At 38.7% G+C, this 121,896-nt stretch overlaps 1 protein-coding gene across 1 annotated transcript; it reads left to right on the forward strand.

The window, feature by feature from the left end:
* Nucleotides 1-70,222: 70,222 nt before the first annotated feature.
* cwc22 (CWC22 spliceosome associated protein homolog) lies at nt 70,223-109,994 on the forward strand. The gene is made up of 21 exons (XM_053234294.1): nt 70,223-70,323; nt 72,657-72,759; nt 77,308-77,489; nt 77,581-77,636; nt 77,735-77,812; nt 78,807-79,058; nt 82,209-82,337; nt 83,154-83,322; nt 83,669-83,722; nt 84,623-84,758; nt 85,498-85,704; nt 87,151-87,213; nt 88,203-88,301; nt 89,336-89,420; nt 92,668-92,728; nt 101,085-101,162; nt 102,928-103,080; nt 103,344-103,471; nt 103,576-103,677; nt 105,626-105,816; nt 108,565-109,994. Exons 1-21 carry the CDS (start codon nt 70,270-70,272, stop codon nt 109,776-109,778), a joined length of 3,594 nt encoding a protein of 1,197 aa, XP_053090269.1. The 5' UTR covers nt 70,223-70,269; the 3' UTR covers nt 109,779-109,994.
* The last annotated feature ends 11,902 nt before the right edge of the window (nt 109,995-121,896 follow it).

Genomic DNA, 121,896 nt, shown 5'->3' on the forward strand with positions numbered 1-121,896 from the left:
GAGAAATGGACTCAACACAGAATACACACAGATGATCACCTTGAATCATCTGCATTGAATTTGATCTAATCTGGCTCTCACAATGCTCCACTCAAATAAGAGGCAAGGCAGTTGTACTTGTATAGCATATTTCATACACAAAGGAAGGTGCTGCTTTTTTACTGGAAAAGATAGAGATAGGGATAAAAGGAATAAATCAATAGCTAAATAGAAGTCCACAATGGAAACAGAACAAAGTATAGTGCAAAGCCTTGGGATTTAATCAAAGGTAGAGGAGATTTTTTTTTTAGGATTCATTCATTCACTTTCAGTAGCCGCTTTAACCTGGTTAGGGTTATGGTGGATTCAAAGCCTATTCAGGAAAAGTGGAAGTAAGACAGGAATACAACCTTGGATGGGATGACATTTTTTGGAAGGTGGAAGAAAACTGGAGGAATCCCTCATGGGCAGCAGGAGAACATGCAAAACTCTATAAAGACATTAAACCAAAATCAGGATCAAAGCCAGGGCCAGTGGCTGGGAGCACTACCTATGGTTCCATGCCGCCATCCAATCTGGAATTAATAAGGTTTAAATTTTGGAAATTTCTGGTAGTTGGTTCCAGCTGTGAGCACCTGTACTAGTAATCTCACTAGTAATGGAGGTTAGTCAATTTTCACTGATTTCACATTTGGTTTAAAAAAAACAATGTAACCACATCCTTATTTATTGTGAACTTTTGGAGTGGAGCGACTGGATTATTTCATCAACATTTATCAGATCCAATATTTTTTTCAGAACTGAATGCCAGTGTATTTAGGAAACATACTCGAGTGGCTATGAAATATTCATGAAGACACAAGGTCACCGGTAGCTTGGAATAAAATGGGAAGTAAATGGAGAAACACAGTTCAATGCTGCACACACACACACACACACACACACGCACACAGGCAATGTCATAAATGTCGTAAATGCAATGCAATGTCATAAATATGTGGTGTGATGAATGATGGGCAACCGCTGTGTCTGAAAATGATGAATATACAGCTGCTATACCACATATATAATTAACACACACACACACACACAAGACTCAGACTTAAGGCTAGTGCTTACCTTGACACACAAAATGACAAAAACTCATCAAATCATAGCTTATAGCCATACAAAAAAAATAAGAGCCAACAAAATAGCTACATTTAGAGGTTTCGTGTTGAAACCGTTCTCAGACAGACAATTTCATATCCAGGATACTGAACTGCTGCTATGGGTTCCTTCCTAGAATACATTATTGGCCACCCGCAGGTCCGTGAGAACACTGCTGCTAGAATGGCGAAGGAAAAATTAATAAAATGAACAGCAGCTACCAAAGTCCAGATGTTTTCTCTGCACAGACTGTCTACAGTTTTTTTTCCTGAAAAGTCTTCAGTCTGTATCGTGATGTGAACTTCACAGAGTTTATCACAGCTGTGGGTTGAATCACAATAAACAACTAAGCATTCATAGTAATTAAAGCCTACGCATCTAACTTTAAAAAGGAGAAAACTGAATTCACGCACAAAATTAAAGTTAATTATAGTTGTTTTTTTATTTACTCTACACTCTCAGGCCAAACTAGACCATGGTTCTTTTTGCCACAGGATTGTTGCAGTTCATTCCAAGTTATGGCTCACTTTAGCTGCTTCGCAGCCTGTCTGTCACCTATGGATGGCCATTAAACCTGTCTAACACTGACAAAGTTTATTCCAAATATTATATTATTATTTTAATTATATGAAGAACAATTTGATTGATTGATTGATTTGTTGGTTGGTTTATTTATTGATTGATTGCTTGGTTGATTCATTGATTGGTTGGTTGGTAGTTTGTTTGATTGATTGATTGATTCATTCATTCATTCATTCATTCATTGTCTGGTTGGTTGGTTGGTTGGTTTATTGATTCACTGATTGTTTGATAGGTTCGTCAGTCAGTTGGTTGATTGGCTGGTCGTTTGTTTAGTTGGTTAGTTAATTTATTGATTGATTGAATGATTATCTGATTGGTTGGTTGATTGGTTGTTTAGCTGGTTGCTCAGTTGATTGATTGATTGATTGATTGATTTACTGATTGATTGATTGAGTGAGTGAGTGAGTGTGTGATTGACCAACCAAAAAACTAACTAACCAACGAGCAAACCACGAACAGCAAACTAACCAACCAACGAACAAACCAGCTAAACAACCGAAAAAAAACTGCCAACAATCCAACCAACCAAACAAACAAATACAGAGATAAATTGACATTATCACAATACGTTAATTCTGAGAGCCTGTGATTACCATCTCACAGCCCAATAAAAGCACATTTACTTGTATGTGTATTTGGTATCGCTGGGGTGTTCTCAAGGAAACTTTTATCATCTAGGATGTGGCTGTGTCCCAAATCTCCCTACTCTGTTAGACCAAATGTTAGACCATTACATCAATGACATCAATCATAATAATCATAATAGGTTAATTGTAGCGATCTTTCAGGACTCAGCCCCCTACTCACTGCAGGGTATAAACTGATGGCTCCTACTTCCTATGTAGTGCACTATATGTCCAATTTGGAGCCTTTAAGGATTCAGCATAGGTTAACATAGGTTACAACTTGTATAATAGAATGCCATGTGAGATAGCTCACTGGTTCCTCTGTAAGTGCACTATCTTTGCTATAAAGAAAATACTTCCTGTGTAGACACTGTGAAATAGGAAGTTATTTGGCTTTTCAATTTGTACTCTGTATATAAATGGACAATTGTAGTGTACTACATATGGTCCAGAAGTCGACGTAATCAAGTAAAGTTGGTTTTTTATTGTCATTCCTCTATAAACTGGTATACATTGGGGAGAATTTCGTTTCTCCAAGACCATGTTGCAACACATAACAGTAGACAAAACTACATATAGTGCAAATACACAACAGTGAGAGGAGTGTAGGACAACAAATACACAGAATAATATGTGCAGAAGAATAAGAACAAGGAACACACAGGACAACAGTACAGTGTTGTGTGGGAAAGCTGTTGTGCAATGGACTGTAATCTATTGTGTAGTGTAGAAGCAATGAGTGTAGCAGTAATATTGGGAGCAAAAAGAGTCTCATAAATAAAAAGTGTCTGATGCAACTTGTAAAGTGCAGGTGTGCAGGCTTATTGAGTCATACTGGGTTAGGTGTTTGACTAGCCCATGTGAGTATGGGGAGGCAGCAGGGTGTTGAGTAACCTGGCTGCCTCAGGGAAGGAACTGTTGCAGAGTCTGATGGTGGTGGCACGGATGCTCCTGTACCTTCTGGCAGAGGACAGAAGGTTGAAGATTGATCACCCAGGGGTTGTCCGCAATGCAGGTGGTTTTGCAGATGCAGTGGTTATTGTAAGAGGTGACGATGGTGGTTAGAGAAACCCCAATTATCTTTTCAGCTGTGTTTACAATCTGCTGCAGGGTCTTGTGGTTGGAGACTGTGCAGTTCTTGTACCACATGGTGAGACACCAGGTCTGTTGTCCCTCTGTAGAAGATGGTGAGGATTGGAGATGGGGGCTGGCTTTCTTCAGCCTCTGCAGGAAGTGGAGTCACTGCTGGGCCTTCTTGGCTGGGCAGGTGGTGTTGAGAGTCCAGGAGAGGTCCTCTGTCACGTGCACACCAACAAACTTCGAGCTTTTGTCTCCCTCCACAGTTTTTCCATTGATGTTCAGTGAAGTCAATAATCATATCTTTGGTCTTGATTACATTAAGAGATTGATTGTTGTCTCTACACCAGGGGTGTCCAATCTTATCCAGATTTATTTACTGAACTTTCGACGTTAACATTATTTATCAACCTGCTTGTATTTGAGTTATTGTGGTTGGAGTTAAACCCATTCAATTTTAGTGACCAGTCAAACAGACTAATAACTGTAAGAAGGTAATGATGAATCTAATAACTTTGATAATGGTGGGTTCTGTTTTCCATTACTGTAACTAAATTTAAAAAATATCACATATTCCCCTGGCAATGCTTGATGAGTCCCTGGTGGTCCCCAGACCCTTATCTAGGGTATGAAAAACTCATTATGTCCAATAGGGCTGTACGTTAGGGAATTGCATTTCCTTTTCCCTAAGCAAATTCACTTCATAGGCTCTGAAATAATAATTCTTATGCCCTATGGAGTGTCTATGATCAAGAGCAAGTCATTTGCTATTTAGTCCTTGTAGTTGTGGCTGTAGAATATAACCAAAGGCTCACATTTGCCAGTGTGTTGTGAGTGGCTGAGCGAGCCCACACATCACTCAGACTGATTTGGTTAAAAGGGGGCCGCTAGAGATTAACTGGTGTCTGTTTTCTTTGCCAGTAATGGAGTGTGATGTCAGCGGAGGGCACACCTGCAGCCTTTAAATCAAGCGCTCATGCCCTGGGGCAGCTTTGAAATTTAGATTTTAGGCCTTGAGTGGAAAAAAAAAAACCCACTCTTTGGAATCAGTAATTTACCCGCCGCCTGTGAAGGGATGACTGCGCAAAAGAGGATGAAGGGAGGGAAGGAGGGGGAGGGGGAAAAGAACGACAGAGAGGGCAGTGAAGCTCCCACGCATGGGGCTGAGCCGGTAAAGTTAAATACACTCTAAAAATACCTGCAGTGCTTCTCACATTGCAACAAGGCCTGAGCTCTGCACACAGGCCTCTCTCTCTCTGTCTCTGTCTCTGTCTCTCTGTCTGTCTCTCTCACTCTATCACAAAATAACTCCCTGTTGGACATGAAGTGCATTACATAAAGTGTAGAGGCTTTTATATCTTACATGTACACAAGGAGAAGGGAGTTCCTTACTGGACATACAGTCATGAGTATCATGAACTATGAACTGCATAGAATCCATTATTTTCTATCCTATATTGTGTACTCACATTAGTTCCCTTGATTGTATCCCGTAGACCCTCGTCATGTCATTGTGACATAATCCATTACTGCATGCCCTGTGAAGTCCCCTTACATAGGTAGTAGGAAGAAGAGAGCTAAATACCACATGGATCCCTAAGGGGCATATTAGGCACTATACAGGATATAGGATCCATTAATGCATGGACCCCATGATATCCACTTACAAAGGGATTTAGGAGCTGAATTTAAATATTGCTCCATATGTACTGTTATATTATGTATAGTTTTTGTAGGCTTTTCTACCACAGCGCTGTTGCATTCCCAATTCTGATTGGTCAGAAGGTGTTGATTAATTTTCTATAATTGCAGCTCTAACAGTAGTTCCAGTTGCAAGACAATCACAAGTTTATATTAATGCACTCGATCTAATACATTAGTGTTTCTAATGTAATACACAGGGACTTGTATGGTGGATCATTCCACATAAATGATTAAAAACTGTGTGTAAGTGTTGAAATGGTAATTTTCTATAAGGAGATGTTTATTTAGCATTTATGGAAGGAGTCTCCAGTGTCAGAACTTTGTAAGAGGAAAAGCTGCAAGACTAAGAAAGTCTTCAGGATAGAGGAGTTTTGTATTTTTTTTGTATTATTGAATTCAATTAAATTTTATTTGTAACATTTTTAACAATGGTCACTTTCACATAGTAGTTTTAAAGGCGTCTAGATATAGATTTAGATCACTAAGGAGCAAGTCAGAGGTGACAGTGGCGAGGAAAACCTCCAGAATGCGACATGAGGAAGAAATTTTGAGAGGAATCAGATTCAAAATGGAACTCATCATCTTCTGGGTGACACCTGATAGTGTGATTACGAGTCATTACTTTTCAACTGTAGGCTATAAGGTTGAACAGTATGAGCATCAGGGTCTTGTGATTTCAGTAGTGTTTTTAACTTGATATCTACAGTATCCAAGTGAAGTTATCCACTGAAAGATTTAATGAGATAAAACTGTTTTCAGTAAGTGCTTTAACTATCCAACTATCTAGGAACTTTAGGCTATCCAAGTAGGACCATCCATAGCAATCTCACAGCAATCTGCAGGGTATCCATGTGGAGCCATCCTAAGCAGAAAGCTCCAAAAAGACATGTCAGAATGGGCCAGGCAGGTCTGGATGGCAGAAGGAGTCAGTATCAGGTACCGGTATCCCATCAGGCACCCAGAGTAACCTGTATAGCTTGACAGAGAGAGATAGAGAGAGAGAGAGAAAGAGCAGGGTGGAAGGCTTTTAGTTTATTAGGTGCGCTCTTGTCCTATATCAGTTTAAAAGGAAGTACATTGTGAGCAGGGTGCAAGCAGGGACTCTGGCAGGACTAACTATGACAGCGTAACTAAAAGGGAGAGCCAGAAGGGAAAGATTGAGACCTAACCCTCTCTCCTTTGTGACTTTGTGCTGCTACAGAAAAATAATCAACTTTTTTGTGATAACAGTAACTCCACTTTGCCCCATCACTGATTATTTTCCTATAACAGGGTGCCCTGTAGTGTTTTATTCCTTACATGATCAACATAAAGAGTTATTGTGACTAATAATACCACGCACGGTGAAGAGAAAACTGCTGAACATAAACTATCGTATGATTAAGGCTAAGTTTAGCTAACTAGCATGTAAATAGCTATTACACAGAATGCAAACACAGAATATCAGTGGAAACATTTACCTCTGGTGTCTTGGTAAATTGCTAAGTAAAGTCTTCATGTGACTAAAATGACATTGCAATTACATTTCCATGGGGCTCCACCTTGTTAAAAAATGTCAACAATGTGTCACAGCTTAGAAGCGTTAGAAACATTTCAACTTGTAAATGCTAATGTTAATGTGGAAGCTTTTTGTAAACATGTTGAACATGACCCTTTTTGAATGTAACATTTGTTAGTGACTTTTTGATAGCATGGGAGGTTTTCTCTGCTGTCTGAACCCAGTGTGTGTGTGTGTATGTGTGTGTATGAGTCTGTGTGTGTGTAAGGATAGCTTTAATCATTCTTTCAGTGTTTGGGGATGTAGGAGGGAGCTGTGGAAGAGCTGAGAGATTTAATTATCTTCTTTGGTGGGATGAATCACACATAAGAGAGCAAGGAGTATTTCCTGAACTGCTCACAAATTTATACGCTCAATGATAATAACAAGAGTGGCAATAATGATGTAAGACCCCTGACCTCTTTCAGGCTGAAATTTTCAAAGCTGTTGCAAATGACCACTTTACAGACTCTACAGATCTCTCTCTCTCTCTCTCTCTCTCTCTCTCTCTCACTCTCACGCACACACACACACTAGAATTCACATTGACTTTTTTCAGCAGAAAAGAGGTTTTGCACTCCTCGGCACTTGATTTGCTCAGTGCTGTTTTTTTCCCAGACTGAAAGTGCAGACACATGCGGTGAGCAAAGCGTAAATGAACCCCATGGAATGCTGACCTTGGAATGTCCAGCAAATAAATGTAGACTATTTTGTTCATGATATGATGCACCCTAGCACTGTTTAAAAATGAAGAAAATCGACAGTGAGAGGTTGCACTCTTGTATGTGATGTTTTCCTAAATTATAAACCTACAATACAGTATACATAGACATCTCAAAGAAGAAGAAGATGTGCAGAAATTAAATATTATGAGCGACATTTATATATTCAGAATTGTATGGATATCTATTTAATCTATTTAAGTGTATATTTGAACCCCAGATGTCTTCTGTTTAATCGGCTTGATTTAATTATGCCATAAAATGCAATGGAGATCCACCAGGAAACAATAGTAATCCTAACATTACACACCCAGTAAAATCACTTATGCACACACACACACACACACACACACAGTACAATATTAATAAAAATGACGGATTCAATTTACTGCAGCAGCCATTTTTCCCAATATTAGATGCTGTTGAAAAAAGCTGATCACAAATATACACAGACACACACACATACACACGTGGCTCAGCCAATCAGATTGTTTTTTATCAAGATTCATATATTACGTAGTGTCAGAAAGATTTTCATTCATGAAGTATCTATCTGCTAAGTAAACTGCAGCTTACCATGTAGCCTCTGACTCCCTGGCTGACGTGTGCATGTATATGGGTTGCAAAGGTTGTCCTTCACATTGTGAGTCCACAGTATTGTGGTGTCATTTCATCAGCTTTCACAGAATCCAAAACACAACAGACTCACAAAGCCCCAGGCTGGATAAGTAGCATCAGATTAGGAAAGAAGCCAGGCCCAGGTTGTATAAGCCCCAAACTGGGCAGACACAGGTTTGTAAAGAAACCCAAAGTTAGGCGTGAGGCCTCAGGTTGGATAAGCAGGCACAAGTTGGCTAAGAAGACCCAAGTTAGACAAGAAGGCCCAAGTTGAGCAGAATATGCCCCAGGTTGGGCAAGAAGCCTCAGGTTGTGTCAAGAAGTCCCAGGTTGACTAGATGAAGCCTAAAGATGGGTAAGAAATTCCAGCTTGAGTAAGAAACCACAATTGAACAAGAAGGCCCAGGTTGGATAAGAATTTCCTGTTTGGATGAAAGGGGCCAGGTTGGGTATGATGCTCTGGGTGGATAGCAAGCCCCAAGTTGAGTGAAAGAAGCCCCAGGATGGTTAGGAAAACTGATTAGACAAAATGTTTTGGCAAAAAAAAAGGCATTTTGGGTAAGAAGCCTTGGGTTAGGTAATAAGTTCTAAGGAGAAGAAGTCTAAAGCTAGATAAGAATCTCCAGGTTGGGTGGAAGAAGGCCAAAACTTAGAAGCCCCAAGCTGGGCAAGATGCCAAAGGTTGTGCAAGACATAACTCGTTGGGCATGAACCCCCAGGTTGGTTTAAAAAGTCACACGTTGAATAAGAGACCAAAGGCTCGATAAGAATCCCCATGTTGTGTAGGGAGTTGCAAGGTTGGGCAAGAAGTGCAAGTTTGAGCAAGAAACCTCGGGTTGGATAAGAAGGCCCGTGTTGGGCAAGAAGTCCCAAACCTGGGACTCACCATGTTGGGTAAGAAGCCCACGAATGGGCTGGGCAGTTCAGTTTGATTAAAAGCTCCACACACAGTAAGAAACCCAGAACGAAGCCCGAGGCTGGGCGAGATGCCAAAGTTTGGGCATGACACCACAGGTTTGGCATAATGGATTGGATAAGAAGCTTAAATTGGATAAGAAGCATGAGATAAGAAACACCAGATTGGGCATAAATAAACTCATATTTTATTCATCTTTCAGGTGTCCTTTTTATTATACTACTGTTGTTATGGTTACATCTTTGAGCGTCGTGCTTTAATGTGATTTTGGAATTACAGTAATTATGAGACTGTTTGGAGATTCAGCTTAAAGTAGTTTATCCCCATTCATCGTGTCAGATTTTTTGGTTTGTAGCTAGGAAGCTTAATTACACTATATTATCTATTATGTGGTTGATGCTAAAAAAAAATTAGAGGGAATGTCTGAAAAACATATGTAGAGTTCAATCCTGATATTTTACTCCTAATAGTCAGTAACCATCTGGTAGTTGTGAACAATGTGAGCATTTTTTACATCTTTTTTTATGAGCCTGATGCTCCTAATTACCATAATTCTGACATAATGTGAAAGCTCTATCGCTCCGTTCTTGTCAGTAAGTATAATTTTCCACACATATAAATCATTCCTGTCTGCATAAAGTCATGCAATGTTTTTTTTTTTCTTAATTTACAATATTGTCAGTGATAGCAAAGCAGAAACCTATGTCCACAAAGGTTTCCTCCAGGTTCTCAGTTTTCCCTCCACCCAAAAACATGCCAGTTGGTGAACTAGCTATGCGCCAAAGCCTGGAGGTGCGAGTGCATGTTGCCCTGGAATGGATTGGTGTCCTACTCAGGGTGTGTCCCCGATTCACAACAAGTGTCCTTAGGATAGGCTCCACATCCACCATGAGCTTGACCAGGATAAAGCACTTAAAAATGAATGAATGATTAATGAAATGAATTTTTGGAAGTCTAACATTTTCTACTGACACAGTAATGAGGAAGATATAAAATAAACATCAGTTCACAGTTCTGTATTCATAACTAGACTTCAAAAACAAAGCACATTCTTCTCCGGGAGTAAGGCGAACTATTACTGCACTAACTAAGACTTAGCAGGACATGACCAGGCTCCTGGTATGGTTTTTGCATAGATGCACCATAGAACATTCCTTCCACATTTCCATTTTCCTTGAGCTTCACCTTTTGTTAAATCCCATGGCACCACTTTCAATTTTCTCCCAGAACATTTGTGGGTTTTACGATACCCGCGGGGCTGCTGCAGTTGGCAGCGTGGGACGCACTAAAATTTCATTTTATACACAGCGTCTTTTCACACTATATAATCAGTGCCATGTGATCTGGCAAAACCCACAACCTTCCACCCACTGCTGGCATGAACATTTCTCCCTCTGCATCAGTTAAAATAAAAGGCAAAACATTAGGGCCCAGTGAGCAGAACCATAATACAATGAGGCCTAGATGAGAAACGAATTTTTACAAATACATCATTTTTTCAATTTGGTATTAATAATAACTAGGTAAGAAAATAATGTCATTCAGTGGGGCCCGGTTCATTAGCAAAAAAAAAAAAAAAAGTAAAGAATTTCAATAAATGCGTGACCTTGTAAGATTGTATACTACAGCACTGTTGAATTCTCAAATCTGATTGGTCAGAAGGTGTTTTTTTTAGTTTTCTATAATATCACACTATGATGTAATATCTCCTTCAATGCTAATTACAAGTTTAAATTAAAGTGCTAGTTCTAATACAAAACCGTTTCTATAGCAACAACTCACTCACAGGGATTTAACGCTCACATAATTTAAGTCTAACTGTAAGATTTTTTTAAAAGGTGTTGTTATTTAACAATGAAAAAATATTGTTAAATAACAACACCTTTTATGTTTATTTAGGATTTATGGAAAGAGTCTCCACTGTGAAGTTTTGGGGGAAAAGTCTTCAAGACAGATGATTTGACATTTAAGAGTCTATGATAAGAGGCTGGTGAAGGAATGACTGTTTGTAGCTGTTATAACAATGGTGATACTGGGATGTAACTAGAAATGGATAAAAACTACTCTGTCAAATTTTCTTCTTTACTAATTAAACCATATAATAGATGGCAAACTGTTGTGCTATGAAAGGATTAAAACACCTTGGGACATGCAGTTTTAGGAAAATAATCAGCCTCAGAGTAACAGTAACAGTAACTGATTTGCGTGAGGACGCATCACACTACCCGTTGTTGATTATTTTCCTATATCAGCATGTCTCCAAGTGCTTTATTCCTTACATACATCATATAATGTTTAACAACCCAGGGACTGCAGATAGAAATTAGCTAAAAGCTCAAAAAAAGCATTAGTTCTTTCATTAGTGTTTTTGTACATAGTCCCTGACAAAATAAATATATAAAAAAACTAAAACCACACAACTGAAATCTTTTCATGTTTCTCCTCTTCTCTGTATGTATTGTCTTTCATTCCTTTCTCTTTCTCTTCCGTCTCACCCTCTTTCTCAGTCTGCACTCTCATCTCTCTGTAGTCATGTTTCCAGCCACTTGTTTTTATGCAAATTTCAAATTTGCACATCAGAAAACCTTAACACCAGACATTCTTAAACACAGCAAACATCATTGTGAAAAGGTGGAAAACTTGGTGTATGGATAAATAGAAGATGTGATAAATGAGAGATTAAAAAAAAAACAACCCAGGCTGTTTGGTTGTGTGTTCCAGTCTCCCAATGACTGTGTGTTTTGATGACCTCGCTGTGTAGTTGATGGACACATGCAAAGATTTACATTCTCATTTGGATATGTTTCAAATAATTTGCTAAATATTTAAATGTAGACACATCTGCGCTTCAATCTTTTGCTTTACTAGCCTACTTAACCTAATTACTTGGATTAGAAGTCTTAAGAAACAGAGGCAGTCTTAATTTAATTGATGTATCCAAAATCACACGGCCTTACCTGATATTTCTTTTCTCTTCTCCTGCACCTTATTGTCTCTTCATTCCCACCAATTCTCTCTTCCTGCTCTCTTAGGATGTCTCAGCAGAGCTCCCTTCAAGCAAGACGATCAGGAAAAAAACCCAAACTCAAGGGATTGTGTCCAGAGTGTAATCTGAGCGGATGGTGAGGAACGAGATCTCCATTTTGCCGGAGTGGCTTTCATTTTGGCCGTGATGAATGGTGCCATGTGCCACAGGAGACCCGGAGGAGCAGACCAGTCCTGGCAACCGTTACGCTTTATTAATCACTGGATAAGGTCAGCCAGGGCTGGAGGATTAGAAGCAGGACTGATAGAGAAAGAAGCCTGATCAATCTGAGCAATGTTCAATCTGTGTGTAATGCTTGTAATGTATTTTATACATTAGAATCTAAATCTCTTTATTGACCAAATTTGATTTGAAAAATGGGCACAACAATCTTCCACACATCTAACATGCAGGTGGATGAGGTAGGACGCAAGTGTGTCAAGTCAAGTCAAGTGGAGTTTATTGTCATTTCAACCGTATACAGCCAGTTAGTACATAGTGAAATGAAACAATGTTCCTCCAGGACCAAGGTGCTACATAAGACAAACACAGAACAACACAGAACTACAAAGGACTACATAAATTTATACATAAAGTGCACAAGTGCGAACATGTGCAGACAGCACAAGACAGTACAATGACTACTGAGACAGACAATGGGCACAGTAAGCCCCAGTGCAGCGCTGACCAGTACACAGATCTATTAGAAAGTGAATCCAGTGACAATAGGGCCTTTCGCACCGCTTTAGTTCCAGGACTAAATTTACAGTACTAAAGTACTGGGCGATTTTACGTGAACTATTTCCCAGTACTGTTTAAAGGGTTGCATTCACACCGACAGTGGGCACTAGGAAGTGACGTAAGCCAGTCGACAGCGATGTCATTTGTGTGCGGCGTTCAACAACGGAAACAAAGAAGAACAACGTAAACAACCGGAGGATGGAGGACACTGTGATCGGAGCTGTGTTGCGCTTCAGCGTCCGTCCATCTATCGCTGTTCTCCATACTTGTGAAATAAGTTGACACTACAGTATGTTTACATGGCATTTTAAATCATGGCGGGTGAGGGCGTTTTCATACGGCCAATCAACGTCTACTAACGTCACGGATAGTACCAGTTGTGCTGGTTAGACCCTGCTCCGGAGTAGGAGCTAATTTGGTTCTCAAAAAAGGCAGTCCAGTACTAAAATCGCACCCAGTTCCGGAGGTGCGAAAACGCCAAAAAGCGGGTAGTTCCACAATTAGTTCAGGTACTATGAAAAGTTTCCCGCAGTGCGAAAGGCCCTAATAGTGCAAAAAGAGTACAATATATGTTGCTGAAATAGGTGCAAACATAAGAAATAGCAGCCTAGTAGAGAGTATAAGATATGTACAGTATAATAAATATTTGTAGCAGCATAATGTACTGTGAGGATGTGCAAAAAAATTGCAAAGAGGATGGAGGATGTACAGTTGTGTGTGTGTGTATGTGTGTGTAAGCTCATGGTAAGGGTTAGAGCATAGCCAGACAAGGTAATCAAACAGCCATGGGTCAAAACAAAGAGAAAGTCAGAAGGGAACTTGGAAACACAAACACACAATATAAATCTAGGAGTCTTCGAAATGAGGCGTAGACACACCAGAGTATAAGTAGACAAATGACTCACAGACTAAACACACAACAGGTGCACACGCTTGGAGAACAAACCAATGACAGGACAAGGGGAGGAGCCAGGATGAAACAGAAAAAGAAACAAACTGCTAAAATTAAAACATGACACTTGTCATCATGGGAACTGCGATATGAAGGGGGAATCCATACATGCAAGTAAATAACATACAGCATATAATCTTTATGACTACACAAAACCAAAAATAGAATCAGTGAGTAGCAAAACTAAATTGTCATTGGCTGCAGTCAATTCATGAAGTCATCACCCTATTCCCTTCAAAGGCAGTGAGAACCCCCTCTTTAGGGGTTAAAAGCAAGTCATTCATTGTGGACTTCAAAGAATTTGTAGCCTACACATCTAATTTTTTTAACTAGCTAAATGAATGGTTAAGTAGATTCGGGGTTTACCAAATTGGTCATTTTGAAAGGAACAACACTTACTTCCAATTACAAGTTACTATATACAATTATTAAAATGTATTCTTAGTATATTTTGTTATTGACATACAGTAGATCTATAGGTCTAGATCCATTTACCTCACAAGCAGGGTTTTGAGGTAAATGTTTTCCAACACAGTCTTCCTTGACAGTCCCCTGCCCCTGGCTTTAGCACTTCAAAATGAATGCATTGCATGTATAGTAAAGTGAAATGATGCAGAAAAATGATTTTTTTTTTTTTTTACCACAACAGGAAGTGAGAAGTAGCATGAAACTGGCCTACTGTGCACACCATTAACGTTGTCAATGTTACTCATCACCTAATTTCCCAGGCATAATAGTTGTACAGTACCAAACATGTTGCCCATAATTCATAGCTCATAGTTGTTCATACTGAATGTGAATGTTATATCAAAGTTTGAATGAACTAAAACAAGACTCTCAAGGATCTCAGACTGCTACACCATTCAAGTAAAGCAAAACACAACAGCAAAGATCAGGACTGTTCAAACATACATCAAACCATTCAAACCTACCCAAGTGTGGAGATTTCACAGTAGGCTACACTCGTTTCTTTCACTAGACTTTTTAGACTCAAAGAGACTCTTCAATCATGAACACATAGTTTTGATAAAAGGTATGTGATTGGTGAGGGTAAAACTTATGCAAAATGCACTCAACAGTAGCCCTGCCTACTTTACCAACAGTAATTTCATTAGAAATCACAGAATAACAGATTTAGGTTTCGTAAGGTTGCTTGGTGTGTGTGTCCGTCTGTGGGGTTCTGCGGCAGGTGAGAACACAGCAATCACACTCGGGCTTGGCCAAAACAACCAGTCCAAGAGCATCTGAGCAAGGTGGTTATGGTCCACTTCCAAGTGAATTCTAGTGCAATTCAACTGCAGTGAGAAAGCAATTCAATTCTGAACCGAATGCAACAAGTGACATGTTGTGTATTTTGAGGTTGTAGCATTTTATGTATACTGGATGCATGCACAAAATATTTTAAACTTGATACACTATATGGTCAAATGTTTGTGGACACCTGACCATCACACTCATATGTGCTTTTTCTCCAATCTGTTGGCACAAAGTTGGAAGCACACAATTATATAGAATGTCTTTGTTATTGTGTAGCATTACAATTTCCCTTCACTGGAATTAAGAGGCCCAAACCTGCTCCAGCATGACAGTGCCCCTGTGCACAAAGCGAGCTCCATGAAGATGCCCTTGTGGCTGAACGAGCACAAATCTCCAAAGCCACACTCCAAAATCTAGTCGAAAGCCTTCCCAGAAGAGTGGAGGTTATCATAAGAGTAAATGGGGCCTACATCTGGAATGGGATGTTCAACAAGCACATATAAGTGTTATCGTCAGATGTCCACAAACTTTTGGCCATAAAGTGTATTTATATAATTGGCTAGTAATTTATTGAGTGCTGGCTTCATGTTTTCAGTGCTCTGTGCTTCTGTGCTATTTGTGATTTCTACACTCACATGGTGAAAGTTTGTTTACTGTTCTCCATCACTGTATTTTTGACCAATTAACGAAAAATGGTATTTTCAGAACAATTATATTTTCAGCCCTACACATTGGTTTGTTTAATTATGTGTATTGTGAGACTAAAGCAAACCAAGTAGGAGAACAATCCTGATTCTGATTCTGCAAATGGACCAATAGGTGAGAAACAGCCCTAAGTCTTGCCTATTGTCCATTTGACATTTATTATCTTGTATAGAGCTTATGCCGTCTTTTATATACATGGGAACCTGATTGTCTGAAATACCAACACATTACATAAATTTAGCATTATATGGAATATAATTTAGCATTATATGAAATTTAATTTAATGGCTACTGGGGATGATATGAATATAGTAGGTAATGGAGACAGCATTGTCGTAGTCAGCAGTCAATTGTTTAAGAGTCAGATTTACAGATTTATACTTATGCAAAGATGCATGTAAACCCAAGTACTTTTCAGATGGAAGAAGATTTCCAGGCACATGTCTATTAAGTTATTTTACCAGAGGATGTCTGTAATGATTATGAAAGATTTGTACAAGATAAGCTCTGTATAAATCACAGAGATGGTAGTGTCTTCAAAATGTATGCATGGCCATTATAGCAAAAAAATTCCCTGAGTATAACATACACCTCATATTCAATAGAAACTGATTAGTTTGACCTTTATCACATGTGCTTGTTGTAGCGCTTATAGCTGGACAAGTTGTGCTTGATCACTAATAGATTACTTGCCCATAATATTTAGGGTACCTCTGCTAGAAACTCAGTAACTTAACTAAAACAGCCAGAAGCATTGTTTTTCTGACAAGTCCATTTAAGTGTTATCTATAATTTACTGTTCTGAATTTGGTTTCTGTTCGATTTTGTTTTTGTGGGAGATGAAAGAAAAGAGCGAACATTTCCTGGAGTGTTTATACTGAAGAAAAAGCACAAAATCTCTTTCCCTACCGGATATTAGAGAATCTTTACCAACATGTCAGTTCAAGGTTTATTTCCTTATTTCCTCAGCCTGTAAATATTACAGCTTTGGACAGGAATAAAATCCCTGGAGGAACACAACAAATAATTACATTATCCCACCTCCCCATGTAAAACTAATCCCATCCGAATAGGGCTTTATTTACATCGAGGTACAGAAAATATGCAAAGGCTCAAAAAGAATTCAAAGTGCACATCTCCTAATAGTCAATCTACACAATTTGCTTCTTTTATATTCTTCTAGACATTCATTCTCTTTTTTTTTTTTTTTGGCTGTACATTCTGCTTTTGTTCATGTTACATGTTATGTAACATTAATGTTACATGTGTTATGTTACATGTGAAAATGACCGTCTGCATACAATGCCTGCGCATGTTCTCAGACATATAAATCAGCCCATGATACAGAATAATACTGTTAAAACAAAGAAGATAAACTATAAGTAAAATTTAGACTTCACCCGTCACCCATATGAGACTCCATAAAGGGGTCTCGTCTCTACACTACTTCAATTCAAGTCAAATTTATTTATATAGTGCTTTTAACAATGGAGACCATCATAAAGCAGTTTCACAGGAACCCGTATATAGATTTAGATTAATCCCTGATGAACAAGCCAGAGGCAACAGTAGTGAAGAAAAACTCCCTGAGAGGACATGAGGAAGAAAGCTTGAAAGGAACCAGACTCAAAAGGGAACCCATCCTCATCTGGGTGACACCGGTTAGTGCGATTATATATCATTACTCTTCTACAACTGTATATTATAGAGTCAAGCAGTGCTGAGTGTTTTGAAAGGATCTTTAGTATGAGCACTACTTCTGACTTCTGACCTATTAAACAACACCTGAGGAAGTACACAAAAACTCAGTCAAAAGGAACAAACCTAATTTCCACAATATACATATGAATTACAAAAAGCATAAATCACTTCTTTTGGCATAATTGATATAGCAGCATTCCCACTACTCTTATGGAATACAGTACAAAACATCAACAATAAAAACATTATAAACAGTTTGTCTCAAAGTACAATCAAAGAGTGAACAAGATGTTGATTATATAAAGATGATTGCAAAAAAAAGACTGTCAGTAAATGAATGACTATGTTGTGTATTTAGAACGAAGCGATCTCGATCTTCTTAATTCTGGTCCGGAGTCTCTATCTTCTGCCTCTTGCGGTTAGTCATCAGTACTTCATCTGACTGTCTTTATCGTCTAGATGTTGTTTAAGTAGAGGTGTTTTTCAGATGATTTGGTTCTCCTGCAAGATCAGCCGCCAAATTTTTGGTGGCGAAAATTCCAACCTGACGTAGAATGTTGAGAGAAACATGCCGAGTGCAGATGCTCAATCAAAAAGGTGTTTATAATGCCCTAGAAAAGAGAGACAGTATAATCTCAGTGTGTCTGATACAAGTAACAGACTGACCTAAAATCACAGATACATCACTTCATAGACTTCATAATTCTAACACATGATTGGTTTCGGAGAAAAGGAGGATCTACATCTTATTGGTAAAAGATGACATCGGTTTAATAAATGAGGAGTAAAGACGGCGTTACTGGACTGTAGGTGCAACATAAAACTGGCACAAACTGGTTTCTTCTATAGTGCCAAGAAATCAGAAACTAAAACCTTGAGGATGTGATAAAATGAAAATATTACATCACATATGAGGACACTGCAACCTGAAAAATACAATAGAGACTAAATCATGAGCTAAATATGTGTGCAGACCATCAACAAGTACAAACTGAAGTCAAAATAGAAATCGAATGTAAAAACATAACACAAATACAGAATAATGCTATAAGTAAAATTTCGACTTCACCAAATATGCAGAATAAAGGCGAATTTATCTAATATTTCTCATAAATTAATCTAAACACATCTAAGATTATCAAGCCTATTTATAGACAGTTTTACTAATCTCAAGCTTGAAACTGGGGAAACAGAGGAAGAACATATTGGAATGATAGAAGGAGAAGGTAAGAGAGAAGGACAAAATAAAAGGAAAGAAGTGTGCGAAATAGAGAGAGAGAGAGGGGAGTGAGATAGAGTAAAATTAGAAAAAAGAGAGGGGGTTAGATGGAAGATATGGAGAAAGGGGGAAATTAGGAGACAGATGACTCATACTGGGATAAACCAAGAGATATGGAGACAGAAAGAGAGAAACAGAGTGATGGAGGATGAGTGGAGGGGAGAGGTGGACAGAGTAATGCAGTGATAGAGAGGAGTATGAAAGAAAATAAGAGGGATGGAGGGAGAGTGAAGAGTGGAGGGAGGTGTTGTTGAATGTCAGTGAGGCTGTTCAGCAGACTCAGCATGGAATGTCATATTATATGTGTGTGTGTGTGTGTGTGTGTGTGTGTGTGTGTGTGCGTGTGTGTGAATGTCTACATTCAGCAAGTCCTGTTTATTCCCAAATACACACAGGGCACTCTCTGGCAAAAGGGAATTTAATCTCAATGGGACTCACCTTGAAAAATAAACAATACACACACACACACACACACACACACTCGCTCTCTCTCTCTCTCTCTCTCTCTCTCTCTCTCTCTCTTTCTCTCTCACATTCCCTTGTAGCGCTTTTCCAACTTACAGTATAGTGTATTATGGTTACTAATCTCACACAGTATCCTACTGAGTCGCCCAAAGGAAACTAAGTGTGCTAATACTTTAATCTTAGTGCAAATAGAAATAAGGTTGAGAGTAAAAACTTTTAATGTTAGACAACATTAAAATATAACCAACATACAAGAAGCTGCGTTTGTTTGAGACTGCAATTCACAAGATGTTATATTGTGCTTGTAGTGCTCTAGGTAGTGTGTCCAAATGGCACCATGTTATATCCTATGCAGTGTGTATATCTAGCGACTAGGGAGCCATTTGGTAAAGGCTCAAGGGTGGCTCAAGTGGCATATCACTGAATTTTTGGTTTGGTTTGGCAACCATTTTCTAAAAAAATACCATCAGATATCAACATTTATGATCAAATACCAACATTTTCTTTAAAACAGCATCAAATACCAACATAATCCATTAAATACCACAATTCACCATCAAATGATAACATTTTCAATGAAACACCATCAAACACTAACATTCACCATTAAACGTCGACGCTCACTCTTTAACACCAACATATTTTCTATAAAATCCCATCAACCACCTACATTCACCATTAAACATCGACATTCGCTATATAAAACTAACATATTTTCTATAAAATCCCATCAACCACCTACATTCAGCATTAAACATCGACATTCGCTATATAAAACCAACATATTTTCTATAAAATCCCATCAACCACCTACATTCACCATTAAACATCGACATTCACTATATAAAACCAACATATTTTCTATAAAATCCCATCAACCACCTACATTTACCATTAAACGTTGACATTCACTCTTTAAAACCAACATATTTTCTGTAAAACACCATCAGCCACCTACATTCACCATTAAATGTCGACATTCGCTATATAACACCAACATTTTCTGTAAAATCCCATCAACCACCTACATTCACCATTAAACACCGACATTCGCTATATAACACCAACATTTTCTATAAAATCCCATCAACCACCTACATTTACCATTAAATACTGTAATTACCTAACAGCATTTCTTTAGGCTAACAGTTCACTATTTAACATTTTCTATAAAATGCCATCAAATTCCAGCATTCACCATTAAATACCAACATTCACCATTAAACAGAATCAAACACCAATCTTTTACACCACACACAGATGAATCACACCAGCTAAATGTTTTTGGGATTGATGGAGAATGTCAGACTGATGAACTCAGATGATAATAAATATCCAGTCTTTATTCACCTTCACCAGCCTGGAGCTCCCACAGTGCACGAGGGAATTAAACGTCGTCCTGCTGAGGGGATTGATAGATCAGACTCACCTCAAAGCAAACATGACCCTGGGCCAGTTAAAGCCACTGCAATTACAGAGGACGTGAATTCACTGTAATGTAATTTAAATTGCCATTTTGAGGGAAGCAGTAGGATGTAAATCACTGGCTTGTGTCTCCAGTGAGAAGGGCCAGTGGGTGTGTGTGCGTCTGCTTTCCAAGGTACATGTCCACTAGGACATTTTTACATTTTAGTATCATAATTGTCTAACCTTTTATGACTCATCTGCAATGTTATCATGAATTTTTTTCTGTCTCATTGGGCAGCAGTTTCACTGAAGAGGAAGCAGGCCTTGTATTCAGGGCTTCATGGAATCTCTTTTACCATACTGTTTTTTCTTAGATTTAGAAAAAAAATACTAAGGCTTTTTTTTTTTTTAAGAAATTTAGCTCTAGTAGAGTCGTGTAACCACAACATAACCACAATGAAACCACAGGAACAATAACTATAATCTAGAATATCAAATATAACACCATCTTTACCATAGTAACACTATGGCCTTGTCCACAGTGAATACAGAAATATCTCAAACACACATGTGGTTTCCTCTAAAAATGGAAATCTGTCAGACAAAAATATTTTTGATGTAAAAACAGTGCTACACAGCAAAAGTGATCTTAGCAAGTGAAAATATGTTGTATATGCAAACTGATCATATTTTTCTAATTATCAGATTATAAATCAAGATTATTCAGCTTGTTTTTAGATGCTTTTACACATTTAATTCTTTCTAGAAATAAGGTAAATGCTTAAAATTAAAAGAAAAAATCATAGAACAAGTATATTTCAAGCTTGAAATTAGTAAATGTCTAGAAATATGTTTAATAATCATGTATTTGGTTTATTGTAATCTAATAATAGGAAGTACTAGATACATTTGACTATATTAAAGATACACTAATTGGCCAGAAGTATATGGACACCTGACCATCACACCCATATGTACTTTTTGAACATCCCTCTTTGCTGTTATAATAACCTCCACTCTTCTGGGAAGGCTTTACACTAGATTTTGGAGCAGTCAGTGTTCCAGTTCATCCCAAAGGTGTTCAGTGGGGTTGAGTTCAGGGCTCTGTTCAGGACACTTGAGTTCTTCCACTCCAGCCTTAACACACAATATCTTCACAGAGCTCACTTTGTGCATTTTCACTTTCTAAGATGTATTTTTTTTTGCAGTGTAGTATAGAGTGGACAGGGCATGTCATCATTTCAACACATATAATCAATATAGCAATTCAAAGTCATAGTTCTGAGAAAGTTTTTCATTGATATAAGATAATAAATCATACCTTTAAAAAGCTTCTTTTTATTCTAAGATACTAAGACATAAAAATGAAAAACATTCACTGTTTTGTAATACAATGCCATAATTTCAAGAAAATGTAGCATTACTTAATGATTTCAAGACATTTCCTAATTACTTTGTGATACTAAGGCATATTCCTGACAAACATTCTTGTTATTTTAGCTTAGTCTGGCTTCCATCTGGCTGTCAGACAACTGGATGATTGAGAATCCATATGGTGAAAATGGGGACAATGTCATAATTTAAACTAAATGTGTCATTACTTTGAGACATTTTCTTATTATTCTGAAAAAGGTATAATTTTGAGCCATGTGTAAATTATTTTGAGATACAAAGGCATACTCTTGAGAAACCCTTTTCATTGTTCATTTGTTCACTGATCTTTAATAAGCCCTTTAGCCTGGTCAGGGTCATGGTAGATCCAGAGCCTGTCCCTGGAGCACTGGACGCTAGGCAGGACTATATCCTGAATGGGACACCAGTCCATTATAGGGAACCTTACACACTCGTTCACACGGAGGGGTCATTTAATGTCACCAATCAGCCTATTGGTGTGTTTCTGGAAACAGGTGGAAGGAAACTGGAAAACCTGGAGGAAACCAATGCAGACACGAGGACAACATGAAACTCCATATATACAGTAACCCAAGCTCAAGATCAAATTAGCATAATTTCATGAAAATGTATAATTACTATGAGATTCTATATTCAGTGCACTTTCTAATTATTAAGGCATACTGTTGAGAGACGTTCCTGATATTATGACTTTGTCCGCCTTCTATAGATTGATGATTGGATAATTGAGAAGCCATATTGTGAGAATTGGAGACAAGTTTCCTGAAAGTATGCGGGTAGGGAATATAACTAAATACAAACTTGCAATGTATGCTGTTAAAAAGCATGCAAATGTCTCGCATGCTTCTTTGGGAAAAAACAACCTTGCCTAGGTTTTTTCATGAAAAGCTGAGAAGGACTTCAGTAAAGCACCCTTCAGCTTGCTGCTATATAAATACTCCCTGTATGTTTGGGTCAGAAAAAGCAAAAGCAAAATTCACAGCCTTTTGAAATATCCATGATAAAAACACGTTATATATTGCAGTTGATCATATAGCTATTTACTAGCACATGCATACTTGTATAGTAGCTATTTACTCATGGCTGCATAACACTGCGCCCTCCATGATGCTGAAACGTACACTGTGTAAAGACCTCAAGTGAAATAATTTCAGCCTGCTGTGTTCCATCTAATGCAGCGTATCTCTGCACACAGCAATGGTGTGTGTGAGTGTGAGAGAGCACCAGAGTATTGCACTTCTTCCTCCAAGGAAGCAAATGCTGATTGCATTTAAAAAGCTTCCTGTCTGCAATTACTCCCCTCTCTCTCTCTCTCTCTCTCTCTCTCTCACACACACACACACACACACACACACACCACTTGCTGAAAATAAATATTGACTTCCTCTGTTTCCTCCCTGTCTCCTACTCTCACTCTCTATATCTCTCTATCTCGCTGTCTTTCTCTTTTTGCTCAAATACACACACGCTGTAGGGAATGAGACTAAAGAGAATAATGGATGCTGAGTGAAAGAGATCAGTGCTGAGCATCAGAGCTAATAGCTAAAAGCTTTTTTTTATTCTTTAGAATGTAGTGAGTGGGGAAGTGTTTGTGAAAAAAAAATGCATGTCATACACAGACACAATAATGTGCGCAGTGCAAACTGGATGCAGTTAATCACACTACAGCTCAAATATATCGTGGGTGCAAATTAGACAGGGGTTTGGGGGGATATCTGACATCCCAATTGCAAAGCAAACTGTTCTTTAAAAAGGCAATGTTTTGTGTACAAATAGGTTCTTCGTAAGTCTTTTGTACGTCTTTTGTGGTACTTTATTACATCTGGTCTAATGAACTTTTGAGGTTAGCAACTGTTATGTAGCTACTTTGGCAATGTTGACATATGTTCCCTTTGAGATACATCTCACATTTCCTTACAGATATCTTTTTAAAGGTCAAGAAATTCTTATAAGACACTAACGTATGAGCATATGCACAAGACAGCTGTCTTCTGCTTTAGACTTTAGCTGGTAAACCTAAATTGCTAGCTAACTAGCCACTAGTTTTCTAGCTAGGTGTGTAATGGTCGATCTCTCTGTGTATCTGTTTCTGTTACTGCTGATTTATTAGGAAAATATCAGTAGTCCCAGGGAAAGATTAACAACCTTATTGAGTGCATTCCCAGGACCCCAGGGCTGCCTGGCTTTCATGGCAGTGGTGGCTCGGTAGTTCAGGCTCCAGGTTACTTGTCAGAAGGTCAGGGGTTCAAGCCTTAGCACTGCCAAGCAGCCATTGTGTGGTCCTCAAGAAAGGGCCTGTAATCCTATCTGCTTCAGGGGAGGTGTGTCATGACTGACTCTGTGCTCTGACCCCAATTTCCTATCAAGCTGAGATAGGCGAAGAAAATAATTTCATTGTGCTGCAATGTATGTGGGACAAAGGCCGATGAAAGTAAAGTCACAGAATCTAACTTTTTTTAATTGGCGCTAGATAAGCGTATAGAAACATGGATAACCATAAACATACACTATGAGCTATGAACAATAGAGAACTATCTTTTCCCTAATGGGTTGGATTAAAATGGACTCTGAACTAATATATGCCAAAGAAGACTCAACATGTTGTCAATACAGCATTGGTTCAGATGTGGTGGGGTGAGGAGGGGGTCTCTGCATAGGTTCCTGCCCATGAGCTGAGGATTTACTAATCGACCACTGAGTGTTCCCATCATTACTAGTGTTTTATCTCATTCGTGGGTATATTTATGGCACTCTGCTTGGCTTGCGTCATGTTATCCTGCAATTCTAAGCTGTGGTAACTTGTGTTTCAGTGCTCCTGGCTTATTTACTGGTTTAAACCTTGACAAGTGTTACTGGATTTTGAGGACTGGGCCTACTGGTGTTTGGACCACAGCCATGGATTTCGACAGGGACATTTCATGGAAAAGTACAAATAAAGACTCAATGCACACATACAATCAGTCAAAAAAAATTGGGTTTCTTGATTTTTTTCCAGTATTTTACAATAATAATGAAGACATTAATTCTATGAAATAACATTTATGGCATTATGATGCTACAAAGAAAATTGCTTTTAAGACATGAAAAATATGTATTCAATCTATTCTCACCCTTCTGACTGTCATCCTAATGACTAAAAGTAATATTAACCTGTATTTCATATTTTCATGTAACCCAGATCTCCTTAATAAAAATGAAGAACGTTTCATAAATCTTTTTAGAACAGGGAGTTGCATCATCAGGGTCTTTTTACCGTCACGCCTGGGAGACAATTAAATTTTCTCACTTCATTTTCTGTACTTTTGTAGAAATTTCAGCATTGGTTGCATTTGTCATGCTCAACCATCCATCCCTGTTAGCAAAATTATGTCACAGTGGGAATAATGACATGCCGGATATAATAACATACCAGTCTGTGATGTTCCTGTGAACTTTCTGTGTGCAGTTGGTGTGTTATGAGCATTTTGTGTGTGTGTAGAATAATGAACTATACTTTGCTGTTTCTGGTAAGATTAAGGCTAAATCAAGGTAAAGGAAGTGGAGCAATTTTTTGTGTGAAAGGAAGCCACAGGCACTTTTTGCTTACCATGAAAAAGCTTCTCACATACTAATAATCTGGTTAGAGTGGAAAAGAGTAAAAGTTTATAGAACCATTCTTCTGTTTTCAAATAAGATATGATTAATAAAAAGTAAATCGATAAACATGATTTTGCGATTTGTAATGGAGAGTTTTTAAATTTCTAATTTAGTTTTCATGTTCCTGTGTAATTTGGATTAGTCATAGTTTGTATGAAGATTTTTTCTGTATCTTACACATTTTATTCTTTATTTGTCCATAACAGCTTATCCAATTAGCTTGATATACCTGTATGTAGCTACAAAATGGGAGGACACTTTGGACAGGCTACCAATCTCTCACTATCTCTCACTAACACACTCACTAACACCTCAGGGCAGTTTTGAGTAGCTAATCCATCTGCCGACATGTAAGGAGCTCAGCATCAAAAACAGAACCCTGGGGCTGTGAGGCAGTAACACTACCTGCTGTGCCTCCATGCCTCTCTTTTGATGCATTTTAGTTTCGGTTTTTGTAATGATAGTTCAGAAACCTGCCTTGTATCCCTGAATACATGATTATGGCATCTATACACAGTATTAAAGCTGCAGTATGTGGGATCTGGGACATTTGAGGTTATTTGTGGATTTACCTCTTTGGTTAAAAGAAAAATTGGAAGCTAGACATGAAAGAATATTTCATGTTGTTGACTGCATCCTTATGACAGGATTAGAAAGTCAATAGGCAATTAAGGAGAATTCAAACCATAATATTATGCATTAAATAGTATGTCTAAATAATGATGTGGGTCCAGGAACACCACATAGAACCACCTGGATACATTCTTTTGCATACACATGCCAAGAACTTTCAAGATATGATACAGTACTAGCATTAAATACCGCAATCATATATCTGTCTTAGTCTAGAACCTTCTATCCAAGATCTCATAAGGTCAGCTGGTTCTCTGGGATTCATAGAACCACAGGTACATACATAACTTGCATACTATTCAACCCCATAGGACTAACAAAAAAAAGAGGATCAGAGATTACTGCCACACTTACACCACTAGGAGGTACAAGATTAACATTGTAAAACTCGTGCACAGTGACACCAACACAGCAGCAGCATAGACCTCCTGGAGTAGCAAGTCAGTAAATCATGCCCAAGAGGTGGAGACGCTCCTTGTAGTGTGACATGTTACAGTACGGCCTAGTTGTCCAGTCTGTCTGTAGGCCATGGTGATGACATCCATTACACAGTGGGCCAGACTCTGCTTAGACAAGGGAGCACCTTGTGTCTTGGGTCTTAGGGTCAGACGGCTGCTTTCTGGTATAAATAGTACCATAGGACGCGAACAGCTCTGAGGGTTTGCTCTCATGGAATGCTACAAGGTCAACTGACTGATTCACAAAATTGAGTAATAAGACCTTCAGCAGAAATTCCAAATTCAACCACAAGGCCTTCTGGCCACCATCTTATTGCTAGAGCATGTAGTTCTCTTAGTGTTTTTGCTGAATTGATCACTACCCAAAAAGGCATTTTCCAGGGAGGCATCGTGCACAGACTCATGAGGAGGGGCCTTAAGGGACTCCAAACAAAATGAGAGATCCCATTCCGGGCTCCTCTGGAATCATGGTGGATAGAGACAGTTCTCCCCTTTGAAAGGCTGTCATAAGTTTATGAAACCATCATGACATGGTGAACTGAGATGGCATCCATAAAATACTGCAGACTTGTCTAGTAGTCCCTGGAGAAAATAGGAAGGCTCTTGCATTCAGAGGTGTTTTCCTTGACTGCTACGTTGAGGTCCTTAGTATGCAAGTCATACGGTGACTGAAACATTGCGATGTTTCAGAACTGGTAAAAAGAACTTGATGGCCAGATGGACCATCCACAGTTCTAGTTGGTTCATGTGTTCTGATCTTAGAGGGGCCACATGACCTCTGTACCCCTGTGGTACTGCACTGCTCCTTAGCATGTAAAACAAGCATCCATGCTGACTATCTGTCTAAAGACCCATTTTGTTGGAAAAGCTTTGCATTTCTTCATCTTGCAGAAACATGGACACATGATGTTTGGGGTGCAGCTGAAGGCTGATGACCCACTTTTGAAGGCAGTCATCCAACTATGGCAATATCCTGATGCCACTGAGTAGATAAGGCCACTTGCATGCAACTTAGGCTACGTTTATACGACAAAGATGTAGTCGAAAATGGAAAAGTTTTTCTCTTGCGTTTTCAAAAAGGTTCACGTATACACAACAACGTTTTCAAAATGATTCGCGTTTACATGTATCCATGATAACGGCCAAAAACACTGTATTACGTATGCCAGGCCAGTAGTTGGCACTGTCACCTTGTTAGTTGGTTGTAATATTGGTGAAGTAAATCCACACTTTGCTGAAGAAGCATTAGCAAACTCCTGAGCAGCAACAACACTACCATGTACTCCGCCATTGTTGTGTATGTTTGTTCGCGCTTGCCTTTACAATAGACACGTACTGCGCATGTCTACATACCTAACAGTTACTACGCACACGCATGACGTCACTGTTTTCAAAGATTCCCATATTGGGTGTTTACATGGAGACGATAACAGCAGCGTTTTCAAAAACATGCACTTTGAAACCCGTTTTCAGTCCCCAAAACGCCGTTGTCGTGTAAACGAACAGGCAAAATGCATAAAAAGTTTCCCGCTTTTGGCTGAAAACATTGTCATGTAAACGGCCCCTTAAAAACACCCATGGTGCTAGATAGACACCAAATGGTTGAATTTTCGAAACAATCTGTGTTCTGAGGTGATAAGAGATAAGAATAAGCACCATGCTGGTCCACCAGTTCTATGGTAGCACAACTTGAACTACATCTGACACCTTTTGCAAATGAAAAAGGAGGGTCTTTAAGGGTCAGTTAAGCCATCTACAATATGGAATTCGATGATAAGCACCATGCTTGCTCCAAACAAAGAAGTAAGCACCACTTGTTTTGAAATCTGATCTTTTTCTATCATGCCTCAGTTCAAGCAAGAATTAAATTCTCTTGATATAATCTAGTTACTGCCCAGTAAGCAATGTTTTCAGCTCTAAAGCACCCTGTCACCAGTCTTAGGCCCTTTAGTGGTAGGGCCCATCCCATGAGGCAACGGCCGCATACTATGGGCCTGAGGGCAGAACTCTCCATGCCTAAGGCTTGTGCAGGTCATTGTAGGTGCAGAAGCATGGAAATGGGGATTATGGCAACAGGCCAAAGAGCACCCCTAGTACACAGGACGGATTACATAAGCTTAATTTGCACAAATCTGGCAGAACATGCATAGAGGTTGGCTGAGACTTGCCCAACATCCACAACATTAGGTGTCTCTCCGCTAGAATCAAGGTGTTGAGCAGTTCCCTCACAGAGGGTTCATTATCTCTAGATTAGAGTGAACAGTTTGACATTTTCTTCTGGTTTGTTTCTAGATTTTTTTTTTCTTTTTGTGTGTGGAAATCCCAAATTCTACTGGAGCATTTACACAGACAAGAATTGTGTCATTTGTTTCTTTTTGGAAAAGCTTTGTTGTATTTGTTATATGCATATTCAGTGTGGCATATTTGTTATAACTGGGATGCCTGCACGAGACATGGGTAAAGATGAACATGACAGGGGTTTATTATCCAACACAATGACAAGAGTTCAAACATTTAAATGTTCCAATAAGGAGCTTCAATAACAAAAGGATTTGAATGTTTGAATATGTACTTCATTCACAAAAGGCTTTGCAGCTCTGATGACAGCAGTTAAGATTTGAACTTGACAGATGGTGAATTAAAACACAGCTTAGATGACAAGAATTGTAGCATTTGAACATTTGAATTTGTTGCTCTGATGTCGAGTTTGATTGTTCTGCTGTGCAGCTGTGCAGCCAATTAGGTTTGAACATTTGAATAATTAGCTCTGATGGCAGCCGAATTTGAAGGCATGCAGTATATGACAAGAATATTCACATTTAAAATGTTTACGCTTGAAGTTTGAAGATTTGAAACTGCAACTTAAGTGAATATAGAGTTTGAATATTGAATATGCATTTTCAGTGATAAAACTTGAATGTTCAATGATTTATCAGCAAGCTTAAATGTTCAAACAGACATAATATTTCTCAGATCCACACCAAATCACTTTACATGTTCTACTGCTGCAAGACTATCAGCAGCATTTACGATATCAATACTACTCTACAATCAAGTGTAGATTTCTGTAGCATTTAGCATTTACTGTATAGTTTGTTAAATGTATTTTTTATTATATAGTCTATTGTCTGTATTTATTATATTCAATAACTTTTGCACTCTTTGTCATTGTGATCCTTATCCCCATTTCTGATGTTGTTAAGTGTTACATGTAGCACTGTTTTTCTTCAGGAACCGTATTTCATTTCTTACTTCTGTCTGTGATGAATGGAATTGCAAGAAATAATACTAGACTTGATTTAAAACGAGTTTGATCATTTGAATACGTAATTGAGCCAGTTATTATCATTACATACCCGGCTACTTGCAAATATTTGAGGTGATCATGAAACATTTAATTTTTTATATAAACATACATAGTAACTTATCAACTAAAAACCTTGGAACTTGTAGTAATTTGTTGCAGGTAATTTTTTGTTTGTTCGTTTGTTTTTCTCAACTTAAATTACACATCAACAGATACAAGGTTAATCAGAATAATCAAATCATATTTAATTAAATCAAGCTTTATTCTATGAACTATTCACTTGTATGGTTTGGCCATAGTACATTACACATTCATTACATCATTGCTCATTGCTTATCAAACTCTGTGTGTATTTCTGTCATTTTAATATGTAAATTCTTTAAATTACTATTTGTGTCATGTCTTCCATTTGCAATATTTTGACAGTCTAAAAGTCAGAAACATTCAGTACATCCTACTACTATAATTATGCTTATATTACAAACGGAACCTAAAATCAACAGAAAAGCCCATTAAATTAATAATCATAAATGTCTGCATAATAACTGTTGGATATAATCATAATTTTACAGGCCTGCATGCAACTTATGTTGAAATAATTTTACAATTTGAGTATATACAGTATATCTGGCATGATAACAGAATTTGAACACTGTCTTATAACACAGCTTTAATTCAGAGATCCATTTGAGTACTGTTTAAACAAATGTTCAAACTTCAGTGACAGAGGTATTTGAATGCTTAAAATGCAACTTGAATCAATTTCAGATCAGCTCAACCTCCATCTAGACTTAGACCTCTTTGAGGATGATATCCTTTAAGTCAATTCAATTCATTTCAAATTTATTTGCATAGTGCTTTTAACAAAGGACATTGTCACAAAGCAGCTTTATGGAAATCTGGAAAGCTAAAAAAAAAAAAAAAAAAACTCCTTGAAACGACATGAAGAAGAAACCTTGAAAGGAACAAATGTATAAAAAAAAACAAAATCACACATTTACTGCTAAAGGGTTTATATGTAGATGTTATTTTAGCACTCAGAATTAGAGATAATAATAATGTGCCTGGAGCACATTATTACAGAACATTCTCTTGCTCTTATTTAATTCACCAGCTGTTCAGTTATGTCCTTGTCATTTGTGCGGCGTTTAGATCAGATGTGTCTTTAGTCGGCTTTTATTACTTTTTTTTGCTGTAAGGGAAATGGCTGCAGCTCCTGCTGTGATTACAGGGAACCATAATGAACACTTAAAGGTGGGAAATTATGGTGTATTTTCGGTGTTCTCTGCTGTGCATTACAAGTTCGCAGGTTACGTGATAATTTTCAGAAGCATTCTCCATGGAGTTGTTGTTCTTTCCTTTTGCTTAACACATAAGCTCTTTTGTCTCTGGGGCAGCATAGGTGTGTGTTTGATTTAGCAGAAGACAAACGGAGTCAGCCTTTAGAGACAAACAGACAGAAAGATCTGATGAAATCTGCTTAATGGAGAAATAGAGAGAGAGAGAGAGAGAGAGAGAGAGAGAGCGATCCTAACTGAGTCTCAGTCTCAGTCTAGCCATCTGAAAGGGCAGACAGATAAACATTCAGATGCTAAAAGAGAACGTCAGCAATTACACAAATTGACATCAAAATTACAAATCAATTCCTCTCGTCTCGCAAAACGAAGCTCTAGTTTTCATTTGGGAGTCGGGTACCGTTCATCTCTAAACGCTACCCATGACAGAAGGTAGAGTTTTCTGGAAACTGTGGGGTGACATAACAGTCATGGAAAATCTAAATGTTTACAATGCACTGACACTGGAGACTCCTTCCAAAAATGCTAAATAATAAATGTCTCCTCACAGAAAAATTCACCAGACCAATTATTACAGCTGTTTTTTTTTTACAACCTGTTTACCTGGAGCATCCCTCATACAAGTCCCTGTGAGCTGAATGACCTGTTACTATAGAAACAATATCATCTTAGAACAAGTGCATTAAAATAAACCTGTTATTTGAATTATAGCTGGTACTACAGTCAGCGCTGCTGTTATAGTAATTTAATCAACACCCTTTGACCAATCAGAATCGAGAATCCAACAGTGATTTTGCATAATTAGCAATAAGAGATCATCATCATTAACCATGATTAATGTTAATGTAATGTATGTAATCAAAGTAGTGTAAGTAATTTTTAAGTAATGTTGAACCAGATAATAAACAGTTGCATTAACAAAAAGCAAATGTTTTTCCATTCATGAGTAAAAACAAGTCCACAATAACCAATATGAACTAATACCCTAATTACTCTGTTTTATTTATAATTAAATTCATGATTAAGGATGAATGATGAGTTTTGGTATTTATACCCATTGACCCAATGTAGAAACATGCTGAAATTTAACGTATGATTATTTATGTGAAATAATATTTAGTCCAAGAATAAGCATTAGTTAATGTACTGTATATAAGAGTATCTTGAGATCTGATGGAAAAGATTGTGTGAGCTTGCTAAACAGAGCGGGTAAGCAGCAACAGTCTTACAGTCGCTGTACCAGTCTGTGATGTTGAAGCAGGAGTTCAGTTTGTGGCTCACGTATGATCATGAACTGTGAGTTGTGACTGAAAGAAAAAGGACAGGCTGTGAATTTGAGGTTCCTCCACAGGGTTGCTGGGTTTACTCTCCATGATAGGGTGAGAAGCTTGATAATTTGAAGGAGCGCTGGAATACAGCCTCTGCTTCTTCATATTGAGAGGAGCCAATTGAGGTGCTTTGGGCATTTTACAAAGGTCGGCTCCTGGTAGAGCTTGTGTCAGGCATATCCCATTGGACAGAGACCTTGGGGTGGACCCAGGACCTGCTGGAGAGGTGTAATCTCTCCAGCAGGTCCTGGGTCCACCCCAAGGTCTCTGTCCAACGGGGTGGACACAGGACCTGCTGGAGAGATTATACCTCAGAGCTGGATCCAGAGACCTTGGGGTGGACCCAGGACCTGCTGGAGAGATTATAGGAGGAGCTGGAATCTGTGGCCAGGGATGGAGAACTCTGGATTGACATTTCTCAACCTGTTGCAATAACGATCCACACCAGGGAAAGTGGAAGGAAAATGAATGAATGAATGAATGAATGAATACAAGTGTTAAGTGCTTTGTTAAGCGTTAACATTATGTTACGGCTTATCAATGTTGAGGTTTTTGGTTTGTTAAAGTAATGCAGTAAATAATATTGGTTTATTGTACCTTAACATAAAGCATTACCATGGTCCTCTTTATTTCTGTAATTTTATTACAATAGTATAATTAGATTATTTTCCCAAATATTGCAGCGCAAATAGAGTGAGCATCACACTGAACACTCTCTCTCTCTCCCAGTTAAAATGATCTTAACTTTGTGATGCTTTGAGAAACTCAGCTCAGATTACCAGTTACATCTTCAGTCATGGATTCGGATTTGATTTCTTTTACATTTTTAAAGTGTATTTGCGATGCTTTGGCAATGTTGCACACAGTCACACCAACACATTACACACAGTCACACCAAGAAAGCTGTACTGAATTGAATTAAACTGTACTGAATGGGAAGACGGCTGAAAACCACAGAATGAAAAAGAGAAACAGAATGAGAGAGAAATAGCCTGAAAGAAGAGAGCAGAGAGAGAGAGAGAGAGAGAGAGAGAGAGAGAGAGAATCCCTCCTGGGTGTGGTGGCAGGGGAGGAGGGGGGTTTGGGGGGGCAACAGATTGTATGAAATATTTATAAATGTGAAGTCGAGTGGATCGGAGACGCTGGGGTGAGAATTAATTTCATTGTGCTGAACCGCTGCAGGAGAACAGCTCTCACAAACACACACACACATAGACACACACACACACACACCCACCTTGAGTTTAGGTCTCCGAGGAGAAACTTAACCGAGTGAACAGAAACATTTATCCTCTCAGGAGGCATGAACATTTATAGAACAGGAAGCTCTTAGTTTGGCGTGTAGCTATATGAAAGCCTAGCATAAGAAAACATTACAGGACATGACATGATATAACACACACTGATTTTCTTTCACAGTTATATCAGCTTCATGCATATTTATTTAGTCTGTGGTGTATGAAAATTCATTAAAATACATATAAAAAATGGAGATTTAATTAGGTTTTTAACTTTTTATCTTGATTTATTAGTTGTAGGTAATGTCACATCACATCACAACAACCTGCAGATAAGTTTAATATCCAAATACATTTATTTTGTTTTGTGTGTGTTGATGTTCAGATAGATAGATAGATAGATAGATAGATAGATTAGTAGTTAGGATTGGGTATTTACACTTATGCCACAGCGCTGTTGAATTCTCGATTGATTGGTCAGAAGGTGAATAATTATTTATAACACCAGCTCTGACATTAATTCCAGCTGAAAGGTTTTTATTAATACTCTCATTCAAATACATTATTGTTTCTATAGTAACAACTTACACAGACTTGCATAGCAGACACTCCACATAAACGTATAAAATAAGGTGTATCTGTTGATGTGGTGAAGTTTTCCGTGAGACATTTATTTAGCATTTATGGAAGGAGTCTCCAGTGTCAGCACTTTGTAACAGTCTGTAGGTTTTCCACCACAGGAAAGTCTTCAGGACTGAAGAGTTTACACTTTCTGATTTTTGTCTTATTTCCTTGAATGTTTGAAGCTGTTGTAACCTAAGTGATATCAGGAACTAACTTGTCTTATGGACATTCCACAACATTATCTGTAACTATACACATTTAAAAAGTATATTGTTTTCATTGACAAATAGTTTTGCTTTGAGAGGAATAAAACACTTCGTGACATGCTTTTGTAGGAAAATGATCAACTTCATTGTGCTAATTGGCTGCATCACATCTCCCTGTTGTTGATTATTTTCCTATAACAGCATGTCCCTAAGTGTTTTATTCCTACCTGAGTTACTGTTTTTTACTGTCTTTTAATTACATTATTGTGATTGTCTTGTTATCAGAGTATTTACTGAGGTATTAGGGATTATGATTGTTTTGATTATATACTGAAATATATTAATATTGATTATGGCTGGGTTATTTATTAAAATACTAAAATATTAAAAATATTAAATATTAAAATATCATCTTTGGATTATATGAAAATATTAGGGCTATTATGGCGTGTAAGTTACATATTAATGTTTCTCAGCTGGGCAATACAATTTGTAAGCTTATTAACTTATAACATAATGTTCCCTCGTGTTTGAAATCATTCCCTCCTCACCAGCTGGGTGAAATAAATATTTCATAAGACCAGAAAGCATCCATCTATCTGACGCCAGTCCTTTTGGAGCCCTTGATGCCATACACCCACAGATGTCCGTTTGGCACACAGAGTCAGCCTACTGTATATTTGGCTTCCTCAACAATGGCTGCATTATGGAGTGTATCCCTGCAATGACGGAGTTTCCTGGCTGTGTGCGTAAGTGTAGTGTTTGGTGAAGGACAGTGGCGTAATCGCCTCGAACTGGCTGCTACATAGCAGCCTTATTCACACCAATGTCCATTTTCTCAAAGTGAATCTGGCTTTCTCAAGCTGGTAGAATTTGGATTGAAGGGGACACTATGAGTCAGCTCGAGTCCTAAACCATGACACTTATGCTCAGTAAACAGGAGGGCATTGTTCCGAAAGAACAGCAACCAAAAGCGTTCATTCAGAGGCGTCTGTCAGAACGGATGTTTGGTATTTGGCAAAACAGTTGCTCATTTGGCTGACATTTTTATCCAAACCAACTTACAAGCATGCCAAAATCCAGTCCAAGCAAAAAAAGCTGAACAGTTGGAGGTTAAGAGCTTCGCCCAAGGGCACAACAGTACTGGATTTGAACTCAGAAGCTTCAATCTCTTGACCTTGATGATCTCATTAAACCAAACAGACTCATACACTATTTGTAGAAAATCTAAGAAGAAATCACAGCTTCAGGGTTTGGACTTCAATCCTGAGTTTAGGTTACTGTCTGTGTCTTTGTGTCCATGTGTGGCCATTCCTCTGCATTTAACTTCCATGAACATATTGGTAGGTGGATCAGCGACTTGTATTTTACCTCTAGGTGTGAAGGGCATATTCCCAGCTCATGGCCAATGTTCCTGCAATAGGCTCAGGATCCACTGCAACCCTAACCAGGATAAAATGAATGATTCCCTGCGCTAATACACTGGATTCAACTGATCAGCTAATAAAAAGACATTGCAGAGTTGAATCATATGCATTGTACGCAGGAAAAATGCTAAACTGTGCACAACAGAGTGGTTCACCAGGAAAAGGGTTTTGATCTGGACTGTCCTGAACCAGTCTAACTGATTCTCAACAAAATGTCAACAAATATTAATCTGTCTTTCAATATGTCATATTCACACAATTACATTCATATACATTTCTTTTTAAAGACTACCTGTTAGAAAGCTACAACATGAGAAAATATTTTCAATAAAGGCATATTCATAGACACACACACACACATATATATATACATATATAAACATCTAAAAAAGCCTCCCATGTTCTGGAATAAGATTCTTTGGACTGATGAAACCAAGATTAACTTGTACCAGAATGATGGGAAGAGGAAAAGTATGGCGAAAGAAAGGAACAGCTATGACCCAAAGTATACCACATCATGTGTCAAACATGGTGGAGGCAGTGTTATGGCATGGGCATGTATGGCTGCCAATGGAACGGGCTCACTGGTGTTTATTGATGATGTGACTGCTGACAGAAGTAGCAGGATGAATTCTGAGGTGTATAGGGATATACTCTTTGCTCACATTCAGCCAAATGCTACAAAACTGATAGGACACCGCTTCACAGTGCAGGTGGATAATGACCCTAAACATACTGCGAAAGCAACTCAAGGCTTTTTGAAGGCAAAGAAATGGAATATTCTTCAATGGCCAAGTCAGTCGCCTGATCTCAACCCAATAGAGCATGCTTTTCACTTACTGAAGACAAGACTGATGGCTGCAGTGAAGGACTGGCAAAGCATCTCCAGGGAGGAAACTCGGAATTTGAGTTTTGAGAACATGGGCTCCAGACTTCAGGCAGTTATTGAGTGCAAAGGATTTTCATCCAAGTATTAAAATTATGGTTATATATACAATTATGTCACTTTGTCCAAATACCTTTGAGCCCCTGAAAATGGAGGTACTTTGTGGAAAATGGCTGTAATTCCTAAATTGTAAATGCCATATTTTGTGGAACCTCTTAAAATAAAGCTGAAAGACCTGACTGTGTGCGTATATATATATATATATATATATATATATATATATATATATATATATATGTGTGTGTGTGTGTGTGTATGTGTGTGTGTGTGTGTATAGGAGAGTAACTACATTATGCCTTCATAACCCATTTATAGGCATGGCATAAATCTTTCATAAAGCAATTTTGAATGATTAATATGGAGGTTGCGTCAAAATCCTTGAGGTGATATGACAACATTTTATAAAATATATTTCTTTAAAAGAAATAAAAGGGGGGGGGGGGGGGGGACTTCAATTACTATTATGGCTCAGCAGTTTGAGACTGTTGTATTTGTGCTTTTTTTAAACATTGTTAGTATTTTGTCTTTATTAAAAGCCGATTCAGAGAGTATTGAGAAATCTTACCTTTTGAGATTAGGGTTAGGGTTACGATACTTCCAATATAGATACGGTATATCCACTACTTCAGGGATGCGGGAAGGCATTTTACATTGGGGGTGCTGGAAATTTAAGCAGCATACATGTGATGTGTACTAACTATGTATTATTATTATTATTATTATTACTTTTAGCAGTCACATTTAAAGGAATCCTGAAACTTCCTATGTCCTTTCTTCTGTTTTGGATTTGTCATTTAATATGATGCTGAACGTCACTGGAAAATGGTTTCATTTCAGTATAAACATACTTAATTTAATATGGTTCAGGTTGGAGTTTTCTTTTAAACAAAGTATGTAATTCAAGTTATAGTTGAACAGCTACTGTTTTGTGCTGTGACATGATACATGTGATTTCAAACCTCAGGACTACTCGATAGAGACACTTCTGGACTCATGACTTTTGGCAAGACCTCTAACACTTTTCTGTATACTCAGATTATATTCAGCCTCAGTTGTAATTGGTTTCAGATAAAAATGTCTTCTACACTCTGAAAGAAATGTCTGTAATGTTGTGGATCACCGAGCCTAAAGATAGACACCACAACTCCCATATTCCCAGATAGCTGGCATTTTTGGGCCAAACATGGCTGAGTTTAGACACATAAAGGTCAGTTATGGCAAAGACAACTGTATTATGGGCAAAAGTGGACTGACTGGAAGTAGCCACACTGAAGGTTCTAAACTGACATAAATATATCCAACTTGTATGTAAAGCTTGTGTAAAACTGACCCGACTGCAACTTCTAAGATGGCATCATCAATACTGTGTTCTGGAAACTGCAGGGTGTCCCAAAATCTCCATACACAGGGGTTTATGTATGCCAGCACCACGTCATCTGTGTCTCCATCAGTGGATGTTCATGGAATCCACATCATCCACATCTCGGTTGATCCGCAACACTTCCAGTCTTCTTGAATTTGTTAATAAGTTTGGCACCGTGTGTGATGTGCTTGCCATGTTTCGTGATAAAGTCCATCGCAACCTTGCCACAGCTTCCCGATCCAGCCATGAGAATGATTTCAATACGTACTTCTTTTGTCAAAGGCTTTCTTAAAGGCTATCTGAATAAAATACACACACACACACACACACACACACACACACACACATATATATATATATATATATATATATATATATATATATATATATATATATATATATATATAGTATAAACTAAGTATGTACTAAGTAATTTTGGAAGACATTTTGCTAAGTGTTCATTTCCTCTATGTATGGAGACTTCTGGGACACTCTGTAGATTCGGATGAGTTCACTGACATTACCGAATTGAGACGTGGGCCAGATGAGATAAGTGGAAACAGCATGTGGGACAGCACTGAAGCATCACTCATTTGCTATTTGGACTGCCTGTCCACGGTCTTATTGATCCAACTCAGATAACAACTGAGTTTCATGACCCAAATTCTCATCTCTAACTCTCCACTCTTCATGTGTCTTCTGTTTTTACACTTTCACACATACCCACAAAAGTGCAACATGTACATGCTGACTCAAAGAGAAAACATGTATGCAAGAATTCACAAAGATCCAACTATAGTAATGTTTTGTATATACAGAGTATTTTGTACACTATGTGTATGTATGATTACGCAATAATCTGAAAACCATTGTGTTGATGTAATGCTGAATTAAAGGTATGGTCAGTGACTTTGAACCCCATAATTCAAACTCTTCAACTAATAAGCTCCTCGAACTGCTAAGACTAGAACCTAAAGAGCCATTGAATTGGCAGGCAAAATATCTGAAGGGCAAGTAGAATTTTCTGACTGGTTGTGTGCACATCATTTGTGTTTTTTTTCTCTCCTGTTACAGCCTGGAGCTTTACAGACACAGGGGTTTCACGTCTGAGGAGGTACTTCAAAAAAAAATCATTGAACCCACCTTTAAATGTATGTTATTTTCTGCACCCAGGGCAGCTTTTCTCTATCTGTTGGTGTTTGAGCTGAATAATCCACTTGTTGTAAAATCCAGGGGCTTTTAAATGAGGACTCATTGATTTTTAAGGCAGAACAACTTTTTTATATATATTTGGCTCCTCACATTCTAGCAGCTTTAATAATTTTTTGTTCCAAAGGAGAAACTCTGATCTCTGTGGCACCCCAGACTCTAAACAGAAGAAATAATGAATGATGTAGAACATCCAGCCAATGACGCTTGACTTAAGTCAATCTGTCAATTCAGAAAGCTCCGCCCCTTCCACTAGCGTTCAAGTGTTTTTACACGTTTTGTGGGCGTGGCTTTGGAGAGGCTGCATTTATTTAGATTCTGATTTTCAAAACAACTAACTTCAGTTCACTTATGTCAAAAATTGCTGAATATATGTTATTATAGATATTATAAGTATGCTTTCTTATATGACTACTTGTAAAAAGTCAATCAAATAATGTCTATAATTATTAGTGGCCATGTTGTAAACACACTCACTGCCCAGGATAACATTAAGACAAGACACAGGCTAAAGGATAAAGCCCAGGTGTAAACAGATAAAGGAAGGTTTTGTGACTATCAGGTGTGTTAGATAAAAAATAATCATATAGTATCTTTTTTTTAATGCTTAATTGAAGTTCCTGCAAGTTTACTATTACAAAAGAATGTATTAGCAAATAAGAATATCTTGAATCTAATATCTTTCATTATGAGAAATACCTAATACAGTAGAATCCTATTTAAGAAAGTGTAGCATGCTTTTTATATGACCACTAATCAAAAAATGATTGAATTATCGTTGGACATTATTGGTTTAAACACGCTCACTGACTGGGATAATGTTAGGACAAGACATAGACGAGGACCAGGGGGAAATGTGAAAACATGAACCATCCAGGTAGGTTTCGTGACCATCAGGTGTAGAATGATAGAAAAAAGGGGAAAAAAGAAACCATAAAAATGGTTATAGTCAGAAATGAGAATCTCTTGAATATAAGCAAATTTATGTATAATGTTCTGATATGCTTTTCTGCTCACCACGGTTGTAAAGAGTGTTTATTTGTGTCATTGTAGCCTTCCTGTCAGTTCAAACAAGTCATTCTCCTCTAACTTCTCTCATCAACAACGCATTACCAATAGTACATCTACAGCGGGGTCCAAAAGTCTGACAGCACTAGTGAAAATGCTTCTATTTTGCATTATTTTCTAATTTAATACGACAATTTTCATTACAAATTATATTATTGACAACAACTTGAGTGCAAAGTACAATCGTTGAGTTTTTAAGTATTTTTTAGTATTCTAAGTATTTGGTATGTCCCTTTTTGCTTTAATGACAGTGCTCACTCGAGCTGGCATGGACTCCACAAGTTTGTGCAAAAACTTATGATCCATTTTAGATCAAATCCATCAGAGTGTCATCTGATCACATGCTTCAATAGAAGAGATTAGACATGAGGAAGATCTGAGCTCATATTCCCTTTGCGCTTTACCACAGCATCATTGCTAAGAAACATAAGTACTTTCAAGTTGGTGTTTGTTAAATACTATATTTTATAGCATACTCTGATTAGAAATACTATTATTTCGCTAACTGTAATGCTTTTAATTACTTCACATGAACTTTTTATGTATTTCTTCACATGAATAATAGATTTTCATGTATTTCTTTTAGTTTCGATCTGGTCAATAAAGCTGTAACCTTAGACTACATCACAGGTGAACAGGATTTAGGAGGACTTTAGCTGGATGACAACTTACAGTATGTTAACGAAGGTAAAGACAACAGAATTCTCATAATGTGAAATATTAGATACATGTGTCCATATTTAAGATATTTAATTGATATTTTTATATTTATATTGATAGTTTTTAAGAAATGAGACAATACGAGATTTGATTTTATTCAGAATTTCTTGCAAACAGTTGCTCTATAGTTTCAGTTTTCAGAAACAGAAGGAACAGAAATGAATACAAAAGAGCATGTGTAAAAAAAAATAATAATAGAAAGAAGAAAAACAATATATCATCATATTTTTATCAATGTGATCTCTGTGACTTTGATCGTGGCTGGTCGTTGGTGCCAGATGAGCTGGTCTGAGTGTTTCATAAACTGCTGATCTCCTGTGAATTTCACACACAACAGTCTCTAGAGTTTATACAGAATGGTGCAAAAAACAAAAAACATTGAGTGAGCAGCAGTTCTGTGGGTGGAAATGCCTCGTTGATAAGAGAGGTCAGAGAAAAATGGTCAGATCAGAGTTCAAGGTGCCAGGAAGGACATAGTAACTCACACAATTACTCTTTACAACCGTGGTGAGCAGAAAAGCATCTCAGCATGCACAAAACATCAAACCTTGAGGTGGATGAGCTACAACAGCTGAAGACCACATTGGGTTCCTATCCTGTCAGCCAAAGAAGAGGAATCTGAGGCTATCATGGGCACAGACTCACCCAAACTGGACAGTTGAAGATTAGAAAAATCACCTGGACTTTTTCCAGTCTCAGTTCAACTGTCCAGTTTCTGTGAGGTTTTTTTTTTCTGAGATTTTTGGAAAATCCCAGGAGATCATCAGTTTTTTTGACGTGAACATTAACTGAAGCTGTGCATGACCTGTATCTGCATGATTTTATGCACATTGCGCTGCTGCCATATGATTAGCTGATTAGATAACAAATACTATATATATATATATATATATATATATATATATATATATATATATATATATATATATAGGGAGAGAGAGAGAGAGATTTCTTGAGTAGAAGATATAAACTGAAAGATCTATGAAATTTCCAACTGCCTGTAGGGTGACGTTTCCCGTGAGTGTGTTGGCTTGTTGGAATTCAACACAGCTTTGGAGTAAAGAAAGAGAAACTCTCCCTCATACAGACACACAGAGAGAGAGAGAGAGAGAGAGAGAAACAGTTTTTCATAATCATCCTGAATGCTTACGGAATTTAAAGCCCCATCTAACCCCCCTGTCTAACCCCTCTGGTCTTGCCAAGGGTGCTCAGGATAAGAATCATTATTCACCTTGCTTTTTCATCTCTCTCCCTCTCTCTCTCTCTTTTACTGCACACTCTCATATTAAGCTCAGCACCGCATTTATATACACTTATTTATCCATTGATTCTCTTTTCAATATCTATCTATTTCAATATTCGTTTTTCAAATGCTTGACAGAAGTGTTTACAGTTTCATCAAAGATTTTAATAAACCTCTGAGACACAAATTCAAACCTAGAAAAGCAGGGTTGTTTTTGGTGAGATGCTCTATAGCATATGATGCCTCAGTAGAATTAAAATGATGAATTAGTGTATCTCGAGAGGGAGGACACATGGCAGCTCTGGTGTGTTTGCAGCTCCAGCTGGAGAGCCATACATGAGCACCCTGTGATTATGTGATCTTCTGGCCTTTTGTGTTTATAAGCTGTGAACCGTGGCTCGGCTCGATGTTCTTAGACACATTTTCAGCTCCTGTGGTGCCGCTCAGTCACGGCTGAATGTGTTTTCAGGTTTACAGCCATGCTGCATCAGGACTCTGAGGTAGGCACAAAAAGTATCTTTATTCAGATGGTTTTTTTGGGTTTTTTTAAGGATCCTGGTCAGATGGTGCATCCATTTATGTTTTTGAACATCGGATGGCAAACACCCACTGTTCAGGTGGTTGAGAACAGTGCTGCTTGGCAACCGGGAAACAAGAACACTGAGCATGAGCTAGCTAGAAATTGAAGCTGACAGTATAGCTAGCTAGGATATAGCACAAGTCAAGATCTTCAGGAATATCAATTCCTGAATTTTCCTCAGATGTTAGGTATTGTATAGAATAGTTAACTAATATACTGACTAATCCAGCTGTGGGGAAGATGACTATACAGACTATAACAGTGAAAAGAACAACAAAAACCCTGCACGTTGTGTAAAACTATGCTTTCTTTTGCTATTTTATTACTATGATATCACTTTATATGAAAAGTAGTGTAGAGGTGTGAGAAAGACTGGTTTCACCCACTCCCTACCACTCCTGAAGGAATTCCTCCTGCAGTTACCTTTAAAGCTAACTGAAATTGAAATAAAATTCTTGCACTATGGCATTGTGACCACTGCATTGCAAAGGAGTATATTTGGAGCCATGGGCTGCTCATCACTAGCTAATACTACTCAGGCAACTTTTGCGGGTGGCTGTCGCAGCTAGTTTAAATAGCCAGGGGCGTTATGGCATTTCCTGTTCAGATGCTACTGAGACCAGGGTTGAACATGGTGTAAAAACCTCCCAGACACTGCAATAGGCATAACATCCTCCATCCAAGGACAGCTGGTTATTGAGATATAAGGACAGCTGTACTGATGGACACGAGCTTCCACGCTGCGCGCTCTCAGTTCCCGAATCAATTATTTCAGCTGAGCTGCAGGTGCATTTTAAGAATTCTTGCACCAATAAATAGTGTACTATGATACACAGATTTCTGACATTTATTGCACTGATTTATTTATTTTTGTCATTAACAGTGTAGCCTCAAGAAGCCTGGAAATTTCATTCATAGCCTGTGTATGCTGTTAATTGAAGTTTTGGAACAAATTTTATTGTTCACTGCTGTTGTTTATCAGTATTTATCAGCACTAATAAGATTAAAAGACTAAAATAGCAATGTTCTGAATTGGTTTTTGTTGTAACTACAGAATTAATGGTTGAAAAAATTTTGAAAAATGAAGAAAAACTCCATGCAGCTAAAATTACATTGTAATTACACATTAAGCATTAAGAGCAAACTGATTTTGCATTGCTTCATATTAAGAGATATTGACAATACATAACAGTTCATGAACTAAATGGATAATTTCCTATCTCTGTAATAGCAAGAAATTAAAAATTAGGTAATTCTGGTATGTAGTTGTTTTTTTTTTGCTACTCATTATATCAATGATACACATTATATTAGTGATTAATGATGTCTGAACTGTCTGATTTACATTTATTAACCACAGCTGAGATGTATTTCTGCACGTGTTACAGATAAAATAGTTTGGTCGGTTTTATTTGGGGTAAAAAAAAACAGCCTGTTTATGTAGAAATCAGTTGACAAAATTAGTGAACGTACACAAAACCGTGTTGCAAGTGCGAAGGAGAATAAAACGGGAATTTTAATTTGTATGGAATAGAATAAGTGATAGATAAACAAGAGTTACTTGTGCAATAAATAGCTGATTTCAGTCACCTTGAATATGGTATTAAAGCTAAAGCATTTCAGCATTCGCAGATCTCAAAAGCTTCCTTCATGATCATTAATCCAGCCTGAGGCACAGTTTTTCAGAGCTGTTTAATAAGCAGTGCACTCCTCTGCTCCTGCTGTTTCGCCATTATGTTCTGTACGAGTCAAAATGACCCATTTTACATTTGTGCTAAAAAAAATGGAAGCAGTACCGTGCATGACTTTTGCTCGCCTCAGTTTCCCTAATGAGCATAAAGGTTATTTTTGTGTAATAATATTTATATTACATACTGTAGTTATGAATGAGTGTGTGTGTGTGTTGTGTCTTGCGATGGACTGACATCTCAAGTGGGGTGTATTCTCGCTTCGTGCCCACTGATTTCCCGGCAGCTGGGTGCTGATCCACCGCCACCCTGACCAGGAATAAGTGTTTACTGAATTACTTAACAAGGTGAAAAAAACACTTGGTAATAAAAAAATGACATGTGTTTGTAAATCACAAACAAAAAGCTTATTGTTAATGGCTGTTCCATTTTATTTGTGTGTTATTTACACTCCCACCTGCAACCTTTCAGTGATTTTTTCCATCGATATTGTTCATTCTGGCCATTTTTAAGATGAAAAGAAGATATGTTCATGACATATTTCAGTGTATAACTGTAATTAGGGTTTAAACTGGAATTTAGGAGGTGGAGAAGTCCTATTTCTTATAAAGGTTCTGTTTATTGGGCTGATTGGGATTGGGATATCATTCATTACACTGGATACAAGCACATGTATTCATAAATCGTTCCTAGGAGCATTCACACAGGAAGTGTGGTGTTCGTGAGAATCTGATTAGTTTGAAAAAAAAATAAAAAAATACTTTCGCATCCTACAAGAGCTCCTGGGTTTGTGTAAATTTGCTCATTAGGAGACTCGCTAATGTGAACCTTGGTTAATATTCCTTATAGAGTTACTGCAATTTAATACACAGATTACACAGTTACCTTAAGTTTAATAAATCACTTATTTATTTTGATTTGTTTGTTTCATATTAATGACATGTTACAGTACTTGAGTACACGGTTCATTATAATGGTCCTTTTTTGAGTATATTTAAATTATAGTAAAAAATAGTACTTTTACTTTTACGTGAGTTTCTAAAAATAAACAATTCAACTTTGCTATATTTATTTTTGATCATAGTAACAGACAGAAAAATAGTAATATATTTGATCTCAGAAGACTATAAGCCAGTTAAAAGCCAGTATGTGCAAATTTTAAATAATTCAATTCAAGACCCAACCAAAATAAAGCAGTTTCCGCTGAAAGTCTGAACTTCAGGCATGATGTCTGAGACAGTATAGAGACATGAGCATTCCTGTTCCAATTTATCGGCTATCTTCAGTGTTAAATACTTTCAAGGAAACAGTATGATGTATAATGAGCTGCAAATTACAGTATGTAAGCTATGGAGATATCAGCATTTCACAGCTCAACATCTAAACTGCAGAAACCTGTACAGGTAAGCCGTTAGCTAGCTGAGTGAGCTAGAGTAGCTAGCCAGATTGTTTGATGTTTTTCAGTGTTAAACTTAAGATGGCATTTCAATGAGCTAGCTAGCTAACTAACCTAGCAAAGCTACTGAAACCCCAACAGCATTCGGCTAACTTAGCTACCCAGCAAACGTTACATTTCTTTATATTCTGCTGATAATGGAGGCGGTGTTCATTTCAGCATAGCTCATTTAGATGGTTAGCATACATAATTGTTTAATCCGTTCATGCATAATTTTTTTATGATTCTTTTATATTTTCTCTTTTTTAACTTGGAATTGCATGATGTATGAATTTTGACTGTATCAAAATATTACTCCTGTTAAAAAGTAAGTGGATTGTCCATGATTAAAAAAAAACTAAAAGGCTAAAACTGTATTTAAAAAAAAATAATTTTCCAACATTCAGGTCTGTAGTATGTAATGTTCAGAAATATAATTTCTGAACATACAAACTTTACACAGTTTAGGACTGTTTCATGATGCTGCAAACAATCTTCCCATAAAACAACACTAGCTTAAAACAAACTAGTGTTGTTTTATGGGATTTTTTTTTTTTTTTTTGCATCAATAGTTTTTAAAAATGTAATTATTTTAATGTAGAAAGTAAAGATTGAGAACAACAAATAGTCTAGAGAGCTTCAGGAGTTTACGTTAATTTACAGTAATGCTTTCAAGTGATTCGGAGCAGATTTGGAGTGATTTGAAAATCTTCAGAGTTTCAGATTAGTTGTTTCGGTTGGAGAGAAAAAAAAAAGGATCTTGTAAAGTAATTACTCGAGTAGTTTTTCACCTGATGACCTATTTGTTCTTATTTGAGGAATTTTCTTGATTGTTACTTTTACTTTTACTCATTTTAGAAAATTATTACAGTTATTACTACTGTAGCAGTACTTTTATGTGTTGTACTCTTTCCACCGCTGTTATTACCTTTATGCCATGCTGCTCCACCCCAAATTAAACCCCTGGCTGTATTGCCATAAAATCTAATGAGATGACCGTGCTCAATGATACATCCACTACTAAGACTAATAACCAGAATGATTTGACGTCTTTTATAAGTTAAACATTCATTCTCCTCACTCGCTGCTCGGCAAATAAGTCATGGAGTTGATTGAGTTACAAATCACTGTGTCAAATACAGCTATAAATCACCGGCTTGTTTTTTTTTTTACTTTTCAATCATCCATTTTATATAGAAAGGCAGAGCCAGACACAGCTACAGGGGACAATCATTCAAATGAAACATACCAGTGTGCATTTATTCAGAGCAGCAGGCTGACAGCTGCAAGTTTTAATGCTGTTACTATTAAATAACCGTGATTTACTGAGGCCTACACACACACACACAAATCACAAGAATGGAGTGGAGAGGAAAAGAAGGATTAGAGACATTTCTAGATTCTAAGAGTGTACTGCAAATCTGTATCTGTTTCTGTTCAGTGCTTTAAATATCTGTAGCTGTATTCGGATGGATTCGGAACCAGAAGTGGGTGTGGCTTAAACAGGAAGAGGCTTTCTGTTTTTTTGTTTTTTTTTAATTAAGTGTGAAACATATCACTGCCCTCGGTCATTTTTCATTCACAAAATATAACAAATAGCAATTTACTGAACATAACTTCTACAGCTGTCAATGAATGCTCCATCCATATAGCCATATAACAACAACAACAACAACAACAACAACGACAATAATAATAATAATAATAATAATAATAATAATAATAATAATTTATCAGATTTACTTCAGTTGTTGGGTTGTTACATTCCAGAAAGATCAGAAATGTTTGTTGGACACACAAACATTGTCCAACAGTCCACAGTGCTGCTGTGAGTCAAATTGGGGTCCTATAAGTGACATTCCATTATAATATCTGTATGTTTTCTGGGAGGATTTTTACATAATAATGATGAAGAATGATGAAAACTATGCATGACTAATGTACAAGTTAATATTTTTAAAATGGGTTATATGGAGGCTATATGTATATGTCTTTTTGTGAATACTGGGCCAGTGTATGTGGATATGGTTTCATTTTGGACCTCAGGAGGGCAGTGTTTAGGTCAGGCTACAGTGAACTAAATGGAATATGTGGCCGGTCAGATTTAAGAGAACATATTACATATAGTTTACATAAAAATATGAAGTTTCTCATGAAAATGTGATTGCTTATACTAAACTTAATTTAAAGTTTCTAATTACTAGATTGAATTATGTAGAGTGAGCGTGATCAATTCATGTAGTATTAACAGAAACCAGTTACATTATAAAATCTCATGAAGACATTGACACTGACGGAACTGTAACTATAGTATTCGTATAGTATATGACTTAAGCTTAGTGGTAGAATAGTGCAGTGGTAATGTGGCTGTGGTAAAACGCCTGTGACCTCGGCTCACTCCTCAGTCCCGGTGTTCAGTTTTATTCAGCGTTTTGAAAATACATGATCAGATCATGTTGGATGTACAAAAACAAATTGTGTTAATGTAACTCAATTCAATCAGATGGAACCGATGTACGCATTTGAATTGAATCAATTCAGCAAGCTTTTTTTTCAGCGTACTGGAGCAAATTACTCATGATAAAAAAGGATAGCTCTCCTCCTATTCATATCAGTATTTGTATTCGTTTAGAACACATTATCTGTTTAATGCGAATAACGTATTTGTGTTTGGTAACATCTCGACTAGATTCAAATAAAAAAAATTTTCCATCTCAACACTTCCCTACTTTAATACTCTCACTGTTGGAAACGTCACAATCTTACAAATTCCTAAGAAAAATATCATCCAGCAGGGTCTGGAATGGGACACTAATTTTACCCCGATTCCAAACACGGCCCAAAGGCGTGTGCACTTCCAGTGACAGCTTAAGAAATCCAGCCTGTCAAGAACTCGCTTATCCAATTACACACAGCATTGACAGACTTGGTCATTATATCCACCATTTCCATCTGGTTAAGCTCTGCATCATAACAGCAGAAGTGGAAATTACTATGCATTGTGGGTTGAGAGAAAATCAATAGCTATATGAATCCACCTCTCACAGATCTGTACTCATTTAGGATCAAAAAGAAGCAATGAAAACTGTGCTCGATATTCCACACCTCAGTCGCTCTCTCATCCAGGGCTTCCCCTTTCAGCACAGACCAAGAGCCTGGGACAAACTTTCACAGCCTGAAACCTTGGAAATGATCAATACTTTAAGCCATAATCACTACTTAGATGGAATAAGATTTACAGACATTTGTCAGTTAAGTAATATTGCTGGATGACGTCCATAGTAATTATGATTGATTCACAATTCTGTATTACACAGAGAACTTCGATGCGTACCACGTCCAACTCATATTAATGCAAATTGATTGCTTTGACCTTTATCATAAATTCCAGTTGTAGAGCTTGTTGCTGTGCAAGCTGTTCTTAATCATTAGTAGGTCACATGACCACAGCATAGTATATACACCTGTGCAAGAAACTCAATAATTCACCTCCAGAAGTATCGTTTCTCTAACAAGTCAGTTTAAATGTGGTCTATATTTTGCTGTTTTGTGTTTTAAACTCAGCCAGTTTAGCAGGAGACGATAGAAAAGAGCGCTTCCTGGTGGGTCTTCGTACTGAAGAAACAGTGCTTTAACCCTTTCATGCATAAATTAATTATACATGTGTCTTTATTTTTTACTTAATCATTACATGATATATGAATGTTGATTCTGTCTAAATATCACATTAAAAAAAAAAAAAAAGTACATGGATTGTCCATGATAAAAAAGGCTAAAACAGTATGTCTGAAATAATAAATAAATAAATAAATAAATAAATAAATTTTCTTCCAAAAAATTCTTCCAATGTCCTGACTTTTTTAACATTCAGGTCTAAAAAAATGTAAAATTTTAGAAAATATCATTTCTGAACACTCAAAATTTGCAGTTTAGGACTGTTGCATGTCAGAAATAAAAAACAAACCAACTAAAAAAATAACTAGTTTTGATTTGAGTCTCAAAATTTTAGAACTATAAATACAGGTTGTAACATAAATTTAGAGCTCTAATGAATAGCATATGTTTATTTGACCTTGCATCAAGATAAAGTAAATTCAGATAAAATATTTGCGGTGTATTTACGCAAATTTATGATCTAAGTATAAAGTATATCAGATGTGTAAAACGCCATTGCAGACCTTTCAAGCAACAAACCACAAAAAAGCCCAGCCCTGTCCATTATGGCCTCTTTGTCCTCATTCTTACCTAATGGTTAGAAACAATTATTATTATTATTAATTAAGACCACAGCATGGTGTGAGGTTGAGCCGAGGCCCTGTGCAGTGCTGTGGGTTATTGTCCGTGTTGTGATTATTCCCACTAACTGTCAAAGCCGAGAGATAATTTGAGTGTGTGCTGGATTCAGGCCAGCAACGCAGCGCTGGTGTTTAACCAGCTGTGGCTGGACATCATGTTTGAACAGGGTGTCTCCTTCTATTAGCGGCAGAAGGATCAGACGAAGCTTCACAAAAGCAAACAGGCATTTGGTTTTTATGCTCCTGTTTTTATGCACATTTGCTACATTTCCGCTTAACACACTCTAAATGGAAAAGGACACATATTAACCAGTAGTTTATCGACTTTGATGTATAAAGAAAAAAAGTTGTAGAAATGAGATAATTGTACGTCACTCTGGATAAGGGCGTCTGCCAAATGCTATAAATGTAAATGTAAATGTAAAAAAAGTGATAAAAGGAATGAGGTGAGTTTTCCAGTCCTCTATAACTCTGTGTTTTGGCTAGTGCTCTTTTGATGATGTCATCTTTGTGCTCAAATTAACAGGTTTTTTTATTGAAACATGAAATGATTCACATTTTATTTTGCTGAATTTGCAGCAAAATAATCAAAAGAAATGAGTGTGTTGCTCTGAAAACTGACCCCAACAGTGGACTGTAATGTCTTTTTAGACCTCATCTGGAGACATATTTGATGCAATTCAGCTCAAAAACCTGACAGATATCGAAGTTGAGCACTGTAGACGTGAGGGGTACTGAGCTACAGACAGATGCCTTCTTTGTATCTGTGTTTCTTGTCTCCTTAATCACATGCTGGATATGTTTGAAGGCATTCAGTCAATTCCCTACACATATAAAGGTCACCTAAAAGCCCTGATATATCAACCTGGCCTTTAGACGCCCCAACACTAAACTCAGCCTTTGTCATTTTTCATTCAAACAGTGTTTTACTATTTAACACTACCCCCAGAGTTTTTTTTTTTTTTTTTTTTTACTGGTTTTCCTCCCAACTTCTCCTTGATCACTATTATTAACAACTATCCACCAAAAGTCAGTGACCCAGTAAAGAGGAGATTAATCAGAGAGGCAGCAAAGAGGCCAAGGGTAACTCTCAACGTGATGCTACCGACACCATGCTTCACTGTGGAGACTGTGTTCTCTGGGTTGGGTTTCTGCCAAACATGGTGTTTTTTGCCAAAAGCACAAAGTTCACTTTTGGATTCATCAGACCAGACATCCTTTTTTTCCCCCATGTTTGTTTAGTCTCCAATGTGCTTTTTTGGCACGTACCACTCTTCCATAAAGCCCAGTTTTCTTGTAAATGGCTTCTCCCTTGTGAGCTGTCTATCTCTTTAGCTTCAGAGTAACCCTTGATCTCTTGGTTGCTTCTTTGTCTAATGCCCTCTCTACTTGGTCACACAGACTGCAGATTTGTGTTCAGTGTACATGTACAATTAGTCTCCTTCCTGTCCAGTGCTTCTTCTACTCATATTCTGGTGTCTTCTGGTTTTAACCTCTGCATGTATAAGTATGGATTTAACACTGTCCGGGATTGTTTTGGCCCCAGTTGTTGAGGACCAAAGTTCTAAGATATGCCCCATTATATCTGTCCTTTTTTTTTTACAAAAAGATTTTGAAGTCAGAACAAATATTCTTGATGAAGGACAAATGGTGGAAAAACAGCCACTCATTTGTTTCAATGGTGGTGAGTTATTCAGGAGCCCTAAGTCCTCTGTTCAAGCGTCTCCGTTGTGATTTACGAGTCCGCTCATCGAGCATGATCATCTATCAGGCTGCTTCATCATAAGTGGATTAAACGTTCTGTTCCGAGTCATTAGCACCATTATTCAAACCTAATGAAATCTACACTCAGATTACTGTAATGCCTCTGAAGCTGAATTTACTGACATGAAATAACCTCGCTGTCACAGTACGAGTCTTGTCTGTCGTATTAATTAGGCTGATAGATAGTAGGCTAATGCACTTTGAATGTGCTCAGTGTGTGTGTTAAGGCTAAGGTTGGCCTGTCTGATTGCTCGTCTGATGAGGATGATTAGCAAGCAGATGATGCCGATGAAAACATTTCAATCACACATAATAATTGGTCAGACAATGTAATAACTGCTGTTATGCAACACTGTAATGGCTGTAGTGACTCAACTGAATTGGAATTGATGATCAATAGTTTAATGGGCAACATCTTTAATTAACTGCAAAAATTTCAAAAGAAAATGGGAAAAGATCAGCTATGAGCAGTCAGGGAGATAAAACAAGACATCATCCACCAATTAATTATAGTAGTTACATTATAGAGCCATTATATTTTGAAGAGAGGATAAGAAGGACCAATTATTTGGTCGTTACTCTATCATTTAAAATCAAAACGCCATTCTTCACAGTTGAAATGAACTAAAAAAAATACCCATCCTTTCAGAATGTTAACTGAAAGAGTAACATTTTATTTTGTGGCTTGATTGATTTCCTCTGATTTAAAGTATATCTCTGAGTAAGAATAAAGTCTGCAGGCTGTGAGACACACACCCTTTCTAACTCTCTCTCCCTGAAAGAGTCATAACCATTTTCTTGAGGTAATATCTGTAATAAAGATGAAATAGATGCTCCATAATTTTACTACACTTGTAGGTGTGAAGAGTACCTCATAAACGTTATATCAGAAGTTAATGTTAAAGCTGAAGGTTACATATTTCAGTGTCAATTTTTTATAGTTCACAATGTGCTGCTCTGCAGTTATAGTAGCTAAAAGTTACTTTCAAGTCTATTAATGCCAACGTGAGCAAAAACAGACAACTTACTGTTGAAAGTGCTTGTGAAGAAACCATCTTTACAGATTTTTTATTGCAGTGTGTAAGAAATAAAACACTTGGGTTTTTCTGTTATAGGAAGATAATCAATGACAGAGTGATGTGATGTGGTGTGACACAACACAGAGTTACCACCAACCTAAAGTTGATTATTTTCCAAAAACAGCACACCCTGAAGTGTTTTAGTCCTCTATACCACACCAACTGTTACATTTTTAAATGTATTAATGAAATTCACGTCATGCTTTTTAGCCATTTCTAGTTACATTAAACATTGTGGAACGTCCACAAGGTAAGTTATTACTTACACTATACAGTAGCAACAATAAACAGTCGATCCTTCATCAGCAATCTCTTGAATATTTCTCTTGAATAAGACAAAAAAATGCAGCTTGATATAAAGTTCTCAGTCTTGAAGACTTTCTTCTGGTGGAAAACCTAGAGTTACAGCTTTACACCTGACTGATACAGCACACTGACACTGGAGACTCCTTCCAAAAATGTTAAGTAAATGTCTGAACACTTCACTATATCAATTACATTACATTTTTCTTTGTTAAATAAAGAAAGAACACAACTTCAGATCCAATTGTTATGTCCCCGTGAATGACCTGTTACTATAGAAACGATAACATATTATCAAGAACATATTACATATTACATGTTCCTGGGATAGACTCCGGATCAAACACCACCCTGACCAGGATCAAGAGGTTACTGAAGATGAATTAGTGTAAAAGTAGATTCACATTACCGTACAATAAACATGTACTTTCTGACTGTATTTACCAATTTGTGTAATTTGATTTAGGATCATGACTGATTTGTTATTCTATTATTAGGCTATTATTACAGTTACTTTGAATAAGTGTGTAGTATACTTATATGTAAATATATTTCAATTTATTCAACCCACTCACTATGCTGCTAAATACTGTATGTACTGTTACAATAGTTTTAACACTTGTATTGTGTGTTATGTTGTATTTAATGTCTTGTGTTGTATTTATTGTATTGTCCTAATTATACAGGTTCTTGCTCAGCATCTATAAATCGTCTTGTACTTAAACCAGTCCAATTTTGTGCTACATGTTCTCCAGTGTTTCTTTGTTGTCACTCTGTAATGTTTCCTTCGACTGTATACATGCATATGGCTAGAATGATAATAAATCTCTCTAATCTCTAATCTCTCAATGTATAAATAGCAATAAAATACTTGTTTTATGTACAATGTCGTTTTTGTTATTGGGGATCGTTTCTGTCTAAATTGTAGCATAGATTTTAGCTAAATCTCCATACATCAGTGCAGTTTCCGAAAATTAAGCCCAATCAAATTATTAAAAGTGCAAGTGTAGTTACATTTACATTACTGGTGATGTGCAAAAATATACATATATACATTTATTTAAAATTTTTATTTAGTTATATTATTAGGCAACACTTTTCAATGCTGGAAGTGATAACATATCTCCACACTGATCTTCACTTGTAAATCTAGACTCTCTTTGCTATTTTACAAAATCTGAAAAGATTCTGGTTGTGATAGTCTTTTATTTGTGTATTAGCTCCAGTGCAAATCCAAAGAAGCAGCCATCACACACCAAATATGTCTTAGCTGCTTCACTATTTTTGGGCAGAATTGTGCATACTATATTGTTCAATGATTTGTTCCTTTAAAGCAGATTGTGTTTGGTGAAATTATGTCATGCTGAAACTTCGCAGTGTAACTGTGCAAATTCCATTAAATTGCTTTTAATGAAAAGGTGCTGCTGCCTGGCAGCCGAATGTGATTATGTAATTACAGCAAAAAGTGAAGCAACAGCAGCCACACACTCACACACACATACACAGAGTGAGAGAGAGAGAGAGAGAGATGTGACCCTGAAGACAAATAAAGGATTTACCATTCTCAGCCTCTACTGTTTTTTTCCTCTTTGTATCTGTATCAATTGTTTTCAGTCTTATCAGTCTTCATTTTTATTTGTTTTCTCCCTATATCATTCTCTCTCTTTCTCACTATCTTTTTTCTGTCTCCCCATTATCTCTTTTATCTATCTCTCTCACATTTACTCTTGCTTCCCTTTTCCTTCTATCTTTGCCTCTTTTTTTGTCTCAACACATCCTTTTTTCTCTCTCTATCCCTCAGTTGTATTTTTTCATATATAAATTTTCTTTTATGTTTCTCCTTCAGTTCTCCATCACATGCCGTCTGTCTTACTTTCTTTCATGTCTCTCTCTGTCTTTCTCAACTCTCTCACTCTTTCTATTTTAATGTTTCTTACTGTCTCTCTAGCTTTCCTATCATAGACAATTCAATTAAATTCAATCGTAATTGTATAATGCTATTAAATATGGACATTGTCACAAAGCAGCTTTACAGAAATCTGGACATAAAATCTTAATTTAAATTTGTCCCTAATGCTCAAGCCAGAGGCAATGGTGTCAAAGAAAAACTCCCAGAGATGACATGAGGAAGAACTCTTCAGGGGGACCAGACTCAAAAAGGAACCCATCCTCATCTGGGTGACACCGGATAGTGCGATAATATATCATTACATATCTATAACTGTATACTATAGAGTCAAAAAGTGCCAATTGTGTTAAAAGGAACTTGATTTTAACTTGATTTTAAGTGGTTTTAACATTAAGTTTCTTGTATCAAACTAAAGTTATCAACTGTTCAGTGATGGAGACTTGACTGTAACATGTTCTTAGCAATTGCTGTCTTAAGGCAATCCAAGAAGGAACATCCACAGACATCTTTAGCGTGTCTGTGTGGTATCATCCACAGTAAATCCTTGGTGATCTGTAGACTATCCATATTGGCAATCTTCAGCAGCAGCGAATGATTTTTCAGTTGAGCGAGGCTCCAAGCAAGGGGGTCCATCAGGATGGATCAGGCAGGCTGCAGGGCAGAAGGAGTCAGGATACCTGGGGGAGGTATTTGGTTACTTCAGTGTACTATAGTAATGTGCTGTAATGGTATAAGATGATGTACATTGTGTGCAGAATGCAAGCAGGGACCTCAACACTAGCTATGGCAGCATAACTAAAAAGGAGAGCCAGAAGGCAATACAGACACAAGGGCACCCTGTGACATAAAGTGGCCAGTCAATCCACTGTCAAGTAACCATCATATCCAATTCTCCTCATATATTTGTGCCTCTTTTGTTATGTTATCTACAGTGGGTTTATGTATGAGTGTGTTTGTGTCAGTGGATTCATCAGCTCAATGTCATATTCTTCTTTATTTAATGCATATTGGAGGTTTGGTGGGAAAAAAAGTTGTTTTCATTACTACTAAATTAGAAAAAGAATTATTCATATCATATCACATTACTTTGAAATATTGGCTTATATGCTAGTGGTACATTAATTTTGTAGGGCTTGGAATGGGCAGGTTTTGATCTATTGAGTTATTTGGGTTAGTTTTATATGACCTTTATGCTATGACGTACCCGCCCCCATACCAACACCACAACACCCCCATAACAACACCCAAGCATTTCAACATCCCCACCCCAACACCCCTACTCAAACACTGCAACACCCCAAGACACCAAAACCCTAACACTTCCACCTCAACACAACAATACCTCCACCCAACATTCCAAAGCTCAAAAACCCCAAAAACCTTCCACCCCAATGGCCCAACACCCCCACCAGAACACAACACCACAACATGCTCCAAAACCCCTCAACCCCACACACCACACCCCAATATCCCAACATTGCAACATCCCCCACTGCAATACTCCATCCAAAACCCCAACAATTAAAACACTCCAACAACCCAAACATACCAAGACTACAACATCCCTATAATTCTACAGATGTATGATATGGCTGTGGCCATGTGATGTGGCTATAGGACTTCAGTCTTGCTATGACTGGTTGCTCTTGTTGGAGTATTAAATGTTAGGTGGACAGTGATATAAGTGCAGTAGTTGTTTGCATAGTGCCCAGACAGAATCAAATTCCACTGTTTTATTCTGAACCAAGGCAGATCATTTTTGCATCGATACATATTCTATTACTAAATGTTTCTAGTGAGTAAGATTGATGGTATTCTTTGATTTCCATTTTCACAGAATCATTTTCTTGGTGATGGTTAGTGCTGTGAGTGGTCTCTGTTTATACCTGCAGTGCAGATGATGTTGGCTCTAGGTGATGCAGACTCTGATGTGTTTAGGCTAAACGATCCTCTGTGTGCTGTTTGTGCATGATGCTTTGAGGATCATTGTTTTAAACAATCAGTGAAATCTTCTAAGTGATGAATGAGATTCCACCATTTGTGGTGAATGAGACATTCAGATCACCCAATACTCCAACCAACACACACCCTACCCCAACACCCCCACCCCAACACTTCTCACCACAGCACCCCTCACCCAAACACCATAAGACCCCAACATCTCCCACACCAGTAACCACACACCCCATCTCAACACCCCCACCCCAATATCCCAACCACCACACACCCCACTACAACACCCCAACACTCCAAAACCCCAACACCATGCCCCAACACAACACCCAACTCCCCACCCTAACACCCCCACCACAACATTTTGTTTATTTATTGTCATATTTTTGTTTTGCCTAAGGTAAAGTCTGTAGAAGTGAGACATGTCTTATAGAAATGTCTTGTTCCCTGACACAAACCAATTACCATCCCATAATGCTTCATGTGGCATATCTGCTTCCACCCTGTTCTTGTATAGCTCTCTATCTGCTGTGTGATGTCTCCTGAACATTGAGTCCTTAGAGAAAGCGGAGAGATTGATTATTTTAATTCATAATTAGTAATTTTCGGTGCCCCGCTGGGAATCCTTTGATGAATCCCTCTTTGTGCGTTTTCCCACAGATCAAATCCCTTGTCGCTTCAAAGCAGTTTTTTCTCCCTGGCCTTTGTGTATTGATTTATTGCACTCATAGATATCAAACAAGAAAGCATTAGCACAAAACGTTCCATGTGCAGCGCCACTGTGTTAAATTTGGCTACTGAATGACGAAGACCCCCCTTCTAACATCCAATTTTCTGCTATTATATGCCTTTGCCATTTATTTAGACTAAAACAGCAAGAAACAGTGCAGAAAAAGCAAATACATTTATATGACGGAGTGTTTTATTAGAGTGTTTTTGCTCCTGGCACACTCCATCTTCGGGTTTAGTTCAAAGAAAAGTTAGCGAGGTTTGTCAGATCACCCGGTTTTTCAAACAAAGGAGTTTTTATTAATGCAAATGAGAGAATGACTCAGACCTGTATCTAAGCCATTATGTTCACTGTCATCTCTTTTACCCTCTCGCTCCCTCTAATTTCTTTTCACATGCTTTTATATTTCTGAGATATGTTGCAGTTACAACTGAATTCTGTTAATAATTATTATAAAAGTGCTTTATATACTACACATAAACTACACATATCAAAGCATCAACAGCTTTGGAATAGCTGCGTTGACTGGAAATACATTTTCATTAATGCCCTGGCCAGCAGAAATCAAAGTCACTAAAATCAAACTCAGTTAATGCTGACAATATTTTAAGGGATAAATGAATTCACACAGGTAAATACAATTTATAAACTTTTAGATAAAATGTACTTTTCATGATACATTTATTTCAGAAAAAACATTACATTTGTAATGATAGCTGCAACATCAGGAGCATATGACTTTGTAAAAATTGGAAATTTTAGTAAATTTGCCTGTGACTTTGAGAGAAAGGGCTATGATGTCATTAAAAGGAGAATGTAGCAGTGACTCAGAAATGGTCAAAAGATCTTGTGTGCCAGATGACAGCCCTCAATTCTAGCTGATTGATGTGTTCTGATCTTACACCAGGGGGCCACACACCATTGTGCCCCTGTGGCACCATGCTGGCCCCTAGCCTGTGGTGGAAGCGTCCATGATGACTACTGCTTTCCGATTGGGTACCACCCATAAGTGAACACCTTTTGTTAGAAAAGCCTTGCATTTCCAGCAAGCTAGAATCTGTAGAACTCCTGTCAAGGTGAGGACAGGTCTCTGTGGTGTTTGGGGTCCAGTCAAAGACTGATAACCTACTTCTAAAAAGCTTGTATTTTGAGGGGAAATACCACTGCAGCTACCGTCATGAGTCCTAGCAACCTGAACAGAAGCCAGAGATTTTATGACCTTTATGCCATAATACACCCCTCCATACCAACACCACAACAACCCAACACCATAACACCTCCACCCCAACACCAAAACGCCCCCTTCACAATACCCAACATTCCAAAACCCCAACATTTCCACCCCAACGCAACAGAAGAAGGTTTTTAAACCACCGCTTCTTCTGAACAAAGTAGTATGTAAACACCCCCTTCACAATACCCAAGTATAACAGCATCCCACCCCAGCACTCCCCACCCTAACACTACAACACCCCAACATTCCAAAACCCCAACGCAACAGAGGAAGGTTTTTTATAACCACCGCTTCTTCTGAACAAAGTAGTATGTTTGGAGGAAGTCTTTGTATCCTTTATTCCTTGCCCAAGGCAGGGGGGACTCCTGTGGCTGTTGGAACAAGGTACCTAAAAGTGCTGTGGAGGCAATCCATTTGGCCATGCTTGGGTTATGATTCTGAAACTCTCCTGTGGTGGGATTCTTTGGTGGCAGGTCCATATAGCAACCCTGGCACAAGGGGCAGATTTTGCAAGATTGATCTGGAAGAGGCATAAATCAAGTGAAGAGGTGCCCCATATTCTGGCCTAGGTGTCCCACCACTATGACCGAGGTGTCAGTTAGCTTCCTTACAGAGGGATCAGCCAATGTACACTGGAGCAATTGGTCCAGTGTTAACAGTAATAGTGCTAGTATGTTTCCAGCGCATGCCCTAAGCAAGGCAATATCGTTAGCTCAGACTACATCATAATCAACATGTCTACATTCAGTGCTTCGCCATGTTAAGAGTGACAGAGAGCCTCTGCTAGTTTAGTTCCTGTGAGCTAGCAGAGTCCAACCCAGATCCATTTTCTGATGTAGCTGAGGCTGGCCTTAAACATGTTGGTTCTACTGCTAGATCATTATCACCCTGGAAGAAGCTCAAGGGTGCAGCTCTAAAAATAGTATCTTTGTGCTCCTCTGACAAGGAATTGGTAGAAAGTCACTTAACCATGCTAGTGGCACATAGCCACAAGCACTGCGATTTGCAGAGGGAGTGGAATACTCAGAGGAGACAACACAGAGGAAGAAACTGACCTGGTAGGAAGACTGAGACATAAGAGCCACTTTCCAAGCAGAATGGGGAAAAAAAAAAGCTATACAGTTCAAGTTCATAGGCATAATATAGCTAATAAGGTTAGCTATTCTAATAAGGAAGGACAGACTCAGAGCTAACAGGTGCCACAGAGTTTCATAAAGTTCTACAAAAAAAGGTGCCTGTATAAGTATAAAATTATACTCACTTATTACTTATTATAAAATTATACTCACTGAGGAAGAAGAGAAGAGATATGAGGACACTATAATCAGGTCTAAATTCCTGTAGATCGGACCTTAGTCACAAATTGCTATGTAGATAGCTCCATATGATGTACATGAGGTTATGTATGATTGTGTACATTTATGAGGCAAGAAGTAAAACAAAATTGTATTGTATGACATTCCAAATACTGCGACATATATCTGCTGTATTCTCTAAGTGGCATATGGCTGACATTGTTCCTCCACTTTTTAATGCTTGCACAGTTTTACTGTTCAGCTTTTTGTCTTGCACCTTGGTTCCTGGGGAAGTATATTTTACAAGGCTGTGATGAGAAGGAATGGCCACTTCTCCTCCTCTTTCTCTCTCTCCCTCTCTTCCTCTGAGCTGTGATCACTGGAGCATGGACTGTATCCACAGGTCACTGAAAGTGGAACTCTCAGTTATGATCACCGTGTTCTGCTCACTCTCTCTTCCATCACAGGGAAAAAAACTCCAACAGGATCAGACAAATCATTCAGCCTTTCAGACCTCCGTGAGTGCCAAAGAAACCTACAAATTTTCTTCTGCCTACACTGAGTTTATAGTTTATCAAGTACACCTACCATATACAATTGTGTGCAAATATTTGCATACCCCTAGAAAAAATATATTTAAATTTACAGAAAAGAATATTTAGTGGGTGTTTTTTAGAGATTTTATTTATTTTATTTTATTATGAAAATGGCAGTGAAACTGATGTCAGTTGAAAATTCTCAAAGATTCTCAAATACCATCTATGACCATAATTTGCCTTTATCACTGTAACACAGCATGATATTTATTAAGAGCAATCAGACACACAAGCAGGCAGCAACAAACTAAAATAATCCAAGAATCATAAACCAGAGCAAACAGGAAACCAAAGCTCGGAACATAGACAAACTAATCAAGGTCTAAACACAGAAAAAGTGAATACAATTGGGTAACAAACCATTGACAGAAGAGAAGTGGAAACTGGACTAAAACAGATACAAACAAACATGGGAAAAACGATGTGAAGTGGGAATTCATGACAATAACTTGTTTCAGCCTCTTTCACGTTTGGATCCTCTTTGTTGTAATATTCACCTCTACCCAATTAATTATTTGTAAGGGACCACCACAGGACCAGCACTGAAAAGATATTTGGGTGTTGGAACATTCTGAGTACTGATATAATGTCACTGTTGGGCCAAGAAACAGTTTATAATCAAAAATATTCTTCCACTAGTAAAACTGGCTAGAGGACTTTTAACTTTCTGGCTGATTTCTTGAGATGTTACTTCAGTATTTTTTAGATAATCTTCCTTCCTCATAAGGTCATCTATTTTCTGAACTAGTCCCTTTTCCAGCAAAATATCCCCACAGCATGATGCTGCCACCCCCATGCTTCACAGTTGGGATGGTGTTCTTCGAATTAAATCCATACCCTTTTTCCTCCATACACTCTGCTGAACGTTATGACCAAAACCGTTCAGTTTTTGTCCTCCAAAAGACTCCAAGTGTATTTGTCCTGCTGATCACCTGCAAACTTCAATCTGGCTTTTTTAAGCTGGTCTTGGAGTAGGGGCTTTCTCCTTGCGTGACAGCCTTTCAGGCCATGGCAATGCAGCAGTCTCTTAGTAGTGGCAAAGCAGAACTCTATTCCTTCCTAACTGCTTCATTTGTTCCTTTCTTGTTGTCTTGAGGTTTAACTGAACCTTTCAGACCATAGTTCGTTTATCCCTGGGAGTCAATTTTTGCCTCCTTCCTGAACAATGCAGTGTCACAGGACCACCACGGAGCAGACATTATTCGGAGGATCATTCTCAGTACTAACCTAATGTGACTATTGGGCTAAGAACAGTTTGTAAGCAAAAATCTCCATCCACCAGCGTGTTTTGGCAGGAAACTGACCCTGCTGAAGGCTAGAGAACGAGAAACACAGGACCACCACTGAGCAGATATTATTCAGCAGATCATTCTAAAGAACAATAAACAGACAGTGTAAATACACAGACATATGAGTGAAAATGAATAATAAAGATCAGACAATGTGTAGATGTAGACAAGGTAGAGCTGGTGTAAGAGCTGGATTTAATTGAATTTACTTTAATTGAATTAATTTAATTTAATTTTCATTCTCATTTCTATTTTGAGTTATAAAGATAAAGCAGACACACCGTGGATGTTTCTGTGGATCAGTAGATGGCAGTGTTGTCTTACAAAAGTGGATCATAATCATTTGTTTCCTTCTCCTGCTTCCTTTCTAGGAAGCGTCTGGGTGATGCAATGGTGATGTCATGACTGTGTTAAAATGCAAGGTTATGTGAGATAATAAATAACACAGTAACAGCCTTAATTATTGACCTTTTACCTCTCACTTTTGGCTGGTGCTGATTGTATAATCAGAGCTCATGTTTTTTATGCAGATTTTTTTTCTTCTGGAAAATAATAATAATAAATATAGCCACAAGTGGCGATCATCAGCGTCCAAGCATCTTCAACGAATATCCCCCCAGCTCCCACTCCCAGTGGCCAGTTCTTGCCACGTTGCATAGAACAATAGAAAATCCATGAACATACTTATCAAGTTTCATGAGGATGGCTCATTAAACTTGATAAGTACGATATGATATGATATGTTGTGTGATATATTGCTGAATGCCAAATGGCTGAAGGCAGCCATGTTTTAGAAGTAACCCAATGGAAATTAAAATGCAGTTACATATTAGCAGAACAATGCAACACACAAAATTTTAGCTCAGTTGGTTCCTAGGAAATAACTATTTGAACTTAACCCCACCCCATATTGATATGCATACCCCAAAGTGTGCACATCTCTTCATAATACTGGGCTGAAGATGCCTTTCAGAATTATACAACCAGTCCTCAGTTGCAGCTGTTTTAATAAATAAAGCTCTGCCTGATTAGGGTAGATTGGCATATGGGGGCCACGTTGTTTGCAAATCTCAACATGTTTTTGATAAATAATGAGGATAAGACTCTGCCGATTAAATTGACACCAATATATATGTGTGTATATATATGTATATGTATATATATATATATATATGCCATAAATGTAAATGTAAATGTGTGTGTGTGTGTGTGTATATATATATATATATATATATATATATATATACATATATATATATATATATATATATATATATATATATATATATATATATATATATAAAATAATAAAATATTGTGTAGATCCTCCTTGTGCTGTGACTTGTCAAGGCATGGACTCCACAAAACATTTACATTTATGGCATTTGGCAGACACCCTTATCCAGAGCGACTTACATTTATGTCATTTTTTTATACAACTGAGCAGTTGAGGTATAAGGACCTCGCTCAAGGGCCAAGCAGTGGCAGTGCCACGATTTGAATTCACGACCTTCTGATCAGTAGTCCAACACCTCAACCATTGAGCTGCCACTGCCCAAGACCTGTTTGTCCGGCCCATCCCACAGATTCACGATCGAACTGAGATCTGGGGAATTTGGAGGCTAAGTCAACACCTTGAACTCTTTGTCATGTTCCTCAAACCATTCTTGAACAATTTTTACAGTGTGGCAGGGTGCATTATCCTGCTGATTAAGGAATAATGATTCCATTAGGGAATACTGTTGCCAGGAAGTGGTGTACCTGGTCTGCAATAATGTTTAGGTAGGTGGTACATGTCAAAGTAACATCCACATGAATGCCAGGACCCAAGGATTCCCAGCAGAACATTGCCCAGTGCATCACACTGCCTCTGCCGGCTTGCCTACTTCCCATAGTGCATCCTGGTGCCATCTGTTCCCCAGGAAAGCAACGCAAACACATGATGTAAAAGAAAACGTGATTCATGACACCAAGCCACCTTCTTCCATTGCTCCATGGTCCAGTTCTGATGCTCACGTGCCCATTGTAGGCGCTTTCAGTGGTGGACTGGGTCAGCATGGGCACTCTGTCCAATCTGCAGTGATGCAGCCCCACATGCAGCAAGCTGAGATGCACTGCGTCTTTTGACACCTTTCTATCTTATCCAGCATTAACTCTTTCAGCAACTTGTGCTACAGTAGCTCTTCTGTGGGATCGGACTAGACAGGATTGTCCTTCCTTGGACCACTTTTGGTAGGTACTAACCACTGCATACCAGGAACACCCCACGAGACCTGCCATTTTGTAGATGCTCTGACCCAGTCGTCTAGCCATCACAATTTGACCCTTGTCAAAGTCACTCACATCCTTACGCTTGCAAGTTGTCCTGCTTCCAGCACATCATCTTCGAGAACTGACTGTTCACTTGATGCCTAATATATCCCACCTCTCGACAGGTGCCATTGTAATGAGATAACGTTATTCACTTCATCTGTCAGTGTTTTAATGTTATGGCTCATTGGTGTATATTGCAAATTTTTATAAATTTGAGTGGATGTGGCTAAATGGTCCAAAAGACAGATTTGTATGTGTTTAGCCAAATGGTTACCTTCATTTTCCAGAGTTATATTTGTTTTTGTGTGGGAGAAACCATGAATAGTGCCCTGCAGTGGCCAATTTGATTAAGTTACATGGCTTACCAGTGTGTCCATAGAGGAACATAGCATTCAAGTTTAATGACAGTAGGTCAGAGTTCCATCCATCCATCTATTCTCCGTACCGCTTACCCTACACAGGGTCACAGGTAAAACTGTTTGAAAAAATTAGGGTCCATACCAAAACCTACCATTCAGTATTCGTGGTGAGAGCTCAGTCTTAACTCTGTCTAATGCCTGCTGAAAACTGATTGGCCAATGGTGGCCATGTTTTTTAAGTAAGTAGGTCAGTATCAAAACAGATTAGCACAAAGATGGGCCATACCAAATTTTAACTTGATTGGACTTACAGTTCCTGACAAACAGTTATCTAACCTTAGCTCCACCCTCTTTGTAAGACGACACCCCATATATAAGCTTTTCAAGTTGCATGTGAATATGTGCAAGTATTCATTAGTTACGGCTGTTTGAGTAAATTAGACTCCACCTCATTAGAATTGATTCACATCTGGTGGCCATATTGTTTATAAATGTCAACATGTTTTTGATAATTATTGAGGTTCACACTCTGCTGAGTAGTTTGACACTAAGTTATTGAAGGCCAAAGATCCTAGGACTAATCTGCAAAAGTAGGTTTTGCATATTATGCAAATAAGCAATAAATCTATGTGGGTGAAGCTACATGGTTGTAGAGTTTTTCTGTTTGCAAGACCCCAAGGAATCCATGGAAAAATTATTTTGTTTGTAGGACTCTAGAGATGTGGAACAAAACATAAAACCCTGTGCTATAGCGCCACCATTAGGTCAATCAGGCCCATCTCTCTTGCCTGAGTAGTCAGAAGGAGTATTATCTATTGACAAAGTTTCATGTCTGTGGGACTTATGGTTTAGTTTGCATGATTCATTTTAAAGCAGACAAAGAAGAAGAAGAAGAAAAATCCTAACAATTTCAACAGGGTTCCAGCACCTACGGTGCTTGGCCCCCTAATTATTATTATTAAAACACTTAATGGTAATAAATGATAAACACTCAAATGACAATGTATCTCCATTTTACAGTTCCATCTACAAAAAACAAATATAAAAAAGAAGTTAAGGCTTTGCCATGACCCTCTCAGTCTCCAGGCCTGGTTTGAAAAAAGACTGCATATGACATCTGGCAGATTTATAACATCTGTCAAGAAAAATGAAATTGTGAGGAGAGGAATATTACAACTGAGAGGATCTGAAAGTGGTTCAGGGGATATGAAAGAGGTTAGAGATATAAAGGCAGAAAGAGGGGCTTACAGGTTACTGACTGAGAGGAGTTTCCACATGAGTTTCCAAAAATTGCCCCTAGGTGTGAATGTGTGTGAATGTGTGTGTGCATGGTGCCCTGTGAGGGACAGGCGTTCCATCCAGGGTGTATTCCCACCTCACGCTCATTGTTCTTTAGACAGGCTTCGGATTCACAGCGACCTGAACCAGGATGAAGCACTTACTGAAGAAGAATAAACAAATGAATGGGAGACACAAAGGTTTAAACCGATATCACTGTTTATTTTCAGAAATGAACATCTTAACATATGCTATTTGATGTTTTCAACATGGTAACAATTTGCATGACTCGATTCATATGAAAAGCTATGGTTAAGGGCAAGTTATGGTCAAGGCTAGCTTGCTGGAAATTATATTAATTTCTCATGAGATCTGGTTGGACTTGGTCATTGGTATAAAACCTGTTTTTTTGTCTTTTTAATTACATCTTAAGTGCATGCAAACTTTTCTCTTTACCTGTAAGTATAAAGTAGTGTCTATCTATCTATCTATCTATTTATATACACTATATGGCCAATTTTTTGTGGACACCTAACCAGCACACCCACATATGGTTCTTCCCCAAACTGTTGCCACAAAGTTTGAATCACACAATTGTCTAGAATGTCTTTGTTTGCTGTAGTGTTACAATTTCCCTTCATTGGAACTAAGAGGCCCAAACCTGTTCCAGCATGACAATGCTCCTGTGCACAAATCGAGCTCCATGAAGACATGGTGTGTTAAGGTTGGAGTGGAAGACCTCGAGTGTCCTGCACAGAGCCCTGACCTCAACCCCACTGAACACCTTTGGGATGAACTGGAACACTGACTGCACCCCAGACCTCCTCATTCAACATCAGTGTCTGACCTCACTAATGCTCTTATGGCTGAATGAACACAAATCCCCACAGCCACGCTCTAAAATCCAGTGTAAAGCCTTCCCAGAAGAGTGGAGGCTATTATAACAGCAAAGGGGGACTAAATCTGGAATGGGATGTTTAGCAAGCACTTATGAGTGTTCACAAAGTTCTATCTATCTGTCCATTAGGGATTCAAATGAATATGAATACATTATTCAGATTGAACAGACACAGCGTCCTAAATGAATACAGACTGTGAGGTTTTTATTCAAATGTGCAGTTTTAAAGAGCAGCTCTCACCAAAGTTCATGGGAAGAGTTGCCAAATTTCAAATAAATAAATAAATAAATAACAATAAAATAAAGTTGTTATAATTTGTAAATGAAAAATGACTTCTTTTTCCAGCTAGCTAGCTATCAACCTTCACACACAGGACACTCCAAAACTTATAAATCTGCCACTATAAGAGTCAAGTAATCTATGGTCACAGATCTTTATCAGTAAACGAACATTTACCTGTTCTTAGCCTGGTAGTGTGTATATCAGCTGTGCTTTGTGTATATTGTTTAATCAAATCAGTTCCCTCTACACAATCATGTCCATAAAAGATTGCATGCTTTTTCTTCCAGCAGCTGACATGTAAACATCTTTTCTTTTTTCACGGCTCATACTGAAGCATCATCTGCACACTGGCTGTGTGTGTAACCAGATGAGAAGTAGGTGTGTGTGGTGTGTTTGCGGCTCAATGCGTCCAAGCTGTTGATGTGTTTGTGTTAATCAGCTGGCTTTTAGAAATGCACTTCAGTTCTGTTTTTAATTTCACCAAAGTGCAGCAGAAAATAAATTCATCTCAGGTACATGACAGAATAAAGGCCAATATTTTTGCCCACTAAAAGCTTTTTTGCTCTTAATATCTTCCTCTGTTTATGAAAGTGCAAAAAATAGACAAAAAAAAAAAAAAAAAAAGACATATAAGGCTAATAATGAAGATAACAGTAACATATTAAGTCAAGATGAGTTTCAGAATTCAGGGCTAATAAATAAATAACAGTTTTAGGGTTATATCTGTATAAAAATCTGATCAGAATGAATCAGATTAGATTAAAAAAAAAAAAACAGACAAACAACAGATTTATGTACCCGAAAATATAATCAATAAACTGCCATCTCACTGTATAGAATGCATACGCTTCAAGAAAAATCACATGATCTTCACATGTAAATAATTATATGATACACATGTGAAATTTAGACAATTCACATGATATGCTTGACACATTTTTCACAAGCAGTGTGATTTAAAGTGTTTTATTTTCACGTCATATTTACACATGATTCATATTTACACATGATTTATATTTTCACGTGATTTTTACACTCAATTAATTTATTTTGATGTGATTTTTACACTCGATTCATTTATTCTGATGTGATTTTACACTCAATTAATTTATTTCGATGTGATGTTTACACATGAGTGATTTACTTTGAGATGATTTTACACAATGATTACATTTTTTTACACATGATTTATTTATTTTCTCATTTTTAAAGTATTTGGTTTTATTGTTAAGCATTTTTTCATGTGATTCCTTTATTTTTGACATGCTAATTTTTCACATGTAGGACAGGTGCTTCTATTTTACACATGATTTATTTATTTTCACATGATTTTTACACGATTCATTTTTTTTTTTACTTTTTTTTTCACATGATTCATTTATTTTTTTCATTGTGATCACATTATATGTTTACTCATGTACTTATGTGCACTTTCAGGGCAGAATGTGGTGAAATGCACCTTCACATGTTTTTCACAAATGTGGAAAAAAACTTATGTAAAATGTATGTGATTTTTCATTAAGGGATGTACAATTAGAGATACTTCTTAAACTGATCTTGTAACTAATAAACTGGCAGCTCAATGTGTCAGAGGACTTCTGCTAGTCCAGATACTGACAATAGTCTTTATTTAAAGTTTTTTAAAGTTAAGTTTAAACCTTAATCTAAATTCAGTTCAAGTCAATCTACCAAGATGTTCAGTGTCAGAAGTTTGCTTCTTTAATTTTGCTAGGCTAATGTAGCTATCAATCAGGAGAACATTCTAGGCTCGCACACTCGATGAGTAGTTCAGTATCTCACACAGTTTTTTGTGTTTTCTGTTTTATTCTGACACACATAAAATGCACTAAAGAACATCACAAAGCTAAAAAAGAAAAAAATTAAAACTGTAATCATGTTTGTTTCCTAGCATGTAGTTTGATGTGACTCATGATGAGATGTCAAACATTGAAAGCAGAATTGTACATTAGGAGCGATTCAGATGATAACATAGAGCAAATTTGATTTGTATTTTCATTCAAAGTAATTCTACTTTTTTTAAATTTTGTTTTATTAAACTGCAGATTGTGTAGAAATGATGTTACTGAGGCTTTTTGACATGAAGGTGTGTTGATTTAGGCTTGCTAAACTTCTGTGATGCTAAACTTCTGTGATGCTAAACTGGTGGCTATAAGCCATAAATACAAAACTAACAAAATAATAATTCCTTTCACATTACTAATATGACTGCACTTGGAAATGTAATGTAAGCAATTTTTGTGTATTGGGCATATTTTATTATTTCTGACTAAACCATTACTTGGAATAGCCTTAAAGGGAAACGCGTTTCGCTTTTTCTTTCTTTTTTTTTTTTTTTTTTTTTTTTTTTTTTTTTTTTGAGGTACCTCGCGGGCTTCCGTAGCATCACTTCCGGAAGCGAACTGAGAGGAAAAATGGCGACGGAAAACGAAGCGGTGACGGATTTGAATTCGCCTTCAAAAGATGAGGTACGATGCTCGGGTATTGTATTATTGTACAGCGTGAATGAGATTTTAACAGCGTGTAGCGGTGTTGGTTTTAAATAATGTGTTAAAGTTGGCCGGCGGTGTTGTTATGGGTCTTGGCTAGTTAGCATTGAGCTAACACGCACGCACAGTGAGCGCGGTGCTCTGGATAATGGCGCCTTAGAAGAAAGAAGATCACTTGTTTTTATAAAGTTTTAAATGCTTAGATTTGTTTTAGGATGAATCTAGTGTATTGAGTGATTTATTATAGAGAACTGATGTTATAGAGTGCGATGATTTGCTTAGCAGTTAGCAATTAGCACTGAGTTTCAACAAAACAACCTGATAGATATTTAGATCTGAGTCTGATCAAGTCTTTTGATTTATTATCTTGTGATTATTTTGTACCAGAATCTGAGTTTGATACAGTTTTCATCTGTTGTGCTGGTTGCATTTTGTCTAAAGTTGTTGACTAATCAATGCTGAATTAACCTCCTTAAAGATAACAACAACATTTATTTAATTTTGATTAATATCCAGGATCTAGAAGCAGATGATTGGTGGAGAGGCCACAGTCAGGTTCAGGAGGTGTTTAATGTGGAAAATGTTTCCCTAGATACAGTAGGCATCCTACACAGGGGATGAAATTTGCACACTATGTAGTGCACTGTTGTCCAGAAGAGAGAGAGACAGCAGTGATTAAAGGGGTAGTTCACCCAAAAATTAAAATTCTGTCATCGATTACTCATCCTCATGTCGTTCCAAAACTATAAGACTTTCGTTCATCTTCAGAACACAAATGAAGATATTTTTAATGAAACCTGGGCGATTTCTGTTCCTCCAGTGACAGACCCTGTAACCAAAACTTTCAAACTCCAAAAAGTTCATAAAAGCATCGTAAAAATAATCCATATGACTTAAGTGGTTTAATCCCAGTTTTATGAAGTGATATGATTGCTGCGTGTGCGCAAAAAACTAAAATCAAGTCTTGATTCACAAAATATCTTCATTCCGCATAGATCTCCGACTCGCGTTCACGAGAGAACCACGACACGTGTGTTGTGATGACGCGAGAGCAGAGGTAGAGGACGTTTCTCAAAGTTCTGGCATCCAGGAAGTGCAAAATCAGCTTAGAATGTAACGAACGAAGCTTGCATACAGCGTCGCTCTTCCTCTGCTGTAAACAGTGCAGCGCTTCTGGGTCCAGCTGTATCGCGAGAACGTTCACTGTCGTGTCAACACAACACGCATGCGTCATGGTTCTCTCGTGAACGCGTGTTGGAGATCTATGCCAGAGTGAAGATATTTTATGAATCAAGACTTGATTTTAGTTTTTTGCACATGCAAAGCATTCATATCGCTTCATAAAATTGGGATTAAACCACTGGAATCAAATGGATTACTTTTACGATGCTGTTATGAACTTTTTCATAACTTTTTCAAGTGATTGGTCATCGGGAATAGTGGTGATGTGTGATTGGGAATAGTGGTGGTGAGTGATTGGGAATAGTGGTGATGGGTGATTGGGAATAGTGGTGATGTGTGATTGGGAATAGTGGTGATGGGTGATTGGGAATAGTGGTGGTGAGTGATTGGGAATAGTGGTGATGGGTGATTGGGAATAGTGGTGATGTGTGATTGGGAATAGTGGTGATGGGTGATTGGGAATAGTGGTGGTGAGTGATTGGGAATAGTGGTGATGGGTGATTGGGAATAGTGGTGGTGAGTGATTGGGAATAGTGGTGATGAGTGATTGGGAATAGTAGTGATGGGTGATTGGGAATAGTGGTGGTGAGTAATTGGGAACAGTGGTGATGGGTAATTGGTCATTGGAAATAGTAGTGACGAGTGATTGGGAATAGTGGTGGTGAGTGATGGGTGATTGGGAATAGTGGTGATGAATGATTGGGAATAGTGGTGACGAGTGATTGGTCTCAAGTGTAACCCAGTCAGGCGTTACACACTGATGGCCAGTCGAGTGAATTTGCTCTCTCAACTCATAACAGTAGCTGTGATGTGAGCGGGAGAGCCGTATGGAGTTCTGGACAGTCTCTAACATTTGCTCAAAGAGTCGCTAGATTTGTCTCTAGACTCTTTGTTGAACTGAACTCGCTAAAGGGGTCTAAAAGTTGCCAAATCTAGCAGCAAAGTCTGTAAGTTGGCAGCACTGGTCACAGGGGTCTTAAACTGGCAGCCTGCGGGCCGGATGCAAACGCAGCAAACGCCTCCAGCAGACGGAACCGAACACGTCCAAAATACAGTAGCAGACCTGAGCTTTCCTGGTTGATTTTTCCCTTTCATCCTGTCCTTCATTTTTACGCTTTCTGTTACTCCAGAGCTCCAGTCCAGGAGGAACGTGTGATCCTGAGAAGACAACGAGGAGCTCCAGCTCTTCAGACGACAGCGACAGTGATGGAGACGAGCGCATGAGGAGCAGGGGTAAGACGAGCTCCGACTCTTTATAGGCTAGTGGGGGGAAAATGTATGAACCGCACTGCATGGCAAAACATTTACTTTAAAATAATATTTCAAAATATTGCATATAATATACTTATAGAATGTTACATATAGAAACAATACACAAAAGCTTCAAATTCGCTACGATACGGTGGTTTCTCGATTACGGTACGTTTTCCCTACATCAAAAATAAACATTCTCTGTAGCTCAAACGTGTTTTTGAGTCCTGCATTCTCCATTTTCCCCATACGAATCATGTTTTTTTCTCCCCCTCTTTTCCTTCTCCCCCTAAAACCTGGACTGACTTATCAGAGAGCATGAGAGTGTGCTATGAGCTCTGGCTAGTATGCAATGGCTGTTAGGAGAAGCATTTAAAAAAAACAAAAAAACATCCATCGTCAGTCCTGATTTGAGATTTTTTATTTATTTATTTTTTTAAAGAACAGAACAAGGGCTTGATTAGGATTTAAATGTCTTACGTGATCACATGTTCACATTATAAGCAGCATTTTATGATGAACGGCTTACATTATTATGCAGGATGTTATATAAGTTCGATACGCAGACGTATCGAATCTAGAGCCTCGTATGGAATGAAACGATACGATATGATACACAGACCTCCCTTCCAGATCGTCCTGTTACACACGACGTGATGTAGGACAAAATCTATTTTCAAACATTTGTGCTTGTTTGTAACTCGTATCGTCATTCCCACAGCCTGCTGCTGATTCACTGCTGAGTAACTCGTTCTGCAATCTGCTGTGTTGTGCGTCTGTGATGAGTTTTGTTCTCGGCACAAGCAGCAAACACCTGCTTGATTTCTTAGTCACTCCTATTTCTACACCTTTCTCTTCTTCTTCGATAAAGTTCCTTGCATGCATGATTCCTCCTGATTCCTTCCCAGGAATTTTACTAGGTCTTAATGATGCTTCAGTCCTCCTGAGGTTTCCACTCTGACCTCCATTCACACTCCTCTCCGTTACTTAGTGTTGGTATAAAAACTGGCACCGTTACTGCCATTGATCAGATAATCTGTCACAGCAGGACCATGTGATCAAATGATGTCAATCAAATGAGACACCAAATGATTCATCACAATTTTTCTTACAACTCTGTATCTTATCTGCACTTCAAGTGCTAATGTTTGTTGTTCAAATGCTAATTGTTCAATTTCGACTAGACAAGTTCAAAATAACTTGGGTAGCAGATATTTATTTTGCCTATCTCACTAACCGAAACTCTCACATGCTAAATGAATTTTGTGCACGAGGTGAATCATTTTCAGTGCATGGAATCGACTCCAAATCTTTGAGGTTGACTCTTGCACTGAATCAGTGAATCGACTCTTTTTGGAATCGGATTTCGATGTGAACTGAAAACAAGATGGCGACTTGATGACTTGACACGCAAGATATATTAAAAATATCGATTGTGTACATTAAGAAATTAAACAATATAGTGTTTATCAATGTTGAAAAAAAGTAGTTTAACTTCTCGCAAGCTAATTGATTCAAAAATAGCGTCACTGCTTGCTGTCTAACATTGTGTAATGAACACGCTTGAAGTGAGGAAATGTTAGTTTTGTAGACTGATCATTCATTCGAGACCATGTTCATCAAGTTCTTATAGAAACTACAGGCTTTTTGGTGGAAGCAGCAGAGATAATGCAGGAACGATTGATAAATATGACCACAAATGTGCGTTACAGCTAGAAAACCGGACATCTAGTACAACTTCAGTAATAATCATGGTTCAGATTTCGCTTTCACAGTTTCTCACGTTTCTACAAATGATTAAAAATTGAAATATTACTCACAATACAAGTCTTTGTATTGGATGGAAAAGAAACTCAGTGGCGTCTGGGACTGGGTGATATGATGATATCAATATTATATCATGATACGTTACATCAAAATATACTTTTCTGAGATATCATGATACCATTTTATTATAAATTTTTTTTTTTAAATGACAAACCGATAAAGCAGCTGTTGTTTATTTTTTTTTATTTTTTTTTTTTTTTATTTTTTTTTTTTGGACTTAACCTTTAAAATGTTTTTTAAAAAAAACTTTGGAGCCTTTTTTTTTTATTCTCCCTTCCAGAGTTTTTCCTAAATAATATTTCAAAAAAAATTTAAATTTATTTTATTTTTGTAGACATTATATAAAGTAATAAACTGCCATCAAACAGGTTTTTTTAATAAATTCAACACCGGTGTTTTGCCGGAAGTTTCTTTGGAAAAACCTCCATGTCGTGTATCGTAGAAATACCTTTGAGAATCATGATATGATATTTTTGGCATATCGCCCACCCTCTAGTGGTGTCTCCCATCCCCTCATTTCCACTGATCCTGATAATCCTCTGGACTTGTTCCCTCAGTCAAAGTAATAAAAATCGAAATGTCATTAATATTTTTACACTACGCCGACTCTAAGCTGTATGATTTATAATATAGCTCCTTAAATATCAGCTGTTTAGGGTGATACGGGGTCCGTCGTCCATTAAACCTCCATTTCATTGCTCGTTATTCACACACATGTGATTTACAGTGACTCTGTCCCAAAAGAGCAGAGAAGCCTGTAGGAAAAGGTTTAAATATGTTATAGAGCAGATTAAGTGCCTTGGGTGTGTGTGTGTGTGTGTGTGTGTTGGGGATTTCCTTCCCAGCAGAAGCATTTTGCTCTTTATCATTATTTCATGCGGCTCTTTGTGCTCCTCGGCTCAGAGTAACTGACCTTTCACTGCTCCTCCAGCGACCTTCCAGCTGTTTCAGCTTCAGCCGCCTGTGGAGCGTTCTCTCTTCCTCTGCAGCGTGCATCTTTAAATTAAACCCACACACTCTTCAGGAAGGTGGATGGTCTTTTACGTAGCTGTTTGTGCCCCTCAGTAAAGATTCCCCACTGTGTTCGTAGATATATTTAAGTTAATAATCTGAACGTTGAGTATAAAACGCAACGCACGGTAATTTTTCACGTTATCCTCTCGTTAAATGCCAACTGCCTGACCAGTCAGGAAGCATGCTGGGGGGTAAGCGAGGAAAAAAACCACAGAGGACAAACTGCTGGTGAAAAATGAGGCTTGTGAGTAAGACTGAACATGGCGAAATTTATGACTTGTTGAATTAAAAATATTCATCACCAATATTCCAGCAATGCAATATGAATAAAAATAATAATGTAGCTATTTTTGGGGGTATTTTTTTGTGATGCCTGACTTTAAGGTCGTTTTCGCACTTGCGTTCCCCCCCGGTGAGTCCTGAGCTCAGTAGGAATGCTGAAGTGTTTTCGAGCCAGTGAGCAGTCCAGAATACTGGTCTAGTGTTTTCTACATGATTACGTGATTGGTTCACCTTGTCCGTTTACTTGCTTTTTCTTCTTTCTTGATGCTTAGGAAAGAGTTGTTATTGTTACTGATACACGCTATATGGCCTGAAGTTTATGGACACCTGGCCATCACATTCATATGTGTTTTGTTGAACATCCTATTCCAGAATTAGTCCCTTTTGCTGTTATAGTAACCTCCACTCTTCTGTGAAGTCTTTCCACTCAATTTTGGAAAGTAGCTGTGGGGATTTGTGTTCATTTAGACACGAGATCATTAGTGAGGTCAGGCATTGATGTTGGGCGAGGAGGTCTGGGGTGCAGTCAGTGTTCCAGTTCATCCCAAAGGTGTTCAGTGGGGTTGAGGTCAGGGCTCTGTGCAGGACACTTGAGTTCTTCCACTCCAACCTTCACACACCATGTCTTCATGGAGCTCGCTTTGTGCACAGGGGCATTGTCATGCTGGAACAGGTTTGGGCCTCTTAGTTCCAGTGAAGGGAAATTGTGTTCTTCACAACTGTGTGCTTCCAAGGTATTTACAAACATTGGGCACGTGAAATTTTTTTGTGATGCTCACAAAGGTTAGAGTAATTAGCTCACCTTTGTGAGCATCACAAAACAAAAAAAAAAAACATGTCTTACGCCACCCCATATGGCTAAAAATCTTATGGGATTCCACGTTCGCAGGCTTTCCTACACGATATCGTGTGCGGTTCGTCACCACTTGAGTTTTGGTACCACAGGAAAATGAATCCAGAGCATACCATTTTGCAAATCTATGTGCACTGAAGTGACGTATGGAATTGAGCAGAGAGATCTCTTCTGTGTGAAAGCAAACCTGTGATTATAAGCCCAGCCCCCCAAACGAGCGGTTGTGAGTGCCAACTTAAGTATTCGTACCAAGTGTGAAAACATACAGTTAAGTTGCAGAAAGGACGTCAAATTCTCTTAATTTTCCGCCTCCATAATAGCTACAGTGAAGACAAACACCTTCCACATCGCCCGAGTTACACCAATCTTTTTTGTTTGTGTCACTGAAAGTAATAATAACAATTATTATTAATATTAATATTAACAGTAAAATGTCATGTAGGTAGCATGCTAGGCAAGTTAGTTAGTTGATATTAGCTAGCAATGGTAAAAGCATGCTTTAGTCACTGGACATTTTGATTATCTATTTCTCACTCAGACTGTTTGTTTTACAGATGAAAAGCGTCGTAGCCCTTCTCCAGACAGAAGAAGAGATGACGCAGATGAACAACCGGATCAAGACGCAGCGCCGAGGCGGTCGTCCAGGTCCAGCGGCTCAGACGGCGACAGCAGCAGTGAGGAGGACAGTGACGATGGTGTGATGCACAGGATGAAGAGCAGCGTGGCACACATCAGGGTCAGCGCAGCTTTTAAGTGTCCATGACTTTTACATACACATGTCTGATGTGTCACATGTTCCTCTCTGATGTGTGTTGTTCCTGTTGCAGCGTGATGCTCAGGACGAGAGCAGCAGACCCAGACGCAGGAGTTCCTCTGCAGACAGGTAGATGTAGAGCAAGTTTGAATACATCAGCACGCTGTGTTTCTTTTTTTTTTTTTTTGGAGAAAGTAAAAGTTATTCTGTCCTTTCTGCTTTCTCAGGAATGGCAGTGGAAGGTCGTATTCCCGCTCTCGCTCCAGATCTCTGTCTCCACAGAGACGCACAGACAGAGCCCGCAGGTGAGGGCGAATGAGGAGTTTGACACACAGCTCCATTCTCTGATCTGCTCTACTTCCTGTTCATGTCTCTGGGTGCTGGGGGAATGAGATGTGAATGTGGATGAGGGCATGCCTATGTTTGAGGGTGTATATATACACGATTGGGGGGATTTCTGAGCAGATGGGGTGTGTCTGGGTGTTTGCAGGGGGATAGGGCGCGTCTGCAGATGAAGGTGTGTATGGGGTATGACGGAATGGGGAAATGTCTGTGGTTTGTCTGAATTAGGCCATATCTGGGAGTTTTAGGAGAATGAGATGTGTCTGGATGAGGGTGTGTTTGGGGGAATGGGGTGTGTCTGGATGAGGGTGTGTTTGGGGGAATGGGGTGTGTCTGCTGTTTGGGAGAGTGGGACATGTCTGGATGAAGGCATGTCTGGGTGTTGCTGGGAGTTGGGGTGTGTCTTTGCAGATGAAGGCATGTATGGTGTTTAGGGAGAATGGGATATGTCTGTGGATGTGGCCGTGTCTGGTGTTTGAGGGGGAATGGGGGGTGTCTTTGCAAATGAAGGTGTGTCTCTGGGTTTTGGGGGAATGGGTTGTGTCTGGATAGAGGTGTGTCTGGGTGTTTGGGGGTTGGGAAGGGGCGTGTCTGGGTGTTTGGTGGATATGGGCTGTGTATGTGCAAATGGGGGCATGTCTGGGCAGATGGGGGCAAATAGATGGGAAAGGCTGGTCTCTGTACATGGGGGTGTGGTGGGTGTGTCCAGGTACATGAGGTGGGAAGTTAGACAGAGAGACACTTCCTGACAGATTGTTTATACAGAAAAAGTTTTCAACTAGACCCAAAATCAATGACCAGTGAAATTGGAGGAAGCAGTTCAATGACCTCTCACATCGTTAATAATATCATGATTAACTATGTTATAATACATTACTGATGAAGTTATCATTGTTCATGATGTCTACTACTGTTCTCTCTGTAGCGCTCACCCGTCTATCCACTCCTACTTGTCAGGTCTCGGGATCGTGATGGAGACCGGCGTTCCGATCGGCGCTCCAGCCGTGAGCGAGATGGAGATCGAGATAGGGTCAGGTCCAGGAGGGGAAGATCTGCGTCTCCATCACAGAGAGACAAACCCCCTGCTGATGAGCCTCCAGTTAAAAAGAGGAAGGAGGAGCTGGACCCCATCCTGACCCGCACCGGAGGAGCGTACATCCCCCCGGCCAAGCTGCGCATGATGCAGGCCCAAATCACCGACAAGAGCAGGTCAGGAATTAACATTTGCGGTAGATGAGTTTGAGAGTAATCTGAATCTGACACATTTAAGGAGTTGTTGATGTGTTATTGGTCACTAAACTGACCTTTTTTTTTTGTTTGTTTGTTTTTTGGTCCAGCCCACTTGACATTAGTCTTAATGTAATGTGGATCGTTGGCTCAAATGAATTCGGCACCCTTGGGCTGAAATGTTTTTGGCTAATACACTTCCATCTTGAATTTTATGACTTAAAACTTTCATTTCTCACTCTCACTCTTTTCCTCCAGGACAAGAATATGTATTAAAATTTAAACCGATAGTCAAGCCTGTCATTTTAAACCATAAATCATTTAATCAATGTGGTAAAAAGTGAAAAGAAAAAAAAAAACATTTAGACAGGACTGTATCAGATGACTATCCGGAGGCATTTTGGAGGCTGTGGAAATGGAGTGTGATGTCCGCAGTGAAAGTGTTATTAGGAGTTCATTGAAGGGGTTGATTGGAATCGGGACGCGAGGAGATTCTCCCAGGACTGCGTGGGTTTTTTATAGCTGCAGCGGAGTCCTCGCGCTCTAGCCTGAGGCCTTGTTGGTGATAATTAGCTACAGATAGTTTAAATCCCACAAGCAGTGAAGGACAACGACAACATGGCAAGAGCTGGTGCCTCATTTCACACTGTACTGCATGTCTGATAGGATGAGGTTTGGAAGATTGACTTTGTGTAAAATGACATAAGGTTTTACAGTAATTATTGGAAAAATTATTGGAGTCGTCAGTATTAATGTGAGCAATGGATCTCATTTATCAATCTTATAGATAAAGTTTTGTGTGAATGTTTGTGTAAGCCAAACCAGACTAAAATGTTCCGCCAGATTTACAGAAATCTCAGAAAAGGCTGAGTTTCTTCTTACTCCAAAAAAAATGCAGGTTCTCCAAAAAAGGTTTGAGAAATTTAGGAAATAAAAGTTAATCCAGCAAGCTTAGTTACTATAGTAACTGGGTGGTGTGGTACATGTCAAGGTGAACTGACCCGGTCTGTACCATTCGTCCCGCTTTGTCTGATTCTGCTTGAGAGTCTTGGACAGATGGATGTCAATCAAGCTGACTTGGGTGAATATTAGGCCCAGTCCGTTTTCAGATTGCTGTGATCTGAGAATTCAGCTGGTATTTAAGCAGCATTTGATCTGATTTCATACCACAGAGCTGTATGTGACGTGAATGGTGCACGCTCCACATAATCTATGCCAAAAATGGATTTAAAAATTAGTTTAAAAGTCTTCCGCTACAGGAAAATGTTTAGGACAGAAGTTCACGCTTTCAGGTTTTTCTGTAACATGACATTTTTTTTTGCCTTATTAATTTCATTGGTGAGGGAAAGACTGTTTATAGCTGCTGTAATGTAAGTGTAACTTGTCTCACAGATGTTCCACATCATTAAGTGTAACTATAAATGGTTAAAAAGCGCAACATTGTTTATTAACACATTAAAATTTAAATTATTTTCAAATCACTACCATGCCGTTACAGCGTCAGGCCATGTCACACCATCCCGATGTGGATTATTTTCCTATAACAGCACAGCCTGTGGGTCTTATTCCTTACTTCTCATCACGCTTTGGCTTGGTTTTCTTCTTCCGGCCTTGATGTAGCTCACGATTGGTATTGCGCAACCTTTGGAAATATGCAGTCGTTAAATTAGAAAGTTTCCAGAGGAAATCTAAAAATAGTTTAGATGGTTCAAAACAGTTCCGATTTCAAAATATTCTCAGTGAAGACTGATTATGAAAACCGAGGCGTTTAATGAAGAGATATTTGAGGGTTGTTTTTGGAAAAATGACTAAAACCAACAGGTCACATGATCCTCAGAGGAAGTGTGAGGGCAAACTGTCCCAGAAGAAGCTCAGTTTAATGTTGAAATGAGAGACGAGAGGATGCTGTAATAACATTACATTTATTTTCACCCTGTGGCAGAACTGAAACAGAATCCAGTCTGATCTTCAGGCAGTCCGTTCAGAGGATCCCACGCTGGATTACATGATCATTTAGATCAGAAACTGGTGGAAACATGACCACCTCTTATTAAAAGCGCTGATAAGTTTCCTGACTCTGAAACAGCACACTGGTGGCGTGAACAGTTAAGAGGAAGCTTCTATTTTCTGTCCTCTAGACTGTTTTCAAGTCTCAGTAACCTCCGTCTCAATTACATGGCAGTGTAGAGATACAGAATAGTAAGAGCAGTACTGATCATATGAATATGATCCTGATCTGAGATAAGAGCCTTGGGTTTTGAGATGATGTGGTTTATCAATGCAAAAATAATTTTAAAGAACTTCCTTGATGTTAGTTGATCAGATCCAAGTCTGTTCTCACAAACTGGAGAAATCTGATGAACATTCATAGTGATATTTTTAATTTTAAATTGTATAACAGAACCATTGGTATTTTTCCTTCTTTGGATCCACTTAGTCTATCTCAAGATATCTAAAATCATTCATAATCACAGTTTTGAGGTTATTACTGTAGATTCAGAAACGACTTGATTTTTTTAATAAAGAAAACAAATATATTACACTGCCAACATGTGGAGATTTTTTTCATATTGGTATTTATTGGTAATTAAATAATGAAAAAATTAAGTGTTAAAATGTGGCGCAAAGGAAAATGGTTGCCTGATCGTCAGGAGATCGCGAGTTCGAATCACAGCGATGAGACAGCCATCTATAGCCAGGAGAGCCTAAGAAAGCGAAATGCTTGGCCATGCTTATTGGGTGGGAGAGACGGCGTATGCTTTCTAGCCAATCGTGGGCATCTGAGAGCTGATGTATGAGGAAGAGGGCAGATAGCGCTTTCCTCCTGAGTGTCTTACATCGCCCTGTGATGCAGTCTGAGCAGCAGTTTGAAAAGATGAGGTCGGCCGGTTTCACGTGTCTCAAAGGAAGCACGTGTTGGCCCTCACCCTCGCCGGTCGGTAGCTGTCGTATGACAGTGGAGCGGTGGCTGGTGGGTGGGAATTGGCAGGTTGCAACTAATTAGTTGCTTTGGTTTTTTTTCTTACTACTTCTTAACCAAAATATTAATAAAGGACGTTCAAAATTCTGATTCCCAGCATTAGACTTACTATTTTTTTTTCCCCCCGGTTTATTATTTTCTCTTCCCTGCAGTCTGGCGTACCAGAGGATGAGCTGGGAAGCGCTGAAGAAGTCCATCAACGGTCTCATCAACAAAGTAAACGTGTCCAACATCGCCAACATCATCCAGGAGCTGCTGCAAGAGAACATCGTCCGCGGCAGGTAACGGACCTCCACCAAACTACTGGTTTGTGAAATTCTTAAGTAGCTAACAAGTAAGAGGCGTTTATAGCTTCATGTTTAGAGTTTGGTCAGTAATTGTAACAGTTTCATAATGTAGAGGAATAAGTCTTTATTAAACAAGTTAAATTTATAAATCTAATTCAGGGTATTAATCTGGCAGCTGCAGTGCAAGACAAAAAAAAAACAACCTCCACACACCAAACATGTCTGATTTGACTACATTTGGGGTGCTTTTTAAAATTTTTGGCCAAACTGTCACGTTTAAACAGTGTTTCTCAAACAGAAATAAGTGACACGTGTAAAAAGGTCTGCATTTATTTATTATTAAAATACTTAACAATTTATCACTGTATTTATTATTGTTGTTATATGATTAATTTTCCCTCTAAAGCTATAGCTAGGCTAACGATTCTGCTCTCGCTGCAGCTAGGAAAATATTTTAAATATTAATATTTAATTAGTATTTAACTAGTACTATTTGCTTGCATTGTAAATAAGCTGAAAGATGTGTGCATGTTGACTTAAAGCTACAAATATTTATAGTCTGTACTCTGTAGTTTGAATGCTAGTGGGTTGTATTCTAGTTTTCTTTTAATGCAGTTTTGTAAATTTCTTAAACTTGTAACCGATTTCTTATAAACTGTAATACAGGTTGCGTTTTTTTTTTTTTCCCCTCTATTCAAAAATGTTAGTGATTTATTTTCATTTATTTTATTTTTTTAAAGAACAACAAACCTTAGCGCCAGAAAACAACTGGCTTTTATTTCAGTTTATAAAAGTGCGTGTGTGTTTCAGAGGTCTGCTGGCGAGGTCAGTGCTTCAGGCTCAGAGCGCTTCTCCCATCTTTACCCACGTCTACGCCGCCGTGGTGGCCATCATCAACTCCAAATTCCCTCAGATCGGAGAGCTCATCCTCAAGAGGCTCATCCTCAACTTCCGCAAAGGCTACAGAAGAAACGACAAAGTAAATGTCTCATTGTCATGACTCACACGCAGCTTGGTGTTTTTTTTTTCCACACAATAATGCCTGAACACTTTTCCTGCACTGATAGATGGTACTCACTGCAAATATTGAAGTGTCGCTAAAAAGCCTTCAAAGTATTACATTTATCTTGACGATAGCCTGACAGTATCATTATTATCCAATCTAATAGTCTAATCTAAATATAGAGTCTGTTGTCTGAGAATCCATGCACCAGCTGTGAGTAATGTGTGAATAAATTCCTGCATTAAATGTTTCAGCGTCTAAGAGAAAAGTTTGTTTCATTTTCTTTGTCTTTTTTTCTTTTTCTTTTTTTTTTTTTTTTCAGCAACAATGTCTCACCGCCTCCAAGTTTGTGGCTCACCTCATCAATCAGAACGTGGTATGTACTGTCAGGGTCCACATTCTACACAGACGTGATTTATCTGGGTAACTGCATGGAGGACAGGAGGCTAGACACTAATCTTATCATCAGTTTATGGTTTTATAACATACAGAGCACAGTGAGGCGTGAAAGTATGTAGAGACACACACAGATGAGTGGCTTCAGAGACAGGTACAGACGCTGATAGGTACACACAGACAGGTGTAGACATTAACATAGACAAATGGATAGACATGGCCAGAGACAGACAGATAGACATGGACAGACACAGACGCGGACACGGACAGATAGACAGATTGACATAGACAGATACAGACAGATGTAGACACAGACAGACACACCGCCTGACATAGACAGAGATGAGATATAGACAGACACACACAGCCATGGACAGATGCAAACAGACAGACATGGATGGAGACCAACAGATAGACACAGATAGAGACAGACGGCTAGACATGGACAGATGCAGACAGGCAGACACGGACAGAGATAGACAGATATGTACAGAGACAGATAGACACAGAGATGCGGGCAGACAGACATGGAAAGAGACAGACAGCTAGACATGGATAGATGCAAACAGACAGGCGTAGACATGGGTAGACAGATTGACATGGAAAGACACAGAAAAACATGCAAAAATGGACAGATTCAGACAGACAGACATGAACAGAGTCAGACAGAAGCAGACAGACAGACATGAACAGAGTCAGACAGAAGCAGACAGACAGATGGTTAACCACAGAGACACAGACGCACGCAGACAGACAGACGAATACATAGTCAGGTGGATGTCAAAAGATGGCTAAACAGATCTTTTGATTTTGTGATTGATCTCTGTGTGTGTGTGTGTGTGTGTGTGTGTGTGTGTGTGTGTGTGTGTGTGTTAAAAAGGCTCATGAAGTGCTGTGTTTGGAGATGCTGACTCTGCTCTTGGAGCGGCCCACTGATGACAGCGTGGAGGTGGCCATCAGCTTTCTGAAGGAGTGTGGCCTCAAACTCACAGAGGTTTCCCCCCGCGGCATTAATGGTACATTCCCAAACCTCGAGAGCGCTATTTAAACTCGTCCTCACACACGTGCACTGTTTACTACATAGAGTATTGTGTGTAGAGCACTGTATGCAGTCTTCAGCTTCCCTGGGGGCAGTTAGCCGAACACTGAAAAACTTTACACTGACTTGGTTCTGAAATCCTCCGGGGGTTTATAATGAGAAGAAAAAATAAACGTATGCTATTCTCTAAGTATAACACATACATCAATTATATTAAACTCTAAATGGGACTGCTTTAGACAAACAGTCATGCTACAAGTTTGAAAAAGTAGGACAATTATGCGTTTGACCTTCATTTTAGGCGCTGATTACGGTGACAGAACTAATGTGAATAATTTATTGCATAATTTACAGGCTGCTAGCTCTGCTGCAAAACCTCATTAATCTCTCTGATGTAAGGGCTCTCAGACGTCTTGATTGTGAACTTAATGAGATGTAACTCTGCTACTTAGACTTTCATAAAAAAATCTGCTAGCTTGTTACATTACAGGCAACAAATATAACAGACTGCCTCAACTCTGGAGTTTCAGTTCATGCTGCAGTTTTTGCATACGTTTAAAGAGTAACTCAAGCGGGTTTCATGGGAAATACAGAGATGAGTTCAGAGTAGCATAGCGTAGCCTAGCTGTGCATTTTTAGAGAAGGGTCATGTGTTGGATACATTTGGAATTTGTGTAAATAGACTAGCCTCTGATGAGGGTTTATTCTTTTCATAGCCATCTTCGAGCGCCTGAGGAACATCCTGCACGAGTCGGAGATCGATAAGCGCGTGCAGTACATGATTGAGGTGATGTTCGCTATCAGGAAGGACGGCTTTAAGGACCATCCCATAATTACAGAAGGCCTGGACCTGGTGGAGGAAGAGGACCAGTTCACTCACATGCTTCCTCTAGAGGACGAATACAACACAGAGGACGTGCTCAGTAAGAACGCTTAAACTCAAACCAGACAAAGGACCAAACAGGACTCTTAATCAATCAGGTCACACTTTCCACCCGGAATACTGTAACCTGTTCGAACGCAGTTAGTGACCAAAAGTGACACTTTAACCAATCAGACTACAGTTCCTGAGCATAAATGTCACTGTAACAAACTATACTTCACTGCCTGCTGAAAAATGCTCAGACTGCAGTTCCCGCCCCAAAAAAATGCTCCGTAACCAATCAGACTGCAGTTCCCGCCCCCCCAAAAAAAGACCCGGAACCAATCAGACTGCAGTGCCCGCCCCCCAAAAAAAAAGCCCCGTAACCAATCAGACTGCAGTTCCCACCCAAAAAAAAAAAAATGCCCCTGTAACCAATCAGACTGCAGTTCCCACCCAAAAAAAAAAAATGCCCCTGTAACCAATCAGGTTGCAGTTCCCACCCAAAAATGCCCCTGTAACCAATCAGATTGCAGTTCCCACCCAGAAAATGCCCCTGTAATTAATCAGACTGCAGTTCCCAGCCAAAAAATGCCACTGTAACCAAGCTGAAATTGTTAAATAAAGTTGTGGCCACATTTTTGAATGTTTTGGTGTTAAGCACTGGATGCCCCGTAACCAATCAGACTGCAGCTCCCACCCAAAAATGCCACTGACATAGATTACTGCTCAAAAATGCCACTGTAACCAATCTGATATAGATTACCATGCAAGAAATGCCACTGTAACCAATCTGATATAGATTACTGCCCAAAGAAAATGCCACTGTAACCAATCTGATATAGATTACTGCCCAAAAAAATGCCACTGTAACCAATCTGATATAGATTACTGCCCCAAAAAATGCCACTGTAACTAATCTGAATTTTTTAAAATAAAGCTTATGGCCACATTTTCGAATGTTTTGGTGGATTTTACACAGTCTAAAATGTTCACTGAGCAGGATTTATAAATCTGCAAGTAAATAAAGTCCTTCACACATTTGTGCTGTCATGATCCATACAATATTGAAATATAATGCATTTTAAAGTGAATTGGGTAGCAGCAGTCACTTACCTGGGCAGAACGTATGCAGTGTTCAGTAGCTTATTTCCATCCTGACTTAGCGCTGAATAAAATCTCTGCTTCATGTGAGGCTCACAGATTTTCACTTCTGACCTTTACGCCTCTCTCACTGCTTATTTCCGTCTGGCTCGCGTCAGCGTGTTGTTTTCCTTCGGAGACAACAGAGCGTAATTGAAAAAGCGGACGATTCGGGCCTTCAGGGTGCAGAAACAGCCATTATCACATTAAGGTCTTTTTATGAATCACGCCTCATACACACACAGTTCTTTGTGGGTAATTGCCTCTGATTACATCAAGCTGTCGAGAGACTTAATTCCTTTGAAATGTTAAATTGCAAATGAATTGTGTTACAACACATGGTTTGCTTTGTTTCGTCTTACAGACGTCTTCAAGATGGATCCTGACTTCCTGGAGAATGAAGAGAAGTACAAGGCAATTAAGAAGGGTAAGTTGGGGATGCGTGGTTAGTAAAGTGTTCAGGTTTTACGACATTTATTATAACTTTATGACTGTTTCCAGCTCAGTGTTTGCATTTTAATTGGGTAATAATATTTGTGTAGTATATTTTTGCACATTTGTAATTCAGCGCACTCTACAGAGTTATAAAAAAATAGATAATTAATATAAATTAAATTTAATCCCTTTAAGAGCCAATTAACAAAAAGTACAAAAAAAAAAGAAATTAGAGAAAGTAGAAATGAGCATGATGGAGCTGGATGATAATCGAAATCTTCACTGATACTGAAGATTAATTTTGGACATTTTTAATTTATTCGTTGTAGCTGAAAGCATGTTTTTTGTGACTGGTTCATTGCAGCAGCCAGTAAAAATTCCATCACATTTATGTAATCAAATATCATGGGTCTTTTCTAATGTTTAAATGTTACATTTTAGCCCCGCCCACTGCTATTTTATATTAAGTACACTTAATTTGAAGCTTGAGTGTGTGCATTTTAAAGAGGTTAATATTGGCAACATTTATTATTACAAAACCTTATTAAGTGATGTTCTTCCAATATTTAGATGAAATTTCTGCCCTTTAATATTAAAGGGGCGGGGCTAATATTCACTTTCATCAATACCTTGATTGATGCTGCTCATCCTTCCCGACATCTCTGAGTTCTCACCACTTTGTGGTGTTGTGTTTTAGTCCTGTGTGCTCGTAGCAATTTTAGGCCACGCCCACTTACACTTCCCCAGGTTAGATGGTGTTTGAATATTTCTTGCTGTTCTCTGAGAATATAATTTGCCATTTATTCTTTATCCTTAATTTATCAGATGTTTGGAGGGAAAAAACCCACAAATTTTGTTGATAACTGCATTTTTTGCCTTATTACCTTTGTCAGTTTATAGCAGCTGTAAAAAGAAGTGATAACAGAAAAACTTGTTTTGCAGTTGTTTTTAACCTTAGTGTTTTTTCTTTTAATTAAACAGAAATTCTGGACGAGGGGAGCAGCGACTCGGGCGACGATGTAGATGGCAGCGATGACGAGGATGATGAGGATGAAGACGAAGATGCAGAAGCTGGAGAAGGTATTCATTGACCTTGGCTGTTTTGTGGAATTTGGTATTGAGGTTTAGTGCTAGTACTCAGCTAGTACACACTCATCTTGAAGAAGTCAGGCAAACCGTAACTTATGGGTGGGTGATGTGATTAAAAATGTCATATCCAAATTCTCAGACACTTTGATACACGATTTTTTTTTTTTCTGCTAACCTCATATTCTGAATTTCTTATTTCCCTAAATGACATTAAGATATCAGCAAAACAGCTCCATACAGTGATGCTCCCACCACCATGCTTCACAGTTATTTCTCACAAGTGGCCAAATCTAAATCAGAAGCTACAGGAAACGTTTAGTGGTATTTATTGCTGGTTACAGAGGTTCAATCACTTATTAAATACAAGATTTCAAATACTTTTGTCTAACCTGAACTGTGAATTATTAGCTAATTTGTTCCATAAAGTAATTGTTTGCACATTATTCATTTAGCCAGAATCTGTTTGTCTAGTATTACGACTAGGATAAAGATAAGACCATATTTCATTAGTCACTAATCCTGAAATCCAGGTAATATAGCTAAAGGTGCTGTGTAAACAGGATATTTAGGTGAATTAGATTCTTAGTTAAATAATTGTTCTGTCTCAGTTTTAAATAATGACTAACTGAACAAAAGTGGTAAAGCCAATATTTGGTAGTGTAACGCTGCATTCAGAAAGTGTTTTCAGAGGCAGAGTGTAAATGTCTACATTTAACTTGTAAATTGTCCTGTGAATTATGTCTATTAAAATATAAATACTGCAGACATGTGTAATATATCTGTGTTGAGTGGTCTGAAGACCCCTAAAGCAGAATTTAGGCTGTGTGAGCTTGGCCTCGTTACTTGCTTCAGTGGGGAAAATCGACCTTGCTGGTGGCTTAAATGGTGTAAAAATAAAAGAACAAGCTCCAAGATCAGATATTGAGTGCTATTGAGCTCTGCAGAGGAGAATGGGTCATGTGACTGTCACTGCTTATTGACCTCGTGTCTCTTTTCATCCTTTCATTCTTGATTTCTGTCCTCAGATCAAGACAAAGTCACCATTTTCGACAAGACGGAGGTGAACCTCGTATCATTTCGCCGCACCATTTATCTGGCCATTCAGTCAAGGTGAGTGCGTGCACTCTCTCTCTCTCTGTGTGTGTGTGTGTGTGTGTGTGTGTGTGTGTGTGCGTGTGATATATATATATGTGAAGAAATGGGAGTATCAAACTATCAAGTTGCTGTATGGGAGCGATTTGATAGTGTGACCAAAAATTGTCTGTGCTTTCTCTGGGTAGAGCTGTAACATATCCACTGAAATCTTATATATAAATTTTTTTAAAAGCTATATATGTATTAAAAATAAAATTATTTTTATTTTAGGCTATAGGACACATTTTTCCACTCTATAAGGTGTTGTGCTGCTTACAGCAAAGTAACATACATGAACATTTCCACTGCCCGCTTTTGTTCTTTAAGATTTTTCTGTAGTGAAAATTAGATTTAGACAATTTTTTTTTTGTTCCTTGTGTACAGGTTTCTCTCTCTCTCTCTCTCTCTCTCTCTCTCTTTAGCAGCAGTGGCCTGATTTTAGCTTTCCTCTGAAGCGGAACTGCTCTTTGAATGTGTCAAGCCTTTGAATGCCCCCAGGGGTACGACCCAGTGATAACATGATCAGCCTCAGAGAGCGTAGTCTCTCGGGAGATCTCAAAGATCTTTACTTAACCTGGATTTCTTCGATGCACTTTGATGATTTCTGTTAGTACACTCAGGTCAGCTGCAGGAACCGTGTGTCCAGCCTGAGTTTTACTGAACTCCTGGTACTGGACTTCTGGTGTCCTTAATCTGTTCAGTGGATGGAAATATTGTTATAGACTTACGCCAGAGCACTGTTGAGTTCTGGATTCTGATTGGTCAGAATGTGTTGATTAATTTTCTATAAAAGCAGCTCTGAAAGCCAAATCTCGGGCTATATATATGCTATTGCACTTATTCTAATAATACACACCAATGTTAATGTTTCCATAATAACAGCACATCTTGTGTTATTCCTTAAATATTCAACACATACAATATTGCTGCTATGGACACTTTTAATTATTTTCACTTCAGCTGTTTTCCCTGAGGGAGCAGGCTACCTAGGAAGGCGACATGTTTGGGCAGCGTTTGTGCAACGAGATGAAAACTACACGAACTCAAAGGCAGGAGCTAAGGACAGCGACCTTTGAGATTCATGTTTCAAGGACAGTTGTGTATGTGCTTTTCGAACAGGCAGTATAAATAGTGGAAAGTATTGTAGTATAATAGTCGAAAGTCGGGTTGGGGGTTTGAATAAAACTGATATACACAGCTGTGGCTCCAGTTAGTGAAACTTATTGGTAAAATACAGTACTATAATATATGAGGTTGTCTTGTTTACCCAAAAATGAAAGGCAATCTACTCTCATGTTTCTGATATCTCTGCTATTGTTATTGTACTGAAAATGGATGAAGGTCGCTGTGCATTTCTACTCCGCACACTCGGAGGCTGTATACACCTAAACCATGAACCAGCAACCTATCAGTAAATTAAATGAAATTAAAAGAAGAGTTTCATGGAACTCTGTTACTTCTTGTATCCTAATAAATCCTGATTGGTGCGCTACCATTATTCCCAACTTCTGCGTTAGCGCTGGCTTTCTCACAAGCTGTTCTTGGATCAGATTACTTATAGGCAGCATGAAACAGATGCTTATCAACGAAGGTAATCCCATTGTCCTGTGCAGGAGTTTTTAAATCAGAGTTTATGATTCCAGTCTTGTAACGAATCAACATCTCTCAATGAGTCCTCAAACTCATCTATCTCACACCGTAATGGCTTTTTTAAAGCGCTATATAAATATTCAGAACTGCCTGAGATGTGAGCCTCTGTTGATCAGTCCAACATGTGTTGTTATACACTTTTCTGGCCACCAGCTGCAGAATCTTAAAGGTAGCCGTCTGATTGGTTCTCGGCACGTACAGTTGATCAGTTGTAATATCAATCGAACGTCTTTTTGTAAAAACATTAGATAGTTCTTGGCCACATCTGAGTGATGAAAAGTAAGAAATGGTTTAGTGAAAGCTAGAGATGTGTGCTGCGTGGCTTTTAATATAAACTCTGTAATTACAGGACGGATTTAAGTGATGAAAATGGCTCATGTGCTTGCGTTTTGTGTTTGAGAGGTGAAATTTGTCAGCTCATTGATTGCCTAGTGGCTCTTACAGACCTGCAGTGACCACAGAGAGAGAAAGAGACAGGAGGGCCGTTGTTTCCTAATATCCCACAGCACGAAGCTGTTTCATTGCCAAAACCAGTGAAACATCTGTTCTCTCTTCAGCAGCCTCTCACTTGTAGGACTCGCACACCAAGGAGCTTATTTTAACCACGTGGTGACAGAAATAATCGAATGAATATGTATGTATGGAAATGAGGAGAATTCAAATAGCTGCAGGTTATAAAGTCATTAAAGCTAAATATATTGTCTTATTAAAAATAAAAACACACAAAACAGGATGTAACAGAGTTGGCAAGTGTGGTATTAAGGCATGTGCTGATCGAAACAAAGAAGATAACACGATGCATGAGATTGGCTTCTCTGGGAACGAATAGAAAATAAGGAACCATAGATGACATGAAGCCTTAATGCTGCCTTCTGAAAAGGAGTGCAAATGCTGCGTGTCCCAAATATTTAAAAATAATGGGTAGGGCTCAATCCTTCTATAGTCTAGCTATAGCTATCTGGTTTTTGTCCCGTTAGTGTTACTGCAGTTCAGCACTGAGCAAAAGCCTGTCTGTAAATCCAGTAAGGCTCAATTGTACTTGCTAGTAACTACAAGTATGCATGTGCAAGATGGCTGCTGCACGTATCCTATGGTCGTTTGGAGCGTTGCTTGTGCACATCCCCCCCCAAAAAAAAAAAGTTGAGACGCAGGTCATGACGACCATCAAGAAGACAGCAGAACGTTTTAAACAGAAACAGATCTTGTGATTGCGTTTAACGTCACTGTGTACGAAATCCATAAACATTACAGATCAACTTGGAAACCAGACAGTCAGAAATGTTTCGACTCTGACGTGCCAGCTAGTGAATGTCACATTTATTTCTCCAGGTGTATATAAGATACGTAGGTGCGTAAACAATGCTGCTGGCGAGTACACAGTCATGTATAAACCCTAATAAAATAGGCATAATACAGCTGTTCATACATCACTTTGCTTTCGTGAAAAATATATTTGTTTTTTTTCCTAGGGCTATTTCAGCTGCTTCTTAAAATATCACTTTTTCATACAGATTTATTCTGTTTAGCGCATCATGGTGTGCTAACTTTTCTGTTTTCCTTTCTATTCTGGCAGCTTGGACTTTGAGGAATGTGCTCACAAGCTGATCAAGATGGACTTCCCTGACAGCCAGACGGTACGTTCGCCCGATTACCGAATCCTTTCAGCCTCGGATAAATATCTATTTTTAAACCTCATACTCTTAGGAGTGTTTTAGTCATCTTAATGTCTGTGTTTTGCAACTGCTGATGAAAAAAAACAGGCATTTGTCCTCAGATCTGGGTGTTTCCCCTTTTTCCTGTACTATAGCTGATCTCATGCTTTCCTCCAGAAGTGACTTGTAGTTGATTGGCACTGGAGCTGCTCGGGGAATTCAGACCCAGTTTAGCCTTCCATCTGGTTTATAAAGTGCAGAGAGGACAAGCAGAGAGCGCGCTCTTCTTTACATCTCTGAGCCGCTGCTTTAGATCTTTATAATTTAGTAACTACAGGCTTCCATTTGTGCCACAAATCCTCACTGGTTTGAGGAAGATATTTTGGAGACGAGCTTCTTGAATATGGGCTGAGTTTTCCCATAAAGGTTATTAAATCATAGAGCGAGCGTCATATTAAACCTTCTCTCTCTTGTTTCCTTCCTGCTATGTCTTAAAGTGTTTTATTCCTGTTATACCAGAGCAGTTTGCCAGTGATTGCAAATTTTTATCATTTTTTTTTACTAACTGTTACAAAGCATTGACACTGAAGCCTCCTTCCATAAATGTTAAATAGACGTCTTTTCATGGAAAACATCACCAATTACACATTTTTTAAGATTCATTTATGTGAAGCATCATCTATACAAGCTTTGCACAACTTGCGTGTGTGTGTGTGTGAGAGAGAGAGAGTGTGTGTGTGTGTGTGTGAGAGAAGGCGTGCAGGTCAGGTCAGAAGCAGTGATGTCCTTTTCTCCTGTGGTAATACACGATGTCATGAATTTGGTCAGCAGTTTTATAGACAAACTTGATTAAAAATGACAAATCAATGCTAAAAGCATTAGGCTATGAGTAAAGTGAGCCTCCATCCTGAGGACTCAACATTCCAGCTTTTCCACAGGAAGATAAAAGGAGGATTTACTAAACATAAGGGCAAGGTAAGCGGGGGATCAAGTGGAAGTGTGTGGCTATAAATAGATAGAACAGGTTAACAGCTTGTGAGAGAGAGAGAGAGACACACACAGTGAGTGAGTGTGTGTCTGTGTGTGTCTGTTAGAGTCTGAAATATAACTCACACATATAATATAACCCACTGTGTGAGAATTTCACAGTGATAAAGCACTGATGTCTCCTTAAATACGCTACAGTAATAAATCCATGAACGCAGTGCTGTTTTAAACACACTGTAGGACACTAGGGGGCGCTAATCACTCGCTTCAGTAACATACCGGTGTTTACATTACAGTTCCACACGTTAACCGTACAAGAATGCAAACATCACATATAAGAAAATTTTCAAAACCAGGTTTTGTGTTAAGAAGTCTGCAATGTTGAACGAGGACACATCGTTTGTTTTGCTAACAGCAGATTGAATCACGAGACTGCGCACGAACGAGCGTATCGAAGTTCATCATCAGACCCTGATACGTGTTTTAAACCTCGATGGAGATAATATTTTAACATCCTTCTCTTAACATCACATCTTTCTGAATGGCCAGAGTTGAAAATTTCATGTCACTTGACAATTATAACAGAGTAATGTTATTTATCTGTTTTATTATGTAAGATGCTTTAATTAAGGGTAAGTGATATGACAAAAAATATATTTGTCATGATTCTTGAAGATATTCGTGATTATCATGATATATAGGTTTGCTTACACACTGCTAGCTACAGTAGTGTTGGATTTTTAAAAAACTGTTTTAATACTTTATATAAAGTCTCCAAAAATACATTTTTTATATATTTAAATAAATATATATTTTTATTTATTTATCATTCATAGAAAATAACACTGAAAAAGAGAAAAAAATGAAAAATGTGCAAAAATGTTTATCCTTTACAACTTGAAAGATTACGTACACAGTAATCAATATAATTATTAATATAATTTTTTTTAAAAAGCCATATAATTAATAATAAAAATAAAAAAAAACCATATCAATCAGAATAATAAAAAATCCATTTACATAGTAATCAAAATAATAAAAAATCTGTATAATTAATAATCAACATACTAAAAAAAATTCAATTAAAAATTAAAAGCTGCATCAAGTATTTCTGTTAAAAAATATACGAAATTTGTAAAACGTTTTTAAAAACTGATCACGATATCCACAATATTTCTGAAAAAGCATGTTGTGACATCATCATATCATCATATCATGCAGAGTTCGGATCGTATCCCTTATTATTCATTATTTATGTTTGACACACTTTACTGTTAAAACTTTAACAGATATCTTTATTCCCGTGAACGTACACGTGCTTACACATACCTGTGATTTAATAAATGTAATAGAAAATAAGATGAAATGTCGAGTTGGGCTAATTTTAAAAATCCTTAATTACCAAAATTGCTATTTAAAAAAAAAAAAAAAAAGTGGATCACTGCATTTTGGGATGAAACCCTTCATATTCTAATGATGATAATTTTGTTGACAGAGGTTGAGTAGGGAAGCATACACACACACACACACACACACACTCTTCCCAGCTGTGTCAGTTGAAGTGTGCTGCAGAGTTGAACAGCATTTCCTGTCATGGTGATGTGATTGATGAAGGGTTTTGTGAGGAAGTGGGTTAGAAATTTCCCAGGATCATTAAACTGTCATGTGATGCGTCAGGTTGTGGTGTGATTGAGACACAGCCGCTGTGCCAATCTGAGGCTCGGTGGTTGGAAACCTCTGCTCCAGGATAACGAAGCTGACAGTGAGAAATCCAGCACAGCTGAAACGAGCTCTCTGATAAGCTCTCGCTGCGTTATTTAGTCGCTTTGCTCAGCCGCTGTGAAGTCGGATAGATTCCCCAAACTCTGTCAGGCCCTTCAACACGCTCCATCCCCGACTTCCTGTTTCAAAGGAAATCAAATTACGCCTCTGGGGGCGTTTTATGGAAGTGTTAAGTAGGTATTGATCGTATTGATCAGTGCTTCATCACGACTGTAGCCTGATTGAATTCACAAAGTATTTTGAGGTTACATTTTATTATAAAATCAAATCATAAAACTTCAGCAAAAGAGTGGAGCTGTAAAGTTGCAGTAAAAAAAAAAAATTACTTGAAAAAAAATTGGGAAAATTTTTTTTTTTAAACAATATTATTGATTCACTACAAACTTTTAATATCGAATCAGCTTCTAGAGTTTGCCAAAAATGTTATCACGATACCTGCGATGTCTCTGAAAGGTTTGCGACACAATTGATGATGATTTATTTATTCATACTGTCATCATATCTCCTAGTTTTAATATTAAGTACCATTCAATATTTATGCAAAAAAACAACAACAAAACAAAACAAACAAAAAAAAAAACCAACAACTTTGATTCTGCCAAAATGCCTTAAAAAATATCAGTGCACTTGTATTGACACTTAATTCAGTGGCGTATGTGCTGCTGGAGTCGTGGCTTCAGTAGTGTCACACATCCAGCTCTCTAACCGGATTTTCCAAAAGAATGAAATACTTGGACTGGAAATCCTGCAGTGTTTAAAGCCTTTCAGCCTGATTGCAGACTCACTCAATCACACACACCGTGGTAATCAGCCAAGGCTTCACTCTCTGCAGCTTTTGGATTTTTATTAGACCTTTAGAAACGCTGACTCGCTCATTTTCAGCATGTGGTGACTCCAGTAGACCTGCTGATCTTCATCCAGGAGCTCCGTGATTTAACATCAGCGTACATTGGCATGACTTATCACTCAAAAATACCCCGAAAGAACAGTCTCCTTTTTCCTCCCAATAAAAACGGTGCATGAGCCGGTCGATATATGAGTCTGGAGTCTGATTGACGGTTTTACAGATATTTTAAGCTCTTTAATATTAACAGACAGCCCCCCTGGAAGCCCCGCCCCTTCCTCCATCTCTCATTAGTGATGTTTTATTCCGTGTTCTTGTCCCAACTCGTTTTTTTTTCCTGCTTGAAAGGCATCCTCGCTTCTATCAGCGTAAATGGAGAACGTTTTGAAATAAAACGCATCAGTGTGTTCGACTTAGCTACCATTAGACAAGTCAATAGTTAGCGTCAGTAGCTATTTAATAGGGATACAGCAACATTTCCACTGCCAAAAGGGTCAAAAACAGCACTTTTCACAGAGTTTTCAGCTGGAAGACAAAAAAAGGAAATAATCTAACAGTTCTTTTGCGGATTCTTATTATTTTGCACAGATAATAATTCATAATGGAGTTGCAGGTGGACATTTTCAGTCAATCTCGTATTGTGCATGATGTGAGAAACCAGAATACAGTGTTAGATTATGCTTGAACATGGAAATTTGGAAAAGAAAAACACTTACGTGGAATATTTACGCAGCATGCTTATGTCCTCATGTCCTCACTCTGTAGGGGATGATTGGAAAATCTCGGCTTTTCGTACAGACTTGTAGGAGTTATTGATTTGAGGCTTTTGTGGTTACTGACAGACATGTTGTAGTGTGTCTTCTTCGACATGCTTCTCACATAAACACACACTTTGTTGGTCCTCAGGCTAAGGTCAGAGGTCAAGATGATGTGCTCAGAAGAAACGAGCTCCAATTTGAGTGCACTCGAGTGTAGCAGTGACGTGTGTGTGTGTGTGTGCGCGTGTGTGTGAGCTTAATTCCATAAATTTGGATCCAGGGTTTGGCTTATATCTGTTATAAACTCTGTAGTTTTTACAACATAAAGTCTCCTTTTTCATTCTTAACTGATTTAATTGGACAATTTTTCATTATTCAGACTGAAATAAAGTGTAAAGCTGCAGATAAATAAATACTGAGACATTTTCAACTTTGTAAAATGTTCAAAAATGGCTTACAATTTAATTTATAAATGCCTTCCTTCTTCATCAGAAGAATTTGTTGCTTTCAAACCAAATTAACTGTTCATTCAAAAAATAATAATAATGATAACTCTAAATTCATGTGCAATAGCTCATGTTTTAAATCTGATAAATCATTTAGCAGTCATTTTTATTATTTGATCATTTCTTATGTATTAAAATGTCTATATCATGATGTAAAATGAGGGGAAATAAATATCCAGACAGGTTTTTTTGGTCATTTAATCCACTTCCAGTGTATATATCCACTTGAAGTTTACACACCTACTGTCTTTCCACTTTATACTTAAAAATAAGAACAGATAAATATGTATTTCTAAACACAACAATGTGTTTAAAAAATGAAATTGAATAGGGATACTTATATTCAGACTGTATTAAAACTACATGAATAAAATACAGGTTAAATAAAAAGGAATAAAATAAAGTTGTAGATGCTGTGAGAAGTTTAGTGCAGACTGTAGGGTGTGTTACTGTTGCGTGTGAAGATTTAACGCACCGAGTAGCGATCCTGGTTTCTCGAGCTCTCATTGATTCTCTCAGTGTGATGAGCGTCTGCTTCAGGGCTCGGGCCTCATGGGCCGTTTGTCCTGGAGTTCAGAGGGAGAAAATGAAATGGTGTACTTAGCACAGAGAGAGAGAGAGAGAGAGAGAGAGAGAGAGAGAGAGAGAGAGAGAGAGAGAGAGAGAGGGCTGTAAAGAGACAAATGATGCTCACTTATGTAGCTGTAATACACACTAATGGCAATGAAGGGAGCAGATGGTGACGTTCTTTATACACACACACACACACACACACACACACACACACACACACACTTTGTATGCTTTTACTCTTTCCTTGATGCCTCTCTCTGTCTCTGGGTCTGTGTGTCTTTCTTTCTTCCTTCCTCTCATTCTTCCCTCCTTCCTCTCTTGCTTCCTTCTTTTCTTACTTGCTTCTATCCTTCCCTCCTTCCTTTGTATCTACTTTGCATCTTTCCTTCCTTGTTTCCTTCCTCTCTTGCTTCCTTCTTTTCTTACTTGCTTCTATTGGTCCTTCCTTCTTTCCTTAGTATCTTTTTTGCATTCTTCCTTCCTTCCTTCCTTCCGTCCTCGCTGCCTTGCTTCTTTCTGCTCATCTTTTCTCCTATTCCATCCTTTCTTCTTTGCTCCCTTCTTTGCTTACGTGATTCTTCTCTTCCTTCCTTCCTTCCTTCCTTGCATCCCTGTTCCCTTCCTGCTTTCCTTCCTTCTTTCCTCCCTTCCTCCTTCCTTCCTTCCTTCTTTCCTCTCTTCCTTCCTTCCTTCCTTCCTTCCTTGCATTGCCCCCTTCCTTCCTTTCTCCCTCCCTTTGTTGCTTCCTTTCTTTCCTCCTCCCTTCCTTGCTGCCTTGCTTCTTTCCACTCAGCCTTTTTCCTTTTCTGTCCTTATTTCCTTGCTTCCTTCTTTGCGTACTTGTTTCTTGCCTTCCATCCTTCCTTCCTTCCTGTCATGCTCTGAGGTCTGCTCTTCAGACCTCAGTGACACTTAACAAGTCCATTTCTTTCTTTCTGTATGAGGGAAGTTCTTCTTTAGATACAGTTTGTATTTAAAACACTAGTTCAGGCCCAGTATGCTTCATCCTGTTGCTTTTGGCTGAAAAATCACAGGAGATACAGTTCAGGCATGTTCTGAAAGCACCATTTTCCCTGTGTTTAATGATAGACACATACTGCATTTTATATTCTGAATATCTGAAGATTTCATTTCACAACAGAAGGAAAAAAACACACACACAAAAAAAACAAAGGCTTACTAGAACCCAAAGGGTTGAAGCAGTCATGTGGAGATTAATATTATATGCATTAAGGGTGCCACGCTTTTGACCTGAAGGCCAAGCTCTGTTCTCTCATCCTAAAGAGATTCCCTTTTTCTTTCTCCTCCCTGAGGCAGAGTTCCCCTTTTCACTTCCACATGCCTGCAGTTTGTAGAGATGGATGGAGCATTAGGGCGGATAATGAGGGAATCAGTGACCTGTTCACAGGCAGAGAAAAGCCCAGCCATTTAATCTCACACACAAGCTTCAGTGTGTTCAGGGATGATTTAATTAACCAGGCTGTCTCTCTGAGCGTGCGAGAGAAACGGGTAAAATAACGTAAGCCGTGATGCTTTATTAATTGCCGTGTCATCTTTAAGAAGACATCGTGAAGCCTTGAAAGTGTTTCCAATTATAAGTAACTTGTAAACTATTAGGCAAATAAAAAAACATATATATATAACGTATGTATGTAGGTTTGTTGTGTAGGTTAAAAGCAGAGGGCAATGCGGATAAAAAAAAAAAAAAAAATCTCTTCTAAGCCTGAAATATGGCACATAGCGCTCATAACTTCCTTCAGTTACAACACACACTTCTGCAGGAGCTGAAAACCGAATGTGTATAATTACACTGTGCCAGTTTAATATTTAAGCATGTGTGTAACTGTGTGGGATTGTAAATGTGTCATAATCAAAAAACACAATTATTCACTATCACCACAATTCCAACTCCCTCCATGCTGGCGAGAGCTCTACAAGAGCAGAACCCAGGTCCAGTCTCTGTGACTTGGTCCGATTACACAGCCAGGGTTACATCTGTGAGCTCTGGCTTCTTTGCTTTTATTTTATATAAGCAGTCTCATTCGCCTTCATCTACAATCGTCTTCAAGCCTCGTGTACTTGGTGTCTGAATGTTTCATCAGCTCACTAATCCAGCGCTGGAGTGAATTCCTGAGCATCTGATCTGATGATGGATGACGTGATCAGATAGATTCCCGCTGTGGTGCGGTGTGTGTGGTGTAGTGAAATCGATACGCTGATGGTGTTGTCGTGACGTTGACGTGTGAGTGGACGTCTTGTGGGAGCAGAGACGCCTGCCAAGCTTAGCACCTCCACTGCTCCGAGATTTGAATTTGCGTAAAAAATAAATCAGATGGAGATATGATAATTAAAGGAAGGAAGAATAAAACTAAATGCTTCACTGGAGTGGAAAAGTATCCATATAACTTCCTAATGGGTGGTTTTGTTTCTCTCCCCCCCAAATACATGATGGCCTAGTGGGTGTCTGTCCCAGTCTCTGCATACTAGTGTACTAAATAGACAAAATAGTACACAATCTACACTAATCTAATGATTTCCATCTGCATTGTAATACTATTTAGTAAGATAGTATGCAGTTTGGCTCGTGACCAGAGGAAATGTCATTGTAGTTGTTCAGCATCACTTACTAAAGACTATAGATAGCATACAAACATCGTTTACATGCTAATACAGTTTATATTACACATTTGACTTTTCTGACATCTGGATGGGACGAACAGATCGTGCACTGTCATAACATCTGTCTGTCCCATTATTTGGTTTGAGGCTGGTGTTTATCTCTGAGGGTTTGGATGATGTAGAGTGTAGTGTGAGAGGTGTTGCGCGTGTGTGTGTGTGTGTGTGTGGATGTACTAATAGTACTGATCAGTGTTTGTGTGTCTCTGCAGAAGGAGCTGTGTAACATGATCCTGGACTGCTGCGCCCAGCAGAGAACCTACGAGAAGTTCTTTGGTCTTCTGGCTGGGGTGAGGCTCATATCTTCCTACTCCACCTGCCTAACCATTTCCCACCATGTTTGTTTATTAACCTGCCTGCCATTTTTACAAGTCTATTTAAGTATCTGTCAAAAGGAGATCGTGCCTTTTCAGTGGCTGCTCCACAGCTTTGGAACAATTCGCCACCCTGTATAAGAACTGCACCAACATGTGCTGATTTTAAGTCTCTTCTTAAAACGTATTTATTTACTGTTGCATATGGTCATAAGTAAGCGCAGTGGCGTAACTGTAGTGTACTATCTGTTGCTGTGTTCTATGTTTACTTTTGTATTTTTGGTATATGCTTAAATTTTGTACAGCACTTTGGCCAACAGCTGTTGTTTTAAATGTGCTTTATAAATAAATATGACTAAATACTCTGACTATTTAACAGCCTGGCTGTGTACATGTCTGTCTTTCTACCCGCCCGGTCTGTTTATCTGTTTATTTATCTGCTTTTCTGTCTGCCATTCTGCTTTTATTTTTTAACTTCTTGCTCTGTACTTGTCTATTTAAACACCTGTCAGTTCACCTCTTTACTTACCTACCTGTCTGTCTGTTTATCTGTCTACTTACCTACCTGTCTATCTGTTTATCTGTCTACTTACCTACCTACCTGTCTATCTGTCTACTTACCTACCTGTCTGTCTCTGTCTGTCTGTCTACTTACCTACCTGTCTGTCTATCTGTCTACTTACCAACCTGTCTGTCTGTTTATCTGTCTACTTACCTACCTGTCTGTCTGTCTGTCTACTTACCTACCTGTCTGTCTGTCTGTCTACTTACCTACCTGTCTGTCTGTTTATCTGTCTACTTACCTACCTGTCTGTTTATTGCCCTGCCTGTCTAGATATCTGTCTGATTACCTACTTATCTCCGTGTCTGTTGATTTATCTAACCTATCTATTTATGTATCTATTTATTGATCTATTTACCTAGATGTCTGATGACCTACCTGCCTACATGTCTATATTTCTCTGCCTGTCCATTTTACCTACCTGTCTGTCTGCATATTTATCTACGTCTTTTTCTCTACCTGTCTATATTTTATCCTTCTTGCTATATGTCCTTTCATCGTTCTGTTCATCTATGTCCATCTATATACATCTCTACACTCGCAGGGGAGGAAAAAGTTGACTCTAAAACCCTGTGTTCTTCGATCTTTCCCTCTGGGTGAACCGTTAAAGGTTCTGTATAGACCCCCTGCAGCAGACGGTTTCCCTTTCAGGAAAGATTAAAAGTACACTCTCATTAAAAAGCTAGAACCATTAACCATCAAAAAAAACCCTTTTTTTTTTTCTCAGAGTATATTTATGCCTTACAGTTGCTACTTGGTGATTTTATTTCCATGTGGATCAGCAATATCCCAGTTATTTCATTTCTAAGGTTGATGTTTTTCTCTGCTGCATCCAGAGAATTTAAAACACTTTTGAAAAAACAAAGCTGCTAGAAATTCGGTGCCTAGGGGCGAGTGTTTTATCACATAGGAGACATGCAGATTTTTTTTTATTACAGACACCACACTGAGAGACAGCGGGATTCATGTTTCACTTTTTTATCACTCGTTTGTCTGTGTCTGTATCTATCTGCGTAGATGCGCTTATGAGCTTCACTTTCTTTCCATGCATCCGTCTCTTCTTTCCTCCATTTAGCTGAATGGCTCCAGCCTGCAATTCATCTCATTATCTATTTTATGGCCTGCTCTCTGTCTGTCCGTGTCTCTGATGTTTATTTCTCCCTCTCTGAATCTCCGCAGAGGTTCTGCTTGTTGAAGAAGGAGTACATGGAGAGCTTCGAGGCCATCTTCCAGGAGCAGTACGACACCATTCATAGGCTGGAGACCAACAAACTGCGCAACGTGGCGAGAATGTTCGCACACCTCCTCTATACAGACTCCATCCCGTGGAGCGTGAGTGGCGTTGATCATTTTCAGCATTCAGTTCTGCCTAATAATCCCCTTAACACATCCCCTTAAGCTAACTAAATGACTCATCACTTAGTCACAAAGATGGTATTGCGTACAGCATAGAAGCATTTAACTGCTTTTTTTTTTAATCATAATTACTTTGCCTTGAAGAAAGAAAAAGCAATTTTTTGGTTGCTATACTAAGTCATATACTGTCTTTTTTTTTTTTAATGCTTTGCTTTGAACTGGTCTGTAATTCCCCGCAGGTTCTAGAGTGCATGAGAATGAGCGAGGAGACGACGACGTCCTCCAGCCGTATTTTCGTCAAGATACTCTTCCAGGAGCTGTGCGCCTACATGGGGCTTCCGAAGCTCAACGAGAGACTCAAGGACACGTGAGTTGCCCAAAGATGGATTTGTGCATTATAAGTGCTCTGCTCAGGAACACACAAACAGCGTATAAACGCTAAGTGTGTAAACAGTGCTGTTTCGTCGACAGGACTCTGCAGCCGTTCTTCGAAGGCCTGTTCCCTCGCGACAACCCGAGGAACACGAGATTCGCCATCAATTTCTTCACCTCCATCGGCCTTGGTGGACTCACGTAAGAAACTCCTGTTTTCTCTGTAGGCCATGTGCAGATGTTTACATCTCTCTATACCAGGGGTGTCCAGTGTTATCCGGAAAGGGCCGGTGTGAGTGCAGGTTTTCATTCCAACCAAGCACAACCAAGCACCTGAGACTATTGAAAGCCAAGATCAGCTGATTAACCAGGTGGAATCAGATGTGGCTCCTGCTTGATTGGAATGAAAACCTGCACCCACACTGGCCCTTTGTGGATAAGATTGCACCCCCCTGCTCTATACCACGATAATGGTAACCTTTTACAGGGCAGTTCCATTCAAATGTCAAGCTTAGAATGGAAAAATAAAGTTGCCGTTTAACTGCTCTGATTAAATGTCATCACTTGCCATGCGAACATGCAGCCTAATATTGTGTTAATAATCCAACTGATAGCGCAGTGAACTTAAATTCGAATAATGTAATGTGATTGAGGTCAATCCAAATGAAACAAGGTGGATCTGTTAATGAAATTGGAGAAAAAATAGCCTTGTAGCCAAACCATCATGGTGTCTGCGAAAAGAAGAAATAAATAATTGGGAAAATTGATGGATAGATGACAGGAAGGACATTTAAATGACATTTTGATGCAGAATGGTACTGGATGCAAGATTCGCTGCATTGTGATGATCTCCAGAATGCAGTGTTGGCTAGAAATAACATAAGTAAGGAGTAAAACATTCGGGGTCATGCTGTTCTGGTAAAACGATCAGCGACAGGGTTGTGTGATGTGGCCTGAAGTTGATTATTTTCCAATAACAGCATGTCCCCAAGTAATTTGTTGCTCTTATAGTACAGCAATTTGCCAGCAATTGATTTGTTTAATATTTTTTTAAGAACATCGTATACTTTTTATTTGTATATAGCTTTGTTTAATTATTTATATGATTATATTGCCTATTAACCTTAGTGCATAATTTATAAGCTTGAGAAAATCCTCAATATTTGGTTATGGACTAAACAGTTTATCAACATAGTGAGAAAGTAATTCATTTTATGGAAAAAGTTATTTAAAAAAAGTATATGGGCTAATAAGTAAATACTAATACTTCATCTTTTTAAGAAAAGAAACGAATACAAATATGAATAACACATCTAATAATGCCTTATGAATACTTTATGAGGTGAGGTCAGGTCTTGAATTATTAATGCATCATGTATTAATGGCTTATGAACATGTAACATGATGTAATTTAAAAAGCATTTTGAATATGTAAAGTTTAAATTTGAAAACAAACATTATTGAGCACGAGTGAGCTTAAATGACTGTTGGCTTCAAAACAAGACAAGAAAATTATAATATATACAGATATCTCTCAGGTTTTTTTTTTTTAATGTGTCTATTATTAATATTATACATTTTGTATATCATGAATCAGAATCACCTTTATTGCTAAGTACCGTGGGTTTACATGTACAGGGAATTTGTCTTGATGTACTGGTGCTTAGTAATAACAGTAAAATACAAGAAATCAAAATAATATTAATAAGGTAAACATTGTAAGGTAAGGTAAGAAACTAAAAGAGAGGAGAGAGTTATGAAATGAGAAGCATAAATATAAAGAAGCTATAAAGCTATGAAAACTATGAGCATAAATATAAAAATATAAACATTTAGGAAAATAAAAATATAGAGACATTAATTGTACATTAGTGCAGGATGTGCAAAAGTGGGCCAGTGCAAATGCTCACAGTTTGAAGTAAGAAGGTGCAGTGTAGCAGTCGGAGTTGTGTGTGTTAATGTAACGCATATGAAACAGCAAAGTGGGGTTTTTCGTTAATGTCCAGGGAGGCGGATAAGAGACCATGGTGGATCCTGTGTATTGTTGATGAGGCCAGGGTCTGTCGTTTAACCTATTATAATAAAATAGGGGTTCTGGTGCACACCTACTGTTAGCTAATCTCTAACGTATGCTCTCTCTCTCTAACAGAGATGAGCTAAGAGAGCATCTGAAGAACGCCCCTAAGATGATCATGACCCAGAACCAGGATGTCGAGTCATCTGACTCTTCTTCCTCCTCCTCGTCCTCATCATCAGATTCCTCGTCCTCGGGCAGTGACAGCAGTGACTCGGATTCCTCCAATGACTCAGATGACTCGTCCAGCAGCTCCGGCTCTTCTGGTACACACTAGTCCCCCTCTCAGTACACTAGCTCATCCCTCAGTATACTAATCCCTCCCTCAGTACACTAGCTCATCCCTCAGTATACTAATCCCTCTCTCAGTACACTAGCTCATCTCTCAGTATACTAATCCCTCTCTCAGTACACTAGCTCATCTCTCAGTATACTAATCCCTCCCTCAGTACACTAGCTCATCCCTCAGTATACTAATCCCTCTCTCAGTACACTAGCTCATCTCTCAGTATACTAATCCCTCCCTCAGTACAGTAGCTCATCCCTCAGTATACTAGTCCCTCCCTCAGTACGCTAGCTCATCCCTCAGTATACTAATCCCTCCCTCAGTACAGTAGCTCATCTCTCAGTACACTAATCCCTCCCTCAGTACACTAGCTCGTCCCTCAGTATACTAATCCCTCCCTCAGTACACTAGCTCATCCCTCAGTACACTAATCCCTCCCTCAGTACACTAGCTCATCCCTCAGTATACTAATCCCTCTCTCAGTACACTAGCTCATCCCTCAGTATACTAATCCCTCCCTCAGTACACTAGCTCATCCCTCAGTATACTAGTCCCTCCCTCAGTACACTAGCTCATCCCTCAGTATACTAATCCCTCTCTCAGTACACTAGCTCATCTCTCAGTATACTAATCCCTCCCTCAGTACACTAGCTCATCCCTCAGTATACTAATCCCTCTCTCAGTACACTAGCTCATCTCTCAGTATACTAATCCCTCCCTCAGTACGCTAGCTCGTCCCTCAGTATACTAATCCCTCCCTCAGTACAGTAGCTCATCTCTCAGTACACTAATCCCTCCCTCAGTACACTAGCTCGTCCCTCAGTATACTAATCCCTCCCTCAGTACACTAGCTCATCCCTCAGTACACTAATCCCTCCCTCAGTACACTAGCTCATTCCTCAGTATACTAATCCCTCCCTCAGTACACTAGCTCATCCCTCAGTATACTAATCCCTCCCTCAGTACACTAGCTCATCCCTCAGTATACTAATCCCTCTCTCAGTACAGTAGCTCATCCCTCAGTAGACTAATCCCTCCCTCAGTACAGTAGCTCATCTCTCAGTATACTAGTCCCTCTCTCAGTACACTAGCTCATCCCTCAGTATACTAATCCCTCTCTCAGTACAGTAGCTCATCCCTCAGTATACTAATCCCTCCCTCAGTACACTAGCTCATCTCTCAGTATACTAGTCCCTCTCTCAGTACACTAGCTCATCCCTCAGTATACTAATCCCTCTCTCAGTACAGTAGCTCATCCCTCAGTATACTAATCCCTCCCTCAGTACAGTAGCTCATCCCTCAGTATACTAATCCCTCCCTCAGTACAGTAGCTCATCCCTCAGTATACTAATCCCTCCCTCAGTACACTAGCTCATCCCTAAGTATACTAATCCCTCTCTCAGTACAGTAGCTCATCTCTCAGTATACTAATCCCTCTCTCAGTACAGTAGCTCATCCCTCAGTATACTAATCCCTCCCTCAGTACAGTAGCTCATCTCTCAGTATACTAGTCCCTCTCTCAGTACACTAGCTCATCCCTCAGTACACTATACTTATATATATATATATATATATATATATATATATATATATATATATATATATAAATAATCATGAACATATATATATATATATATATATATATATATATAAATATAAATAATCATGAACATATATATATATATATATATAAATAATCATGAACATATATATATATATATATATATATATATATATATATATATATATATATATATCAATCATATAGGAGAAAGATTGCAGCAGATGAGAGATCAGTTTCCAGAGGAAAAGGAAACATGAGAGTCTATGAGTGTATCATTTCCTCCTCATCATTTACAGCCTGTCAGGTGCTCAGAGATGAGGGCAGGTACTCAGTTACTTGTAGCTTTAAAAAACAGTGAATAGATTTAGAAGAACACAGCAGTAAGGCGTGTGTGTGTGTGTGTGTGTGTGCACGTGCTTTGTGTAAAACCCAACTCGCTCAGACATCTTGTGCTCATTAATGGTATGTCTAAATGGACATCAGGACACACAAATACACACAAAGATTTCTCTTCTTGACTGAGCATTAGTGTCCAGCTAATGATGATGAAAGTTGCTCAGTAATGGACACAAGATATGCTGCAGTTTTCTCACTAACACACACACACACACACACACACACACACAGGAAAGCTTTACAGTGTTGACCTGGTTTGAGGCTGTCAGAGCTCACTGGTGTAATTCTAAAGGGAATTCAGCAGCAGGCTCTGTCACCACACACACACGCAGACGCGCACACACACACACACACACACACACACACACACACACACACACACACAGAGCCTGAAACAGGTTCCATTCATGTCCTAATTCAAAACCTTTATTGAGTGACCTTGTTTTCCCCCCTTGAATTTCCCTCAGTTTCTCCCAACATAATTTATAATACATGAGTGATTGCCAGGTCCATTCAGATTCCATCTTTGCTGCATCATTACATCAGTGCGATGCAGGGAATGTACAGTTCCTTTAAAACTTGCTTTCACAAATTCAAAATTAAGGCCCCTGGAAACTTTTTTTTTCCGTAATTAGCTTCTTACTGCTAAAACGTGCCAACACACAACGCACCACACGATGACTTGACTGAAGCACTGTGGAGTCGTTGTTCCTGTCCACTCTTCTAGCACTAGCACTAATAGTTTTCACTAATTCTGCTCTTCCACAGATTCTGAATCGGACGCGAAGCGGAAAAAGGCGTCCCAGCGTGGAAAGAAGCATAAGAAGAGTTCTAAACATGGCTGTCCTCCAGAAGAGAGACAAAGCAAAAGGGACCAGAGACGAGACAAAAGCGAGGAGGACCGTCATAGACGACAGGACAAATCACGAAAGGACTCGCCCGATAAGCGAGAACATGCAACAAAATCTTCTCCTAATGTGCGAGAGCGTGGGCGAAAGGATTCACCAGAAGTGCGAGAGCGTGGGCGAAGGGATTCACCAGAAGTGCGAGAGCGTGGGCGAAGGGATTTACCAGAAGTGCGAGGGCGCAGGCGAGGAGACTCTCCTGATGTGCGTGATCGCGGGCGACGAGACTCTCCTGATGTGCGTGATCGCGGGCGAAGGGACTCGCCTGATGTACGTGATCGCGGGCGACGAGACTCTCCTGATGTGCGTGATCGTGGGCGACGAGACTCTCCTGATGTGCGTGATCGCGGGCGAAGGGACTCGCCTGATGCGCGAGAGCGGGGGCGAAAGGACTCCCCTGATGTGCGAGCACGCGGGCGAAAGGACTCGCCTGATGCACGAGATCGGGGGCGAAAGGACTCGCCTGATGTGCGAGCACGCGGGCAAAAGGACTCGCCTGATGCACGAGAGCGTAGGAGAAGGGACTCGCCTGATGTGCGAGAGCGCGGGAAAAGGGATTCACCCGATGTGCGAGATCGCAGAAGAAGGGACTCACCTGATGTTCAAGAGCGCAGAAGAAGGGACTCACCTGATGTTCAAGAGCGCAGAAGAAGGGACTCACCTGATGTTCAAGAGCGCAGAAGAAGGGACTCACCTGATGTTCAAGAGCGCAGGCAAAAGGACTCCCCCGGTGTGAGAGAGCGCAGGCGAAGGGACTCTCCTGTTGCGCGAGAGCGTTCACGAAAGGACTCGCCTGACCGGGGAGAGCGCAAGGACCGGCAATACAAAAACAGTGAGAATGAGGACTCGCGCAAAAACAAGGACACCAAAAGTGACTCGCAGAGAGAGAGAGATCGCCGGCGCAGCAGAGAGAAAGAGAGATCAAAGTCAAAATCACGTGAGAGAAGCAGCAAGGACGTGTCTTCCAAAGACTCGTACAGGAACGGAATGGAGCGGGAGGACAAGGAGAACCGGTACAGGGAGTCCAGGAGGAGAGAGGACAGGAGTGTGGAGAGATCGCCCAGGAGACGCAGATAGCCCACGGCATGAGAGATATCAGAGTTAACTCTGGATGACGAAATGCAGTGTTACTGTACAAACTAGCAGTGCATTGTGGGAAATATGGACGGTTTTAGATTCTCATTGGACCATAGAAATGTGAGGAAGTTGTTTGTAACCTGGAGGATATTTTGTATTTTCTGAATTCCCTAAAAATGTTTTGTGTTTATATGATCATTAAAATAATTGATTAAACGACTGGCTTTGGTGTTATATTTGGAATGTGGAAGGGATTTATTAATTTGTTTAGTGTACAGCTACGTTTACATGCAGCGGAGGAATAAACAGCACCAATCACTTCCTGGGTGGATGTGTTTGCATCACTACGGATGTGACTATAAAAAAACGCGGCTCTGTTAGGTTCATTTTCACACTGTGAAAGGTTGGATGTAGGCGGAGCATCCTTCTGAGGAAGAATTCTGCAGGACATGAATTCTTCTTTTCAGCAAGGACACTCAGAGGTTTGCTATCAGATCTGGATATAAACATAAATATGAGCACACTTGTATGATTACATTAAACCATTCAGTGAGCCCTTGTTCCTGTAGATGGGGGCGGGCCATCCTGGAAAAGCCCACGCCCACCATCATACAAACATTTTGTCATAGGATAAAGCTGAGCTAATTTATAATGTACTGATAGTGTACTGATTTCTGAGAACTCTTCCCAATAAAGGGTCACGTGGAGCCAAACCATGCCAGTAAAATAAATAAACGCCCCCTACGGTATAACAGAGCAGGCCGTATTTCCTTTAGTTCATCCTTAACTGCCTAATTTTGTAGCATGTTTTACACAATTAACATGATGAAGTGTCAGCCTTGTCTTTTTTCATTCAAATTTGTTTGGAATTAAAAAAAATATATATATCTAAGACTGCTGTCTAGCTTCTACGTCCTGAATGGGACAGCCTTTATTCTAAAAGTGCGAAAGGTTCCCAAAAATATGCAAACAAAATGTTCCGTGTTAAATATTGGTATGTTTATTCCCTTGCTTTGTGACAGGAAAAATAATGTTGAGCCTGCCAGACACCCGTCTCTCCTGTTCTTAGTCATTCTGTAAAGAAAACGACACACAAACCAGCGCTGTCACTTCTGATCTGACGAGCGCTGACGCTGATGCGTCCTTTCTGCCCTCCAGGAGCTCGGAAAGAATACGGCTGTTCTTTAATAAAGCCTTCGTTCACCTCTCAGAGGGTAAACAGTGAATGACTAACCTAGAAACGCGTCCTGCCTTTGTAGGGGTATGTAATGAGGTGTAGATTGTCCTTTGTGATCACGCAGCAGCCAATCACAAGCTAGTTAGAGTGCTGGATGTGGACAAGAGAGCAGAGGCACTGTGGATTGATGGATAGTCAGGTAAATAGACTTCAGCGAACCAGTGGAAGTCATTTTCAGTGTCTCTGTTTGAGACTTGTCCCCTATTTGGTTTCAGAGTTTACAGCAGTAGATACTGCAGATGAAAATGTTCAGTCTTTTATACTTTTTTTTTTAAACTATGAGCCAGTCGGCAGCATGCCTCGTTTTTACAGCTCTACCGTCCAACAGAATTCAAAGATAAATAGAGGAGTAGACACTATTGATCTCTATGGTGAAATTTGTGTGCAATACAGAGTATAAAATGCATAAAACAAGTGTATTATGGGCCAGCAGGAAAGTAAGAATGATCGCCTACTCGAGCCGTTCACATAAACAACCACATAAAAAGGAATGACGGTTAAACAGACGTGACTGATCCTCCATGGGGAAAGTAGAACATGAAATAAAACACTGAATATATAAAATTGTACCTAGTAAACAACCTCGGAAGGAGGGATGGATGGAGAGATGGGAGAATGGGTGATTAAAAAATGATCAATAGGAGTATGATGGGTAAAAGTGGAATAGATGGATGTAAGGATGGATAAATGGAAGAAAGATCTCTGATCGATGGGAAGATGAATCAGAGGATGAAAGATGAATTAAGTGTAAGGATAAATGAATGGAAGGATAAGAATGGATGGAAGCGTGGATGATACATGGAAGGATGAATAGGAGGAAAGACGATAAGTGGAAGAGTTGATGTGAGTTTTTGATATGGAAGGAAGGATGGATGGAAACGTTTACAAAAAATGAATAGACAGATGGAAGTGTTTACAACTGAATAGATGGATGGAATAGATCACAGGAAATTAATGGAGTAAGAGTTTACGGTAAATTGGTAATTGATGGGTGGAAAAGTTCATGTTGATGGATGAAAGAGTTTACAATAAATTAATAGATGGATTGAAGAGTTTATGATAAATTAAGTGATCGATGGAAGTGTTTACAATAAATGGAAGAAGGAATTTACTAGTTTACTATAAAGAGAAGGATGGATGGGAGATCAAATTGGTAAAAAGTTAAGAGGATGGATGGATGGATGGATGAATGGATGGATAATGGAATCATCCTGCATGATGGATGGATGGAAGGATGATGAAACTTGCTACACTGCAAAAATTGTTCAGAAATGGTTTGAGGAACATGACAAAGAGTTCAAGTACTAGACTTTCCCTCTAAATTCCCCAGATCTCACCAAGATGTTAGCAGCAGGTCCTTTAAGTCCTGTAAGTTGCGAGGTCGCGTCTCCATGGATCGGACTTGTTTGTCCAGCACATCCCACAGATGCTCAATCGGATTGAGATCTGGGGAATTTGGAGGCCAGGTCAACACCTTGAACTCTTTGTCATGTTCCTCAAACCATTCCTGACCAGTTTTTGCAGTGTGGCAGGGCGCATTATCCTGCTGAAAGAGACCACTGCCATGAGGGAATACCGTTGCCATGAAGGGGTGTATTTGGTCTGAAAAATATTTAGGCAGGTGGTACCTGTGAAAGTAACATCCATATGAATGCCAGGACCCAAGAATTCCCAGCAGAACTTGTCTGATCTCTTCTATCCCTTGGAGGTCTGTGCTGGCCTAAGCGACAATTTCTGCACATATCCTACCCTTAACGAGATAATTTTTATTTATAATGGAGGACGATGTCCTGCTCCCAGTTCACCCTGATTTATTTGAGCTTTTTCAGAAAATAACCAATGACAGGATGGTGGAGTTACTGTTACCATTTTGATTTTCTTATAACGTGTATTTTCTATAAATAGCATGTGTGTTATTGTTCTTACATCACAGCAAGGTACCAAAGAGTTTTAATCTATTAAAAACCATCATTCTTTTGTAGTTACATTTAATGTTGGGGAATGTCTGTGAAACAGTTACTATAGAAACCATAATGGATTAGCACGAGTGCCTTAATATAAATGTAAATATTAATATTAATGATGTGCCTTGCAGCTAGAACAACTCTCAGAGCTGCTGTTATAGAAAAGTGATCAACACCTTCTGACCAATCAGAATTGAGAATTCAGCAGCATGGTGGTATGCTGCAGGTAGAAAATAAATTCCATGTACACATAGCTCTGCATTTATCTGTGCAGCGTAGTATTTTTGTAAAATGTCTTTTATTTATTTGTCGAATTGTGTTGTGATGCATGTTTGGGCAGTTCTTGTATATTTGGGAAAGAGTCTGAGACTTTCTTTTTTACCTAGAATAGACTGGTGGAGTGGAGAATAGATGATAAATGGGTGATGGAGTAGAAGGGAGAAAAGATGGAAGATTTGTGGAAAGATGGATGGATTATAGAATAAAAAGGTGACTGAATGGATGGAAGGAAGAGTGAATGATGAATGGGTGGATGGACTATAAACTGAGAATGGAGATGGAAGGATGAGAAAGTAGAACATAAAATTGATGGGATGGATGTGAGAATGGGTGATAAATGGGAGGACTGATTGGTGGGAGAATGGATGAAAATGGGTAGGGTGGAAAATAAACTGGGAGAATAGATCATAAATTGATAGAGCAAAGATTGATGGATGATAAACTGAAGACTGAATAGATGGGTGAATGGATTCTGAATGGATAAAAGAACAAAGGAAATGAAGGAAGGATGGATAGATTGATTATTAATAGATTAATAAAAGGATGGGACTGGATGGATGTAACCATGGAATATACAATAGGTAGAAGGGTGGAGTTATGAGTATATTAATAGTTAAAGCTGGAAGGATAGATGGATGGATGGATGATAAAGTGACAGAACTGAAAATAGGATTGATGGATGATAACCTGATTGAAAACAAGGACGGTATGATGGAAAAAATATCAAAACAAAGGCTGGATAGATGATAGACTGATAAGAACTGACAAAATGATAGATGGTTGGATGGATGGATGGATGGATGGATGTGAAACTGATAGAACTGAAAAGGAGAGATGGATGGATAAACTGATGGAACTTACAAAAGGATGGATGGTTAGTTGGTTGGATAAATGGATGGATGATTGAGAAATGAAAAAAGGATAGAATTATGGATGGATGATAAACTGATAGAAGTGAAAAGATGGATGGCTGGATGGACAGATACATAACTCCATCTGAAAAAAAGGATAAACTTATGGGTGGATGATAAACTGATAGAAGTGGACAAAATGGATGGAAGGATGATAAACAGATAGAACCGAAAAGCATGAAATTATGGGTGGATGGACGGATGACTGATAAACTGATAGAACCAAAAAGAGAATGTAATAATGGATGGAAGATGAACTGATAGAACCAATAAAAAGATGGATGGATAATAAACTAACAGAACTGAAAAAAAGGATGGAATATGGTTGAGTGGTGACAGAATAAATAATTGGATGAATAAAAGAATGGATGGATGGAATAAATATCTATAGTAACGTGTTTAATCTGCACTAATCCTGTTTATAATCTCTGTCACTTTTTTAACAGACTCTGGGTTGAAGTCTGTCGTGCGGTTTATCAGGTGATTGAGAGAACGAGAGAGAGAAAGAGAGAGTTATTTATCTCAGACTGCTTGTCTTAACGGAGAAACTCAGTTGCTCCGTCATCAGTCAAGCACAAACACGTCCATCACTCGTGTGACTCTGAGCTGCTGATTGTTTATTTCTTTTTGTTGAGAATTTAGCATCCACTTTTTGGCTAGTTATGTTGAGAATTTATCATCCCAGTGCTGAATGTAGCACTCCATTAGCAGGAGTCTCTTTTGGAAACAGGACTCAGCCGTTCACAGCTATGTGACGATGTGTGTGTGTCTGTCTCGCGGTTCTCACACTTCTTTTTCCAAGCTCTATTTAGGACACAATTCCTATTCAGTGTGCTGCTTGTGGTTTTTAAGCCTCAATCTGCAAGTAACTCTAACTTCAAATATGCAGTTGTCATGAACCAGATGTTGCTTCTGGAAAGCTGATGGATGGATAGAAACGTGTAGGGAGGACGTGTAGTGTACTTCAGTAATGAACACAGTGGTCAGAAGGTTCTTGAGAAAGCAGGATGTTCCGCTGAGGAAAGAATGATGCTGAAAACATCCTGTTTCTCATGATACTCCATCATTTTTATTAAGTCAAGGGAGATTTGGCTAAAGCAGTGAAAACATAGAATATAAACAGGGACAACAATCCCGAAGACTTTCTAAGCTGAAATCCTTTAGGGGTTTAACAAAATGCCACTGTCTGTATCTGTATCTGTTTAGTGCTCCAAATAGCTGTGTCTGTATTTGGATTTAAGCCCGAAGTGGGTGTGGCCTAAATTAGAAAAGTTTACCATTCCGACTCCAGAAACAGGGGAAGAAACCCAGAGGTAGAAATGTCAGCAGTGTCAGTCAGGGCCGGAGTGGGACGGATTTTCAGCCCGGGAAAGTCATCTGAGTGATCCATGCATGTGGCCCACACACTCACTTGGGATGTCCACGATGCCAAATCCACAGTTTAATCCCCTTGTGTTGTCTTAAGCATCAAAATGACCCACCACTATGTTTAACAGCAGAGAAAACAAGTGGTGTCCACTGATTACATGCAGTCTTTCTGCACTGTGAAGAGGGAAAACCAAGATTTTCACAAAGTTTGTGATGAATGACAGGTTGTTTCTTCCTGAAAAACAGATTTTGGTTTTAAAATTCAATTAAGCTGCTTTGTTTTAGGGGTTTAGGCAGGTCATTTTTGACCCTTAGGACAAGGGGAGTATACATAATGTTAAAACTACACAAGGGTTAAACACTTGTGTCTATTTATTTTAGTAAAAGATATTGCATCAACTACAACACAAATTAAATAAATATATACAAACAAAAAAAAAAAAAACAGGCCCAAAATTTTAAAAAATCAACTTACAAACAGTTTAAATAGTGAACAATGAATGAATAGGCTAATGAACGGCAAGATAAAATAGAAAACATAAAAATAAAGTGCAGGATTTCTGAACACAGGTCATTTTCATCTCTTTGGGATTAGGCTATCCTGTGACAGTTTTAACACTAACAAATCAGTCATTCATAAATATCCCAAAAAGCAAAGCTTTGAAAATTCCTTTATGCTAAAATAACTAAACACTAAACTGAATGTAGCTTGAAGCTGAAGGAAAGATCTACCATTGTAACTCATCAAGCTACAAGCTTCTCCTAATTTAAAGCAGTAAATTTATATTATTGCACTGGGATGACTGTAAAACAGTCGTTGCTAGAGTAGCGTGTATAACCCTAACCCTTTCTCTAACGCCTTTCTTTTCTTTAACCTGGCCTTTTCTGTTCCTCACTTCATTTTTTGCTATCCATATTGATTAAAGGCTAAGAGGGCTCTCTGGTCTCATTCTAAACCTGTACATTTGTCATGTGACCAGCCTGGTATCAATCAACCAATTGGGCATCGCAGATGGCCACTCTCATTGCCTCCTGTATGAGGAGAGGTGTGTGTGTGTGCACAACTTCCTGCAACGTACGCTGCAAAAAGTAGTTCTAAATTATAACATTACCATTAAATTAATTGCATCACCATCCCACGGCCCACCAGGAATTCTTGCGATTAGCCACTCTGGCATTGGTGTCAGCATGGTGTGTGACAGTTCCTCAACCTCAGCTACATCACTCGAGTTTATAATCGCATTTATAGCATTTGGCAGATGCCCTCATCCAGAGTAACTTGCATTTATCTCATTGATACAGCTGAACAGGGTTAAGGTCCTTGCTCCTGGGCTCAGCAGTGGCAGCATGGCAGTGCCAGGATTTGAACTCACATGGGGCTTAACTAGAGATATCCATTTAAAAAAAAAAAAAAATAAATAAATAAATAAATCCTACTCATGCAACTATTATTTTTGTTTATACCCACCCACAATATTGTATGACAAATTTAGTTGGTTCTATTTCCAAAAATATATATAAACAAACCTAATTTAATCTAAGGATGAATGAATGAACACTGTAAATGCATCACGCAGTATCATATTACGTTAATGAACATGGGCTTTCTTTGTCCCGTGAGTTTCATATCTGACCACACCTGCATAAAAGTAAAAACCTCCCGCTCACACAACATTTCAGTCCTGATGCATGTTTCTAATCTCAACCAGATGCCCTGTGATCTGTTCTGGCAAGCTTTCTTTTAAAAATAACTAATAGTATGCCTCCTATTCGTATCTGTATTTATCTGTTTAGGATTATCTGTTCATTCCGAATAAAGTATGTGGCTACATCTCTAAAATCCATCCATCTCTCCATCCAAGTACTCTGAATGAAGGCTTCGGTTACTCGAGTTCTCCAGGAAATCAGACCACCAGATGACTGGAAAGCATATGCTCATAATCATAAACATTTATTCTGTAGATGACTTAAAGTACTAAATGTTTTTTTAATTTGCTTTGTAAATTGTATGTTATCAGTTTATTCCTTGCTATATTACTTGTCTAAAGCCACATATAGCACTATATAAAATTCTGTTGTTCGCTTCTGTAATGAGTGAACCCATTGTTCCGGGTACAGACTTCAGTTTCACCGCAACCCTGATCATGATAAAGAGCTTACTGAAAGTAAATGAGTGCGTGGGACAGAATACTGCAAGCATTAACTTCTCATTTTTCAGACAACTGGACATCAATTTCAGTGCCATATTTGGGAGACGTCCATGTTTTGATCCACATAAGCTGGTGTTAAGCATGGATTCGAGTAGACGAAGGAAATCTACCTGTGAATATGGTATCATTGCCTCCTCATGTCGAGTTTCTGCACATGTTCTCCCCCTGTTCATGGGGGTTTCTTCCAGGTTCTCCGGTTTCCTCTTACCTCCCAAAAACATGTCCGTAGGTGGATTGCCTATGCTAAATTGCCCCTAATGAGTGTGTGTGTGTGTGTGTGTGTGTGTGTGTGTGTGCATGGTGCCCTGCAATAGCCTGCCATCCATTATGTGTTAAAGTTCACTAAAAATCTTTACTTCTAGTCACATGATGTAACATAGATTGAACTTTCTTTCCATTTCTTTGGCAGAATTCAGCTCATTGGTCCTTGAATATAAGTAGCCCAACTTGTTTATTTTTCCAGGCTGCAGTGAAGATGGATGGATTGATGTGTGTGTGTGTGTGTGTGTGTCTGTGCGTGTGTGATGTCCTTCATGTCCTTGGCCCGTCCCTCACAACGGAACTTCGCGTTACAGTAATGATACTATTCATCACTGACTTAGTTGGTGGGATTTTGGATTAACCCATGCTGGGCTAATGGAGAGATGTGAATTACAGTAGCATGAAAAAGTGCTTTGCTGTGAACTGCACTTATATAATTTCTGCACTGAATGAGAGCTGTGAACCGCGATCAGTTTCTCCTCCATCTTCCTCATCTTAAGCTTGACGTGTATGACTCACCCAGGCTGTTTCCTAAAGCCTGATGCACGTACACGTCAGTGTACATTCAGTCAAATATTTGTCTGTTTGTTTTTTTTTTAATTACAAATCAAATTCTTTGGTGTGAGCTGACTGTATATTCTTTGCTTTCATTGAAATCAACAGTAGTGCTGCATTTTTTGATGGACACCAAGAAGTTCTTGTGAATCATAAACCCCAAATCCAATCCTAAACCCCACCATAAACTCTAACTCCTATCATAAACCCCAAACCCGATCCTAAACCCCACCCTACCCCTAACTCCAATCATACACCTCAAACCCAATCCTAAACACCATATACTCTAACACCAATCATAAATCCCACCCTACCCCTAACTCCAATCATAAACCTCAAACCCCCAACTCCAGTCACGAACCCCAGACCCAATCCTAAGCCCCACCATAAACTCTAACAACAGTCATAAACCCCAAACCCAATCATAAACCCTGCCCTACCCCTAACCCCAATCACAAACCCCAGACCCCACCCCACCTCTAAACCTTAAGTTCAACCATAAACCCAAACCCCAAAACTCTATCGCCCATCATAACCCCAACCTTAAACCTCAACCCTAAATCATAACCCCAACTCTAAACCTTAACTCCAACTCCATACCCCAACCCTAAACCATAACTTCAACCATAAAACCCACTTCTAAAACAGAAGTCCAAATCTAAACCCATGGTAAACCCTAACTGCAATCATAAACCCTAATCCTAAACTCTAATCCAATCAAAAAGCCCTAAACTTAAACCCCAATCCTAAACTCTAACTCTAGAATACAACACTAACTCTACATCCTGTGCCAAACACATATCTTAAACTCTAACCCAAGATTATACTTGCTTTGAACTATGTGTACACATATGCAAGATGGCCACCGTATATGTCATTTTGTGTGTGATTCGTGCATGTCTCAAAAAAATGTATGCACCCTATGCACATGTTGCAGTTCCATTGTAAACAGTGGGGACGGTATGTGAAACAACACGAAGGCGCTTCTCAGTGCCAGTTTCTTTTGTTTGTAAGATTAGAGGAATATTCTCTCTTTTGACGCAATGAAATTGGTTTAATAATCTGATATACCATCTACACTGGTGCCAGTGCTGCTATTTCTGCCATGCTCTCAAGAGACACGTTATCAGAGCCTCCTCAAATTCCACCAATTTTACTGTTTACCTTGTTGTCTGAAATCAGAGGACATGGTCAAAGATGATATTCTGGTCCTGGCGAGGCATATTTTGAATCTGACCTTCTCCCCAGTGGACAGAGTTTTTAATCCTTCCTGTTTAAATCTGCCATAGTGATTATATTTAAACCCTAGGCTTGTTTTAGTAGCTAAGTTCATTTAAGTTGAATCTTTTGGTTCATATAAATGTGGAGACTCTTTCACAGAGACAAACAGCTAACTCTCTTGGCCTTAGTTTAAAAAAAGAGTCCAGAAAAGGCTTCACACCATTTTTTCCCTCCATGATGCTAATATTTTTCACACCACTACATCTGTCCTCACTAGACTGTTTCTGAAGACCAGATGAATTCCTGTTATTGGGAAGCTGATCAGTGTTGCCAGATTCAGTAATTCCCTGCCCACTTGGGCTCATTTTAATCACACTGAGCTGAGGAAATGGCCTTGGGCTGATGGATCTAATTTGGCAAAGTAACTGTTTGGGCTGGTATTAGACCATGAAAGGTTGGCAACAGAAAATCCAATCTGGCAAATGTGCATCTGATTTGTGAGTCCCAGCGCTGTGTGGAAGATTAAAATGAATTTAGCTGAATGAGTGTCTGCAGTCACGGTTTGGTGATTTTTCCACTCTAATACCTAACTTGCTAAAAGCCGATCATGAACAGATTATTTGAATTAGCTGTTTTAGATGCAGCAGGGCAGAAATATGTTGTGCTCCAAATGCTACAATTCTTGTCTAGTTAGTGTTTTTATTAGCATGAGCAATTTATTGTTAATTTTTTTCTGCTAAGATCACCTTGTTAGACCAACTTGTTCATGTTCTTCTTTTTTTTTTCATCACTAATTTCGTTTTGGATAAAATTAGCATTAAAGGCTGAATTAACAACCTAGAAATGCCCTTGCAGTGTTGGGGAGTAGCTAGCTATAACTAGTGAGGCTGCTAGCTTTTGGCAGCGTGCTAGTAGATGAGCTACTTTCCAAATAAAATAGCTTTTCCAGTTATCTACTTAAAAAAAATTCAAACTAGGTTATAGCATAGTCTAGCTAGATATTTCCAGAAACTAACTGACCCAATATCAGTGGAATGAGCCCTCTTTGTATCTTTTGCTTTTTTGATTATGGTCGATAACGTTAATGGCTTCTTACTATAAGTGGTTTAAGATCTTTGTTATGGGATACACTATAGTACCTTGTAGCTGCTTTCTCAAAAGGTATAGTTTGGCTGTAACTTGGCTGTAGCTATTGTAAATCATAAGCAGCTTTACGTTGAGAAGTTACAACTGCAAAGTAGCTTCCCATACTGCTCACTTATTTATCAAAGCCTAAAGTATTGACAATATTAACATGATCAATGCTCTGTCCTCCACACTAATATTTATATTTAGCAAGTGTTCATACTAGTAGGTCAGCCAATTTAGGAAATGTCACAAATATTTGCAAAGATAGAACTGGTTCTGACAAGACCTGATAGCTGTTATTTCCAAATGATTATATGGTCTTAGCTGAGGTACTGCCAGTAACCTGATTCTGTGTTCTGTAGATAAATATTAAAGAAAATATTCATTAATAGAGAGCATTACATTCTTGAGGCCGATTTGACAACGTTGAAATTCCCTTACAGTGTTGGGGAGTAGCTAGCTATAAGTAGAGATACTAGTAGCTTAGTGGCAGGCAGTAGCCGAGTTATTTTCAAAATAATGTGCCTTTTCAAGTAACTATCTACTTTTTTTAAACCAATTAGCAGTGTAACACAGTGTGGTAAACTGTGACCTGGCAAACTTGACCAGTATTAGAGGAGTGAGCCCTATCTGTATTGGTTACTTATTTGCTGAGTGTTATTTTATAGTTGAGTAAGGTTGCTATCAACCAAGGGGGATACAAACTTTTGCACTGCCTGTAGCTAGTGTACTGTCCCAAACAACAAGTTCTTTTGTGTTTTCTCAGCAGCTGTTACTTGTTAGAATGAATACTAATCAGAATGGGGATACACCACTCCAGGACCAGAGTTGAGATGTTGTGGAGGAAGCTTTGGCTACCATTCGCTATAGGACGTGTTGAGTGAGGGTGGAGTTCAGCCTGCGTCCTTGAAACCCTGTGTTTAAACTCTAAAATAGAGCTTTAGTGGATGACCACGACTGCAGCGTGCAATTAGGAGGCTGTAC

The sequence above is a fragment of the Pangasianodon hypophthalmus genome, chromosome 5 (genome assembly GCF_027358585.1).
Source record: "Pangasianodon hypophthalmus isolate fPanHyp1 chromosome 5, fPanHyp1.pri, whole genome shotgun sequence".
NCBI classification, from domain to species: domain Eukaryota; kingdom Metazoa; phylum Chordata; class Actinopteri; order Siluriformes; family Pangasiidae; genus Pangasianodon; species Pangasianodon hypophthalmus.

Excerpts from the sequence above, each read along its gene's own strand:
- cwc22 (XM_053234294.1), top strand. The coding sequence starts at position 70,270 with ATGGCGACGGAAAACGAAGCGGTGACGGATTTGAATTCGCCTTCAAAA. Across the intron at positions 82,338-83,153 it reads GAGAACATCGTCCGCGGCAG|AGGTCTGCTGGCGAGGTCAG; the intron begins GTAACGGACCTC and ends TGTGTGTTTCAG. Across the intron at positions 87,214-88,202 it reads GTACAAGGCAATTAAGAAGG|AAATTCTGGACGAGGGGAGC; the intron begins GTAAGTTGGGGA and ends TTAATTAAACAG.